This window comes from Hevea brasiliensis, chromosome 13 (genome assembly GCF_030052815.1).
Source record: "Hevea brasiliensis isolate MT/VB/25A 57/8 chromosome 13, ASM3005281v1, whole genome shotgun sequence".
Taxonomy (NCBI): domain Eukaryota; kingdom Viridiplantae; phylum Streptophyta; class Magnoliopsida; order Malpighiales; family Euphorbiaceae; genus Hevea; species Hevea brasiliensis.
Genome location: NC_079505.1, coordinates 84,038,780 through 84,168,361, shown reverse-complemented (window position 1 = coordinate 84,168,361; position 129,582 = coordinate 84,038,780). Strand labels below are relative to the sequence as shown.

The 129,582-nt window shown below is 34.9% G+C and overlaps 16 protein-coding genes, 2 long non-coding RNA genes and 3 pseudogenes across 24 annotated transcripts; 14 read left to right on the top strand and 7 right to left on the bottom strand.

Moving 5' to 3' along the window:
• Positions 1–2,987: 2,987 nt before the first annotated feature.
• On the bottom strand, positions 2,988–3,594 carry LOC110671925 (uncharacterized). The gene is made up of 2 exons (XR_002498178.2): positions 3,459–3,594; positions 2,988–3,381 (listed from the first exon to the last, which is right to left on the bottom strand). It is a non-coding gene; the product is annotated as an uncharacterized LOC110671925 (long non-coding RNA).
• A 5,560-nt stretch (positions 3,595–9,154) lies between these two features.
• On the bottom strand, positions 9,155–11,183 carry LOC110671932 (heavy metal-associated isoprenylated plant protein 7). The gene is made up of 5 exons (XM_058132604.1): positions 10,990–11,183; positions 10,634–10,895; positions 10,339–10,547; positions 10,148–10,235; positions 9,155–9,723 (listed from the first exon to the last, which is right to left on the bottom strand). Exons 1-5 carry the CDS (start codon positions 10,996–10,998, stop codon positions 9,296–9,298), a joined length of 996 nt encoding a protein of 331 aa, XP_057988587.1. The 5' UTR covers positions 10,999–11,183; the 3' UTR covers positions 9,155–9,295.
• Positions 11,184–18,116: 6,933 nt separating this feature from the next.
• On the top strand, positions 18,117–20,967 carry LOC131171959 (uncharacterized). The gene has a single exon (XM_058132603.1). The coding sequence runs from the start codon at positions 18,473–18,475 to the stop codon at positions 19,250–19,252; it is 780 nt and encodes a 259-aa protein (XP_057988586.1). The 5' UTR covers positions 18,117–18,472; the 3' UTR covers positions 19,253–20,967.
• A 1,071-nt stretch (positions 20,968–22,038) lies between these two features.
• On the top strand, positions 22,039–23,056 carry LOC110671897 (probable WRKY transcription factor 75). Of its 2 annotated transcripts, none has more exons than XM_021834518.2 (2): positions 22,039–22,573; positions 22,690–23,056. In XM_021834518.2, the coding sequence occupies exons 1-2, from the start codon at positions 22,332–22,334 to the stop codon at positions 22,883–22,885; spliced, it is 438 nt and encodes a 145-aa protein (XP_021690210.1). In that variant the 5' UTR covers positions 22,039–22,331; the 3' UTR covers positions 22,886–23,056. The 2 variants fall into 2 exon arrangements, with proteins under 2 accessions (XP_021690210.1, XP_021690211.1); XM_021834519.2 differs by having other exon boundaries at positions 22,100–22,560; positions 22,690–22,857.
• A 31-nt stretch (positions 23,057–23,087) lies between these two features.
• LOC110671900 (SUMO-activating enzyme subunit 1B-1) lies at positions 23,088–32,837 on the bottom strand. Of its 3 annotated transcripts, none has more exons than XM_021834523.2 (10): positions 32,560–32,837; positions 32,378–32,429; positions 31,451–31,646; positions 31,155–31,279; positions 30,909–31,025; positions 26,776–26,841; positions 26,255–26,321; positions 25,732–25,835; positions 25,547–25,651; positions 23,088–25,016 (listed from the first exon to the last, which is right to left on the bottom strand). In XM_021834523.2, the coding sequence occupies exons 1-10, from the start codon at positions 32,640–32,642 to the stop codon at positions 24,939–24,941; spliced, it is 993 nt and encodes a 330-aa protein (XP_021690215.1). In that variant the 5' UTR covers positions 32,643–32,837; the 3' UTR covers positions 23,088–24,938. The 3 variants fall into 3 exon arrangements, with proteins under 3 accessions (XP_021690215.1, XP_021690214.1, XP_021690216.1); XM_021834522.2 differs by lacking the exon at positions 23,088–25,016 and adding an exon at positions 25,034–25,457; XM_021834524.2 differs by lacking the exon at positions 23,088–25,016 and adding an exon at positions 25,034–25,457 and having other exon boundaries at positions 31,155–31,234.
• Positions 32,838–34,591: 1,754 nt separating this feature from the next.
• LOC110671899 (F-box/LRR-repeat protein At5g63520) lies at positions 34,592–38,894 on the top strand. 2 transcript variants are annotated; one of them, XM_058132602.1, is made up of 10 exons: positions 34,592–35,327; positions 35,516–35,623; positions 35,757–35,849; positions 35,961–36,116; positions 36,332–36,433; positions 36,538–36,577; positions 36,777–36,926; positions 37,189–37,367; positions 37,983–38,095; positions 38,196–38,894. In XM_058132602.1, exons 1-10 carry the CDS (start codon positions 35,118–35,120, stop codon positions 38,635–38,637), a joined length of 1,593 nt encoding a protein of 530 aa, XP_057988585.1. In that variant the 5' UTR covers positions 34,592–35,117; the 3' UTR covers positions 38,638–38,894. The 2 variants fall into 2 exon arrangements, with proteins under 2 accessions (XP_057988585.1, XP_021690213.2); XM_021834521.2 differs by having other exon boundaries at positions 37,183–37,367.
• Positions 38,895–39,064: 170 nt separating this feature from the next.
• Positions 39,065–44,589, top strand: LOC110671898 (F-box/LRR-repeat protein At5g63520). Its single transcript, XM_021834520.2, has 10 exons — positions 39,065–39,330; positions 39,546–39,656; positions 39,744–39,836; positions 39,932–40,060; positions 40,388–40,489; positions 40,573–40,612; positions 41,319–41,474; positions 42,661–42,842; positions 43,239–43,357; positions 43,745–44,589. The coding sequence occupies exons 1-10, from the start codon at positions 39,118–39,120 to the stop codon at positions 44,196–44,198; spliced, it is 1,599 nt and encodes a 532-aa protein (XP_021690212.2). The 5' UTR covers positions 39,065–39,117; the 3' UTR covers positions 44,199–44,589.
• Positions 44,590–63,190: 18,601 nt separating this feature from the next.
• LOC110671917 (gamma carbonic anhydrase-like 2, mitochondrial) lies at positions 63,191–64,910 on the bottom strand. The gene is made up of 2 exons (XM_021834541.2): positions 64,475–64,910; positions 63,191–63,872 (listed from the first exon to the last, which is right to left on the bottom strand). The coding sequence occupies exons 1-2, from the start codon at positions 64,836–64,838 to the stop codon at positions 63,496–63,498; spliced, it is 741 nt and encodes a 246-aa protein (XP_021690233.2). The 5' UTR covers positions 64,839–64,910; the 3' UTR covers positions 63,191–63,495.
• Positions 64,911–66,645: 1,735 nt separating this feature from the next.
• On the top strand, positions 66,646–72,440 carry LOC110671914 (CBS domain-containing protein CBSCBSPB1). Of its 2 annotated transcripts, XM_021834539.2 has the most exons (15): positions 66,646–66,965; positions 67,077–67,262; positions 68,723–68,891; positions 68,998–69,130; positions 69,203–69,373; positions 69,480–69,558; positions 69,664–69,777; positions 69,905–69,971; positions 70,143–70,248; positions 70,342–70,400; positions 70,773–70,882; positions 70,967–71,100; positions 71,433–71,518; positions 71,613–71,702; positions 71,909–72,440. In XM_021834539.2, the coding sequence occupies exons 2-15, from the start codon at positions 67,126–67,128 to the stop codon at positions 72,086–72,088; spliced, it is 1,635 nt and encodes a 544-aa protein (XP_021690231.2). In that variant the 5' UTR covers positions 66,646–66,965; positions 67,077–67,125; the 3' UTR covers positions 72,089–72,440. The 2 variants fall into 2 exon arrangements, with proteins under 2 accessions (XP_021690231.2, XP_057988583.1); XM_058132600.1 differs by lacking the exons at positions 66,646–66,965; positions 68,723–68,891 and having other exon boundaries at positions 67,133–67,262.
• Positions 72,441–73,789: 1,349 nt separating this feature from the next.
• LOC110671916 (non-specific phospholipase C6) lies at positions 73,790–76,292 on the top strand. Its single transcript, XM_021834540.2, has 3 exons — positions 73,790–75,318; positions 75,463–75,630; positions 75,736–76,292. Exons 1-3 carry the CDS (start codon positions 74,241–74,243, stop codon positions 76,032–76,034), a joined length of 1,545 nt encoding a protein of 514 aa, XP_021690232.2. The 5' UTR covers positions 73,790–74,240; the 3' UTR covers positions 76,035–76,292.
• Positions 76,293–77,884: 1,592 nt separating this feature from the next.
• On the bottom strand, positions 77,885–79,580 carry LOC110671918 (mediator of RNA polymerase II transcription subunit 30). Its single transcript, XM_058132601.1, is given in 5 exon segments — positions 77,885–78,286; positions 78,646–78,747; positions 79,179–79,264; positions 79,267–79,351; positions 79,353–79,580. Coding segments are annotated over 5 exon segments (582 nt in total). The 5' UTR covers positions 79,563–79,580; the 3' UTR covers positions 77,885–78,187.
• Positions 79,581–81,108: 1,528 nt separating this feature from the next.
• LOC110671866 (uncharacterized) lies at positions 81,109–83,286 on the bottom strand (annotated as a pseudogene).
• A 909-nt stretch (positions 83,287–84,195) lies between these two features.
• Positions 84,196–87,732, top strand: LOC131169065 (late embryogenesis abundant protein ECP63-like; annotated as a pseudogene).
• Positions 87,429–90,146, top strand: LOC110671858 (retrovirus-related Pol polyprotein from transposon RE1). Its single transcript, XM_021834473.2, has 2 exons — positions 87,429–87,567; positions 88,017–90,146. The coding sequence occupies exons 1-2, from the start codon at positions 87,553–87,555 to the stop codon at positions 88,941–88,943; spliced, it is 942 nt and encodes a 313-aa protein (XP_021690165.1). The 5' UTR covers positions 87,429–87,552; the 3' UTR covers positions 88,944–90,146.
• On the top strand, positions 90,147–94,873 carry LOC110671867 (uncharacterized; annotated as a pseudogene).
• Positions 94,874–96,156: 1,283 nt separating this feature from the next.
• On the top strand, positions 96,157–101,429 carry LOC110671840 (uncharacterized). Of its 2 annotated transcripts, none has more exons than XM_021834439.2 (2): positions 96,157–96,395; positions 98,578–101,429. In XM_021834439.2, exon 2 carries the CDS (start codon positions 98,718–98,720, stop codon positions 101,043–101,045), a length of 2,328 nt encoding a protein of 775 aa, XP_021690131.2. In that variant the 5' UTR covers positions 96,157–96,395; positions 98,578–98,717; the 3' UTR covers positions 101,046–101,429. The 2 variants fall into 2 exon arrangements, with proteins under 2 accessions (XP_021690131.2, XP_057988582.1); XM_058132599.1 differs by lacking the exon at positions 96,157–96,395 and adding an exon at positions 96,529–98,498.
• A 1,631-nt stretch (positions 101,430–103,060) lies between these two features.
• Positions 103,061–108,705, top strand: LOC110671908 (nuclear transcription factor Y subunit C-1). The gene is made up of 2 exons (XM_021834531.2): positions 103,061–104,048; positions 108,467–108,705. The coding sequence occupies exons 1-2, from the start codon at positions 103,363–103,365 to the stop codon at positions 108,468–108,470; spliced, it is 690 nt and encodes a 229-aa protein (XP_021690223.1). The 5' UTR covers positions 103,061–103,362; the 3' UTR covers positions 108,471–108,705.
• A 3,780-nt stretch (positions 108,706–112,485) lies between these two features.
• Positions 112,486–114,438, top strand: LOC110671933 (protein transport protein Sec61 subunit gamma). The gene is made up of 3 exons (XM_021834560.2): positions 112,486–112,695; positions 112,783–112,898; positions 114,275–114,438. The coding sequence occupies exons 1-2, from the start codon at positions 112,602–112,604 to the stop codon at positions 112,896–112,898; spliced, it is 210 nt and encodes a 69-aa protein (XP_021690252.2). The 5' UTR covers positions 112,486–112,601; the 3' UTR covers positions 114,275–114,438.
• A 3,239-nt stretch (positions 114,439–117,677) lies between these two features.
• LOC110671850 (acetolactate synthase 3, chloroplastic) lies at positions 117,678–119,923 on the top strand. Its single transcript, XM_021834459.2, has one exon. The coding sequence runs from the start codon at positions 117,748–117,750 to the stop codon at positions 119,725–119,727; it is 1,980 nt and encodes a 659-aa protein (XP_021690151.2). The 5' UTR covers positions 117,678–117,747; the 3' UTR covers positions 119,728–119,923.
• Positions 119,924–121,635: 1,712 nt separating this feature from the next.
• On the bottom strand, positions 121,636–123,641 carry LOC110671845 (uncharacterized). Its single transcript, XM_021834446.2, has 3 exons — positions 123,095–123,641; positions 122,921–123,013; positions 121,636–122,818 (listed from the first exon to the last, which is right to left on the bottom strand). Exons 1-3 carry the CDS (start codon positions 123,140–123,142, stop codon positions 121,889–121,891), a joined length of 1,071 nt encoding a protein of 356 aa, XP_021690138.2. The 5' UTR covers positions 123,143–123,641; the 3' UTR covers positions 121,636–121,888.
• On the top strand, positions 122,671–126,253 carry LOC131171958 (uncharacterized). The gene is made up of 2 exons (XR_009142646.1): positions 122,671–122,807; positions 125,238–126,253. It is a non-coding gene; the product is annotated as an uncharacterized LOC131171958 (long non-coding RNA).
• The last annotated feature ends 3,329 nt before the right edge of the window (positions 126,254–129,582 follow it).

Below are 129,582 nucleotides of genomic sequence, written 5' to 3'. Positions count from 1 at the left end.
TCATCTCCATGTTTCAAGTGAAGTGCAAACTAATGATTCCTAGCTTAAATGTAATTAACTCATACTATCTGAGTACAGCACGTGTGATCAAGAACAGAGAAACAAGAAAGCTTTCGAAAATCCGAGAACAATTGTGATACAAGAGTAATAGCATTGCAAATTGTAGGTATAACAACGATGTTGTAAAAATCGATAAGCTGTGAGTACGATAATAAATCGTAAGCTGTAACTTCCGCTTCTTAGGGGATGACAAGTAATTACAATGAGTATATACTATTCAATGCAGCCAAGATGGAGCGATATGGATGCCAATCTGCACCTAAATAATTTCAAATAAATTGGATGGATTTTGGAGGTAATTTTCTAGTACCCAGAAAAATAAATTCATTAGTTCAAAAAAAAATTTACTAAAATTTGGTCATGTTCAACATAAAGTGTGCCAATAAATGTCCTGGAAGATTACAATTTGACTAGCATGGAGTATCGGTGAGAGTGTTGACAATTCAAATCTGCTGGAGTCCTGAACAAACGCATCTGAAGTCAGATTCGATTAATAACTCGTGCAATATACAAGCAGACCTAGAATATACGCACTTGCTAGGAAAGCAAAACGACAAAGCAGAGAGAGTGTGAGCAAGAACAGATCAATGACAATCCAAACTAAACACCAGGGTAATGTCAGTAATTTTAACATGGAATGAACTTGCTCATCTTTCTTGTCCAATTTGTATGTTTCCATCCATTTGTTTTGAGGTACAGGACGAATCCATGGGCTTTGCACATTTTTGCAAGCACGTCAAGTATGATAGTGTGCATGATTATAGGAGTTATTATACTCCTATATATATCAGGGCAAATTACTGTAAACCTGCAATAATTTGCGATGGGCTTCACGTTTAGTGCCGAAATGATCCCAAAAAAAATCTGATGTGAATAAAATTACTTCATTATTTTCTTTTCTCCCAAGTGTACAACAGTTTGGACCTGCAGCCTGCATAAGATATATTCAATATATTTGTGGTAAGCCCTAAGCCTTCTGAGGCCGTATTTGTAGGTTGCAGATTGAATCATATGAAGCCCACAATTTTGCACTGAACCTGTATTGTACTTGATACGTAGGCCATGCTCAACTAATTCCTTCTGACATTGTCCAAAACGGTAAGCTCTTTCGTCTGCTTCCATAGAAAAGAAAAAGGCTCTTACGTTTGACGGACTACAGTGGAATCGCTATATATGTAACTTCACTGATGACTAATTATGTGGAAAATTATTGTGAAATATTTAAAAATTATACTCATTATAAATTTTATTTTTTATTTAAAAAAAAAGACATATATTTAAAGAAAAGATATGCGACTATATGTATATTAAGTGTACTAAATAATCTTCTTTTCCTTTATTATTTTGGTAACTGAGTATAAACCCCACTACTTCAGGTTCAGATTAACGGTAAAAACTGCTTGATCCTGAAAGTCAACAGCAAAAGAAGAAGGAACCTGCCTGGCATTCGCTGTCTTCCAAAAAGTAGGATGTTGTGTGTTCTCATTCCAAATACCTTGATTTCTGCTACCCTCCAGTTAAAATTGGGAGGCTTTTAATTAACCACTAGAATTAATCGTGAAAACAGTCATTATCAACAAGGGATCACTTTTCTATTGTCTGATGATGGTGTGATTGATCTCAATATCCCTTCTCTGGAAAATGGTAGTTGCCATAATATTCTGAAATGACATTCAGGCCGAAATGACTCAGATTTACGTTTCAATTATGATCTTTTACTTGGAAAACAGCCCAACCCAAAGTGGAATTTTACTCTCATAATATGATTACATATTGTCAAATGGATCAATTATTAATTTAGTCCAAAACGATTTCGTATTTAACAAAATCAAATGTTCATATTTACATAATAATTATATCAATCTGATTCATATAATCTTTTAATAAAGATGTTGTTGTGTTATTGTAGTATATAAAATTATTTGATAACCATCCTCCATATGTATATTTGATTAATTTACCTATCCTAATCAGGTGTAAATATTGGTAGAATTTATACTAAAATGGTCCAGAAGAGTAGAATGGGTGCGTAGACAAGACAAACTTAGTCGCTGTCACACTGACCAATTTTCCTTTTCTAGCCCATTAATCTTATATAAATAGCCGTCATGTTACTTTCCACAGCCGTGCCCACCTAACGGAAAACTGCAATTACTATTTTATTGACAAGCGTCACGTGACCACATATATTAAAACTTCCACAAATAAAAGATATAAATAAAAATGCAAGACTCCAACTTCATCGCAAAACAACCACAATCAAATGCAGATATTTTTTTTTTTAGTATTTATTATTATATTATTAGCCATATGGAGCTGTGGACCCAAACTAAACAAAAAGCTACACTACGCTACACAGATCCACCTATATGGTCTATAGATCCCCCATGGGAACCCACACTTACCTATCCCACTCTTCCTTGAGGCCATAAACTTTACGTATTAGTATTGCCATTCCCCTTCCTCGCTCCGAAGCCCTTTCCAGCTTTAATAAAATTACTCCTTTTTTTCTATTCACATAATAAAGAAACTCTCTACCATGCAAAGTACTTTTGAACATTACTGCTTTCATTCATTCCTAAACGCCGCATGAGATTATTTTTGTCATTTCCTATCTAACTAATGACAAACTGAGTAGAATTTAGATAGAAAAAATAAATAGTTAACAGAAAGAAAACTTTGTTGTTATTGTTGTAGGCAGCAGTATTTTGAGCGGGAAGTTAGAATATACTTTTTTTTTTTTCCCTGAAAGCTACAGAATGTACTTCGAGGATTAAAATATGGCATTGAATAATGCATTATATGACAGTGCAAAATGGGAAGTACATAGACAACAGTTTAGGGGAGTTTTATTATTTTAATATTTTTATAATTAAAGTATATTAAATTTAATTTTAAATTTTTTTAATAATTTTTGTCAATAATAATTTTGCTAATAAAATTAGCTAGAAGATTAGCAGCTGATAAACAAGCAACCGAGAAGTACGAAAATAGTAAAAGAACAGGACAGAGAGCCAAGGACCATCACATGGGCTCCATCAAGCCATAAATAAATGCAAAGGACCCATCACGTGGGGTCCTTCTACCAATATCATCATGTTCTGCTACCTCCGTTTTCAGACAATCCACGTCACGAGCCAACTGAGTAGCACGAATATTCAGTCGACGTCACCGGTGAGGTGAACTGCAGGTTTTTTCTGTACGGGAACGGGGTTTCATGCCACGTCAAGCGGCAAAAACCTTTTGGATCAGTTGCGTGATGGTGCTGGATTGGAAGTATAAGAACGAGTTTGACACGGAAGAAGCGTTTGCGGCGTAATTCTGAAAGTAGTATGATGAGGACTCATCAGCAAATTCGTAAAATTGAAGTAAAAGATAAAGAAAGATTGCAGTTGTACCAAAAAGATTATATGCAAAAGCCTGTACTGTGAACCTCTCAAGCTCTTGTCAGCCAAATTTAGTGTAGAATCCCCTCTAGGCTCCATCAACTCGCGTCTGCTCTAACTCTCTTCTCGTTCTCCTTTACCACTGAATAATAATGATGTTTCTTTATATATATATATATATATATATATATATATATATAACCTAAAATATTTTTAATTAATTATTATTAAATTAATAATAATGATTTTATGATTAGAATGTAATTAGGGATTAATAATCTCAAAATTAATGTCACCATGCGCAGCACAACGGATTAAAAAATGGGGAAGATATTTGAAACTACCCAGCGCAAAATGGCAGCTGTAGTTCATAGCATTAATGATATTATAATGTTGGAAGATGGCCTCTCTGTTTCTGGACCACCGTCTGGATTTATTTATTAGAATATAAACAAAATAGTACTACTACTACAATTAAATAAAGAAAGCCTATTAAAAAAATAATAAGTAAATAAGGCAAACAGTGATAGAAGGAAGGGCAAGTATGGGTTGTAGACAAATATCAACGATTGCGAGACTCCTAGTATTATAGAATTACGTGAGCAATAAGAAGTACGATTATTATTATATTAAAGAGCTCCTTAGTCCTCGGTGATCGAGATTGACTAATGGTCCAAACCCGTCAACTGTTTCCTTGTTACTCTTATGTTTCTTTTAGCAATTAATGCAACTGTTTTCATGTAAGAAATTATTGACACTGTGTTTCTTTATTGAGATTTATTGAGAAAATGTTTTTCTATGTAGGAAACTAAAAAAGAATGCTCTCTAAATTCCCCAGAAATTCTCAAGATCGATCCATGAACTTTTAGTCAAGATAGTGAGACTCTCTAGGTTAGAAGGTGTAACGAGATGTGGCTCTTTTGAGAATAAATTTAATTCAAAGTCGCACTCACAATTCCCAGAGAAGAAGATGAGGATCAAGGGAAAGAAAAAGGATAAGGAAAGAAAGATGTGGATGGTAGGACAAAGTTGTAAAGGAGAGGACCGTCTTTCTAAAGAAAAACAAGCACTAGTTTTGTATCCATTGCCAAGAAATTTACAAAAATATGATTTCATCATTGTGAGCAATTGCTATTAGAAAGGGACCATTTCCTTACTTAGATGGAGTGATTAATCCACCACCCTTCCAAATCCAGCTATTAATGTTTTCAATTCAACTACACTTCTCTTAACAACCTCTCCAATTTATTTCCGCTGCTCAATCCATTTCACTTGGCAAAATTTGCACAAGCAAAATTTCTATTGATATTTTATTTTTCTTACATTAGTCGACGTTAAAGATTTAATGGGTGGAAGTCATATTACCAAGGACAATAATTAAATATTTAATGATTAATTAGAAGTCATATTATAAAATCATAAAATTTTAATTAAATGTAATAGGAAAATGTTAGTAAAAAGGTTAGGCATAGGGAACTGCTAAAAAAACAAATTACCCATTCGCTTTACTGGAGCCTGCAGCCTTCAACTTGGCATATATATATACTTTAAATGATTTATTATATAATAATCATGGAAAGGCATATCCAATGCAATATACTGAAGGGTAATGCCTACCTAAGAGGCTAGGACACATTTCCTGAGATGAGACTCAGAATTGTATAAATATGTTTCTCTAGCTTTGGGATGTTTTAACCTCAACAAAAGAAACAAAAACAAGAAATTAATCTGTGGCTGGAATTGGCATGTGATGGCCGAATCTCGGGCAGAAGCAGTCACAATAGCTGGTGAAAAGGGTTTAGTGTTACTGGCCTGCTATATAATGTATATGAAGCCATGATTAAGTTTGTATTAAACATTGTTTGCACAACTCTCGACATGATACTTTCAATATACACTAACAAAAATAGGGCATCGCATGTGCTAATATCCTTGGCAAGCTATTATGTATGGTGGTTAAGAATCTCTCTCTCTACAATCATTCGAGTCCCCATATAAGTGAGCCCACGATCTTGCGCCATAACCCACTAATACTAGCAAATATTGTCAGGATTCAGAAGTTGTTATTCTTCATTGTCATAATACTTCCATTTGTTCTATTCGATCAATCTCTTCCTTCTAAAAAAATCATCATGTCATGAGAAGAAATTACATTTATAAAGTGGGATTCGATCAATTACATTTATAAAGTGGGATTTCTCTAAACCTACCTGAGCTTCATCATTGATTTGCGGGAAAAGGAAAAGAAAAAGACTGAGATTGACCCAAGTTTCCAAAATATTTGCAAACTTCAACTCTATACATATAGTTGGTGGAACATAATTAATTTCCCCATCTCCACTGTTAGCTTCTTTATTAGAAAGACGAAGTAACTCAAATTTAAAGTTGATATTTGAAACATGAATAGAATTTCCATCAGGAAATAGGCATTCATGTGTATTGGGCCATAAAAACACACATACATATTTTCTCTCAACTCAAAAGATTGATGAGTACCACGAGCACCAATTAATCTGTGCACAGGCTTTTTTGAGCATTTCCAGATTTCACACTCATTACCCAATCCGATGTCATTTAATTTTGCGTGCCTTTTCTCAGTTTTCTGCATGGTTACTTCTTACCGAGGAATAACAGAACACAACCATTTGAGTGATACAAGAGGTTCCTATGAGCCCTCTTGGGAAAATGGATTTCTTGTTTCGAGTGATTATTATTGAATTTTCTTTGTGAAATTTTGAGGAAGGTTTGTGGTCTTCTAAAAGTGATGTATCCAAGATCAAGGTGAAAACTATTGCTTGCGGTAAACAATGGTGGCGATTTTACAGAAAAATTATAAGGTTGCCTTGTCGCTCTGCATACCAAATCCGCAGTGCAGGTAGGGATAATTAAGGCTGTTTATGCATATAAATTTTTCAGTAAAATTTTAATTTTATTTTTTATAAAAAAAAAATATGAAAAACTCATTGATCTTTTAATGATAAAAAATAATTTTCTAATTAAAAAAATTGATTAATTAAAAAGTTATTATGCAAAATATATTTAAAAATATATTTTATTTTTAATTTGTTATTCATTTATTTTATTATAATAAAATTTATTTTGAAAATAATTTAAAATAATTGTCCAGTTATTCATTTAAAAATAAAATTGCATGACAGACAGAATTAACCTTTGATTTGGAATACTATCTCTTGCCATTAGATTAAATACTCAATTTAATAATTGTTTACAATATTATTATTTTAATAATTTTATTATAATTTATATAAAAAAAATTATAATGTAAAAACTATCAACTCAGCTTAATTTTAATCAGCTAAAATAATTTTTTTGCAATATAAAATTTTAACGTAACTATTTTTCAATCTAATTCCTACAATTTAAAATTTTAATGCAACTATTTTTCTTATCAAAATTCTTACAATATGTAATTATCTATCTTTTTATATAAATATTTTTTTGTCCAAATGGAGATGAAGGATAATCAGAGATAATTCAAGCCAATGCATTATAATTAAAAAAAAAAAAAAGGCAGAAAATTGGCTCCATCCCATTTTGTCTTTTTTTCCCATCCTGATTCTATCCATATCAATTACGCCATCCACACTGTCAAAAAAAGATGCCACATATCTCAAAAGTAACATCAAAAGTGTCACTAAGGTTGGCAATGGTTTTATCAGTTTTGTTGTGGTGTTTCCAGATGTTGATGATGCGGTGCTAGCGTCGGCCTCCAGAACTGTGGAAGCTAATTGGGAGTGCTTGTTGCCGAGATTTGACCAATGTTTCAAGCTCTTAAACCTTTCCACTAAGGTGGTCCACTTCGTATAATTATGGGAAACAAAAAAACTCCATATATAGGGAGAGATAAATTATTGTGATTTGTTGTTTAACATTTTGAAGTTTATGATTTAAATTTTATAAAAAAAATAATATTGTAAAATTAAATTATTCTAATATAAAATAATATTTTTTTAATATAATAGATTTAATAAATAAATTAAAATTTAACATTTTTAATAAATAATAATTTGTAAAAATAAAAAAAAATTAAATTCATAAATTTCTTTTATTTTTTTAACTGAAAAGTATTTATAATTGTGTCTGACGATATTCGAACTGGAGACCATTCGGTGAAAAATATTTTCATTTTAACAAAGAAACAAAGAAAACAGCTTGAGGCAGGATGGACCGCAGCTGCAGAGGTGGGTATGAACTTTAGGGGGTGTTTGGTTTATCTGTTGGGTGCAGCTGGTAGCTGATAGACACTCAAACAGGTAAATTATGGTGTTTGACAAGTTTAAACAAATAGAGCTGATAGCTGATGGACAACTGATATGATACCCATCAGCTGCAGTTTGTATCAGCTCTATTTTTAAAGTTGTTTCTCATCAGCTGATAACTGATCTGATTTTATTTTTTATTTTGACCATATTATCCTTTTTTATTTAACTTGAAAATTAATATTATTAATATTTTTATTTTTTTATTTGTAATTTTAATATTTTAATTAATATATTTCAACTTTGTTAAAATATTTTTTATTAATAACATAAAATATAAAATATTTATTTATATCCAATAACTTAAAATTAATTATAAATTTTTCCATTAACAATAATAATTATTTTATTATTTTATCTATATTTTTAAAATTATTTAATTATCTTAAAAAATAATTATTTTCTTATTTCAATAATAAAATAAATGATATAATATAAAAGATTAATAATTATATATTTATTTAAATAATATAATATATTAATTTAATAATTATATATTTAATTTAATAATAAAATAAATAATATAATGTAATAAATTTATAATTTTATATTAATTAAAATAATAAAATAAATTATATGATATATATCCTTATTAGTCATTTCACATATTAACAGTAACAGCTAAATATAATTTTACCAAACACTTAATATAAAACAGCTATCATCAGCTATCAGCTATCATTATCAAAGAATTATCACTATGATTATCTTGTATTCAATGATTAATCCAAATGGCGCCTTCATCTGTACGAAAACCCTTCATCTGTACGAAAAGCTCATCGGTTGCTCTTGAAGATTTGATGGTCTTGTTCAGTGATTAGATCGCGGTTGAGGAGGAAGGTGGAGTGAGCGAGTGTGAATTGACGAAACCTGGGTGGAGCTGAGTCTGCTCTAAATGGGTAGGTGGTGATGGTTTGAGCAGATCTTTGGCAGAGAAAGGGCGTAGCTCAATTTGAAAGAGATTTTACAAAGTTTTCAATTCGGGAAAGGTTATTGCTTTTTTTTTTTTTGGCCAATTTTTTAAGTTTTATTCTTTTTTTCAAAAAAAAAAACTTTTCAATTATTAGATTTATTTTTTTATGATGAGCTATATTTTATATATATATATATAAATATATATATATATATATTATTTTATCAATTTTTGTGAAAATAAACAAAACAGATGACTATATCGATACTCTCGATCTCTTTCTTTCCTTCCCACCATTCATGTCCCGCTTTTTGTTCTTGTGAATTTGGTGGACGCAAAGAGCTCAACTGAGCCTAGCAAAGCAATGGGTCCATCTCCCAATCATTTTACCAAATCACTAACACTATATCCATTTTCAACCCATTTGTTTAAACAGTACGAATGAAGACCTAAATAATGTTCTTAATAAATTAAATAATAATACTAGTATAATTATATATTATTAAAGCACAAGGTTTAAAATATTTTTTTATATATTGTTATTTTTATACGACAAGTTGATCGGGAAAAAAAAAATACATCACAAAATTCTACAGTTCATATGATTATCACCCATTTTCCTAAAATCCCATATTGCCCCCGAATCCATAAACTTTTTACATTACAGAACATGCATTGGGGTTCTCGTCGCTGAAGATCTGAGGAGGGTAGGCATACATTTCCATGGCGTACCTTTGTGGGTAATAGTAATATTCATTCTTTTTCAGTTCCACCACTTTGGTCTCTTCTGTGGGTGCCGCCTCTGGTTTGGCCTCGCCTTCACTTTCTTTCTTTTCTTTGTTTTCTTCCTGTTCACCACCCTTATTTTCTTTGTCACCACCACCCCCACTACCTTGTTCGTCTTTTTTCTCTTCTTTGGATTCTTTGCCTTTCTCTTCTTCTGCTTTTTTCTCTGCTTCCTGTTTCACTATAACCGCGTGCTTGCCTGTTCTCTTGTACACGTATTCGACGAGTTTTGGAGGATCAAACACTCCCTTCACTGTTACCTGTGAGCTCTTTAGATCTGGCTCAGCTGATTCCACACCTACAAGAGAAGCATTTCAAGATTCAGATTTTGCTCCATTTAATTCGAGCTTTCCAACAATTATGATGTGGGGCTGGTGGGATTTGATTGAGGTACTGGAAATCCATTGAATTTTTAGATTTCAATCGGAAGAAATAGAATGGAATCTATCGAAATGATTAAATATAATATGGGAAATGATTTTAAGAATTAGAAAGGGACTGAAATCTTTTCTGAGAGATTCAAAAGGTAGCAAAGACAATAACTTACTATTATCTTTAAATTAAAAAAAAAAGGTAAAAAACGTGAATCACCAATCAATCTAACCACAAAAGTTGAAGAGAAATTACATGAACCAAAACTGCAGTAAGGCCACAAAAAAATTTAGGCACTTTACTATAAACTAAATTGAAAAAGAACAAAAAGAAACAGAAAAAGGTCATGCCTTTCATTCTTTGTATCCGTTTCTTGATTTCCATTGCACAGGCTTCACAATGCATGTAAACCTTTAGGACCACTACGATCACCGGCGGCTGCACATTCAAGCAAATGATCTTAACATTTGAATTAGACGCAATATGAATCACCAAAAAAATAAAATGAAAGAAACAAGAAAAGGACTAAAAGAGTAAAAACCTCTTCTTTCTTCTCTTCAGGCTTTGGCTTCTCCTTTTCTTCAGCCGCCTTTTTCTCTTCCTCAGACGGCGGTTTTGGGATCGGAGAGATAAGCTGCACCTGTCTATGGCTCTTCTTCTGAACTCTCTCTAGAACCTTCAATGGATCCGCCTTCTCTCCCTTTACAACCACCTTACTAGTCTTGCAATCAGCGATTACATCTTCAACTCCTGGAAAAAGCCACCAAAGCACCGTCATGAATGAATCAGAGAAGAATAAGGCTATTATAGCAAAAGAGAGAACAAAAAACACTAACCTTCAAAGCCCTTTAGGCATCTGCGGACCTTGCGGGCACAACCCTCGCAATGCATGTAAACCTTTAGGACAATTTCTTGTGGAGGTGGAGGTGATTCCTTTGAAACCTCTGCTTTTTTCTCTTCTTTCTTTTCTTCTGCTGGTGGTTTATCTGCTGGCTTATCTTCTTCTTTCTTTTCAGCCTTGTCTCCTTCTGGTTTCTTTGGTTCCTCTGGCTTTTTCTCCTCCATATCCTTCTCTTCTGCCGCGGGCTTCTTTTCCTCCTACACAAACACGAACCCCAAATCAGAAATCATGAAAAAAGAAACAGGAAAGGATAAAATAAAAGCAAAAAGATTCATTGCAGAGCTTCAAGACCTCCCCCATTTGCCTGGTTTTTGGATTCAAAAGTACTGAGTGAGTGGAGATAAACTCTGAACTCTGAAGCGCTTCCGTCTCTTTCTCTCTCTCACAGTTTTGTGTATGGAGGATTTGGTTACTCTCTCTCTCTCTCTCTCTCTCTCTGTGTCTGCGTCTATAACTTACTTCAGTTTCTATACCTTTTTATGAGCTGAGGACCATCAGATCTAGTAGGCTACTATACCATGATCATGATCATCATCAAAATGAAATTACGGGGGCATTTTGGAAGGGGCACGTGCAGTGTGGGAAGGAGCTGCTTGAGACAAATGGTACCAGGACGTTACATGCTCTTTTGGGCTTTTTTCTTTTGGCCATTTTTTTAAAAAGTAATCTCAAAGAAAATTTGTTTTACATTTTCATAATGGTAATTTACTTTTTCACCGTGGTTCCACCAAACTGTAGTGTTGATCAATGGATAGGATTTCATCATCAGCGTTGTCAACAAGAAGCGACCAACGTTGTTTTGCAAACTAGCAAGTTTCATTCAGAATCTGTAGAATTGGAGGTATCCTATGCATATTAATAAAAATTGCAAAATCTAAATTATTTAATAATTTCTGTATGAGAATTATTTTATTACAGTGACCGAACCAGACATTGGGCGATGGTTGCTTTGTGGGTAGAACTTTATACTGGTGAAGATTAGCACTTGGAAGAGTCTGATTTGGACAAACAGTTGTGGGATGGTAATGAGTTGTACCTTTGACAACAGCTGCTGTCTATAAACATTTCCACCATTGTCTTATGACTGCCAAGTATGGAGCACTGAATATATATTAAATTGGTTAGAGTTGCCCCACATTTGTTTATTTTTTTAGTACCACATTCAATGGGCCATAGTGGTTGTACAAGCATGGTAATTCAATTTGTTTCTCTAAACCAAAATATTTTCAAAACCTGGTGAAATGGTAACCAACAATTTGGAATTAATGCAGAAACGATAGGTCAAGTGGCAGCAATTAACAACTTCAACAAAACTATTTAATACCTCTTTAGTTTGGGGAGTGCTTTTGACCCTATATGTTAATGGGGTGAGCCAAAATCCATTCAGGGATAGTACTGATTGGCACATCCTTTTATTAATTTATTTGAAACTTTATGGTCGTAAAAATGAAATACAGATTAGTCGTAAAACTAGCAGAAAATAAGGCGTCCAGCATCATAATTACCAAACTCCTGTGCATGCAAATTTGATGGTGGTTGGTGCTTGGAGATTCTTTTTGACAACCAAACTCGCATCACACATTCATCTGAGCATCTCAACCTTACACATTGCCTCAACCCTCTCTGATTTCTTGGGCTTCAGACAACCACCAAACCAAAGAGCTTAAATAAAAATTAATACTTTCCTTGACACCAAACACAGGTATTTTTAGAAGCCACCTTCTTTAAAACTATATATGTGGGAGCTATCATAATTTTAATTTTAACTGAAATTTGATTGGAGTTACATATAGGATTTGACACAATAGAATTTTGGGTATCAAATACAAGACAAATTAGGGCATCAAAATTTCAAAGGATGATAAATGATATTTTGACTCCAAAATCATGAAATGAGGATAAATGGGGCATCATGAAGAATTTGGAAGGGACTCTGTTGGATATTATTCATGAGATAAATTTTTTTTGGTGATAAAAGGGAATCAAAAGCTCAAACAAAATATATATGACATGACTGTGATTTGAGATATATAGCTTTTGATATAATGGATCGCTTTTTGGATTACATAATTTATTAAACATTCACATTAGATGAGAATATTTTTTATATAATTCAGAAGCTTTATTAATGGCCCTTTAACTCGATCGTCAGCATTGCAGATATATTTAAGCAACAATATTCATAAGTACCATTATTATTGGGGATAAGATAAGGTTTCTCATCAATATATATTCTCTGTCCTAGTAGAAATTAATTATTGATAATGATCAATTACACACTATTAATTTTTCTTCCAGGTAACTAACTACAAGACACTTTCTCCATCATATTCATACATGGTTGATGCGATTTAAAGTTTAAGCCTTTTCAATAGAAGTTAAGATAACTTTGAATCATGGAAGATTTTTATGCCTCTTCCATTCTTTAATAATCGTCAGAGCTTCACTATTAAAACCAGCTCATGAATCCACAGCATTAATCCTAGAATCAAGTCACTTCTTTTCTTATTTAACAGTAATAATATATATATTTATATTTCTTATATCATCAATAAAAGTGAGAGTAAAAAAAAAGATATTAATCTAGATATGAATTCATACAAGCAGGAAGAATTAAAGAGAAACGAATTTTTTACTCTCTAAAACTATTTGACTTCATATAGGTTAGAGATAATTTTGTCATTTTCCGTCCTCCTACAAACATTAGCATAAGATCAAGCATTATGGCAAATACGTCAAGAACTTCACTGTATATGGAAAAAAGCAAAAATCTCATAGATCTGTTGCATTGATTCCGTGTCAATTTGACCGACGAAAATGATGAACATATACGGAGAGAGGAGTCGTGAAACCCAGAAGATCTCTAAGATACGGAAATTATAGAGGCCAATAAAACAAAAAGACTAACAAAATAACAAGGGTTTTTAGCTACTCGGCACTTCCAGGAGCCGATAAAGAAAACAAAGGAAAGGTTTTCGTCAGCAAGAAAGCAAATCGAAGTTTCTTAAAAATATCAGTTACCCAGGCTAAAATAATTTGAGTCACATTTCTTTAGCAGGGAACCCATGTTAATTAATAGGGTAAAGATAAAAGTAACAAACGGGAAAGGGACAGTTTACGTGGCTTTCTATATCAAAGACAAGAGTTCAATACCTGCAGGAGCTAGGCATATATACCCTTACTGTATATTTGCAGGTGATGTGGTATGCCCATCTAGTGGACAAAAGTTAATTAAGGTAATATAATTTTAATATATGTATAAACACATTCCATGTGGGCACGTAATGTTTAATTAAATTTAAAAGACCACTTGAGCCAACTGTGTCGAATAAGAGCATACAACACTCATTTGATTAAATAGTGCTTTTTTCCAATATGGCAACCTATAATAAGATATGATTTCTGTGTCACAAGTCACCATAATAAGATGATAAAATAAGGAGGCCCTGCATGCCTAGCAATCCACAATATAAAGCAGTACTGAAGACCTTGATCACTAATTATTTTGGTGCACTCACACTCACATGCCATATGGGCCTTTCCTTTTCTTCTTTCAGCTGGATAAAGAAAAACAATAGGAGTATATTTCACGAAAATTTTTGTTTAAATTTAATTTATTATAAATTTAAAATATAAAATATATTAAAATATGATAAATCATAAAAATCTTATCTCTCTCTTCAATTTCTCCGATCTATTTTCTATCTTATAAAATTGATTTCCTTCACTGGTTAACTGTTCAACTTTTCTAAGAGATAGCACATGATGATTGCAGCCTTTGCTCTCAACCACATATGTACTTGAAATTATGTGTTAGTTAATTAATGATAGTGCACATGAATACATATAAATTTGAAAATTGCGATGTACTATGCTTGCATTATTGACTGACATGTACTACAACGCATGCAAAATCAAGATGATATAAAGTGTTATACTGTGAAAAATGTCTTCTTGGAAAAATATTATTAAAAAAATATATGAAATTCATTTGATTATAATCATTCGTTAATTTTATATAATGAAAATCTATATATTCTATTTTAAATTTTCAAATCCAAAATATTTATTATTATTATTATTATTATTATTATTATTATTATTATTATTATTATTATCTAACACTTCGATCATTCTCATTAGAAACCTCATTCAACCTCTCCATGTGAGTTTGCCTAATGCCATGCAACAAGATAATGTACAGAACGTCCCATTTACGAATAATCTGAAGTTTCTGGACCTCTAATTCATTCCCACTCAACTAATTAACCTTCTTAATGGCCGACATGTCATAATCACGCACCATATATATTCAAGAGTTGGTGGCTCATGGTCCACCAAAATCCCACATGTAGCCCAGAAAATTCAAGGGCTTTCGGCAAGTAAGACTAGACTTCACATATTTAAAACACTGTGGATTTGCTGTTACAACAAAAACTCCCAAAATGGGAACCAAATCATCCACCTTTTTCACTGTGCCCCTGTTGCGTTAAATCACCTCAAATAAAATTTTACACGTGGATAGGCAAGAAATGGTGGTCGGCAGCTGATGCACTGCATGCATGTATGCAGACTCTAGGGTTACACTTGCTGTTTCCATTTTCAGCCCACGAGAGATAAATCCAACAACTTTTTAATCATCTTCAAGAACGTGGAAAGAAAGCAGACAATTAATATGAAAAGAGTAAACGTATTCTTCGACATTTTGGGCCTCAAATCTGGGCCTAGAGGCCAGGTGGATGGCCAGAGACCATATATATTGAATAGAAAATTGTTTTAAAGCATGTCGGGGATGGGGTCTCATTGGTCAACGACAATGATTAATTAGGCTTTAGAGTTCTGATTTTAAACAGTTTTCAAACGTCTCGTATTGGTTAGAATAAGGAATTTGTGTCAAGTTTTTTATCTTGTACTAGTTTGTTTTTTCATTTAATAAGTTAAGTCTAATTTTTAATATCGTATTGAAATTTATCTTATTTTAATATTAAATTATTTATAAATATTTATGATTAAATGTAAATAGTACATCACTTTATATTAGTTTAAAATAAAAAATTTATGTTAAATATAATACTTGATAAAATCTCCTCTTTTTAAATTAATTTTGGTGTAAAGTTAAGATCAGTTTATTTTCTTTATATGATATTAGAATTTATCTATTTTAATATTGAGCTATTCACAAATATTTATATTTATAAAATTCACATTTTAGATGTTCATATTTGAACATGTAAAGAGTGTATTATACCATATTGATTTGAGATAAAAATTAATGCTAAGTATAAAACTTGAGCAAATCATTTTTTCTTGTACTAACTTTTAGAATGAAATTATATTTGTTTTATTTTCTCTGTACTCTTTCATATGAAAAATATGAAATTAAATACAAATTTATTTTATAACCAAGTTAACTAATGTTGATCATTGTCTCATAATATATTTAAAGTTTTGGGATAGTTTATCCTAGGGCTGTGTAGCTTTTGGTGAACCAAAAAATTAAACCAAATTGAGCCATTTTGGTTCAATCAATTTGATTTTTTAGTTTTATCGATTCGATTCGGTTTGAAAATCTTAATATGTTTGATTTTCAGTTTGGTTCGATTTTTTATCTGTTAAAACCGATTAAATTGAATAGTAAAATGGCTCAAATAATTTTTCAGCCCAAGATGTATAAGCCTCAAAGCCTAATATGCATAACCCGGCCCAAGATGCATAGCCCAACCTAAAGAATAAAAATTCTAATATTTTTTGTTTAATGCAATGGAACCGAACCAAACCGATATTTTTTTTTATTTAGTTTGGTTCGGTTATCATTCGATGATTGATTCGATTCGGATTAAATTCTTAAGCAATTCAATTTTTTAATTTTTGGTATTCGGTTCGGTTTGAAATCGAACCGACTAAATGCTCTCCCCTAATTTATCCTATTCTTTATTAAGATTTTCATATAAGAATAAAATATAATTAGAATATGCTAATTTAAAATTCAAAATAATTAAGCTCAGTGAGTATTCGAAATTGACTTAATAGTTCGTTATCTTTAAAGAATAAAAAATATCCTTCTGTGACTGTAATATCAGAATTAATAGATTTGGCTCAAAAGTCCAATAAGAGGAATCAACGTTAATGGGTTGGTGTCATGTAATCTAACTAACTTCAGAAACATTGAAAGGGACATTACATTCGAGCGGCTACGTGCCTTTTCTGTGTAATATTATCAATTATCGATGTCTCCTTTCGTTATGTTTCTCATTCATCCACAATCAAATGTACTCCAATGACCCTTAAGCAGCAGAAATCAGCAAAGCAAATGCGCAATTAGAGTGAAGTAAAACTTTTGTTTCGACTCGCAAGCTTATTCAAAAAACATGTGATCCCAATGAAATCAAATGTGATTGTGTCCAGGAAAAGCTTAACATATCATGGTGAGATTATTTGATTGGCCGTCCATGTGATGATGTCTTCTTTTATCCCATTTTGGTCCCACTTAAATAACATTTGTCGCAACCTAGTGGAGCCAACGAGGCAACACCCAATATCAATCAAGAGGCCAAGACCAGTTGAAGGTTTTTATGTTGAGGTCCATAGACACATAATTCACCCTATTCTTCATCAGTCACGCGAGTGTAGCCCATTACAAAAAAGAAGTTAAGATTCGACACTTGCATATGCTTGCATATGAGAATGCTGTGATTAAGTGGTCTCGGACTTTATTATCATATAATTGATTGAAGGTGAAGGGAATATATATATAGTAAAAATTATATAGAGATGAAGGGGTAATGTAATGGGTGGTTAGTCATGCAATTAAATTGTCTCCAACGAGCAAGATTTAGTGATATTGTTTCGAGTTTTCGATGTGAGGCAAATGTAATGGAGCATCCAAGTAAGATGGTGGCCAATCCAAATGACGACGATAAGAAACCAATTGGGCCTAGAAATTGATAGAACTCAAATGTCCAAAGGAAAACATTGGAAGAGATACAGGCTTCAATATGATCGAATCCTTGGCGGAACTTAGGCTCGGCCCAATTTTGTTGGTGCCCTTTGTCTGATGCATATGCTCTGGTAATGGAGCCAATTTTGGAATGCAACGATTGATGTGTGTTTACTTATTTTAGAGAATTAATATATGTTCGATAGTTCCACACAACGTAACAAATTTCATATGTCTAGTGAATTGGCCAAGTTCTATATATAATTGATAATTACCTTTCGTGATTGCGTTTGGTGATTAAATTTCATTGAATTCAATGTATAATGTTAAAATAGATTCATTCACATGCTAAAAGTGGGAGCAACAAGTCTCTGCACATATCTAGTTGGATCATTTTTAAATTTTGGCTGGAATGGAACTCATCTAATTGGTTTCCCATAACCCTACTAGTATTTTGCTGGTTGAAAACTGAGTGAGATCCCATTTTCCGTTAACCCTGCAAGGACAAGAAAACATTGTTCGTTTCTATGAATTTGCGAATCTCACTTTGAAAACTGAAAGATAAAGCAGCACCATGCACGCTCAATACTCCATCGAGATACAGAGAGGCTGGTTAAATAGCCCGTGGCCGTGGTACGACGTACCCTTTAAAGTAGAAGGCTTTTGGGAGTGTTAAACTGCCAAAATCCCTCTCTCGTATCTCCCACTACCCTAAACAATGCAACCCCTTGGTCCCATCGGCCAGTTCTTGGGACTCGAGATGATGGACGAAATACCCCCTTTCTCAATAAAATAACCATCTTTATTATCCAGAAAGACGAAGGAAGAAAGAAAGCGATGAACCACAAAGAGATGAAGTTTAAGAGAAAAGGCAATGTGTACCCTTTCCTCTCTTCACCACCATCCTCATCTTCATATAAAGATCCCGACTCTGTTTTAAAGTTACTCCCAGTGGCCATCTTAGCCCTAGCCTTATCTCTCCCAAACCACGACCGTGAAGTTTTGGCTTACTTGATAGCACGGTCCCTTATCTCCACCACCACCACCCACCCATATTCTTGTTTCAATACTAACCAACATCATTCCAAGAACAATTGCAAAACCACCAACGCCAATGGAAAGAAGAAATGTGTCCAAAAGGTCCCCCTTTTCGAATGTGGGTGTTTCGATTGTTACACCAGTTTTTGGTATAGATGGGACTCTTCTCCAAACAGAGAGCTAATTCACCAAGTTATTGAAGCGTTTGAAGATCATTTGCTCCAAAATGAGTCTCCAAGTAAACACGCTAGACGTAGAAAGAGAGGTAACAAGGCGATTGAGGCCAGTGTTGAATCCGATATTTCTGTCAATAAACCAGAGGCGGAAGCAGAAACATCGGTGGGTGAAGATGAATGTGAGGTGGTGATGATGCCAGAGAACACTGAAGGTGGAGTTGTGAAGGAAAATGGAGTTGTCTGTGGAGAAAAGATGGGAAAGATGACAAGGAATCTGAAAATGGGGATGGTGACAGGACAAGCTTTGGGTGCTAACCACAAGGGTTTGGCCAGGAAGGTTTTACCGGACGTGATGGGTTTATTAAAATCTCGTTTATGGAGTCTTTGGGGTCCGGGCATTTAAGATGGGATTTTCGGTTCTTGCAGTTACCTGCTAAAAAAAAAGGGAAAGAAAAAAAATCGTTTTCTCGGAAAATTACTTATTCTGTAGATGGAGGAAAACTTGTAATACTGGGTTCTGTTTTTGTATGGTTTTTAATGGAATTGAGTTGCTTTGGGTGGTAATATTCTGAGGAGCATAAGTGATAAGGTTCAGATGATGAAAATTGTAACTATTAATCACTTTGCATTATTGCTGTTGACAGTGACTAGCAAAATTAGTATTATTTCTTACTCATTTTATGCAATTTTTGGGCTTTGCTTTCAGTTGGTGTCTTAAACAATCCAGTCTAAATGGAAATTAAATTAAAAATGAGCAACTGGCAGTAAACTAAAAATTAGAGTAGCATCTTACTGTAACGAGAAAATGGTGAAACGATGCAGGTGAAGGGGACCAGAGTCACGGACGACGAAGAAAATTAGGATTTGTCAAAAAGATTTTTCTAACCCGGTGACGTTCGTGAAGCAGAAGCTGATCATGGAATTCAAAAAGAAAATCTCCCTTTAGCAGAAAATGATCATCTTTGATTTTCCTTTGCAGGAAAGAAATTGGATTTTTTGTTGTCGTTTTGGAATTAGCAGTTAGTTTGTGTGTGAGAGCTCACCATCACATGTTTGCTTTGTTAGGGTATTGGTAAATATTATTTGGGTTGGCACTTGGCATTGGCAATTCGCATTGCAGCCATCCCATTCCTACCACCCCCACAGGGTAGGCCAAATCTAATGAAGTCAATTCTCTATGCCTGGGCAAGCACACCCATCTGCTTCTCATTGTTCTGTAATTAGTCACTTATTATTGGCAGTGGGAGAGTAGACATTTTTATTTTCGAAAAGAGAGTGAAGATGAGTGTTTAAAAAAATCAGCAAAACACATTGTTTTGGATAATGTTGAAATCATCTGCAAAGTTTCCTATCACCGCCCATGTAGAAAAGCAGGTTATATGAAGTTTTGACTATTTTTCAAGTACATTATTGGATGCATTATTTGTGGTTGGATCGGAATTAATTTTTCGTGGACATCATATATCATAGTATATGTTTGTTCCTATTGATAAGATCCTGACAAATAAAACATGCTTGATACATTTCCTGCGCTTTTTACAGCCAAATTAGCTTTCTTAGCACCTCCAGGATGCTGATGTAGCCTTTATAATGCTTATTGGAGGTGGATTTCAGATGATCTGTGACCATCTGCGTCCAGGAGTGAAAAAAGGGCTGCCATTCATTTGGCAAGGTAAGGCAAGTAACCCATTTATCAATTTAAAGAAGGAATATAAGGGCACATATTGGCAGGATACATCATCCCGTTCTTCCAGTCTGTTGTGCTCCCAAAAGAAACATAGCACAACTGTGGAGAAATGCTTGCTTTAGCTTTCCAAACTGGTTTAAGGAAAAGCTTGGTCCTAATGATCCTTACTTCCAAAAGCTTGGTGATGGCATGGTTACCCGGGAAGAGCAGCCCAATTCTCCAGCAGTACAACTCAGCCCAATCCCCAATGGCATTAAGAAAGAATGAGGCCCCTGTTTTCTGCTAGTAGACAGCGTATCTTATCTTGAGTTTTTCATTTTTTTTTTCATGCTTAGTTTGATGCTATCAAATCTTTGCTTTTATGGATCTCTTTGAACTATGTATGCTAAACTAAAGACTTCAATTTTATATTTGTAGTTTTATTACTTGAAGTTGTAGCTGTGTGTTTTTGGTCATAGGTCCTTCCCCTCTCCCCTTTTCTCCTTTCTCTTCTTTCCCCTTCAACAACAGTTTTTGATGCATCCATGATAATGGTTCAAAATCAAATAATGATACTAATTCCCAATCTTTTATGATTAAAGAACTTGAATAAGTTAGTGATTTTTTTTAATAAATAATATACTATAATTTTAGATTATATATTTTTACAGGAGAATAATGTCCATTTATGACCCTGCCATTTTCATAGTGACATTTTGAATTTCCAAGAGATGAAAAAGGATCAATGATTGGATATTAAATGAAACAACAGCAACAACAGTACAAAAAATCCCTGGATAAAAACGTTAAATTTGTTTTCCTTGCATTCTAACAGTGGAGGTGGCAACCCAAGCACATATATGTTATCATCACCACAAAATGCAAATTATTCCACTGAAGCGTGCTGCCTAACCTGCCTGCCTGCCTGCTTGATGCCTGGCACCATCAGGGTGAAAGGCCTTTTCTATTTAATACATATTAACCCAATTAAGCAAAATTGTCTACGTTCAACTCACTCAAATTTCAAAATTCTTGCCTAACTAACTATTTCTACTACTGGTGTTCATGTGCAAACGAAAAATAGAGAGGTACTGTTCTAATTCATCTATTATGCTGCACATAAACTTTAAGAAAGTCCTCCACTTTTGCCCTATTGTAAAGCATAGTTAAGCATCATTTATGGTTTCATGAAATTATTCATAGAGATTGTCATTTAGTGTTGGATTCAATTCACACAAGGATTGAAAGTGGCTAATACCCAATTATATTTGGCTGGCTCTTTTGGTTTCCTCTTCAATTATAATCAAGAAAATGAAAAAGAAATGATACAAATTACAATTCACGTGTACAATGCGCATGGCATAGATTATTAACTAATAAATTTTTTTTGGATAATATTAAAAAATTTAAAATGAGAAATGCCAAGGAATATTGAATTTTGTGCTACGAAACAAATATTGATCATGATCAAAATTAATATAAGTATGAAATTTTAGTATATTATTCACCTCTTGATTTAAATGATGTTGCTATATGAGTGGATTGCAGATGATATCGTGCCGTTTACGACTCATCTTCTTTCGCCATACACAGTTTGTGATGCAAATCAGCCTCTCAATGTATCAATTTTTCTCTAGAGTAACTAGCAAGTGAAAATGGACGCCGCCTACTTTTTTCTACAACTTTCTTCTATAATTGCATAAACAAAGCCGCTGCTCCTTCTGTATCTTTTCTTTTCAATTCAAATGGAGAGCTAAGATATTTCTCCCAGCAGGGTCGTCATTTAGAACCATCCACTTGTTCTTCATCATTACAAATGCAAATGGCAAATCCTGGAATCCAATTTGATGAAAGTTGGATTAATTCACCAAAAACTGGAATTCATCAGGGTGGAAGCTCAAGCAGTAAAAGTGGAAAGGTTGATGGGGATAATGAAAATAAGGAGATTACAAGGCATAGATATGCATTTCAGACAAGGAGTCAGATTGACATACTTGATGATGGTTATCGATGGAGGAAATATGGGCAGAAGACAGTTAAGAACAGTAAGTTTCCAAGGTTAGTACTTATAATCTCGTCTGATGTCTCTGATTAATTTCGCTTTGAGAATTAAGATGAAATCTTATATATATCTAAATAATCATGGAATTTGGTTGGTTTATTTGTTTGAACAGAAGTTACTACAAGTGCACCCATAATGGATGCAGTGTGAAGAAGCAAGTCCAACGCAATTCTAAAGATGAAGAGATTGTAGTGACCACTTATGAAGGAATGCATACGCATCCAACTGAGACATGTACTGATAACTTTGAAGAAATAATCCTCAGGCAGATGCAAACTTATAGGCTCCTTTCTAATACTCACGTATGAATTACAACTGGGGAATAAATTAATAATCTTCCACGTACAGTAGGAACATGTATTTTAATTAATTCTCTGTGGCAGGGATGGATGCACTGGGGAGGATCCTGTGCCAAGATTAAATATTCATGTTAGTTTTTCCTGGTTCAGTCTGGATTGAAATTCAGATACTTTTCTTCATGTTGTTCATGATGTATATATGCATATATAATTAATTATAAATGGTGAAGTTAAAAATCTCCAATTAACAAGAACAGAAACTTTCTTACAAAATATTTACAGATCCGTGAATCAACCTCTCCTCAGATAAGAATCACTCTGAACAGACCAAAGAAAGAGAGAGAGAGAGAGAGAGAAAGAGAGAGAGAGAGATCATGTTGGGACTAGAATCACCCCTTTTACTTTCCCATTGCCACTAAGCATCTTCATTGAGATGATACCAATTGCACACAGAATTAGAATTAAAACAATAGCAAGCCAACCCTTGACGACGAGCGTCCACCTAGCTAGTGCCATATCCTGATATCCAACAACACCATTTACACCTTTCTTCTCTTCCTTGTCACTTGCCAGAGCCACCTCGATCCAATCATCACAGATATAAGAAGTTGACGATGAACAAGAACCAGAATGGCAATGAACAGGATACAACTCTTCTTCTTTGCTTTCAACTTTTTCCTTCTCATCATCTGAATCGTAGGAAAACACTGACCTCATCTCATCACTCCCTTGAGCAAAAACATCCCAACCACTGCATATTATCTCCTGTCTCCCTCCAGAACCCACCTCACTTGCACCCTCCGCCACCTGGAAAAGCCGTCTGCCCTTCAACTTGCCACTCACAATGGCTGCCCTTCTCTCTCTCAGTATCTCTTCAACTGCCAAATCATTGTTCCTCAACTTCCATGCTCTGCCACCATCAGAAGGTGACCTCCTGTGTCGAAGAGAAGACATGAGATTTATCGGAGAGTTGTCGAGGAGATGAAGGGCTTTAAGCCTTTAACCATTGAGTCTGTTGACGATCGATACAAGGTTCTCGGTTTTAATTGTTATGGGGTCCCATTGTTGTTGCAAAAGGTTGTACTGCTGGTGTGGTTTTTCTTCTGTATCTTTCCCTTGATTGCTTGATCTTTCCATGGTAGGGTCTCTATCTTTATCGTACTCTATAATGACTTGGGGATTGTGGTGTTTTTGAACCAATAATGAGGTTAGCGGGCGTTGATTTGAACCTGATTCACTGGATTATAACGACATTAGATTATAGCGAGATAATAACTACCCACTTTATAATTTTTGAATTTCTGTTTGGAGCTTCTCAAGCTTAATATAGTTGATACGAATACAACTCGACGATGTCATGGAAGAAAAAATCTGGACTATTACTTCAACAATGGAATCTTGACGACCTTTCTGAGCTGGAGATTTGTGCACTTTCCCTAAACATTGTGTTGGTTACTAGGATTTGCGACCCTTCGCAGGAGACAGGAGGGTTACAATTCTGTTTGGTTCCTATAATCTGATTTCTTTTTCTTTTTCTTTCGTTCTCTAATCTCCACAGTTTGCCTTGCGGCTGTTCCGTATATGATTCCTCCAGCTTCAAGCGCATTCCCTGACCTAAGTAAGCATCTGGTTCATATAATTTCACCTTCATAACAATGTGCATCACAATCTTACTTATTGTTTTTTTTAAATTAACATAAAGCCACTTGTTTCCTCTTTAACAAGGATATAAATTTATCCACATAATTCCACGTGAAGAATAAGTGTGACCCAGGTGCGCTTCCTTTTGTATCAGTTATAATTTACGAGACAAACTGATTGCATATCCCCCACCTCCCATTATCAAAAGAACATTTTTGAACGCGCCCAACAGTCTAGGCCACACCCATGAATCAAGGAAACACCTTAGCCCATTAAAAATATTCAATACCTTGAAATCTACGCTAGAAAGTGTTGTTTTCAGGTTTTATCAGACGTAGTGGCAACAGGGCAGCTCGTGTATCGGCAAACACAGCCTACCATGATGACACTTCTTTCCTGAATCCCTCGAACCAGGATTTCTTTAACTGTACTCTTTTGCCTGGTTGAGGCCTCCAGTGAAATCTATCTTTCCCCAAAACACAATGGCTTCTTGTTCTCGCTGCAGGACAAGCAACGTATCATCAATGGCCACTTATCAGATCTCTTATTAAAGGAATACCACTCACATGCAAGATATGTTGCATCATGGCAATGCAATCATAACTTAGCAGTATGAACATGATTAAGAAAAATAAAAGCTCCAACCATTGAGAGCCACAAGTTAAAAGGTTCATCAGCGACAATCTAATGTCCAAAATCTGCTGAAAAATCTGTCAATGATATTCCTATCATTGGGTCAATATCTCCTAGCATGAAAAATCATCAGATTAAAAATTATCCCATGCATCATCTGTTCCCCACAATCAAATTTACAAACAAATGCACAATTTCATACGTTAGGAGGTGATATATCCTCTATTACGCCTTTCCCGTCCATGGCATCAAAGAAGAAAAAATTCTGGAGAGGATCACCTTTGCCTGATATTGCTTTGATTACCTCCTAAAGGATTTAATGTCAGACATATAAACTTAAGTATTTAATGTTTGAAAGAACATGGATAATTTCAATGAAATCAAAAGAAATGCAACCTGTCCAAGGATTCCTCCAATGATGGCACAAACTGGAGGGAACTCTCTTTTACCCATCACCAATCTTTCCAGGAGGGCATTAGGAATATGAGATTCGTTCATCGACTGAAGGGCATTGAGATTGCGCTAGTATAAGAAGATGCACCAAGAATAACAACTAAAATCACCAATTTCCATGAACGCACCTGTGCCTCACAAAGTTCCTTTTTCAGCTTTAAAACAGCAGGAAGATCCTCCATTGAAATTTCCCCTGGATTTCGTCCCTCAGCCTCTTCAAAGCTTTCTATCACTGCAAAAAGGGAGGATAAAATAGGTAATTCTTCCATGCATAGGCCAAGTTTCAAACCACCACCAGCAAATTTATGAAAAACCCAGTTTCATGGAGATGGAGAAGAAACACTATGCAAAGATATTTTTACTAAGAGAAGGCCAAAACACTATCATTACATACTCCAGAAATCAAAGAAACTGATTTGACGACAATCAGGAATAAACTCAGCCTCATATGCAAAGTATCACTCTGTGCTCCGAAGTACCAAATACAAGTTACACAACCTAGATGAGCAGCTCTGGATGCATTCACCATATCATATCATAATGCTGTGACTTGTCTGAGGTAGCTTGGTTAGCTTCCTCCTTTCTCTTTTCCTTGCTTTTCAGCTTTTCTTTTATTTCCATAGAAAGCAATAACAGAATAAGTAATCGCACCTCTCATGGCAAAATAAAGCTTCGACACCCTCCTGGGGAGTTTCCTCCAAGGTACTGAAATTGATTCCTGCAGGAAGTACACAAGTTGTCAGTAAACTGGGCACCAATTTACATTAATATTATCCATAAAAAATATTCATAACTTTAAAAACAAATGCTATGACCATCTAAACTTGGTATAAACCCTAAAAGCTTGTTACCTCCAAATTTTAAATGCATGCTGCATAAAAAATGATGGTACTGGAGAACAAATCCATTATGCATGTAACATTTGAAATGGTCACAAAATGTAACAATAAATAGAAAAATTATGCAAAATATAGTTTATTTTCATGTTTAGCAATTTGGTTGGTTCTGCCGACGCTGTCATTTTAATAAACATAAAAAACCAACAGTATTAGATTTTTCAACTGGTGTGCATTGAAATTAGACATGCAGCAGGAGATAAGTTCACGCACACATTTAATTAGCACAACTAAACACAAAACTCACTAAAAAAAAACTTCAATATTTGGCACTACCTGAAAACTTGGGTATTGCAATTCACATTCAACGGTGGTGGGTTGATTGTTTTCATCAAGCTTTTTCTGTCAATAATGAGGAATAATATAAAGTTAGTGCCTCTGTAACAACGAATGATATTGAAATTGAAGATGCTTAAAAGCCATTACTTTGCACCAAATATCGGCTGTCACTTTATTAGATAAAGGCCCATAGATGAACTGTGAAGCAGACCAAGACTAAGTCCAAGAACAACATAATAACACATAGAAATAGCAATGCATATATCTGTAAGGTATTGATGGGAACCCATCATTCTCCAGCAATATACTAATTGGTCAGCTTCCCCTCGTCCTCCCCCTAAACCAAATAAGCAATCTACTAATTCCCAAATCTCTGTGATCCCAAATGATTGTAACAAACAACAAGAGGTAGTAGGTCAATTATGTGTCACATCTAAGTCAAATCCTAAATTGGACATTGAGCATACAAAGAAGAAAGAGATGGTAGTCAACATAAGTGGTAAATCGAGAAATCAGTACTCTACCACATACAATAGAAACAATTTGATGACAAGTTACTAAGTTAGTAATCTTTGAATCAACTATCTCGGACCAGACACTCGGTAGCCCAAACAATACAACTCAACTCAACTCAACTAAACCTTTATCCCAAAAATTTGGGGTCGGCTATATGGATTCGCTTTCTCCACTCTAAACGATTTTGGGTTAAATCCTTAGAAATGTGTAATGTTTCTAGGTCATGTTGTACTACTTTACTCCAAGTCAATTTAGGTCTACCACTTTTTTTCTTTCTATCCTCTAACCTAATGTGCTCTACTTGTTTGACTGGAGTCTCCGTATGTCTACGCTTCACATGACCAAACCACCTCAATCTCCCTTCTCTCAACTTATCTTCAATTGGCACCACTCTTACCCTTTCTCTAATACTCTCATTACGGACTTTATTTAGTCTAGTATGGCTACTCATCCACCTTAACATTCTCATCTCTGCAACTTTTATCTTAGACGCATATAACTCTTTCAGTGCCCAACACTCACTACCATATAACATAGCCGGTCGTATAGCTGTATGGTAAAATTTTCCTTTCAACTTATTGGGAATCTTACGATCACATAAAACTCCCGTGGCACGTCTCCACTTCAACCATCCGGCTTTAATCCTATGACTAACATTCTCTTCACATCCCCCATCTACTTGTAGAACTGAGCCTAGATATTTAAAGTGATTACTTTGGAACAGTACCACTCCATTCAAACTAACTCCTTCCTTATCACCAGTTTGGCCTTCACTGAACTTACAATGCATGTATTCTGTCTTCGTTCTACTTAATTTAAAACCCTTTGACTCTAGAATACTTATCCAAAGTTCTAGCTTTCTATTAACTCCTTCTCATATCTCATCTATCAAAACAATATTATCCGCAAACATCATGCACCAAGGAATACTCTCTTGTATATATTTCGTCAATTCATCTAAAACTAATGTAAAAAGGTAAGGACTTATGGCTGATCCTTAATGTAATCCAATTGAGATCGGAAAATCTCTTGTGTCTCCTCCCACTGTACGCACAATAGTAGTTGCTCCTTCATACATATCTTTCAACACTTGTATGTACCTAATAGATACCCTCTTTTGTTCTAACACCTTCCATAAGACATCTCTTGGAACACTATCATAAGCATTCTCCAAATCAATAAAAACCATGTGTAGATCTTTCTTCATATCTCTATATTTCTCCATCAAACTTCTAATGAGAAAGATCGCTTCCATAGTTGAACGACCGGGCATGAAACCAAATTGATTGAGAGAGATAGAAGTATCATGACGTAGTCGATGCTCCACAACTCTCTCCCACAACTTCATAGTATGGCTCATGACCCTATAGTTTGAGCAACTCTGTATGTCTCCCTTATTTTTAAAAATAGGTACTAAAATACTCTAGGTCATGTTGTACTACTCTCCTCCAAGTCAATTTAGATCTACCCCTTTTTTTTCTTTCTATCCTCTAACCTAATGTGCTCTACTTGAGCTTCCGTATGTCTATGCTTCACATGACCAAACCATCTCAATCTCACTTCTCTCAACTTATCTTCAATTGGCACCACTCCTACCTTTTCTCTAATACTCTCATTATGAACTTTATCTAGTCTAGTATGGCCATTCATCCACCTTAATATTCTCATCTCTGCAACTCTTATCTTAGACGCATACGACTCTTTCAGTGCCCAACTCTCACTACCATATAACATAGCCAATCGTATAGCTGTACGGTAAAATTTTCCTTTCAACTTATTGGGAACCTTATGATCACATAAAACTCCCGTGACACGTCTCCACTTCAACCATCCGGCTTTAATCCTATGACTAACATCCTCTTCACATCCCCCATCTACTCGAAGGATTGAGCCTAGATATTTAAAGTGATTACTTTGGGATAGTACCACTCCATTCAAACTAACTTATTCCCTATCACTAGTTTGGCCTTCACTGAACTTACAATGCATGTATTCTATCTTCGTTCTACTTAACTTAAAACCCTTTGACTCTAGAGCACTTCTCCAAAGTTCTAGCTTTCTATTGACTCCTTCTCGTAACTCGTCTATCAGAACAATATCATCCGCAAACATCATGCACCACGGAATACTCTCTTGTATATGTTTCGTCAATTCATCTAAAATTAATGTAAAAAGGTAAGGGCTTATGGCTGATCCTTGGTGTAATCCAATTGAGATTGGAAAATCTCTTGTGTCCCCTCCCACTGTGCACATAATAGTAGTTGCTCCTTCATACATATCTTTCAACACTTGTATGTACCTAATAGATACCCTCTTTTGTTCTAACACCTTTCATAAGACATCTCTTGGAACACTATCATAAGCATTCTCCAAATCAATAAAAACCATGTGTAGATCTTTCTTCACATCTCTATATTTCTCCATCAAGCTTCTAATGAGAAAGATCTCTTCCATATTTGAACGACCGAGCATGAAACCAAATTGATTGAGAGAGATAGAAGTATCATGACGTAGTCGATGCTCTATAACTCTCTTCCACAACTTCATAGTATGGCTCATGACCCTATAGTTTGAGCAACTCTGTATGTCTCCCTTATTTTTAAAAATAGGTACTAAAATACTCTTTCTCCATTCATCAGGCATTTTCTTTGAGTTTAGAATCTTATTAAATAATTTAGTTAACCATGCCACTCCCATATCTCCCAAACACTTCCACACTTTAATTGGTATTTCATCGGGTCCACAGGTTTTACCCACTTTCATTCTCTTAAGTGCTTCCTTTATTTCTAAAGATCTAATCCTTCTAGTATAGTTCACGTTCTTTTCTATTGTTCTATAATCTATATTCACGCTATTACCATTTTGACTATTTTTAAAGAGATCATTAAATAATTTCTCCATCTTCCTTTAATGTCCTCATCTTTCACCAACACTTTTACTTCTTTATCCTTAATGCACCTAATTTGATTGAGATCTTGACATTTCCTTTCTCTCATCCTTGCTAATCTATAAACATCTTTCTCCCATTCTTTAGTTCCAAGTTTCTCATATAACTTTTCAAAGGCCTGTGCTGTTACTTGTCTAATTGTCTTTTTTGCCTATTTCTTTGCTATCTTGTACTATTCATATGTCTCATTATTATCACATTTAGGTAATTTCTTATACCATTCCCTTTTTCTCTTCACTGTCTTTTGTACTTCCTCATTCCACCACCATCTCTCTTTTGAGGGTGGTCCATGTCCTTTAGACTCTCCAAGTACTTTTCTAGCTACTTCTCTAATTTTTTATGCCATCTGTATCCACATATCATTAGCCTCCATATCCAGCTTTCATACTTCAGACTCGAGAAGCTCATTTTTGAACTTCACTTGCTTTACTCCTTTGAACTCCCACCACTTTGTTCGAGCTACACTATTTCTTTTGACCTTACTTGAATTGTTCCTAAACTTGACATCCAAGACCACCAACCGATGTTGACTTGTTAAAGCCTCTCCTGAAATGACCTTGCAATCCTTGCATAGAGCTCTATTGGAAGGTAGCCCAAACAATACAATGCATCAAAATGACCAAGTTGCAAGTGGCAACATCTGAAAATGTAGAGAAAAGATGATCACCTTTGTATATATATACTTCTGCAAATCAACAAAAATCTCACCACAATAATCTCTACAGTCAACTGTATAAAATGCTACACGCTTTGATAACTTGCGACACTTCTCATTGATCAATTTCTGCAGTAAAAGCATAAAAAGCAAGAATATTGGGAAAAAAAAAATGAGCACCGAAAAAATGAAAATGAGTAACAGAGAATCAACAGTATAACTTAGTCATTTGTCAAACAAAAACAGATTGTCTAGTACCTTGGTCATGCGGGTGCAGCAACTGACAATTACAATGTCAAACTTATCAAAGAAGTCTCCACCAAATCTTGACAAATCACCTGTAATTTGGATGCTTATTTTGTTTTCAATTAGCTGCATATATTCTGAATTTAGCAAACAAAGGCGTTTCTTGTAACCATGCCAAAAATTCAAATACATTTAAAAAAAATAATGCTAAGAAAACAATGTTGAGCATTATATTATATATCCAAAAAAAAAAAAAAACAACGATGAGCATTATGTATTTCAAAAGAAAGAGCACAAAAAGTCCAAACCTTTCTCAACAGAAACCCGAACCATTGGGTTGAATTCTTTCAGAGAATTGCAACAAAGCTCAGCAAGTGTTTTCCCAGCATACACATTCTCATTAGGTGGTATCAAAAAGTTTGAAGATAATGCATCTTCAGTCACAGCACGATCATCCACCAGTGTCAAACTACCAACCCCCGCTAATACAATGTTCTTGCAAAACTACCCAAATAAAACCCCTCAAGTTCAAGATGCATATATATCCAAAAAGAAAAGGAAAAAGAAAATAACAATATCTGACATTATAATAAGTTATGAGTAATTTATTAAAAGTCTTCCTGAGGATTAACCTATATGTACTTTTGTTCTTATTGCTTCAAAATTAACAGCGACAAAAGTGTTTTTGTAATATAACACTCTTACGATTGATTGCAACTAATTTTTTTTAATTTTAAGCACTAAGGTAGTAAGGTGTTCTCAGAATATGACTAACTGTTAGCAATTATGATCTGATACCACTTGTTAGCTAAATCAAAATAGATAGATAGATAGATAGATAAATGGAAAGGCGGTATAGAAATTAGATAGATAAGCAAAATCACTGTTCACTTCATTTCTATAACCATTCATTTCATCTTCATAATCTTTTCCATTCCCTTTCCCTACAAAATATAATACTATAGCTTAGGCACATATATATAGCCTATTCTATGAATGCATCTACATCCTTAGTAAATACCTTGCACACCTAGATACATGAGTCATTGTCTAATTACAGTCATTATCCAAACATCTTACTTCATGTACTTATCCTTTCATTTCCACCTTTCGTTTCCCTAGGTACATGAATCTAGCTTATCTAATCTTAATTATTAATCATCTAGAAAAATCTTATATTTCCTAACACTTACATGTCAAATTATATCGGAAATTTTTTGAACTTGAAAACATACCTCGGCAACAGTTCCTTTCATCCCGTAAACTAATATGTGAGATTTGCTCAATCTAAACCATTGAAAACAAACACGAAATTCAATCTAAGTTATCGATAACCAAAAAATAAAAATAAAGCATAAAAAGAGTGCACTGAAATGAGAAATGACGACGAAAATCAAGAAAAAAACACAGAGAATACCTTCGTTGAGCATCAGCACCCCAAACCCTAATTTGGCGATCGTACAATGCAGTCTCCTGCTCGGTTAACTCCTCTCCGTCCATAAGTAACCACAACGTAATCCACCAATTTGACAACAATCTGAATCTAGATTCTCAAGTATTACAAAGAAAACCCTAATTATGATGATCACGAAGTGACGGAGCAGATTCCGAGCTCAGCAGCAGTCTTTCAGAACAGAAGCAACTTTTTTTTTGTCTGATTTCAGAAGCAACTTTTTTTTTGTCTGATTTCAGAAGCAACTTACTTTTGGAGAGGATATGATTCTTATTAATTGTTTAGGGTTGCTTATATTTTAGTTAATTTTACATATATTTTAAAATAAATATTTAATTATTATTAAATTCATTTTTTTTTTGTTTCTTTTGTAAAAATGTGTCCAAAGTCCAGACAGTACCCTGACCCATCATATCCGGGTTTGGGCCGTTATTTTTTTTTTTTCTAATAGATTTGTGATTTTCAAAAATTTTTATGCCTTCGTCAACGATATAAGAAATCCAAAGTATTTACTAGGAGATTTCCTGAAATTGTTTTCTTTATTATTACGGTAGATGATAAGGGTGGATATTATTTAGTTTAAATTAAATAAATTAAATTAAATTATTTTAATTTAATAATTTAATTTTTAAAATAATTTTATTTATTTATATTTTATATTTTAAAATTTTTTATTATTTTAGTTAGATTTAATTTTAAAGAAAAAAATTTAATTGAATCGAATTGAATTTAATTTAATTATTTTATTAATTTTTAAATTAATTTATTTTTATAAAAAAATTATGAATTATATGTAATTTTATATATATATCATTTAATTTCATTGATTAATTGTTATTAGATTCAAATAAAAGTCAAAATCAGATCAATAACTTAAAAATTAAGTATAAATTAAAAAACTCATTAAAATTTAAAATTTAATCTGTTCAATAGAACTAAACTGAAATATAGCAATTCGATTCAGTTTTTCATTCATTTCGATTCGATTCAATATTTAAAATATGATAATTTGATTAATTTAATTTTAATAATTTAGTTTAATTCGATTTGAACTAAATGCTTATCCTGATAGATAAGAGAATTCTGTAAAATTATTGAAAATCACAAATTATGAAAAAAAGTCTTCTCAACAAGTAAAAAAAATTCATTCTGTTCATTTTGCACAGACCCTCTTTCAAAAATCAATTTTTTTTTAATCTTTTTTGCAGGAAATTATTAATTGAAAATTTTTTTTGCGTAGGTATTATCTACATCCTTTTAGACTTTATATAATTAAAAATAATTAACAATAATTAATATTAATTGACTTATTCTCACAAGGTTATTTCTAGAAATAGAGCAAAAATATAAAAATGGTGATATATATATATATATATATTTCAATTGTAAGAATCAATTTGGATTTTTCACAGTTTCAATATTTCTTTTTTGGACAGTTGCTGGATTACTATTAAATTCTCTGTTTAGCTAAAATTAATTATTTAATTTTTATTTAAATATTTATATTTACATATTTTATAAAATTAAACTCTTTAATTCTTTTATTAAATAAAATGTTAATTAATTTACTTTAACTTTGGTTAAGTATTTTTTTTTTTAGAAATCACCTATATCCAAAGTTTACTGACTCAATTAATTCGAATTTGTATCGGATAGGCACACAAACAGAGCAAAATACTTCCTCTCAAGCTTAAAGGTGTTACATAAATATAGTTCGAATTCAAGTCTATTAGTTAAGAGAAGAGAGCGAGTTAAAGATTTAATAAAAATGATAATTAAAATTATAAGATTAAATAATATAAATATTTTAAAAAAATAATTTGATTAATTTTTTATTGTAAAAATTTAAAAAAAATTAAAGGGTTTGATTTCATAAAATATATGACATTTAAATTAAATATAAAAAAATAAAAATTAAGTAGTTAATTTGATAAGCTTGGAATACCTTGTCCAAGAGAAAAATAAATGGCAACATCTGCGTCCAAAGACAAAGATGTAGACGAAAGTAGAATCGAATGCAGCGGCTTCGCAGTAATTCTATGATAAATAAATTACTATTGCAAACCCCAACTCCAGATCTTCCCTTTTCTAGGGGGGGAGCAGAGACGCCAGCCAGGGGGGAAGCATACAATTCAATTTCAACAAAGACGCTCCTTTCCCTCGCAACACACGCTTACAAAATACTAGTAAACAGTGCCTTAAATGTGGATCCTCAACTCCAGATAAAGATTAAACAGTCAGATTTATCAAACTATGAACACCAGTTAGCTGGCATTTAATGCCAAATCATATCAATCTACAGAATCCAAAGCCAGATACTAAGAGAAGAAGAGAATCCAAATCCCCATCAATGCTCTTAATTGCAGCACGATTCTGCAGCGGAAAAACCTTCTTTTTCTATGTCAAAATGCATATTTCTTTCCATGTATAAAAACTCCCACCGCTGCCCCTTTTGTTTTCTTTCCATTCAAAAACTGCTCTGCTCTCTCTCTCTCTCTATCTATTTATACATCACCTAGTAAATGGAGATGAACCCACCAAGGAACAAAATGAAGAGGGCTAGCGGTTTCTCTCTGGTGAGTGAAGATGTTATTGAAAATATACTCTCTAGGCTTCCTGCCTTGTCATTTGCTTCCGCAGCCTGCGTTAGCAAATGCTGGAACAAGGTGTGCGGTCGAATCCTCTCAAGGCCTAAGTTTGCCTCTGCTCTCTCTCTCAACCCTTCCCTCCATGTGAGTTCCCATTCTTAATCTTCTCAAGAGGAAAACTTTAATATGGTTCCAACTGATGTGATGGATTTGAATTTCCAAACATTCTATTTATGTGTATGTTCCATGCTTTAATTGCTGAAAAGATATGGAGTGGCTCACTTTTTATTTATTTGTTTGTTTTTTTTTTATATTTATGTTGTAATTAACAGGATGCTGTGAATGAGGTTTTTGAAAAGGTTCTGTCCGAGCCTATTTCTCCTCACTTTGCAATTGCCTGTATTGGCAAGCAATTCAGCTTGGAAGTGGCTCACCAACTAGTAATCATTCTTCATTAAATTTGATTCATTTCACTAAAATTTTTGTTGTATTTTCTTTTCTGATTTCGCCTATCAGCTATACTTTGCATTTGGTAAACCTGACTACAGTTGCATTTGATAATCTATGATGAAGATAACACAAAAATTGGGCTCAAAAGTGCCAGTAATTACTAATGCAGCCAGTGGAATCATCGGTGCTGATGCTTGTAGCGATGAACTAAAGGAGGTTAGTGTGTGCATCTTTATTATTCTTTTCAGTCAAAGTAAAATCTTGGGAAGAAAAGAAAAAAAAATTGATACATGAGTCCTTATCTTTTCTTGTGAAAATAACGTGCAGATTAGGTGGGAATCAAGTGATGACGATGATGATGATGATCAGGATGATGAGACTGATTCTCAAGGAGACAGTCTACTTGATAAAGGAATCGTTTTGGTTGTTGGATTTGTACCTGGACTCAAAGTTGATGCAATCCCACTGTTGCGACCAAAGACGGTAATTTTCTTCTCGTAAAAAATGGGAAATAATACATACATGATTCATGAATTCTCCATCTGAAGTGATATGATAAAGGATTGTCTAGAGAGTCATGCAAGATCAATGGTCACTTTACATTGTTGTGAAGGCTAATGTGGAGTCATTAAATTGGGGCAAATTTTGATGTATGGCATTGCAATTTCATTACTGACAATATCATTCACTACCATCAGGTACCTCAAATAGCTTTGGTTGACAAATTTTTGATGGATATTAGTAGCTTCACAGCGTCTGTTTCAGATTGCTTATCACCTGCTGGGATCATATTGTTTGGAGTAAGTTGGGGTTCTAATTGTCTCTTTGCAAAGTAGTTCCTTCTACACTTATTTGGATTTTTTGTGGGAGCCATTGCTAACATGTGATATTGCTGGTTATCTAGGATCGAAACATCGATATGAAACCTATCCTTGCAAAAATGGGTAAGTACTATATGATGAGCATTTGTCTTTTTTAATTATTTCTTTTTTGGACAAGATGATTTATTCATCTGTTGCATTTCTTTCTATTAAGGTTCTAATCATCATATATGGTCTCTTCAACTGAATGGCTTTGAGAGTTATTCTTATGAGCTGTGATTTACGTCTTACATATGAAGCTGATAGCTTTTCAACTTTGTAGATTTTGCCATGAATGAGGAAACAGTCATTGTGGGTGATGCAACTGGCTGCTTCTTGTGCAGAAGGGCAGATGATTCTCAAAATGACCATGCAGATACGAACTTAGATGCTGTTGCCCTTGTATTTGCAAGGGACAAAAATAAGTCTGATGGTACCTCATGAGTTTTGTGCATTGATTTTAATAATATGATACAATTAGTCAATCAGTAACTTCGCCTCTCTATACAAAAATGTTGCATTTGAAAATTTAATAATAAAAATCCTGTAGTTGGCATCAAATGTTTGAAGGTTGCAAAATACATTAGAGATATTCTATTTATATACTCCTTTTTCCTTATTTTCCCTTTTCCAATTTTATAGATTTTATATTTTTTAATTTATTTTTATTTTCTGGCTTTTTTTCAAAGGGGCAGGTATAGGAGAAATTCAATTTCATGTCACATTGTCAACTGGCGTAATGCCATTTGGTCCCCAACTCCAGGCAGTTTGTGTTATAGCAAAAGACACTGAGTGTTCATGGCTTACTGCCAGATTGCAAGGACAGTATGAAATTCTTGATGGGGAGGGCCTCTTAGGTGATATTAGTGATCAGGTAAAATGTTTTTGTTATTATTTTTATTTTTTACAAATTGGCAGGTCTCTGCTGCTTCTATTTCTTGACAACTTCTGGTTAGAGCAACTGTGATTGCATAAATGGCCTCAATAATTTATCAAATGGCTATGGCTATTAGGAAATTAATTAGCTCGAGTATCATCATCCTTGAACTTTAGGGTTCTGCATATTTTATTTTGAATCTACTTGCCTTAGATGAAGCTGAAACCCACTTTGCAAGTTGGGGCATTCATGTTGTGGAAAATTTTGATGGATTCAATCATTTGAAACTATGCAATTACGCTAAGCATAATGTTCAATAGACTGATGTTGATTTTCTTGGATTGTTATAATCACAGTCTTAATTTGTGTTTTGCTATAGTTAATTCTTCCTTGATCATATAATTAGCACAATTAACTGTAATATATGTTACTGTTCCTTTGTCTGGTCAGCGGGATAATGTTTGAGACCATTTAGCAGTCTTGTGATCAAGGTGTCTAATAGCTATGCAGTTGTGATTCTTCTGGTTAGAAGTGTGTCTAATAGCTATGATGTTTTTCCAAAGCTCCTTTCCTTGAGTTCCTAAAAAAAAAAAAAAAAAAAAACTGTTGCAGTTCAATGGCGAAGAGTCTCCTGATCTCTACATTGGAGTTGTACAGCAAAGAGAATGCTGTATTGGCACAGAGAGTTCATCAAGGGCATCCTTGGCGTTTTATGAAGTTCTTGGGTAAGGCACATTTTCTAGCCACTTTCAATTTATGTTCTGCACTGTAATTAAGGGGAAAAAAGAATAAGAAATGATCCTGAGTTCTTTTGGTTTATAACAGGGGCGATAAAGAGTTCTTTATCATTAACGGTGTTGGCATCAAACCTGGTGATTCTTTCCTATTCTACCATTCAGACTCTGATACTGCATCATCGTCATGTGGCGACGCCTACAGAAACCTTGCAAATCTGAAGGAAGAATCGAAAAGGAAAAACTGCCTGCGTCCGAGGAATGTTGAAGAGGAAGAGGTTTTTGGAGGTTTAATTTTCTCTTGTGTTCACCGGGGTGAGTCATTCCACCATGATACAGATAGCTTCCCATTCCGCGAAAACTTTCCTGGAGTTCCACTAGCAGGAGTGTTTTGCGGTGGAGAAATTGGACGAGGTTCTTCAAGCTCAATATCTCAAGAAGATGATGAAGAAAACTCTGCTCGTTGCTGCCTGCATTATCATAGCACAGTATACTTGGTTATGTCATATGTTCCAGCAACTTCAGAGCGTTAAATGCATAAAAGGCAAATATATATGCCCCTTATCAATGGATGCATAAAACTTGCCATAGTGTATAGCGTTTTTCTATTGCATATAGTTTAGCTTCGTGTATGTATCAGAGCTCCAACAATGCTTGCTGATGTTGTTTTTGTGTTCTTTGATGTATGAATTATGAAATTGAATTGGGGGGACTTTGCTCCTTCTAAATACTTTTGTTTGACATTGTTGCCAAATTGCAAATTAATAGATTTTCCCGTGATGTTTATGTACCCAGAAATTCATGGCTATCTTTGATACATAACACTAAATCAATGGTTAAATTTGAGATAAAGTGTCATGCCCTTCCCTTAATGAGGCAAACGTCGTTTGGCTGAGAGGTTGACAAAAGGTCAAAACGGCATGCCGTTGAAATAAATTAAAAATGAAGGATTGCGAATTTCTTTTCACATAATAATAATCCACCTGAGCGACGAAGCTTGGCACTGCTCACAAATGGAGGAAGAGACGAAGAAAAAACGTATCGAAGAGGCAAAAACAGGGTTTGGTTTGCTAAGCGAAGATATAGTTGAAAAGATACTGAGAAGATTACCAGCCCCATCGCTGGCATCAGCGGCATGCGTCAGCAAATTATGGTACCAGAATTGCAATCGAATCCTTTCTCGACCAAAGCTCGCCTCTGCTATATCTCTCAACCCTTCCCTTGACGTACGTGTATTTTTGCCCTAGCCAAGCCCTACCCCATGGATTATTTTCATTAAAAAAGTTTAATTCCCTCTCTCTCTCTCTCTGTCTCTCTCTCTGTGACTATGATTGTCTTTAGATGATCTGATTAATGGTTCCCGTTTGATTAGAAATGTTGACATATCCCACTGCATTTCTATGTTTTCAAATGCATCATTTGTATAATTTTTAATCAACAGATTGCTGTTCAAGAGGTTCTTGATAAAGTTCTCTCGGAGCCCATTCGACCACATTTTGCCATTGCAAATGGTTTTGGCAGTACCTTCTGCCTGCAGAAAGCATTTGATTTGGTATGAATAACCATCCCTCAGCTCTCTGCTGTTTTTGGGTTTTTGATTGCCGCCCTCTGATATGGTTTGTTTATCTTTATGCTTCAGTTAGCAGGAAAACTGGGTTCCAGGACTCCTCTTATCGTAACCTGGGCCAATGGAGTCATGGGAAGAGATGCTCTTACCAATGAGTTCAGAGAGGTTTGACTGTATTCTTTCTCCGTGTAAATATGTGTGTCTTGTAGGAAAGTTGATGAAACAGAACACTCATTTTCCCCCAATAACTAAATATGTAGGTCATGGGGGGAGATGATTGTAGTGATTGTGATGACAAGCATATGGATGCCAATTCTGGTATCCTTTTGACTGTGGGCTTTTTACCTGGATTGCAAGTTGAGGCCATCCCTCTGTTAAGACGAACGCAGGTAATGAAACTCTACTATTAGAACTCAATTTTGATCACAACTTCTACTCTTAAAAATCAATTTGATTCTTCAGATACCGGATCTCATTGTGGAAAGTGTATGAGAGATTCTTTATAATATTCTGATATTAAATGCTCCATCGTAAATCGCATAAAATAAGGGAAATGGTTTATCTAGACAAGTGGATGGTGAATAACCATGATGTCTATAAATCTGTGAATATACCCATGCTTAGGTTCCTTATTATTTTAGTAGCTCAAGGAGCCAAGATGCTTGTTATGCGCTCCGGAAAAGCAAACTGATCTCGGCCTTTTTCACTGGCAACAGGCACCTCGAGTATCAATGGCTGATGACCTTGTGGTGGACATTCGGAGCTACACAGTTTTGGCTTCAGGTTGCACATCGCCAGTTGGAATCATAATGTTTGGAGTAAGTGATGTTTTGCCACTTGCTATCACATCATTGTATATCTTTTATTGCAGTCCTTGTTAAAATGTGGGTTATTGCTGCAGGGTGGAGATATTGACCTGAAACCTATCATTGAGAAATTGGGTGAGATTTTCTCATTACAGCTTTCTTCTTTCTCATGTTTGATTTTACTCATAGAAAAAGATATGAATTTAACGTTTTGTCTATGGGGAATGTGGTAAACGAAAGATGTAATTTTTGCATTTGATATCCCATTCCCAAGCAATTAAAGAGATCAACAGTGGTAATGTATGGCTTAGTTGCTTTTAGGATTCATACCCTTTGAAATTCCAAACAACATAAAGTATGTTTTCTTTTTTGTTTTACTTCTACATTTGTTAATTCTTTATTTTATTATTCCCGTATCTGCAAAGGCTGAGGTCTGTTTTATGATATTTATTGGTGAAAGTAGATCCCTTTTGTTTTGTGTTTTATTGTTGACTTTTATGCTGGTGAATATGGGCCTACAACTTGGAATAGCACTTAGAATCAATAGACATTACATTTTCTTGTAGACAGTGTTGCTTTAGATATGGCTTTTTGGTTATGTGAGTGGGCTTGAAGTGAACCTAGCAATGAGATCTGAAGTCTGAAATTATATCTGGATAATTGATAAATTTAGAATTCACTTATTTCTTGGCCTAGATGTTGAAACTTTTGCTAGATTATCGGTATTCTGTAGCTAACTTGTGCATTTGCTTCTAGTTCACGATATCTTGTATATTGCAGATTATGCCATGGAGAAAGCTTTTGTACTTACTTAAAGTTCATAATGTGTTATAAATTGCAGATTATGCCATGTTGAAGGAAACTATTATTGTTGGTGATGAGAAAACTGAATTTTTGTACAGAAGTGGCATGGAATCAAAAAATGTCTGTGAGAGCAAGAAATATTTTTCTGATGCTGTTGCTCTTGTGTTTGCAAGGGATAGAGAAAAAGCTCATGGTAGCTGTTTATTCGTTTATGTGGATGCAATTTCATTCTCCTTTTGAAGCAGGGGTGGAACTACATGGCCCCTCTAAAGTTTGGAAAATTATGTTTAAATAGTTCTTGTTTTTGAAAAACATTATTGGTATGGTGCCTCAAAATTTGGGAACTTTTATCTAACTCCAACTCAATTCAATTCAACTAAGGGTGAGTTTGGTACGGGGTTAATAAGTGTTAATTATTAATCTTGTAATTTTTAATGCTGTTTGGATGTTTTAAAGTAAATAGGTTAATTTTTAACCTCATAAACATTTAACTCTTTTTAGGGGTTAAATGTTAGCCTTGGGATGGGTAGGTTAAATGTTAATCTAACAGAAGTTAAACACACTATTTATATATTTCTTTCGTATTTCTTCTCAATTTATTTTATTTTTTAGTCCCTTCATCTCCAAAAACTCTTCGTCTCCTACAACAATAAGAAGGTACGATTTTTTTTTCTTTTTTACAAAATAAATTATGCTAGTACTATAACCATGGATATATATGACTTTCTTTTTCTTTTTTCTGTGGATGTTATTTATTTATATTGTTAAACTTCCAAAATATGTTTTGTGTTATGCAGCTTTTTGTCAAGTTGTTCAGTGTGTGTGTGTATATATATATAAGTTGGCAAGATAAAGAGAACATAATAATATTATGGTAGATAATAAAAATACAGTTAATAAATTTTTTAAATTAAATTATTTACAAATAAAAAATAATATTACCAAAAATAAAAATAAAAAAATAATTTTGATATTTGTTATTAAAATATAAAAATAAATGTTTATATATTTTCATGTGAGCTCAATTTTTTATCCTTATACTAAATATCATTAATTGTTACACCATTAATTATCTTTTACCCCTTAATAATTACTCTCTTAAATTTTACAAGGTTAACACTTAACCTTCAATTTTTTAACATTGTACCAAACGCACCCGAAGCCTTAATCCCAAATTAATTGAGGTCAGCTTATAGAACCTCAATACTATTTAAAAATAATTTTCATTGCTAATTTTATCTTCAGCCCCTACAATTTTAATGGTCCGGCTCCACCCCTATTTGCAACTGAAACTGATGATGCAACAATTAGCACACTTTTTTTTTTAAGTGTTGTAATTTTTTTTATCGCATACATGTTCTAATTTGCTTAGTGAACAGGAATAGGGGAAATTCAATTCCATGCTGCATTATCAAATGGTGTTTCTGCAATAGGTCCAAGGTATAAAGCAGCTTCTGTTAGAGTGAATCATCGTGATTGTACTACTTGGCTCACTGCCAGACAAGAAGGGCAACATGAGATTCTTGATGGTCAAAGGATTTTAAATGACATTAATGATGAGGTATGCTAGTATTTTGATAACTATGCTTTTGGTTTTCAAAACATATGTCTTGAATCCTGTCAAAGAAAAGCAAAACAGCTGGAATTTTTATAATTTGAATTGCCTTTTCCTTATTGGAAGTGAGCATTTCATAAACACTTGAAGTGGCTCGCACTTAACAAAGATGAAGTCACTGTCCTCATAAATGATTGTGAAACTATAATCTCAATCAATTCTATTTTTTCTCAACTTAATTTTTTAAGCTGCATTTTACTCCAAATTTTCAAGTAGTGTTTTTTCAACAGAATATCCTATTTTCTTTTCGTTGGACATCAAAGATAGCATCATGCCTATTGATTGCCAACCCTTTTACCCTTTTATTGTACTAATATTTCTAAAGCAAAAACCTTTTGGCAGTTGGAAAATCGCAATGGAGGTGCTGATCTATACATTGGGGTTACAAAACTCAGAAAATGCTCTATTGAGAGAGAGAAGCCAAGGTTGATGTCATACTTGGCTTTCCATGGAGTCATGGGGTGAGATATTGAACTTTTCTCTCATCTTTATTGGGGCTAATTTTTCTTCTAAATGTTTGCCATGCACTTGCAATTTGATATTAATCCCAAAGAAATTTGCTGTATCCATTCAATACTCTACTCATCTGTTAAACTATGTACTTCTAGTGCTGTGCATGCAGTAGTAAAACCAAAAATATTAGGATATCATTGTGAAAAACAATTTAGAAATTCATTTGGTACTGTTTAAACTACTCACTGCCAGACCCATTCCACGGATCTTATTTCTAAATTATTCTAAAATCACGTTTTATTGTTATAGATGAGCACAGGAGTTTCTTTTGGTCTTTTTAACTTCTATTCACCCCTGTTTAAGGATAACATTTGGAGGTTTTGCTTTTTCAACAGAGGAGATGAAGAGTACCTTTTTGTTTATGGTGCTGGCATCAGAACTGCAGACTATTTCCAATTTTATCATTCAGATCCAAACACTGCATTAACTTCATGCAGTAATGTTTCTGTGAACCTGAGAAACTTGAAGCTAGATTGGAATTCCAAAAAGGGCCTTCATCCAACAGATGTTGCTAATGAATGTAAGAAGGAATGCATAGGAGGTTTTATTTTTGCGTGTTGTGGACGTGGTGAATCATTTTTTGGGCGGCCCAATGTTGATAGTTCTCCACTATTGGAGAATTTTCCAGGGGTCCCATTGGCAGGAATATTTTGTGGCGGGGAAATAGCCCGTGGCATTTCAATCTTGAATGCGCATGGAGGGCAAGAAGAAAGCACTCCCAGTTGTCTGCGTGTGTTTAGCACAGTATATATGGTGCTGTCATATGCCCCGGCATCTATGGAGCATTAGATCCTGTTCATGATTGTGTCTCAAATGGATGGAAGGAATCAGACTATCAGAGATATGACTCAACTATAAATAGCTGATGATGCTTCTTTTTCTTATCTCCATTTTCTTAAGGTGGTAGTGGGCATGTTTCTGACTGTCTTGCAAGTAAAACCATCCGAAGCCACTCATCAGACAGGGATGCTGGGATGAGCCTTTATGCGATGCAAATCTTTGTCGTCTCACTGTTTTGTTATTATCTTTTCTAGGGTTCTAAGAACTGGGTTGTAGTATGTTTGAGTGTACTGGATGCTTAGTAGATCACTATGCATTTTATCAGGGTCAACATACATAGAATTATGTTGTATGGTTTGATAGAATTGTTGTGAAATAAATGTATTTCGTCTTTCTGAAATATCATGGTTTCCCGAATAAAATATTTCAACCGCGGTTTCACCAACTATGCGACGGCCTAAGGTCCGTTAAAATGGGCACTAGTGCTACCACTTCTCTCATATTTCTTATCATGCAAAAGTTTTCATACAGGTTTTATATTAATTAGAAGTTATTTTGTTAGGTTAAAATTATTGATTTGAAAATAATGAAAAAAAAGGGAAATAATAAACTCATAATTAAATAGAGTGATACATGGTATATGTTAATTCATTTTAATTAATTTAAGATTATGTAAGTGATTAAAATGTTTTATACTTTAAGATGACTAAGTTAATTTAATTATTTATATATTATTTTTTTATTTCATATTTTTTCAATGTGAAATTCTTAACATTCTCTCTCAAGTGCAATCACATAATTGTCACAATTAATTAGTATTTAATTTAATACGGATCCAATTATGCAATCTTATGGATGACTGAAACCTCTCACAACTTAATTCGGACTCTGATACCATATTAAATTCGAAAAAAGTGTCGAATAAATTATATATTTATTCATTTTAATCTGTACTTATATGAATGATTGAATTATTTTACACATCAAAATGACTAGTTAATTTAATGTTATAACTCATCTATCTATATATTGCCTTTTTATTTCCTATTTTTTCAAATGTGAGCAATCAAAATTAATTATCTTCAATTTGAAATATGTAAACATTTAAATGCAATGCATATTTTATAGTATGAATATTAGTTAAAAGTATTTAATTTATTAAAGTAGAGAAAATAAAGAAAAACATATAAAATGGCAAAGTTATAAATATAATTATTTTTTTTTAATGAAATAAGCTACAATGACAAAATTGATCTATATGTCTATTAAATTCATATAATGTTTGCTAAAATACTCAAAAGTTCGATAGCTTTTTCCTTGTTTGCCCATTTGAATAGCTTTGATGTTATAGTGAATATTTACATTATATTATTATTGCAAATCCTATAAAACAAGGAATTTAATAATGAGTGCTTGACGATTTGTATGGGTTGAACTTCTTTAACTTTGAGAAAAGGGTGTGCTCTTTCAAAGAGGAGCAACTTCAATTACTGAAGCAACCTAATGATGCAACCCTTGTCAACCATCTCTATTCAACCATAACACTATATGGATTATTAACTGGGGCAGTGGTGTTGGATTGATGTTTATTCACTCTATTTTTTACAGGGTCTGTAAACAAAATACATCATACTGGAATCTAATGATCGACAAGTTGGCAAACCTTCATGAAAGATCTAAAGAAAATACATCATTCATGAAGAGTTCTAAGGCTGGAAATGCAACCTCGAGGAAGAAAAATATTGAGGTTGGGCGAAATACTAAAGTTAACCTTTATTGTTTCAAAAGCGAATTAATATTTATCCTTAATGCAGCGCTGTGGACGATTAATGAAGGGTTTCTTTTAGCATGGAATTGGAAGAAGCTTATGTTAGTGTGATAATGCCGAAGTGGTTTCTACTCTCCAAGGTTCACAGACGCTTCCATATCGAGTTGTTGGCCTATTATAATGTATGAAGATCAAAGGATTATGTTATCTACAGATTGAGAGGTGGTGTTTAGACATATTTATGGCGAAGCAAACATGAGTGCTGATGGGATTGTGAGTTGGACTTCTTTCCTCTTTGTTGGTACCATATTCTGGCTTCAGTTCAGCAGCCTCCTTCAGAGGTCAATTCGTGACTTCTTCATCATCATAGCAATAAAATTCTTTTTTTTTTTCCTTTTATTTTGTTTAATTTTGTTTTAGAGCGATAGCTCTCTTTTAGCAACCAAAAAATATAAAAATTTGTTATTAATTTAACTTGCAATGTCAATATTACTCTCTTCCACTTGCATATTATATGGTTTCTTTCTCCTCTTCTTCCTTGTCCTCGAGGGTTTCTTCGAAAAGAATTAGTACTGCAATGCAATTTGTCCCTAAGTTTTCAAGATTCACCATTAAATATACAAGAGCTGTTATCAATCTATATGCTGATATCCACACAGGCAGATTAAAAAAAAAAAAAAATTTAAGATTGTAACACCCCTGATTTTTTTATATATTATTATTGGGCTTCGTGTAGGTATCCTCAATTCGCGGAAATTCGACAGTTGTCCGGATCTGTGAATTTACCGGAAAAGTCTCGAATTGGATCGAGATTTTGGCTACCCCACCATTGTCGGGCATCGGCGCGTTCAAGTCGGAATCGGCAAAGGTAAACCCGAACCTTGCTTTTTCGTAATTTTCTAGTGCTTAAATAGGATTAAAAATCCATAAAATATTCGTGGTAGCTTAGAAAATTACGATTCTTTTTGCAATAGCTTAGTAATATTGCTAAGGACCGTGGGGCAGAGTTTTATAATTTTTAGAGCTTATTTGAGCAGTTTTTGCAAAAATGATCAATTATAAGGACTAAATTGAAATTTTACATATTGTGATGAATGATTGATTTGATGGGCCCACGAGGGGCTGTGTGATGTGATTGAGTTGTGGATATATGGATTGTGGATATATAAGTGTGTTTTGAGCCCTTTTGCAGTTTGGGTAGGTCATAGGTATAGGGAAGATTCTGGGATTTTCTACGACTTAGGGCACTTGATCTTTTCTTTGTTTGTATTGAGTCGATTGTATTAAATAATTGTAATATAATTGTCGTGAGCCGACAGCCTTCTTCCTCCTAATTTGTCGTCAAGTTTGTGAGTAGAATATTAATTTTAATTGTAATTTCGATATTATTATATGTTCAAGCATGCCCATGCATCACTTATATGCATATATTTATGTAGTTAAACTCTAGGCACGATTTATGTTGCATTCATAACTGTTGATGTGCCATGGATGTTGTTGTGGTAATTTGGAGTGTGCGTGCGTTGGCGTGCGTGTGATGTGGTGTGGACTATGGATAGGGCGGGGTAGTCACGGCTTGAGTAATTGGGACGATCCTTCGAGGGGTAGTCACGGCTTGAGTAATTGGGACCCTCGATTTGGTTATTAAGTGGAAGTCCGAGCTTGAGTAATTCGGCACGTTGGATTTAAGAGAGTCGTATAGGGATCGCTCCCATATGTTATGATTGATACTACAGGGTGTGTGAGTGCTCCAAATTACCTTTCTGATGCTATGATGTGAATTTATTGCTGATGTTGCACTTCATTCCACAGGTTGCATTAGTTTTAGATAGTTATAGAGATTATGGTTAAAATTGATATTTTACTCTCTGAGTCGAACGCTCACTCCTGTTCAAAAATTTTTACAGGCCGCAGGAGGATATTTTATTCAGGTTAACTCGCTTTATACTTCGCAGTTGTTTATCGATATTTGTGTAATTTTATGTACTCCTAGAATTTCCGCATGTGTTAGCAGTAATTATTTGAATTTGGTCTGTAATATTATTATCATGTTGGACCTGTAAACTTAATATTCTATGTCTGTTTGATGGATTGGATGAGGGAGCTGAGCTCCCATTTATTATTATGTTGATGAGTATGTGGAGGGTGAGCTGAGCTCCCCAATTGACTATATATTGTGTTTACAGGTCGGGTGAGTCGAAAACTCTCCGTTGGTAAGTCCATTTTATGGGGACTCTGTCCGCTTGTTTTCTTGATATTGGGCCCAAATGGGTCTTAGAGTTGGGTTAATGAACAGTTAGGCTTACTACGCCTCGGGGCTTTAAGTCGCCCAGTGTCCTAGTGTCCGGCCCATAGGTTGGGTCGTGACAAATGTGGTATCGAGCTTAGGCTCCATTCATAGGGAAAAATTATCTAAGTGTTGGGAAGAGTCTACTAGGAGTCACATGCGAGTATAGGATTTTGTTTCGTCTTTTCTGTAATTCTTTGTTTCTAGATTCTACGTTATACCTGGAAATATAAGATTACCTCGATTAGTGTCTTGATTTTCGTGGAGTACGAAATGTGAAATAGAGTTAGTAGACATGTGAGGTCTATCATGAGGATACGACTCCAAGAAATGTTATATTTTTGTCAAGATGGGTTTAAATGGTGTGCCCATTTCGTGTAAGGCACGAGTACATAAAAGTGAGTCTTAAAAGTTGCCCTAGATAAGGATGAGGATACCACTCTGGCGGTCATCGGTAGATGACCCAATGTAATAAGTTTGTGATAATAGAAGATTCATGAGAGATAAGAAATTAGGAGACCTAGTCATCAGACGTATCGTAGTAACTATACAATGTTCTCGATGTCCGCTCCGTGATGCAGACATGAGATTATTGTGTAGAGCTGCGTGCATCCGTGGTGCTCCATAATGAGGGTGTTTGAGATGGCTTCGCTTTGGTACGATTATGCCGAGTTCTATATTTGCAGAGGAGTTGGGAACTCTGCTAAGAGTCTAGAGTTAGAATATTGAAAGGTCACGGTTGGGTGATAACTAGAGTCATGACTCGATTACCAAACATGAGCTAGAGTTACATCAAGAGTTGCCATCAGACCAGAGGTTTCGGACTAGTTGCAAAGTAAAGGTGACACTTATAGAGTGAGAATAGTATACCTTGTGTGTATCAGTATGGAATAAAGTACAACTCTACTACCTAGAGAAGGTCGAAACTATGAATTGATGATTTATAGAGCTATGATATGATAAAAGAGTCATTAACTTGACATGGTTCTGGCAAGGTGGGAGATGTAGTACATTTGTTTCTGGAAGTTAGGATATAGTCCTATCTTTTGAATGGATCGAAGGTTATTACCGATAATGATGACTTATGGAATAGTGTCCCGGATGGGTAGAGTGTGGTAGAGAGTAGTTGGCTCGGGTATCCTGGAGAGGATACAAGTTCCATTATAGGAATCATATATAATCAGATCACGATGGATGTAAATCCTTTGAATTGGATGACGGGTTTGGGTGCCCGGAATCTTAAGTTTTGGCTAATTGAATAAATATAGAAAATAATAATAATAATAATGATAATGATAACAACAAATAAATAAAATTAAGAATCGGTTCGAGGTAGTAAGGATATTATGTAAGCTAAAGGATAAGAATAGAGATCATACGATAAAGGTATGATTGTCATTTCCTGAGTTCTTTTGTAACTTCATATTGTTCAAAACAATAGTATAATCTAATTATAATAGTGTTAAGAGTAATAAATTAGCGAAGATAAATCACAGAAGGCCATTGAATAGAGAAAGTGCAGAATGAAAGTTTGGACAATTGATTGCAGATGCAATATAATTTAAATGCCAGTGGAAGTACTAGCTAGAGTGGTCAAATGACCAAATATGAGTAGCACAGACATATGATAACGCGACAGAGACTCTGAAAGATATAGTCAGCAAGTACAGCTGTCATGTTAGGAAGAAGAATGGAACCAGGGATAGAATAGTTAAGTTCTATTTTGGATAAGAAAAAGGAAATAAATGAAAGGACAACCTAAAGGGCGCGTAACAAAAGGAACAAAGTTAAGATATAGGATAGGCTAAGTGTTATTCTTGGCAAGGAGAATGACAAGGATGGAAAACCCAAAATGGGACCACATTAGTGAGAAAAGTGATGGGGGTATGGAATACAATAATAATGAGTAAATGTTAGAAGGTGTGCGATGGTATTGCGGACTACCTAAATAGGTAGAGAAAGAGAAGTTAGTAAGCAGTAAGTTGAATAAAAGCCAGTCTAAGGGATCAAATAGGTATGATGAGAGGAAAAGAATGATAGATAATGACACATAGGTTTTAGGTTAGACTTTTGAGATAGTGAGAAGGTAGTTAGAGGTTCGTTATGAATGTCAGGCAAATATTTTTAGTGTGATCAACAGAATCACTTTGTAGTAAAGCAATAACGACATGACAACAGTAGGGGTAGAACGAGAAGTGACAAGTCTGGGTGGTTATAAATCACTAGAAAGTTCAAGGATCAAACTAATGACCATAGATAAGATTAGAATTAGTGTTGGAAGAATTTATTAGTGAGAGAAATCTTTCAGGAATCAACAAAAGTTAAGAGCACAATATAAACGATGATAGATATGAATCATTGGTCGAGTATAAGTAAAGTTAATAAATTATAAAATATTATGTCAGGAAGGACAATGGTTCGGTAAAGAGTTCATGCAGATGACATCTTATAGGTAGAGCACAATTGTGCTAGGAGATGATGAAATTTGAAGAGAAAGACCAAGAAACATAGGTTAAACATTATTATATGGACAATCGAGCGTAGTTGAGTATAAGAGTATTTTTCTTTCTTTTCAAGTTTAGCTCGTGTTTTTGATTCTAGAGCATTATATAAGGAACAGAGACTGAGTCAAGGAGACCTAGTTAATTGAGAGTTTAGTAGGCACCAATTCATACATAATTTCCTGATATGAGAATGACAGTAAGTGCATACCTAGTATTAAGTATGAAAGGACGAACAGAGTAATGACAGGAGTTAAATTGAGTTAGCTACCAAGGCTTGCGACTGTTTTAAACCATGAGCTAGATGAAGTACAATTTATGGATGAGTTTCAATAGATGAAATTGTTGCTGATGGATAATTTGAGGTTGAAGTTTAGAAAGTTATAGGCAGTATATGTGATTATATTAAGGAGAATGAACACATGAAGTATTTTGTTTAGAATTAAGGCATGACACACATTTCCCACAGCCGTGTTAGTTCAGATGGAACTTATAGTTTCAAAGGCTCCTATCCATCCAGGATGAGCAATTTCCTACTGAGGCTGGTAGAGAATGATAATGTTCTGATAGTTAAGTTGGAAAAAGGGGATACAAAAAGAATTTTCTATGGTTAATTATAAGTGTTACAAAGGGTGAAGAATGTGCCGGTAGGAGTAAATTGTAAGGTTAGAATTCTCGAAGTAATAGAACTAGTAATCAAGATAAGACTAAGAAATAAAATGAAAGTTGAAGTTGATGATGGGATGGACATCCTTGAAGGATAAAGTATAAGAATGAGAGAAAACAAAGGTTCAAGAATAAGTACAGCAGGTTGAAAAGATATCGACAATACTAGAAATAGGAAAAAGGAAGTGGATAAGATCCAAAGGACAGGAAGAGAGCTCGATAGAGTCAGTTATAATGATGAGGATAAGGAGTGTCTAACCACTGCCCCTGTGTTAACACTACCTATGAGCGGTGAAGGATACACCGTGTACTGTGACGCCTTCAGAGTTGGCCTAGGGTGTGTTTTGATGCGGAATGGAAAAGTAGTGGCTTATGCTTCAAGGCAGCTGAAGAGGCATGAGCAGAACTATCCCACCCATGATTTGGAAATAGCGGCTGTAGTCTTTGCACTAAAAATCTGGAGACACTACCTGTATGGTGAAGTGTGCGGGATATACACCGACTATAAGAGTTTGAAGTACATCTTCCAACAGAGGGATTTAAACTTGAGACAGAGGAGATGGATGGAGCTCGAAGACTATGATTGCACCATCCAGTACCACCCTGGGAAGGCCAATGTAGTAGCAGATGCTTTAAGTAGAAAATCTTCTGGCAGTTTGGCGCACATTTCAGCAGAGAAGAGACCGTTGATTCAGGAAGTACATGAGTTGATGGATCAAGGTTTAATCCTAGATCTTTCAGATGAGGAGGTCTTGTTGGCTCATTTTTCAGTGAGGCCAGACTTGCGAGATAGAGTTAGAGTTTCCCAATACAGAGACCAACAATTAATGAAGATCATAGAAAGAGTACAGCAAGGTGAAGGTGCTGAGTTTGGATTTGCCAATGATGGTGCCCTAGTGCAAGGTTCTAGGATATGTGTGCCCAATGTGGACAACCTCAGGAATGAAATCATGCGAGAGGCACACTATACACTGTACAGTGTCCACCCAGGTTCCACCAAAATGTACCATGATGTGAAAGATAGCTACTGGTGGAATGGCATGAAGAGAGACATAGCAGACTTTGTGTCCAAGTGCTTGACTTGTCAGAAGGTGAAGTTTCAACATCAGAGACCGTCAGGGAAGTTGCAAGAGCTCCCTATCCCAGAATGGAAGTGGGAAATGATCACTATGGATTTTGTGACTGGGTTGCCTCGTACCACGCGAGGATATGATTCGATATGGGTAATTGTAGACCGCCTAACCAAATCAGCTCACTTCTTGCCTGTGAAGACTACATATTCTGTGGCACAGTACGCCCGACTCTACATTCAAGAAATAGTCAGATTGCATGGAGTTCCAGCTTCCATAATATGAGGGCTGATTCACTTCGGTTTTGGAGAAAGTTGCAGGAGGCACTTGGCACAGTTGAACTTTAGTACGGCTTTCCACCCTCGCATGCACGGACAATTGAAGGACAATCCAAACACTGGAAGACATGCTTCGCATGAGTGTTTTGGATTTTGGAGGTCAATGGGATGAGCAGCTAGCTTTGGTGGAGTTTGCCTACAACAACAGTTATCACTCCAGTATAGGGATGCCACCCTATGAGGCACTATATGGAAGAAAGTATAGGTCTCCTCTGTGTTGGACGGAAATGGGGAAGCAAAGGTGCATGATGTAGACCTAGTGCAAGACACTTGAGATAGTTCCTTTAATCAGGAACGAGGCGTAAGAGTTATGCACCCAGACGGAGGGATGTGGAGTTTGCAGTGGGCAACTATGTATTCCTGAAGATTTCTCCAATGAAGGGAGTCATGAGATTTGGAAAGAAGGGCAAGTTGGCACCTCGGTATATTGGACCTTTTGAGGTTACTGATAGAGTTGGAGCAGTTGCCTACCGGTTGGAGCTACCACCCAACCTTTCTCACGTTCATCCCGTGTTTCACATCTCCATGCTCAGAAAATACATTCCAGATTCTTCTCATATACTACAGTCGGATGTAATAGAACTAAAGGAGAACTTGACATTTGAGGAGCAACTCAGAGCCATAGTGGACTACCAAGTGAGACAGCTAAGATCAAAACAGATCCCTATGGTTAAGGTTTTGTGGAGGAGCCAGTCAGTGGAAGAGTGCACCTGGGAGTCAGAACGGGACATGCGTAGCAAGTACCCTTATCTGTTCAATGTATAATCGTGTGCTTTATTCTGCCTTGTGTAAAATTCGAGGACGAATTTTCTGTAAGGGGGGAAGAATGTAACACCCCTGATTTTTTTATATATTATTATTGGGCTTCGTGTAGGTATCCTCAATTCGCGGAAATTCGACAGTTGTCCGGATCTGTGAATTTCCGGAAAAGTCTCCGATTTGGACCGAGATTTTGGCTACCCCCCCATTGTCGGGCATCCCGAGCGTTCAAGTCGGAATCGGCAAAGGTAAACCCGAACCTTGCTTTTTCGTAATTTTCTAGTGCTTAAATAGGATTAAAAATCCATAAAATATTCGTGGTAGCTTAGAAAATTACGATTCTTTTTGCAATAGCTTAGTAATATTGCTAAGGAGGGCTGTGGTTAGTTTTATAATTTTTAGAGCTTATTTGAGCAGTTTTTGCAAAAATGATCAATTATAAGGACTAAATTGAAATTTTACATATTGTGATGAATGATTGATTTGATGGGCCCACGAGGGGCTGTGTGATGTGATTGAGTTGTGGATATATGGATTGTGGATATAGAAGTGTGTTTTGAGCCCTTTTGCAGGTTGGGTAGGTCCTAGGTATAGGGAAGATTCTGCCGGATTTTCGGCACGACTTAGGACGTACTTGATCTTTTTCTTTGTTTGTATTGAGTCAGACTGTATTAAATAATTGTAATATAATTGTCAGGTGAGCCGGGACAGCCTTCTTCCTCCGCCCAGCCGTCACAGTAATTTGTCGTCAAGTTTGTGAGTAGAATATTAATTTTAATTGTAATTTCGATATTATTATATGTTCAAGCATGCCCATGCATCACTTATATGCATATATTTATGTAGTTAAACTCTAGGCACGATTTATGTTGCATTCATAACTGTTGATGTGCCATGGATGTTGTTGTGGTAATTTGGAGCAGTGTGCGTGCGTTGGCGTGCGTGTGATGTGGTGTGGACTATGGATAGGACGGGGTAGTCACGGCTTGAGTAATTCGCTGGGACCCGATCCTTCGAGGGGTAGTCACGGCTTGAGTAATTGGGACCTCGATTTGGTTATTAAGTGGAAGTCCGAGCTTGAGTAATTACCGGCACGTTGGATTTAAGAGAGTCAGATAGGGATCACCCCATATGTTATGATTGATACTACAGGTGTGTGAGTGCTCCAAATTACCTTTACGATGCTATGATGTGAATTTATTCTTGATGTTGCACTTCATTCCAGTTGCATTAGTTTTAGATAGTTATAGAGATTATGGTTAAAATTGATATTTTACTCTCGAGTCGAACGCTCACTCCTGTTCAAAAATTTTTACAGCCGCAGGAGGATATTTTATTCAGGTTAACTCGCTTATACTTCGCAGGTTCTTTATCGATATTTGTGTAATTTTATGTACTCCTAGAATATCCGCATGTGTTAGCAGTAATAATTTGAATATGGTCTGTAATATTATTATCATGTTGGACCTGTAAACTTAATATTCTATGTCTGTTTGATGGATTGGATGAGGGAGCTGAGCTCCCATTTATTATTATGTTGATGAGTATGTGGAGGGTGAGCTGAGCTCCCCAATTGACTATATATTGTGTTTACAGGTCGGGTGAGTCGAAAACTCCCCGTTGGTAAGTCCATTTTATGGCCGGACTCTGTCCGTTTGTTTTCTTGATATTGGGCCCAAATGGGTCTTAGAGTTGGGTTAATGAACAGTTAGGCTTACTACGGGCCTCGGGGGCTTTAAGCTGGCCCAGGTCCTAGTGCCGGTCCGGCCCATAGGTTGGGTCGTGACAAAGATCAACTTATAAAAAAAAAAAAGTAAAAATATAATACTTATATTTTACAATTAAAATCGGATAAGAATTTAATATTCTGAAAATTATTAAGAATTACATATATAATTAGGTCAAGGTCACAATAGGTTTTCAAAGAGAGAAAAAGAAAACTTATATATATTTACAAGCCAGGCTTTTCTCTCCCTGTCCTGAAGGAAAAGAAGCAAAAGAAGGTAACGGTGTCACAGAAGAATTTTCAGGCGTACATGAACATACCTGCAAAAAGTTGATGCACTTGCGACTGGGAAAATCTAAAATTCATGCTGCCCAAGAAGTCAGGAACAGTGGTTTTTAACTTCCCTATGACCTCATGCAAATACTCGCATGCATGCACGGGAAATTATTAAATATATTTAAAATATTTTTCATTCACTCGTATAAATATAAAATTTATCTCTTATAATTTAAAAAATAATATATATATTATAAAAATCACTATGATTGGAGTTACAGAAAGGTCCATTTTTATAGTTACTTGTAGATGCTAGCAAAATTCAACAGAGATGGACAAAGCAAAAGATATTCAAGAAATCCCTATAAGAATAACCTAATTTCCCCTTCCCAATCCACTGGAAAAATATGCAAGGACACATTACTATACGAAATTACGCAAATGCATACTATTAGACATAATAGGGGAAAGCCGAACCATGCATTAGAGAACAAATTAACTTACTGTATCTTCAAATTTCCTCCATAGAATTAAAATTCTGCACAATCCTTTTTTTTTTTTTTTAAACAAGCAATAAGCAATTTTATTATTAAAATATCTGGAAAAAACGTAGCATACACTATCTGACTAATACTCGGTCATCAGACTTTTTTAATACACATAACCTAAAATAATTTATGCTAATTGAAAAAACCTGGAAAAATACAATACAAAACAATGAAATAAACAACAAGGCACACAGATCTCACAATCCGCATTCAGCAACGGGTTACAAAACCAGTAAAATGAACAAAACACAAGAAATAGAGGATCCCAAAAATGCACAATCCTGTTGTAAATTAAGAAGTTAATCTGTACTTCTTTCACTAAAAAATCTGCATGAAGACTTCCTTCCCCAAGCAAGTCCAAGGCTGTATATTTACAATCATTCTTTTATTTGAGTTTGTTCTCTGAAAGCTCTGGAATTAATCCAAAAACTGAATTTTAGTAAAAAATTATTAAGAATGAAATCATATACTATCAAGAAACCATTCAACTCAAAAGTCCAAACTCAATTATAAAGTGAGGGACTTTTTTTTTTTTAACAGCAAAAAAGGAAATATATTAAAAGAGAAAGAAATATAGAGGATGTAACACCCCAATGAAAAAGACTACTTCAAAACCCCAACAAGGATGAGGCAACAATAAAAAGAACTTAACAAGGTTCATAGAACCAAAACCATAAACTAGTCACAAAAAATGCAAAACAAAAGAAGTATTCAGAAAAAAGCAATAAAATCATCAGAATGAAGCACTTCTTGCTTAGCCAGATTATCTACAAAAGCATTGGCCTCACAAGGGATGTGTTTAACTAGTAGAGCTGGAAGATGACTCTTACATTCGATGATAGAGTTGACCACTGAAGAGAGCCTCCAAGGAGTAGACTCCAAGTAATGAAACCAAGAAACAGCATTCATTGAATCTGATTCAATGAAGATGGAGCTAATGAAAGAAAAGATCTCCTGCTTACTGACACTAACTTCAAGAGCCTTTGAGATAGCTAAAAGTTCACCTGCATTTGAGTCAATGATACCAATAAAATAAGAAAATAGGCAGATGATATTCCCAAACGAGTCCCTCAATACACCACCAATACCTGACCTCCCTGGTTTTCTGATTAAAGAACCGTCTTGCAGATCAACTTTTAATTGTTGGACAGTGATCAGTTCTGAAGGAGAGAGGTTATGAGATTCTGCTGTAATTTCCCACTGGTCAATAGATTAGCTCAGAGCCTTGATTTTTTCCTCCACATTCCCAAACACATTAACATTCCAAATCTTGAGTCACTGTTTCAGCATTTTCATCTTTAAGGTTAGAGGCGTAGCAGAAACTGAAACCTCATCCTAAAAAGATTTTAGAGTGTCTGCAAAACCTAGGTAACTCCACCATGCATCAGGAAATCGAATTGGTCTTGGGCCCCGGTTAGAGATATCTTAAGAGAAAAGGAAGTGGTTGTCATCTCTCTAGATAAGCCCATGAGAGTGAGATTAGGAAAAATAGTAATCTAATGATGTGAAGACAAGGCTCTGTCAATGCGGCTCATTGAGGACTTATTCCTCCAAGTAAAACGCATGCCACTAAGTGAAATATCAAGAAGAAAAAGGTGATTCACAAAAGACTAAAATTGTCTCATACCCACTAAGGATGATCAGCCACTTTTTTTGTCAGAAACAGGCAAAATTTGATTAAAGTCTGCTTTGAGAAGTATAGGCCCATCAATTAACTCAAGAACATGCGTTAATTCATTCCACAACACGTGCTGATCTTGGTTAGAGCAAGGCCCATAAACAAAAGCAATTGTGGCCTCAAAGTTATCAGAAACAAACGAACCATGCAACAAAATCCACTGATTGAAAGGTTGAGTTCTCTGGACAGAAAAAGCTTCTTTGTTCCATATTACTAGTAGCCCACCTGAGAGTACAACCGCATCTATAACAATCCAATCAAGTGTTCCCATACCCCAAACTCGTCTAACTAGATAAAAAGATATGTCTGAGCATTTTGTCTTAACTAAAAAAACAATATCTATGTTGTGCTTATTGATGAGATTCCTAAGATATCTTTTCTTAGAAGCATTACCCAAACCTCTAGGATTCCACGAGAGTACAGCAAACATGTTGGGACAAGATATCTTGAACCTTAATTCTCTGGAGAAGATGATCTACCTCAACTTAATTAGCAAAGTGTAACAAGAGAGTCTCTTCATCAACATCATAAGACATAACCAAGTTCCTTTCGGCATCCATGGTGGCTTCTGCTTCTACTAGTGGTGATAGGATCAAAGGATTAATTCCCTCTTCTAAAGTTCATTTATAGTGAACCAGTTCGTTGACCCTCTTAATATCATTGTCGGTTGCGCAAAAGAAGGCACCAAAGCAATCAACTTTTGATTTCTTTTTTCTTCCTCGAAAAGCTTTGGGTAAAAGTCATAAAGCTCAACTACTTCTCTGGCTTTTCGTCTCTGTTTTAGAATGCGGTTTACTTTTAGGCATGAAAGTAGCATGTTACTATCAAAACTGAGTTCTTCATTTTGCGCTTCTGAGGTGGGACTCTCATTTGATTCCGAGAGACTTAAGAATAATTTTAAACTTTTAAGAAATATATTTACCAATTGAATCTTGTTGTACCCTATAAATATAAGTTGAGTAGAAATTAAACACAATTTTAACACCTCTCGCACTTGAAAATCTACATGAATCCTATGGTGTAGTGACAGAAAAGCATGATTAATTTTAATCATACGTGAAAATGAGAGGAAAGTAATAACAAAGATGATTATTTAGGTATATATATATATAACTAGTGACTCACGAGTACTGATGTCTTGACAGATGAATAAAGAAAGTAGCTTCAAAAGTAGAATCTTCAATTAATTATCTCCTAAAATCAATATTAAAATAGATCATACTAATCACAAAACGCCACAGGTTCATAAGACAATTGCTAAGAAAGGTGAAAACAAAGGGAAAGGAAAGGAGTATTTCAATATGATTTTATATTTTGCTTGCATTATCAAGGAGATAATAACCTTAATTAAATTGCACTAATTAAGGGACCTGAAAATCTGTAATAAAAACCCGAAAACTTATATATGATTTATGTGAAATAGAGTATAGCCGTGTTGTTTAGTTTGAGTTTGTTTATCTTCTTCCTCCTTAGGTATAAAAAAAAATTATGAAATTTAATATACCAAATATCTGCAAAAATTGCTAAACCCTAAAATTTAATCTATTGTTATAATACGAAAGCTGATTTTTGGGAAAGAATAAAAAAGAATTGATCGATAAAACTCCAATTATAATTACTATACATATGTACAAATTATTAAATAAATAAGAGGGATATTGGCACGGCTCAATCAGATTAAAGGACCCAAACCCTTGGGAGATTTGATTTGATTGAGCCATTCCAACATCCCCTCTTTCTCTATACACTTACCAGTATACATGACAAGATGATTTGCAAAGAATGGAATGGAACCGTATATTCACCACATATCATGTTTATGAAGCTTGGCATGAACATTCAAAATATATGGTGACGGATGAGAATTAGAAGAGAGGAGACAAGGAAATTAAGGAGGATTAATATGCATTAGCAAGCTTGTGTTTTGTGGTAGATTTAATGCAAATAGGTGAGAGGCAGAAGAATCAAGAAAGAGGGAAAATATGACATCAAGAAACCAGAAAATGGTTGAGATGTCAAAATCTTTGCTTCATTTAGAAGAATGGTAATTTATATAAAATTTCCCATTAGGTCTTCCCACAATATGCCTAGTGGTTGATGTCATTGGGACAAGAGAAAGGGTTCCATTTTCTTAAAAATTTCCTAATAATGATAATTTCCAATTGATTAAATAAATAGGGTCGTGATCCATCAAAATCAGTTTTCAAATCCATAGAGTAACAAGTGCAATATCGGTGTCACCTGTCTATTATACATATGCATTGACATCAACACATAATCGAAGCAAATAAAGTCTGGCAGTTGCATGTTATTTTCTTTCAAATTGTAATTATTTGAACATTTATATATATTTAAGGGTAAATTGACTTAAAATCTTAGAAATCAAATAGTTCTTTGGATTTTTTCTCTTTTAATTTTTCTTAATTGTTTTATTGAATTTGGTTTAGATGTGTTTTATCATTAGTTGCTAAACAAAATAGTCAACAATAATACTCAAACTGGTGATCAATTGATAAGCAAAGAATGGCCTGTTTGACCCTAAAATTGAATTATTCCATTGTGTGCGACCCTATACTTTCATTTCACGAGCAGAAAAAGTTTTATAATTCTTATTTAATTTCACTTTATATGGTAAAGTCTTATGCCGATGTGAAGTTAGGTTAGAATCAAACACCAACATATCAAATGCTGCCGATTGCCGAATCTTCAATCTAATATTGCAGTAGTCAAATGCAGCCACCAACTGGTCCATTAATTCCATATATATTTAGAGCTCTAAAGATGCCACTTATTTAATAATAATGATAAAAAGCCATCTTGATGATGATGAGGCAGTGGCATAGTGGAAAAAAAAAAAAAACCAAAAAAACAATAGTCCTATAACAAAAAAAAAAAAAATATATATATATATATATATATAATTTTTTGAGAAATATTTGGTTAAAGTGACCAATTATTGCAAAATGGAAGGTCACCATCTTGTGGGTACCAAGCCAAGGGGGGTAGTTGGAAAGTGTTTAAATTGATAAAAATCCTATCATTATGAATTGTATTTTTTGACAAGAAATGCAATTACTTTTGTAATTGGTTTCGCAATTGGTCATGTAGATTTTTTTTTTTCCTTATCATTTTGGGTGAGGAACCTTCAGCTTAATTATTTGTCTAAATCTCTCCACTAATCAAGACACTAAGAAACCAAAGATTCGGTTTACCTAATTTTTTTGTCCTAATTTCTCCACTATTTAGTGGATAGCATACTATGGTATTTGACGCCAGCATGAGCAGCAGCTTGGCCTCTTGCCCCTTAATTAATCAATATAAATAAGAAGGCAAAATTGTGGAGGCTTCTGTTGGTGGATGAATAAATCTCATTTGATAATGACTCCCTAAACTAGTCCAAGAAGAAGGCTTATCGTGAGGGCCATTGACCCCTCCAAAGAAAGAAACCCCTCCAATGAAAGAAAAGATAAAAGATGGGATGGGGTTGGAGATTAGGAGTCAGATAATCATGGAATACCATTCGTGTAGTGTTAAAGAAATTGCAGAAATAAGTTGTGCATGCCCAGCCCACGTACAGTTACAATACAAAATCCACTTAATTGGCAATTAGCTAAGCTTTGCTTTGGTTGGTCGTCCGGATTCGTGCAAGAAGAAGAAACCAACAAGATGGAGCTAGGGGAATATCATTACTACTTGCCACCAACCCACGGAAACTACAACACAGGTCCAGCCCAGGAATTCCAATAACTGCCCATAGAGGTGGAGTAGACGTAGAAATCTTCTTATTGTCTTTCAGAAAGGCATATTCTTTGGTTAGACTGCCAAATCCATTCCCAATGACAAGTATTCTTTGGTTATAAGAAAAATAAAATCTGATTTATATTTAGTTTTGTGATTGTGATCACTCTCTTTTAAAATAGCATTAAATAATCTCAATTTAACTCAACTAAACTCAACTAAACCTTTATCTCAAAAATTTGAGATCGGCTATATGGATTCGCTTTCTCCACTTTAAACGATTTTGGGTTAAATCTTCAGAAATGTGTAATGCTTCTAGGTCTTGTTGTACTACTCTCCTCCAAGTCAATTTAGGTTTACTCTTTTTTTCCTTTATATCCTCTAACCTAATGTGCTCTACTTGTCTAATTGGGGCCTCTGTATGTCTATGTTTCAAATGACCAAACCACTTCAATCTCTCTTCTCTCAACTTATCTTCAATTGGCACCACTCCTACCTTTTCTCTAATACTCTCATTACGGATTTTATCTAGTCTAGTATGGCCACTCATCCTTCAGTGCCCAACACTCAATACCACATAACATAGCAGATCGTATGGCTGTACAGTAAAATTTTCTTTTCAACTTATTGGGAATCTTACGATCACAAAAAACTTCCGTGGCACGTATTCACTTTAACCATCCAGCTTTAATCCTATGACTAACATACTCCTCACATCTCCCCATCTACTTAAAGGACTGAGCCGAGATATTTAAAATGATTACTACCACTCTAACCAAACTAACTCCTTCCCTATCACCAATTTGGTCTTCACTAAACTTGCAATGTATGTATTCTATCTTCGTTCTATTTAACTTAAAACCCTTTGACTTTAAAATATTTCTCCAAAACTCTAGCTTTCTATTGACTCATTCTCACGTCTTATCTATCAGAACAATATCATCCGTAAACATCATGCACCAAGAAATACTCTCTTGTATATGTTTCGTCAATTCATCTAAGACTAATGTAAAAAGGTAAGGGTTTATGGCTGATCCTTGGTGTAATACAATTGAGATCGGAAAATCTCTTGTATTTCCTCTCACTGTGGGCACAATAATAGTTGCTTCTTCGTATATATCTTTCAACACTTATATGTACCTAATAGATACCCTCTTTTGTTTTAATACGTTCCATAAGACATCTCTTGAAACACTATCACAAGCCTTCTCCAAATAGCATTAAATAATATTTCTTAAAAAAAAACATTAACTAATGTGAGCCAAATTGATTAATGAGTTGAACTAAATGAGGTACGCTTCTACTAAAAATAGCTTTGCTATATATGCATCTCAGCCACTTGTTACATAACCTAGCAACCCCAGTTAGGAGTGATACTGCAACTTCAGCATATCAACTTGCTTGCTTGCCATTACTCAACAGTGAGAATGGTTGAAACTCAATTGCCATTTCCAAAGGAGAGAGATCACTATTGCAGAAATGGTTATAATTCATTATGAACATACAGCAACGAACCCTAAATAGTTTCCATCAAAATAATTCTCATGACAACCGAGACATGATATTAGAACCCCCTATATCGATAAAGCACACTAATTAACTCATATTAGTTTTTTTGATTTGGTGACGTAAACCCAGCGATGCTGTTTCCCTAATGAACTGGAGTATCTTCTTTGATATGAAGGGAAAATGGACAAGTTCTCGACAGCCAACATCAAGAAAGGCTGGACAAAGCCAAGTACAGTAAGCTTTAGTATGCAAACCAAATACAATTGACAAGTGCCTCCAGTGACTACCATTCACCCATTTGGTTGAAATTCACAACCAGCTCTTTCAACAACCAACAAAATCAAATACAAACAAAAGAAACATGAAAGCTTGCTTTATATGTTCTCCAGCTATTTATTTCCTTGCCATTAACCGACACATAAAAACATGACAGTTAAAAGCATCAGATAGAAATGCCTAACTTCTTCTTCAACTTCTCAACCTCTAAATATACTGTAGAGTAAGGAAGAAACTCGGAGAAATGGTTTTTGCTGAGATCGTTAATTGCAACAGCAAGTTTTGGGACTTCTAAAGTCTCTTCATGAGTCAAAGCCCTCACAAACCTTGCTGGATTTCCTGCCCAAAGTTCACCAGTTGGAATTCTCCTTCCTGGGGGAACTACTGACCCTGCTTCAAGTATTGAGTGTGTCTCCACCAAAGAACCTTCCATGAGGATAGAGTGCTGTCCGATAATGCATTCTGGCTCAATTGTGCAGGATCGCAAGAGACTGTATGCACCAATTGTCACAAACCTTTCAATGGATGTCTCTGCCGGCAGCCCTGACACAAGTAGTATAGAAATATAAAATCAGAGGTCCTAAACGGAGTTCATAATAAGGAATCACATTTGCATTTCTTTGGATTTCACATTTACTGTGAAATAATGCAACTATTTTACCCCAGAAAAATCAATAAGCAGGGAGCATATGGGAGGGACGTATGCTAAGGAACCCTTGGTATAGTATCATCACCCATCGGCAATGCATGTTATAATTTTCCTCCATACAGACCCATAGAACATAAAAAGATCACATATGTTTTCCAATCTACATTGATGCTCAGCACCTTAACAAAGGGAAATTCGCATGCAACATCAGAGCGCACAAGAGTATAGAGAAAGAAGGCGAACAATTGCAGCAACAGAAGACCTCCCCAACTTGACAAGTCCTAAGTAAGTTCAAGATCACTTAAATATCCACTAAAAATTCTCCGTTTTAGCACAATAAAACCTAAAAATTACCTAAAACTCTAACAAATCAGAGGCTCAACTTCATTCAAATATCCACTAAAAATTCCCAAATTTAGCACAATAAAACTCAAATGGCCTAAAGCCCCAGGAAATCAAATAAGAAAATGATTAAAAAAAAAAAAAGAACTCGAACCTGTAGGCGAGTTCCAGGCGGCATGCATAACGCACCGCTCTTGAACATTGGAGCAGAAGCCGACTGTGATCTTGTTGAGATCACCCCTGAGGACCGATCCGCTCCAAACTGACGCTCCATCGCAGACCGTAACCTGACCCGCTAGGACGACATTGGGTGCGACATAGGCGTCGACGGCGACCTTGGGAATCCACTGACCCAACGGGATTATCTGCCTTTGACCTCGATAGTCCCACTTGACTCGATCGGGCGACGGCGTTATAGATTTGGTTGATGCCCCAGCATCAGCGGAGAAGGTGCGGCTAAGGTGGGGGTGCGAGGACGCTAGGGCTTTTCTAGAGATGCGGGCTAGGGCAGTGGCCATTCTTTCCTCCGTTACCAAGCTTCAACTCAACGAAGTGGCGTCGAGAAGAAAAGCGAAAACCCAGGAGAGAGGGGGTGACTGCCGGGTAGGCCGGCGGGCAGCGGTGTTGGGCCAGAAGTTTTAGATGAGTTGGGCTCAAATGAAACTCCATCTAAAATTGTATGGGCTTCACATTGAAAGCCATAAAAATCACCCAAGTTTTTCTATAACAGATTTACATATTACCATAATTTAATAAATTTTAAATATTTATTCTAATAAATACAAACTTCTCCTGCATTCAGAAATCACAAGTTGAAATCAGTAGGAATTAATGATGGAGGCCAAACATATGCTAGTCATGTCTTCGCATCAACCAGCATCCTCTTCTGCGCTATATGTGAAGTCCTACCCATCTTCGGTTGCTTCTACGGGGATCTATGATGGACTACAGCATCATCCTCCCAAGGACAAGAACTCTTAACACCAATTCAGGAATTGGTTATAAATCCTACGGCTACGACGAAACCATTGATGAAAAAGCTTCAAATTACATCTCAAGCGTTCGAGAGCGACTTAGGGCACACGATTAAACTACTTATGTCTTCAATTCAAATTAGTCTACTCTCTCTCTCTCTATATATATATATACACACACACTCTGCTGTGTATATATGTATGTTGCTCCTCGTTGTATACGATTGAGCAAAGCATACTAATTTCCAGCTTGTCTATTATAAAAATGTCGATATAGAGTGGCATGATTGAGCGTGATTAGAAAATTTCGTGTTTGGAAACCAGGAAAAAAATTATTAAAAAAATTAATATTTTCTAATTTTTATGGTGAATTTCTAATCTATTATGCTCGGAGGATAAAAATTTCTTAATTGAATAATGTAATCAAATTGGATTTCAATTTAAATTGGAAATAACCAAAATTTAATTTATTAATACTTGATTTCATTATCTCAATTACAATCCAGATAGATGAATTCACCTGAAAATGAGGGACATTTTCCTTTTTTTTTTTTAAGAGGATTTTCAAACTGAATAATATATTAATCCAATTAAAAAAATACAAGGAAAAAAGAAAAAAGAAACTCCATCTGGAGATCAACTTGTTTACTCTTTGCTTTCAATGTTAAAAAAAAAAAAAATAATAGAGGGAGGAAGTAGCTAGGAATGAATATGATGATAAATCGATGATTGATGAGTAGAACGCCAGAAAATTCGATGGTAGCCAGCAAAACAAAGGTAGCCAGCAAAACATATCCTCTCTTCATTTGAATCTCTCCCCTTATTCACTTTTCACGCGCACACAATTTAATTCTACTGAAGCCTGAGGACATGGTAAACATCAGTAATCGAGGAAAAATCACAGCCAAAGTATACGGTGCAGGATTGGGCCTTTCCCTTATAGCATGCTTGGAATGAACTGGGTTTAACGGAAAGTTAAAAGAACAGGTATAAGCATGCAGCATATCATCATACAGACGTTCGATTCTTCTTTAGTTATGAATTTATGATCATTGCCAATCCTTAATTTTTATCTTCCAAACATTCTTTATTATTGTTATTATCGTATAAAATTTAAATACGGAATAAAAATGAAAAATATTAATATATAATATTTTTAATTTCAAGGTCCTTGGCATCTCGATGACTAGATTTAGCGACTGATTACGTATAGGAGGGTTTACTTTAATTAAAAATCGACCGTTTAACGAAAAAAAAAAAAGCCTTTAAAATTCCTGTGAAATTGGAGTAATTTCAGTTAAAATCGTTAGCGTGCGCGAATTTCATTGGGCCCCATTCCATCGCATGGCAAATTTTACGTCCTCTCATTTTTTGTTTTCTAGGTTTCAGTGTCTTGCCACCTCCCTTAAATTCCGTCTCTCATCTTTCTTTCTCTCCGCCTCGGCGGTCGGTGAATATTACGGAAAATCTTTATTTTCCGATAACAATCCCGACCTGCTATTGGTTTCAACTTTTTTTCCCTCGCAAAATTTCCAACTCGTGTTAGCCACCTTTCTTCCCTCCAGAATCTTGATACCAAATTCCTCACCATCCAGTTTTCTGCAAATTAATTTTCTTGATTATTACTGAGGCTGTGTTCATCAAATTTTAGTTTCTTTTTTGACTCAATTCGTGAGTTTTTCTTGTTTGTTGCATATTATAAAAGAATTTTTCATGGGTGAAAAATCAGAATTAGTTCTCCAAATAAGATGCATAATCTGATAAATTGGTGGTTGGTTGCAGGAATTTGGAGTGAAATAGATTGTGAATTGTGTGTGGATTATACGTGAAGATGGCCAGTCAAGGCGGATCTTCCAGGAAAAGTCTGACGTTGTCAAATTCGGCTTCTATGATTGGGAGGAAGAAATCATTTGAGAATGGTGGAGCCCCTGATTCTGCACGAAAATCTTTCATCATTTCTCGGCCCGGGTTCGTTTCTTTGCATTTTCTTTAGTTACTTGAGTAATTACCTTTTTGCTTAATTCTTCATTACCCTTTTTGTGCGCTTCTAAATTTAATGCATTATATGGTGAGGAACTGCTGGATTCTGATTTTAGTGTATTTCTGGGCTGAAGAATTTAACCATTTATCATTTATTATTTATTAAATCACTTGGGCCATTCAAATTTTTGGTGAAGGGAATGAGAATTTGCAACTGTATAGCGATTGTTGCAATTGCAAAGATGTTAGTTGCCAACTGCACTTATTTTTATTGAAAGGAAAGGAGTTGCCATTTTTTTTTCTATGTTTATTTAGTTAATTGAACTGCTAATTAGTTTAAGTGGCGAGGAAAATGTTCTTACTTTGACTGAGAATACGCATATCATTTTATGGTAAACTAGGGCTGAAGGCTAGTTCTCAATGCCGTGCGTGCCAAAGAATCTATTTTTAATTTTTTTTAAGTGATAAAAAAAATTGTAGATTAGTGGAAGTAAATCTATTGATTAAATTGCAGCATTTAGGCTTGGTTTGATTACTGGAATTGAGGGATTGAGGATGAAGTGAAAGCATTGCCATTTATAATTTCTAAAGCATGGCTCCTGTGTAGTAAAGAAAATCAGGGTATGTAATAATTTTCATTTGTGATTCACCTTTCCCATTTTGTTAGTTCGAGTTTACCAAACAGACGGAGAATTGAATGCATGATTCTTTCCAGTTCCTTTTTTGTTCCTGATAACCAAACAAGACCTGAGTGTTTGTCTCATATAACCTTATGTAACCTTTCTCCTATTAGATCTGAAGTGAAGAAGAGAGGAAAACATAAAATAACAAGTGAATTGAAATATATATTCTTATTTGCTCTAGAGGAATAGTTCTGAAATGAAAAAGGTATAATGGAGGTAAACATTTAGGTTTGATTAAAGTAAGGAATCTCTTCCCCACCCCCCCCCCCCCCCCCCCCAAAAAAAAAATAAAAATAAAAATAAAAATAAAAATAAAAAAATAAAAAATAAAAAAGATCCCACTCAATCATTCGGGAAAAATGCACTACCTCTCTCTCAAGCACTATTCAGATGCTTGAGCTAATTAAATCCAAAAATGTATGGCGTTGCCCTCGCTAGATGTTAAATAGTCAAATTCTCAGCTGCTTAATCTTTAGATTCATGTCTTTAAGAGATGTCAAAGTCATTGGTGTCTTATGTAATTGGAAATTCTTTAGCAGTATGTTTTGCTTCTAATATTCTGCAAAAGTTTGTATGGTTTGGCATCCCAATCATTTCTTCTGGTAGGTCAATATCTTGGAATGTAAATGTACTCATCCATGCCTTAAACAAGATTCATGACATTTGTGCACCATAGTTGATGCACTCAGATATGAACTCAGCTACCTTGATACTTCATCCTACACCACTAGAGTAGCCTTCCATTTACACCTGCATTTGGAACAGGGGACTAACTGGTGAGCGTACAGTAAAAAGATTGCGCCTCTCAAAGGCCCTAACAGTACCTGAAACTACTAGTATTTATGATGCTTGCCGTCGTATGGCTGCTCGTAGAGTTGATGCCTTATTGCTAACAGACTCAAATGCATTACTTTGTGGAATCCTTACAGACAAGGTAATCTATGGCCTTTTGCACAGTAGACTGCCAAAAAAAAATTCCGCTTTTTTTTTTTTTTACATTAATGTGTTATATTTCATGTGCCACTCTCTTTTTGTTGTAGGATATAGCAACAAGAGTTATTGCTAGTGAGGTTAATCTTGAGGAAACTCCTGTTTCCAAAGTAATGACCAGGAACCCAGTGTTTGTTCTTTCTGATACTCTTGCAGTGGAAGCTCTACAGAAGATGGTTCAAGGTTGGTAGTGAACTGAGAACCATTATATTGTATTATTTTAATCTTAACCCTTCAAGATATTGTTATATACAGGAAAATTCAGACATTTGCCCGTTGTGGAAAACGGAGAGGTCATTGCTTTACTTGATATAGCAAAGTGTTTATATGATGCTATTGCTCGTATGGAAAGGGCTGCTGAGAAGGGAAAAGCTGTTGCTGCAGCTGTTGAAGGTGTAGAAAAAAACTGGGGGACATCTTTTTCTGGTTGGTGGAAAATGTTCCTGTCCTCTTTAGACCTTCTGTGGTTACCTTCTTACTGAGATTTTAATCAATTAGTTTCCTACATGTTTCTTTATTGGTTGACATGCAGGACCTTATACATACATTGAGACACTTCGAGAGCGGATGTTCAGGCCATCTATATCTACAATAATTCCGGAGAATTCAAAGTAGGTAATAATTTGTTTTATTGATTTTTTTTTTTTGCTGTGTTACATTGTTTATTTGGTTTTATGTGCAAGTTTATTATCTTAATACATTGTTTCATCTTTCAGGGTTGTAACAGTTTCACCAACAGAAACAGTTTTGGCAGTGACAAAGAAGATGCTTGAATTTCAGTCAAGCTCTGCAGTGGTGATTGTTGATCACAAACCTCGGGGAATTTTGACGTGAGTCTTTCCTTTAGTTTCTGATCCAGTGAATAGTTTACATACTCAATGTGTTTTTTCAATGTAAATCTGAAAGCAGGAAATTTTTTGTTTATTTTATGTTACAATCTGTGGATCTTTCTGTCAGCTCTAAGGATATCTTGATGCGGGTAATAGCACAAAATCTCCCTCCAGATTCCGTTGTTGTGGAGAAGGTATTTTTGTCTTTCTGATGACCCTACTTATACAAGTGGTTCTGTCAAATAAAATTTCATATATGTTCTGTATATTACTTGTGACAAGACATAAAAATGTAATATGCATCTCTTATTACTACAAGAAAATGATGTTTATTCAGGTATTTGTTCTTTTGATTTTATCTACAGGTCATGACTCCTAACCCTGAATGTGCAACCATTGATACTCCAATTGTTGATGCTCTGCATACAATGCATGATGGAAAATTTTTGCACCTTCCAGTGGTAAATAGGGGTAATATGTTTTCAAGTATCATCATAAATGAAGAGTAAAATTTTTCATGTTTTGTCGTCTTAGGTTCTGATGAGCCTGAATGTTTGAATACAGATGGGAATATAGTTGCTGTGGTTGATGTGATTCATATTACTCATGCAGCAGTTGCCACAGTAAGTAGAGTCCCTACCTTCCCAAAATATATTGCGCTCTACATTGTCCCTCTGCAAGTTGCATTTATCAGAAATTCAGATAAATTGTTATTTTATAGGATAAAAGGTGTTATATGATATGGCCACAAATCCTAATAACAGTGAGTGCCAGCTTTGTTGGCTGGTATCTCTTGGCTTTCAAATCCACTCATGCCTGAGATGAGGGTTTACCCCTCATTTTGTAACCCAGTCAATGATAGATGACATTTTGCCCTCCACACTGGGGGCAAAATTTACTTGCTTTTCAAGAGAAACACATGTTATGTTATGATTCCTTGATATCTTTATTATGAAGCAGAATGAAAATATTCTTGTCATTCCTTTGATAATCAGGTTGGAAGTACTGCTGGAGTAAATAATGAGGCAGCAAGCACAATGATGCAAAAGTTTTGGGATTCTGCAATGGCTTTAAGTCCCAATGAGGATGATGAGGATACACGGAGGTTATTTGCTTTGGTCTTATTGTTACAGTAGATTCTGGTTTCTTCTATCAATGTTTACTAACACATAATTTGGTGACATTTCAGTGAAGGTTCTTTGAAATTGCCTTCTGAAGGAGGAGAGACAGGAAGATCTCTGCCCTATCCTTCATCAGGAATGCCAAACACGTTTGGTTTCAAAATTCAAGACAAGAAAGGGCGACTGCACAGATTTACTTGTGGTGAGATATATTTATTTATTTATTTATTATTATTATTATTATTTGCTGTTTATGCTAGGGTATTAATGTGTTTTCCACATTGCATATAGAATACATGTAGCTCGTGGATGGCTCTTTTGTTGCCGGTTTATGTTTCTAGTCGACTTGCCTTAAAATGTGGCACTTTACAACATTGTTATGGACTGAAAAATATTTCTTTTTGACTTTCTTAATGTGCCAGACATTTGGTTTAGGAGATTTAAGCGCCAACAAATCATTTGTTCACTTTCTGAGAAATTATTATTTTCATAAAATAGATGATTAACCTGGTTTCTGACTTTCTTTTGTACCAGATGCTCGTAATTTGACAGATCTAATAACTGCAATACTTCAGAGGTTAGGGGATGACATTGACCGAAACAACTTGCCTCAAATTTTGGTATACACTTAGAACTTTGTATTTTATAACTATTACCTTGGATTCTTGATTCCCCTCTCTTAGTTCCTTCTTTATTTGTTGTCACATACTAAAGTATGAAGATGAAGACCGTGACAAAGTTGTTCTGGAGTCAGATAGTGATCTCACAGCAGCCGTTGAGCATGCAAAGTTAGCTGGTTTCAAGGTACGGTTCTGCTTTCAGTTGGTTCTCTAATGCTGTTCTTAAGAGGAGATGTGAGGGAACAATTTTACCTTTCATTTTCTTTGTCAGACTCAAGAGATCCATAAAGCAACTAACTTTTTTGGATAAAAGAAATCCTTGAATAACTCTATAATAATACTATCATTCATTATACAATGAAGTCTTTAAATTTATGATGAATTTTGCAGGGTCTGAGATTGCATTTAGACTATTCTGGAATACGTGGTGGTCGTGGGAGTTCGACTTCAGGAGAGATGTATTATGCTCATGCAGATGCATGGGCTGCTGCATACAGTGCAGTTGCAGCGGGTGCGGCTCTGGTTGCTGGGTTAGGTGTACTAGCGTACTTGAGAAGATCTGGTTACTAATGCCTAAATGAAAGGGGGGAAAAAAGAATTAACAGTTCACACAAATTAATCTCCTGTACTAAATGACCAAGATGGAATTGGCTGGGAGGGCATTTCTTGTGCTTGATGTGTGTTTTTTGTGGAACTACATATGCACAAGAAAAAAGAAAAAAAGAAAGAAGAAAATTTCTTGGTGCTGGCCTGCTGGGTACTCCACGATACTTCACATAATCACATGTATTGATTGCTGATCAGGTACATGTGTATTCTTTCTGGTACAAAAAATCTCCCACTTTCTCAGCCTGTTTTTTTCTAAAGAGAAAAATCAATAGAAAAATGGGTGGGATTCTTTTTAACTATTTATCCTTGGCAACGTTGGTATTTGGAGCCCCCTAGCATTTTCCTTGCCCTGGCCTTGTCGGTGAGATTGTGTGGATTGGCACCTCGCCTCAACAAACCAACAGTTGACTCTTCTCTCTTTGAAAGGTCCATTTTCCCTCTTTGAAATGTAAGGATCAGATAGCTGGGATTGGAAATGACCTTCAATTAATAATCATTAAAATATAATCGATCTTAAAAAGTACCAATGCAATACCATGCATTGTTCACCATACGTTTGTAGATATGCCACAGTCAACAGACAGGCGTAGTATTTGCACAGCGAGCTACGAGTGATGGACCGCGAAAGTCATAACACGAACAATATAAAGGGAGCGGCTAGTGTGTACATTCGTCTTTAAGCTAAAATGCCGCAACTTTCACTGTCGGCGTGTGGGGCCCAACTGATCGTTTGGACCTGTTGTGGTACATTTTTTTTTTTTTTTATATACAACCTAATTCGTTTTTGGACTATTAGAGTTGCGTTCACATTGTCACGTGGGAAGTAGGGCGGTCACAGTTGAGCATGAAATTGAAATTGAATTCACCTAATTGAGCAAAATTTCTTTCCCTTAAACCATTTATTTTCCTTGGGGCCAAACATGTTTTATTCTTTAATAAAGAAGATAATCAAAGCTGAACTGATGAGTGGATTCCCACATATTACGGGATGTAATTAATGAGAATTAAACATGTTAAATTTTTATTTCAATTAAAATTAAACGCGTCAGATTTGGTAGGCCTAAAAATGCATACAAACAAGTAGATTAATTATATAGCTTTCACATGCACCACACTCACCAGCTGACTATAAGCTGTTATCATCAAATTCCCTTTCTTATTTTCCTAGTTTCTCTTTTGACTCTTGTTATCATTATTTACTTCACATCAAACATATACACCAACTGTGCCATTTTGGGTGTATTACAAATCTCCCCATCAAAAGAGATTTACATGGATATAATTTGGAAGCATAATCAATTAAAAAATCTGAGTCATTTTCATGCTATAGATAAACAATTGCCAATTCTGAAAGTTCACACAGAGAAGTGCCTACATGTTGCCAGCACAACACAAACTACGTAACTACCTGTGATTCACTGATTCTGATTTCTGTGTGCTCTCAGAAAAAAATAAAAAAATAAATAAAATCAAGTAAGGTCGACTAAAGATTCATTCTTGATACTAGTTTCAATTTCAAAAAATGGTTTCCTTATCAGAACTGGGTCCAACCATTGTCACTGTTCGATTACTATCTGATTATTCCTCATATTTTCTGATTAAGCTCAATCCATCACTTTGTCATAGTAACTCTAACCCTAAAAACTTGAAAATGATGGGTGAATTAATTCAGAGTAATGTCTGGTAGCATAAAGTCATGTCACAGGGAAAATAAAAACTGAATCTGCGAAAGAAATGGCCATGTTCGATAAAGTTTGCCCTCGATTTTAGTCATTTTCCTGCTTTTACTTTTGAATTTTGATTACTGCTCTTTTAAAAACGCCATGAAAAGCAAAAACTAAACTGCATATGAAAACCAGAAGCTTCTTTATTCTTTTGCTGTGTCTGTACTCTACCAAAACCAACACATGAATCCTCTATCACGGTCAAAAATATCCAAGGAAAGATAGATATATACAGCAGCAACTATATAAGATACCCAGTAAATTTTACTTGACGTGCCAATAGCTCCCTTGTGAGTTCTTGATTCCAATATAAAGTAGAACCCATCATCTTAAAGCTAAAGCTAAAATAAACCCATTTGCCTCAAGGGTTATCCTCTTATCAAACCAGCATGAGAGGATTCAGAACCAGAACGCCTTCATTTTCCTCCATTTTCCTGCTGTTTCTCACTCTATCATGTGTTTCCACTGCACAACAGCAAAATCCCATCAAGACCATTGTGGTTTTGGTGATGGAAAACAGATCTTTCGATCACATGCTTGGGTGGATGAAGAAAACGGTGAATCCGGCAATCAATGGGGTGACAGGAAGAGAATGTAACCCTGTATCGACCCAGAACCCAAAGCAACAGTCTATTTGCTTCACAGATGATGCGGAGTTCGTGGATCCAGATCCTGGCCACTCCTTTGAAGCTGTGGAGCAACAGGTATTTGGCAATGGCCCAATTCCCTCCATGACAGGCTTTGTTGAACAAGCGCTCACGATGTCTCAAAACCTCTCTGAAACTGTCATGAAAGGTTTTAGGTCTGAATCTGTGCCTGTTTATGCCACTCTGGTAAAAGAATTTGCAGTGTTTGATAGGTGGTTCTCTTCAATCCCTGGTCCAACGCAACCCAATAGGCTATTTGTATACTCTGCTACCTCTCACGGCTCAACCAGCCATGTTAAGAAGCAATTGGCTCAAGGGTACCCTCAAAAGACTATATTTGATTCACTTCATGAGAATGGTAAGAACTTTGGGATTTACTTCCAGAACATACCCACAACTCTGTTTTACAGGAATATGAGGAAATTGAAGTATGTGTTTAAGTTTCACCAATACGATTTGAAGTTTAAGAAAGATGCTAGAGATGGAAAGTTACCTAGCTTAACTGTAATTGAACCAAGGTATTTTGATCTTAAGGGATTGCCCGCGAATGATGACCACCCATCTCATGATGTTGCCAATGGCCAAAAGCTTGTCAAGGAGGTTTATGAGGCACTAAGGTCTAGTCCTCAATGGAATGAGACCCTTTTGGTCATTACTTATGATGAGCATGGTGGGTTCTATGATCATGTCAAGACTCCTTATGTCAATGTCCCTAACCCGGATGGGAACACCGGCCCTGCACCTTATTTCTTCAAGTTCGATCGCCTTGGCGTTCGTGTGCCCACAATTATGGTCTCCCCTTGGATCAAGAAAGGCACCGGTAATATTTATTTGGACTTCTGAATCAATATAGATTTGTTCTTTAGTTCATTCTTTCACTTTTCTTTTATATTGCGATAGCATTTATTTGTTTCTTTTTGGGCTGATGTTCTGTTTTTTTTTTCTTTTCCATTTTTTTCCCCAGTGATAAGTGGCCCTTCTCCAAACTCAGAGTTCGAGCACTCATCGATCCCTGCCACCATAAAGAAAATTTTCAACCTCTCCTCCAATTTCTTGACCCACAGGGATGCTTGGGCTGGCACATTTGAAGGAGTTGTTGGGGAGTTAACCTCTCCCAGGACTGACTGCCCAGGTATCAATCCCATTTCTAAAGCTTTTTAGTGAAATAAGTTTTGTGTATTGATGTAATGCTGGATGATATTCATGGGCGTTTCGTCCCTTCAAAAATTGTTTGCAGTGACCTTGCCGAATGTGGCGCCTATGAGAAGCACCGAAGCAAAGGAAGATAGTAGCCTATCTGAATTTCAGAGCGAGATAGTTCAACTAGCGGCGGTTCTTAATGGCGACCACTTCTTGAGCAGCTTCCCTGATGGGATGAGCAAAAAGATGAATGTGCGAGAAGCGCACGAGTACGTGAGGGGTGCTGTTACAAGGTTCATAAGGGCTAGCAAAGAGGCCATTAATTTAGGAGCAGATGAATCTGCAATTGTAGATATGAGGTCATCGCTCACTACCAGATCTTCAGTCCATAATTAGTAGTATATCTTCCGTCTATTTGCGTCCATGTCTCTCTTACAGAATTAGATATATTAAATTTGTCACAGTAGGAAGCAATAAAAACGAGTCAAGTGTTACTCCATTGTTGTTTTGGTTAGTTTTGAGTCTTTACGAGCACTCGAATGCAAATTGTCTAGCCAAGTAAACTTGTCTACAAATGAACATCTTTGATTTAGGTAAAAGATCAGATGCACACTTAATGACATGATGCAGATGGGACCTTATTCTCTTTGGTTACTCATTTGTGCTTTGTACAGTAGGTAAGAAACAAAGACAGCAGAATGATGACCCAAATTTGCTCATAAATGATTTGTGTGCCTCTGATATACTCCCAACCCAAGAGGCGAGAGCTGAAACATGCGGCCTAATGCTGAAACATGTGGCCTAAATTCTTTAATATCACTTGCTTCTGCTAGAATCAAAATGCTTGCTCAAAGGGTCAGGATCCATGATTTTTTCCACCCACAGTGGAAACTGGTTTCCACTTATAAGATGCCAATACAAACACATACAGAAAAATGGTAATTTATCCAGTTTAAATTTCCTAATCTTTCTACTAAGGATGGCCACCTTGACTTGGTTCACCGTTTGGCCTAGAAATCTTTTAAGCACACTGGCTCTGATATATACATAACTACAGGACCCTAGGGAGCAGAGCACGAGTGTAAAAATAACAATTAGTCAAAGGTCTTTATCAACCGAAGTTTTAAAGGTGACACATTTGCATACTCCGTATAATGTCACACTCCAAGGTCCAAGCACATAGAAGTATCCCCCATGACTCATGCACAAATCTACAGCATAAATGGAAACACTGTCATCATAACAGTTTGCCAAAATTTTTAATTGCTAGAATATTTTAATGTCATACACGTGATCCCATGGTCAGCAAATAATTCACAATAGACGCATCTAGAAAGCCAGTTGTCTATTTCCAGTTTTGCCACCATATTCATTACTCATGAGTAGTGATAGGATTATTTCAAGGAAAAACTTACAAAAACATGAAAAGATAAAAGAGCAGAAAAAGTAATAATAAGGATATCATTGAAGCCATCAGCGTCACAGCCAATGGAAACAGTAACACGATACTGTAAGCACAGGCTAGGGTGATGAGAATCAGGTTAATCACCATTCACCACACATAAAAACAACAAAGAGGAGTTCATAGATATGTGGATGAATATAATTAATAGCAGTCTTACATATTCACCTGGGACACCTTGACGATGTATATACTATTTGCTCAGAGGAAAAGTGCTGAATATTTCACATAATTCATTAAATCTCCTCATACTTGACTATATTTCCATATAAATGCGAGCATTTCAGTCAATAAAGACTCTTCCATTGCTACTTATACTTTGGTTAAAACAGCCACTTAAAACATTCCACCATTCAGCTTAATAATTAATGAGGAATTGTTTCTTAATGGTCGAATTCAAGCATTATCAGATTGGAGAAAAAAGGGTTGCGGGAAGACAATGTTTCTTGTACTTGCCAACATAAGGAGATTGAAAGCACCTAAGGTGAGGTTCACAAAATTGGCTAAAAGCAGCAGTATTATTTGCTACCAAAACTGGTGTGTATGAACAGACCTATACAGCAGTAGAGTGGGCTTCTAAAGGTAGCAATTCCAGATCACTTTCTAGTTCAACTAAACATGTTGAGGCTTGTCTTAAACAACTTATTAGGCTACTTGCTGGAGGAACCTATTAATTCTCAAGATGCAGCTTTAAGGGTTCAAACTCTGAAAAACAAGATTCACAAACTGCCCATTAGGACTTGGTCTGATGCCATTTTCATATTATTTTATCAACTGCAAAATGTTAGCACAACTATAATCAAGTTGATTACAGCTAAAATTTATTTCGATGGAAGCTTTATAATGCTGAACATATCGTGATATACAAGATTCCTCACAAGTTCTATCATGAAACCTTTTTAATCAGAATTACTAATTTTCCACCTAAAATCACAATCCTCTTCCTACCACTTGACTCGAAAAATCTCCAGTGAACGGATATAAAAGTTTAGCAAAGAAAGCTATGTCAAGACAAGATCACCTCACGTAGACATCTCAATTCAAGTACCAATTCTTAGGCATCTCTTTTCAAGTCAAGATATGAACTTCAGACAGAGCAAGGACTTTGCCATGTAGATATGTCAGTGATAAGATCTCGTAATTGATCAATGAGAAGCTTGAGATGTGCATTCTTGTTCACAAGTTCCTACATTGAAAAGAACAAATTCAGAGAAAAAAAAAATAAAAAGTTGAGGAAAAGGACAAACAACATCCGTTAATAGACACTATCATATCCAAAAGCCAATATAATAAGAACAGTTAAGCTCTAATGAGATTAACACATTTTTACGTTAGCATGAAATCATTCAAATAAGGATATAAATTGCCACAGATAAGCTCTAAAGAGATTAAAACTTTCTATGTTACTGTTAGCATGGAATTATTCAAATAAGATTATATAAATTGCTCCCTTTTAGTGATCCACTAATGTTCTCCGGGCCATCACTCTACCCGTACTGAAGAATATAACCGATCAAGATGAATTCATGGTTCACCGGAAATTACCTTTCTTAAATTGGAGGCTTGTTTTTCTAATTTCTCAACCTCCGCTTGATCTGCTGGAGCTGATGAACTGTTTGTAGTTGAACCAGTTTCAAATGCTTTTGCCTGTTTGAGGACAAAGAAACCATTGATAATTCTGCAAATAGTGCAACAATATTGCAATTTACTTCACAAATTTGCAAGACAGGGCTAATTACATAGATGAATGGTATAGAAGCATAAGTTGTGCAGCCACATAATAATGAGCGGCTCAAATCGATGATTCTGATCCCTTTTGGTGGATTCATAGGAAGATATTTCGGGGAAAACCATGTTTTGAGGTTGCGAAGTAGTAAAATTGGGAAGGGAGGATGATTCTATGTCCAATCTGAACCTTATAAAAGCTTTGTGAGTAGATTTACAGGAACAAACAAATTTCACATTTTTCTAATGTTTATTATCATACAGTGTTGCCATTACTATCCATGGTTCTGTTTTGGAAAACTAATCCATACATTATTATCATGAAGGGAAAATGAACTAAATTCCAGTTTTACCTTTTGAGAATTCGAAATCCTACGTAGAGCAGCTAAGGAATTGTTATACCAAAACAGAGCCTCATCCAAATACCCATGACCTGTAGTGCACCATCAGCATTTCCACCACCCAAGTGATAGATAGCATCAGATACAGCATGGCCATTGGCTACAACATCGATTTGAGAGAATGAGAATAAGGATATTACTAACCGCAGTAATGGGTGAAGCTGTGGTGGTACTAGTAGTAATAGAAGAAGAGGAGGACCACAAAGCAGGGTTACAGAGATTGTCGTTCATGAAAGAGAGGATCGGTAAGCAGCTTGCTCGGATGGTTTCTTCTAGATGCTTCTGGCTTTCTATTGCAAGATCTTGCGTCGTCTTGGGAAGCATTATGGAACTCATGAGGCTGTCCTCAATTTTTTTTTTTTTTGGGGAAATTTTAATTAATAATTTTATATAAAATATATAATTTTATTAATAATTTATATTTTAAAATTTAATAATTATAGAAAATAGTTAAATTTTACTTTTAAAATATAATATATAAAATTTATAATATTATTATACAAAAATATATACATAATATGTAATTAATTATTTATATAAATTAATATATTTAATATATAAAACCCAATTCAATATGAATATTATTTTTTTAAATTTAAATTCCCACCAAATTCAATTACATATTTCTATAACCTACTCTAAATAACCATTGACTTGTAACTTAAAATGAGAAGAGGTCATAGGCAACTGCGAAAATTTGCATGGGTCTAGATATATCGGCTCAAGCCCAAAGCCATCCATGCAATGCATACTTTAATTTCGACCACCTGTACGAACTCAGTAGGAGCCTCTGAGTGTTTTGGGTTTTTTTAGAAGCACTTTAGAACTCTTATTAGAAGTGTTGTGCACATTAAGTTACCTTAAATCGTCTGAATGCATCAAATAGATAGGGACTCAAGGAACTCATGCTTTGAAAAACTCTGGCATGACTTTTATATCTGAAAATTGATCGTAAAATAACAAGTAACCACCACTGACTCTCTTAGAGGAATAAGCGACAATTCAAAACAGGTACAACAGAATACAAGACTTTTACTCAACAATTTATAAATATATACAACCTATCCACTTGCAGCAACAAGCCAGCTACCAACTCTTTATTGGACAGACAAAGCCATATAACCTTTAGGTGTCATGTATGAATTCAATCTCAGAATCCTTGACTTCATACATTCCCTTCACATTTATTACACACATAAATATCTGCCTTCAAGATTCAGGTCATTTAAGATAACCCAAATGGTGATCATATTAAACTGAATTAGTAACTTGTTAAATCTACAAAATAAAAAACTTGTTAAATCTACAAAATAAAAGCCAGCTTATAGGCGTTTACTAATGTACAAGTAGGAGCATTGCTTGCTGGGTGATTCATTTCATTTTTTAAGAGACATTCTTGAATCCTGATTATTAAAAAAGAAAAGGCCAATGTTTGCAAGCAGAGGTTGAAGGAGGATTTGGGCAGGATGTGTTTGAATTTTTGGTAAAAGGAGATGTGGGTGCTCATGTCTATGGCCACAAAAGTTACCTATGTGTATTCCGTCACTACAGCCTTTGGGGAATCAGAAGGACAGGAAGAAAGAACGAAGAAAATCATTAATCAATTAGTCTGGTATGCTCCAATTTTTATTCTATGGATTAGATTTTATCTTGCATTCCCTTCTCAAAGAGATGGTAGCTTTAAATCCTCTTTCACTTGCACCATATCTCCATCTTTATTCATTTGTTATTGTCAAGTCTGTCTGTGGAAAGCCAATGGCAGCAATCATTGTTTTTGTTTCAGTAAGTGTCTGTGTAAAAGTGAAAGGATGATTCATTGGACTTCCAAGTTCCAAGATTACATCAATGGATCTTGTTTAATGCAATTGAGGATTTAAAAAAGTTCATCTTGAATAGAAATCATTTATTGTTACTTAAACCTCATCTTGTATAGCCATCTGGCTATGAAACTTCACAGAGAGAGTATCACCAACTCAGCCCCAGGAGGTAAACTCATATCCAGTTGCTTAGCACAGGCTCTTGCAGCTATAACACACTCCAGATCAGTTCGTTCTTCTCTCTCTCCCCATGAATATGCACAAGGATCAATCACCAGTTTCTCAAGCGACACAGCCCTTTTAAGTATATTTTTTGCAAGTTCAACATCAATTGCATAGCCAACAAAACCACCCAGTTCAACCACCTTCAGGCAGCGATGAGGCTTTGCTTTCTGCTTCTTCTTCTTGCACTGTAAACTTAAGCACTCTAGCCCTAAAATCTGCCAAAGTGAAATAGATAAACATTTTACTTCCTTTAATGTTAGTGTGGAGCACAAAATAAAAGCATCTATCAGAAAGAATTTAAAGCTACTTGTAATTAATCTTCCAACAGAAAAACTTCACACTCTATACCCCAACATCCATTCTATCATCAAGCATAAAAAATATAACATCATAAATAAAGCAAACAAACTCCATAATGTTTATGATGTTTGATTATTATCAATCATACATGTAGCAAAAACTGACAATGCAAATAATAATCCTATTAAGAAAATCAGGAAGGTGGCAAAGGGGCTCATTAACATACAATGGGATAGCCATCCTAATGGAATGAGAATTGTTCTTTTGGATTTCTATTTACCAAAGCCCTCGGGAGCACTGAATAGAGGGAAGTTGGCATCAAAAATCCCATTTTAACGTAAAAGATTAGGGAGAAGAATGCAGAAACAAAGGATTCCTTATAATAGCTTTTCATTCTAAATAAATACAGGACTACGTTATTCTTTTTGCTATATATGAATTCATTACAATACTTACTAGAAGTTTGCTAATGAGAACGTAGATAAATAATGATCAATCAAATGCATAGACATAGAACACAATATTTAAAATAGTGAAAACCAAGTTATATTTGATATGCAACCCTAACTGCTGCCAGACAAAACAATAAATACTTTCAACAGAATTTAAATAACTCAAAAATTCATTTATACAAGATATTCTCATATTCATGGCAACAAATTAAGCAGAAAAAAGGGTACATATTAGGCTCACATTACCAAGTGTCAAAGGAATTATTAAACTGTACAATAATAAATCCACTACTCTAGAACTACAAGATATGAAATTAGAATATTCACCTTCAATTTTAGCCTTTGCAATAAAGGAGACACCATTAGGAATGAAGTGCAACATATAAGGTTGTAAGCATCATAAGCATATATCGCCAACTCCAAGTGCTTGACATTTGTTAACTTAGGAAATCTGGGGTAACTTCCCAATATCTAGCAATTCAATCCAAATGACACATTAGTAAACACAATTTTAACAATATGTGTTTGATGTGTGTCTGTGTGCATTATAGAAGGAAACAATTGCACATGCTTACCTTGAGTGACATTAAGTCCAGTTCAAATTTCTCTAGTCGAGAAAGATAGCCTGAGAACCGGGACATGTTTTTGAGGAAATAGAAAGCAATCTCACCCCTAATAGATGCCTCGGCAAGATGGGGAACATCATTAACAAATATGCTTGTATTTGGTCCATGGTATTTAAATGACACAATATTTGTTGTAGAGATCTCAATACGTTTCAAGGAGCTGCAGAATAGTATCTCTAAGTTCTTCAGCTTGAGCCAAGGGCCATAAACTTTTAGATGCACAAGAGACTTTGAGCCTGACACTCTTAACACTTCAAGAAATGGGCAATGACATAAATATGTACTCAACAACCTCACTAGAAACTTTTAGGAATTCCAAACGAAGGACTGTTGTTGAATCAAGCCTATGATTATGAAGAAGCTGTATTGAGAGAGTATATCCCCCAATTCTACAATTCAAATGAAGCTTTTGAACTTTATTTTCTAATGCAAAGTTGAGCCAACGATCAATATCACTTTTATAACTTTTGCCATTAGTGAAGCAGACAGTGAATTCATCTATCCTTGTACCTTGATGGGATTCGAAGACATTATTCACCAGATCAATGAACCTAGGACTTGGAACCCACGTAAAAGCACCCCTATGTTTTTCTGACACTAACAATGACACAGAATGGATATAAGAATGTCGTTTGGCAATTTGTTAATAAAATCCTCCTGCAGAAACAAATATGTGCCATTAGACTGCCATTCTGCCAATATGAATCAAAGCATCTCTACAAAATATAGTTTATCTAAGGAAAAAACAATATGGGAACATAAAGAAAATTCTCCAAGAAGAGAAGAAAAGGAACCATATATACCAATCAGCCTCAGCTCAGTCCCACTGAGTCATCTTCAGGCTGTGAGGCATCGATTTCCAGTCTCAATTAAAGCCAATTATTAGAAAAAAAGAATACCATAAATATCGTTTAGTTACTCTTTGTAGTGCACAGTCGGATAAAAGGTGAGCTCCCATCCCTGTTTTATTCAGTAGTAGACTTGTAACGGGAGTTCTGTTGAAATTTAAGCAACCTGCAAAACTTTGTAAATAAATAAATAAATGAATAAACTTCGTAAACTTTGTAAATTAATTAATAAACTAGGTGAAGCAGAGCACCAATTGTTTAAAAAAGGAGCGAGCAAAATTCAGTATGAGATTGTATTCAAGGAAGATAAGCGCACTTGTAATCTTTAACACATTGATATAATCATATACAAAACTTATATAAACCAATTATAATGAGCCTTCAAGGAAAACGATGGAATTTTCAAAGAAAGCAAGAGCAACAAATTACCTCAAAAAATATAAGACGAGAGACTTTGAATTTGACAAGAATATCTAATAGGGAAAGAGAATAATCCAATCCTTAGGCATGCATCGGATTAGAAAGAGAAAGTTTGCAGCTTTTCTTTCTTTAGGAACAAGTAAGCGACGTCCATGAACATGATTTTGCAGTGGATGAGGACATGCTAATACTAATCCCTGGAGTATACCCTTATGCGTCCATGAAAGGGAATTGCACTTTCGTTCATTATATATCCTTATATCTCAACTAATTTGGACTCTATGGGCTACGTTGAGGTCTAAATTTAGCTTATTTTTAATTTTTTTACTTAATTTAATTTAAAGTTTTTAATTTAACTTAATTTAGTTTAAAAATTAAAAAAATAATAATAAATTAAACTTTTTAATTTTTAGGTTAAATTAAAAATTTTGAATTAATTTAAATAAAAAATTAAAAGTAAATTAAATTGAATTTCCTCAATAAATACAGAATTAAATTAAAAATTTTCCCTTTAAAAAACTCCTTGCCCTAATTTATGATTTTTCAAGATCATATAATTTTACATCAATAACGATAAAATAATTATTTTCAAATTATACAATTATAAATTCAAACGTCAATAATAGCTAATTAATTAAAAAAATTACATACTTTTATATTTTTATTTAATATAACAAGTTAATTATAACTAACTTGGCATATAAAAATTAAGTGGGAAAAATTTTAAAAAGTTGCATCTAACATAAGTTTAATATTATATAAGAATCGATATAATAATTTTTAAATTAAATATTTATGTAAGAATTAAATATTTATATAATTTGTATATATAAATAAAATATTAAATATATAAACTTTAATATAATATTTAATTTATTAATAATTATTATTAAAAAAATTAATGATAATTAGAAAAATTAAACTAGTATAATCAACATACATCTTTTTTTTTATCAATATCAAAATACACCTTGAATTTAACTAGCCTACTCAGTTATTTTATTTTATTTTAAAATTTAATATGGTAATAATGAAAGATGTGGACAAAAAGAATTATTTTTCATTTTGCTGTCCATCAATTAGCAACCAAGCGCCGATCCTTTCAATCCGAGCTCTGGCAACCTTGGACTCGTGTTTGGGCTCACAATACAAGACTGGGCTTCACACGCATCACTCATCTTGCGCTTTCGACTTCTCGTTTTCCCGCTGCATAAAAAAAAAGTTATGAAAGGGCAAGCGTTGCCTCAGAAATCGGCACACAATACGTTCTCTAAAACACAAGCAAAAGCACAGCGCTGATTTAGAGAGAATTTAGGGATCCGAAAGGTGCGTCGTAATTCTTTCCTAAAATTACTCTACTTTTTTTCAACATTTCAGATTCCATTTACGATAATCTTGCATTAATTGTTCAAGTAGTTAGTTTTGGGAGACGACGAAGATTCGGCTGCTCAGAAGGCTGAGGAGTATAAGGATAATACTACTGTGAAGGCGAAGGAGACGACGGATGCTGCTGCAAGGAAGATGGAAGAAGAGAAGGAATCCGTGAAAGGGAAGGCGGAGTACATTAAGGAATCGGCAAAGGGAAAGATGGGAGAGTATGCAGATAAGGCGAAAGAGACAAAGGGATTGGCGAAGGAGAAGTTGGGTGAGTACAAGGATTATGCAGCTGAGAAGGCACAAGAGACTAAAGAATCTGCAGAGGGGTAGGCAGGAGAGTATAAGGATTATGCTGCAGAAAGCCAGAGAAACAAAGGACAAGGCTGGGGAATACAAGTACTATGCAGTAGAGAAGGCAAAGGAAACGAGGGATTACACTGCTGAAAAAGATAAGGAGGCTGCAGAGAGGGCAAAGGAAACAAAGGATTATACTGCTAAGAAAGCCGAGGAAGGAAAGGACTCTGCTACTAGTATGCTCAGTGAGCTTCCTGAATCTGCCAAAGGTGCTGGAAGAAATTCTGTGGACCTCTTCTCTAGTAAGAAAGAAGAAGCTAAAGAGAAACAGAAGAGACAAAAGAGGCAACCAAGGAGAAATTGAGCGAAGCCGAGGAGGAAGTGAGGCGGAAGATGGAGGAGTTGAAGGTGGAAGGTAAGGATTACGAAAATGAGGCTGAGAAAAAAGCCCAAGAAGCTAAGGACACTGAAGCTGAAAGGGAAATCACTGCGAGAGACACCATCTTTGGAAACATTGGTCTGGAAAGCATTACGGACTCGATTGAAGGGAAGCTAACACAACCACGGGACGATGCGGATGCGACTCAGAATGAGCATGGAGGCACAGGAAGAAGGGATGCAGATAAGTTGCAGGAGGAGGTGGTGCTTCTTCTTGAAGAGACACCAACAGAAGCTGTGGCGGCCACTCAGATAGCAGTGGATCAGATGACCAGTCAAACTTTCAACGACGTTGGACGCCCAGATGATGAGGGCTATATTCGCTTAAAACGCACCGGCCTTTAAGGCCATAAGTGATGACGTCCACTGAGTGTAAGGCAAACTTCGCATTTGGGCTTTTTTTTTTTTTTTTTTCCTTTGTGTGTTGAATAATTCAGTCCACAAACATAGCTCTTTAGGCTATCTCCTTTTTGGATCGATGTCATGGATCAAATCTATTTGAAATCAATCTTTAAAGGATACTTTGATTAAAAAAAAAAAAAGTTACAGTGCTGGCTGTCTTTCTGGCTTTGTTTCTCTTGTGAATTGGGCTATGTTTTCTGGCATCAACTAAAAAATCACAAACCGTAGATTTGCTTTGCAATAGTCCAAAGCTGATAATTATGGGCAGCTACTTGAAACTACCATATCTGTGCCATCTATAGTGGCAAGCTTCATATTTTAGCCATTTCTAACCTTATTCTATCTTCTAAGATTAGTATTGGGCTTCATTTGTTTCCTGCCATTCCTATCTTTTGCTGCAACTAATATGTCGGTTCCCATTTGCTTACGGTTTTACCACAGGATACAGAGAATGGATAGTGTGTTTTACTGACAGTTATTGTGTAACTTATTTTAGCTTGGTTTGTTACTGTTTGTTAAGTAGCTCAGTTGTAGTTCAATTAGCTTAGTTGAAAAGTTGTTATTTCCTGCTACTCTAGTTGGTTAGCTTATTTCTTATATATAAGATATTGAGATCAGCTCTGTTTATTCAATTGATTCAGTTTCTCTTCCACACAAATCTAATATGGTATCAGAGCTTTCTTTTCCTTAATCTCTTTTCTCAATTTTCTCTACAATTTTTTCCTTTTTGTTCGAAATGACAAACACAACAAATGATTACTTCCAAAATCCATCGAATCCTTTTTACCTTCATCCAAATGAAAATCCAGCTTTAGTTCTAGTTTTCTTCAGTTCTCACAGGAAAGAATTATCATTCTTGGGCTAGGGCAATGAGAATGTCACTGCTTTTGAAGAACAAAATCAAGCTCATTGATGGTACAATGCCTGTTCCTCCTGTTACAGATTTGATGTATCCAGCCTGGGGAAGGTGTAATATGATGGTTATATCTTGCATTACAAGATCATTTTCATCAGCTATTGCACGAAGCATCTTATGGGTCGATAAAACTTCTGATGTTTAGAAAGATCTTAGGGAAAGGTTTTCACTAGGAGATATCTTCCGAATTTCAGACTGCAAGAGGAGATCTATGGATTCAAGCAAGGTGATTTGTCTGTCACTGAATATTTTATAGAACTCAAGATCCTTTGGGAGGAATTGTTGAATTTTTGACCTGTTCCTGTATGTTCATGCCCTAATCCATGTTCTTGTGGTGCAATTGGTATTTTTGAGACTTATAAAAAATTGATTATGTGATTCATTTTCTTAAGGGATTAAATGACGGATTTGCTCATGTAAGATCTCAAATCATGCTTCTAGATTCTTTACCTTCTATCAACAAGGTTTTCTCATTAACTGTTTAACAAGAGAGACAAATGGATCTTGGAGAGAGTCTTAGTTCTAAAGCACTGGTTAATACTAAAGTAATGAGGAATAATTTCACTAATAATGAATTTCAGAAAGGAAGTGGTTATAGCTATGGCGGGGGTCAGAACATTACAAATCAGTATTAGTTTAATAAGAATTTTTTCTGACAATTCTGGTAATGTGAAGGTGTGTACCTATTGTGGAAAACAAAGGCATACAGTAGATACATGCCATAAGAAGCATGGATTTTCTCCTGGATACAAGTTTAAGAATTCTGGCTCTTATGCTAATCAAGCTACTGTTGAAGATCAATCATCTGGAAATACAGATAATGCACCAAGCCAAGTTAATTCACCTAGTATTCAAAGGGTGCCTTTTACTCAAGAGCAGATTCGGCAGTTATTGGTTTTAATCCAACCTTATTTAACAGCTATTCATACCTCTAAACAAGTTACAACTGGTAATACTCTAGCTTCTTCATCTCCAGGTAATTCTCTTGTCCTTAGTTGCATATTCAAGTCCAATCTGTGGATCCTTGACATAGGAGCCACACATCACATATGTTTTTCATTGTCCTCCTTTACTTCATGCAAGAAAATTAACCCAATTTTTGTGAAACTTTCCAATGGAACCGAACTTGTTGCTAATTACTCAGGAACTACACATTTTACCAAAGATTTTCTTCTGCATGATGTTCTCTATATTCCTCAGTTCACTTTCAATTTAATTTGTGTCACAAAACTCGCTTCTTCCCTTGTTTGTTGCTTAATTTTTCAAAATACTCATTACTTTATCCAGGAAATGAATACTTGGAGGATGATTGGTATAGTTGAGGCAAAGGAAGGCTTGTATATCCTACTTAATCCTCACATTACATCTACTTCTTCTACTACAATAACTGTCAATAAACCACACTATCCATTCTCTGACATTCACACCAAACCTTTAGGTGTTGCTCCTTTTCATGCTATCATGCTCAAGTTGGGAGGGGTTGAGTTTACCACAGGATACAGAGAATGGATAGTGTGGTTAATTGACGGTTATTGTGTAACTTATTTCAGCTTCGTTTGTTATTGTTTGTTAAGTAGCTCAGTTTTAGTTCAGTTAGCTTAGTTGAGAAGTTGTTATTTCCCGCTACTCTAGTTGGTTAGCTTAATTTCTTGTATATAAAGCTTTGAGCTCGGCCACACAATTCTAATATACGGCCACTTCATTAATGATTGCTGGAAGCTTAGACAGTTTTGTTGCATGTAAAAAAGCAGATGCCTGTAGATATTCTAACGGATTTTTGTAAACAGAGCTCAAACTATGTAGATAATGAACTTTTTTTTTAGGTTGCATTAGAAAGTAGATAACCAATTATTATCGAAAATATTCTATAAGGTTTACTTTGTTAGGATGGATAATTATTATTGAAAATATTCTATAAGCTTTACTTTGTTAGGATGGATGGATTATCATATTATACTTGCATAACCTTCTATTACTACAATAAATGGAGTTCTCATCATCTATTGCTGATTTGAAATTCCATCAGTTAGATCCTAGCTATATGCTAGTGTAATTTTACTTTTACTTAGAAATATTGATATCCTTCTTGTAACTATATGAGTAATGCATATTTTATTTATTTATATTTATTGTTTATAGTTAGTGTATAGTAATGCATACTATGTAAGGAGAAATACATATTCTTCCAAAGTATGAAATTTATAAGATTGTATATGTGAATTGGCAATATGGTGGAAATTGAGATTGGTTTTGGGTGGAAATTGAGATTGGGTTCTGAAACCATATTGATAAAATGAATTGGGTCCAACTCTTTCTAAGAAAAGATTTACATATTCAAATATATACACTCAACTAATCTACAAATTCTCAACTAATCTACAAATATCACATTATATAAAATTAAGATAACATCTACTTAAAATTATTATTTATTTATTATTACTAGTTAGATAAATATATATCCCGAGGGAACGCGTACAAGAATTTCCTCTCATTTCAAAAGAAATCTTTATAAAATAAGGTTATCCCAGTCATATAAGAAGCACTTTCGTCTAACAATATCCTGTACCTGTTAGAAGATGAAATGAGGCGTTTTGCATGGGTGGGTGAAGTAACAGAGTTGCCAACGGCTCTGATTTGGATTTATAGCAGTTTGCTAGAGTCATTAACTGATCTGTTGGAAATAGTTAGGGGTGTTATTGCAACAAGAACATGTGAGGATGATATGTTGTGAAACGAAAGAATCTTACTTCCCTCTAAATTTCTGTTCTCTCTCTCTCTCTCTCTCTCTCTCTCTCTCCCCCCCCCCCCCCCTATTCTTTCTCTGAAACTATTTCTCCATAACTTTCTATAACTTGATCTGTTGGAAAATCAGTTTGCATCAATTACTCTTCAAGATCCCATCATCTTCACCGTAACCCATAATTCTCTCTCATCCCTCATCGTTTCTAAGAGAGGGGATAATGCAGCTTTTGCACGAGCAATTCAAGGCCTTTGTGACCAGCAGTTGGATGGTTTTTGTGTGTGCAGTCATGTGCAGGGATTGGATACCTATTTGGGCCCTTCTGATGATTGCAGTGTTGCAGAACTTTGTTGGGTATGGATTGGTTTGGCTCTTAGACATAGTCATCAAAAAAATTGCTTTCTTTGCCGCTCTGGGTGGTGAGTTCCATTCATTCGTTCATACCAGTTAACTTGGCACTTCTTTGTTGGTGCATATGTGATGTCTAAATTTCCATGGAAAGCTTGATAATTGGGTTTTGAGAAAAGTTTCATTAGTTGTGGTTAATTTTGATTTTTCTTTATTGATCCTTTTTGGCTTGTGACAAGGTATGTATTTACTTTCGGGATTTTGAAGAATCTTGGTTTTTGTTATGGTGGGCAGTGACAATAATGATCTAGTCCCAGGAATAAGTTGACTCTTTGTGGTTGATACGAAGATGAAGGTGAAGATGGTGGGAGAAATTGTTAGTTGTTACAGAAGTTGTGATTGTTCTGTTAGTTGGTTGGGGAGTTGTTATTTTTTAAGGAGTTTGTTAGGGAAGTCTTCATTAATAGAATGCCACGTCTAATAGTAGTTAGTTGATTTGTATAAGTAGTGAGCTCATAAGCTGGAATTGATGTGCAATCAGTATTGATGTATTCTCTCTTTCTTATGGACTTGTGTATCTCTCTTCTCTCTCAATGAATCTATCTCCTTGTTCTCTTCTCTGCTAAATCTTCTGATCTTCTTCTGTACTTGTATCAGTGGTTTAAAATGATATTGTATCATCTATCTCTGTGAGAATTAGCTGAGAACTTGCAGTAGTAGTGGTAAGATCATGCAAATCCTTGATGAATCTCATGGTTGATCCACTGGTAAATTTGCTTTCTGAGAAATAGCTAGGGAATACGTGAAGTAGCAACCTTCATCAGCTGACACCTAGGGAAAGAGAACCCTCTTCTCAGCTGTTTGTGATTCAAATCCAAAGAGAAATCGTAAGAAAAGTCCTTGGTTTCAGAACATGAATTGAGATCTGTAGTAGCATAATTTTGTTAGATGCATATAAATTCTATATAATTCAAATAAACATGGGCACTTCAATCAATGCAGTTTCATATGCCAAAACCATAATAAGATCCTAAATTTGACAAACTGATCAAACAGTAAACTTTGTTCTTTCACGGCCAATAGTTTTGTAAAGTTTGATAGTCAGACTCATTAGGAAATGCTGTCATGCTGATATCTGCTTGCTCATTTCTTTAAAATTGCAACTACACTGGACATTGCAAATTGGTACATAATGAATCATTTTGTGGTTCTCAATTTCACATTCCAATTTGGCATATCTTATCCAACTTGTTGCCATTTTACCATGATCAAATGTCATGAAAGTAACTATATTCATACTTAGGACCTGGTGATATATGTAATAGGGATCTGACTTTTTCAACACAGTTCTTAACCTTGAAAAAATGAATTTTAGGAGGCAGAGAAAAAAATTCATGTTTGCAGGGGAAAAAGAAATAAAGTTTGAGGGGGTTGATCTTTCTTGTTGCATTCTTATTCTTTAACCTTCTTTGTCCAGGAAAATCACAGTGAAAAAATCAGTGTGGGATGTGTTCAGCAACTACCATCAATTATTCCATTAGGTTGCTATGTTGTTTTATTGCTATGTTATTTTACTTCTAGCTAATGATTCTGGGAGTTTCAAAATGAATTAGTTCAATATTGATAGAGTAAAATCATTCTATTTCTTCCCTGCCAAATTTTGCTTTTGTTTGATAAAAGGGTTGGAATTTTTAAAGCAATGAAACTAGTTTGTTACTTAGCACAAACTAAATAGTAGTCTGTTTCTTAATTGTGTTTCTCCTGATACTAACAAAGGTTCATTGTTTATACACCGAACTTGTGAGTTTGGTTCAAATATATTGCTCTTTGCTGAATAGAAACATTTGATATACTTCTTATCTTATCGTCTCAAGAAAGAAGCTGAAGGTTACACTGTTACACTGGAAGAATGCCTAGTGAAATTATTTTCTGATTCTCTGAAATGTTTTGCTTTCTTTTGTTAAACATACTTAAATTGTTTATCATGTAATGATTAAAAAATCTAGATCTGTGATTTATTTATTGTAATGATTAAAAAATCTAGTTCTGTGATTTATTTAATCTTTTATAGTGCGCATGCTAAAGAATCTGCATTTTGCATTGACAAAGAATGGATGCACTTAATGATCAGGATTATTGGTTTATGCCTATCTGCCTGTCTTCTCAACTTTTGGCATCCCTAGGGGAAAGTTAGATATATGTTAAAGATCAATAATTATGGATTTATGTCCATAATGCTGCCAAGAAGTAATCAGTTTATTGTAAATCACATAATCCTAGGTCCAAAATCCTATCAATTAACTAATCAAGCAATTATCTTCCCATGCCTGATATCAGAAGAGGTTCACAGTTTCCTCAGCTGACATTTTCATTAAATTTTATGAATTTTGGTTGCTGCTCTGTGTTGCTGTATTGTGGGGACGAATGGTGAAACCTACTTCAACACAGCAGCTCTAGTTTCTTGTGTGCAAAACTTCCCCAAAAGCCGGGGTCCTGTTGTTGGGATACTTAAGGGATTTGCTGGGTTGAGTGGTGCAACTTTGACTCAGATTTATAATATGATCTATTTCAGTAATGAAGTATTATTAATTTTCATGGTTGCAGCTGGGGCCATCTATGGTTGTATTGCTCTAATGTTCATTATCACAAACAAGTTAGGCCCTCTGATAACTCAAGCTTCTTATCTATCTACAGCATCTGCCTCATTCTGGCTCCTTATTTACTGGGAGTTTTGATACTTGAGGATTTTGTTTATGTGAACCAATCTTTGGTACAAAGATGAGGTAAATCTGGGTAGGAAGCAGGATGGAAATGAGGTCCCTCTAAGCAAGGTTGAAGATGAGAAGCTTGCAGAAGTGGAGTTCCTTCCAGCATCATAAAGACATAAACGAATAGCTCGTCTGCAAGCTAAACTGTTCCAAGCAGCTGTGGAAGGAGCAGTGAGAGTCAGGCAGAAAAGTTCTATGTAGAGGGGAGGATCTCACTTTGACGCAGGCATTAATTAAGGCAGAATTCCTGCTTATGTTTTTCTCTCTCATACTGGCTTTGGGGTATAGCAGTGCAAACATTTTTGTATCCATGGTCAGCATTTGGAACTTTCTTGGCTGTGTTGGTGGTGGCCACTTCTCTTAAGCTATCATCAGGTGAAACCTACTTTCCCTTGCATTTCCTTGTTCGGAATAACAACCAAGCAAATGTCTTTTAGCATATATGTTCCTAATCATAATTTAAAATTATGTCATTGTTTTTTCTACAGAAAATTTGCCTCCCAAGACCCATGGTCATGGCTGTTGTTTTGGTGATCATCTCTTCTGTTATGCATTGGTGTGGTCAGGGGAATTTAGGTTGTGAGCATTTTTATAGGACTCGGCTATGGTGCTCATTGGGCAATTGTGCCTGCTGTGGTCTTGGAACTATTTGGATTAAAGAGTTCCAAGTACTTGACCCGAGAATGTTCAGGTACGATCCAAGTCAACGGTGTTCCCGATAGGTAATTATCCGATCCGAACATGTATTGAACTTTGGATACTTCAGAAGCGTCTAGAATCTTGGAATCCGTTACATCATTTAACCCAGATCGCGTGAAGCACGCTAGGTGTTAATGATTAAGTGAAATGGCTCCAAAGGAGGTCTATTTAAAGAGCAATTCTATCTTCTTACAGGGTACGCATTCTCTTTCTAAAGACTCTGAAATGCTTGTTTCGTCGCAAACTCGACACTGGCTTGAGTATTGGAGTGGTTGCTTAAAACTAACCGATCTCATTTGGACTCTTTGCAGGTCAATGGTGGCTATTTGGAAACTTGTGGCAGCATCAGGGCCTTGTACAATTTTCTTACACTGTCTAGTATTGCCGGCTCTCAAATGTTCTCCGGTGTTATTGGTAGTGGTATATATGACTACTATGCAGAGAAACAAACTGGCATCCAAAAGTTAAATTCAGAATTTGTGCTTGCAGTGCATCTTCAGGAGGAATCACTTGTGTGGGTTCCATATGTTTTTCGCTCTCTTTTAGGGATAATGTCAGGTGTTTGTGTTATTGCAATGATCTTGAGTTTGATTGTGGTTCATCAGACTAGGGTGTATATGCTCAGCTCTTTGGAAAAACTAATATTTGAGTTGCAAGGAGAAGCAACTATAAATTGCTTTCCATTCACGTATGGCTGAGGATCCTGCTTATCAAAGGACGATTTGGAAGCATTAGATTAAAATAAATACCAAACAAATCAAGTATGCTTTTTTCATTAAATTATTCTCAAAACAAATTGTATTCCTTTCACAATTTGGAAGCATTTGCCTGTGTAGTTGATTCAACATCCACAAAGGTTTTCTCTTGGACTGGCGGGTTTTTTGGTTAGGCCAGGATTGTCCTTCTGTATTTCATTGTGTTACAGTGAATCCATTACATGATTAATAAAAAATGAGTTCATATGTTTCTTATTACTTTTGTTTTATGCGTACTTTCTGGTATTTCTTGCAAAAGGCACACGCATTTGGAACTATACAGGTGATTCTGATGAATGAAACTGATTGTATGATGGTGTAGTTTGCTTAACCATGCTTCAAACAAGTAGCAAAGGAATCTGGTTAAATTCAACAAGTGTTCTATTCATACTACTAATGTTGTACACTTGTACTATATGAACGTGCATTTTGTGACTCAAGCAAACAACAGACGAATTTGTCTGTTTTGACAATTCTTCTGCATGCATACAAGGCAATGCAACTGAATGCTGAAGTGGAAATTCACAATTGAACAGAAGAAAAATTGCAAGGCAGTTTACAGTATGGTAAGTATATCATCTGCTGTGTGAACAATCTTTTTACCTTCGGACTCCCCCACTCCACATTAGTCAAGTTCAGCTAAGAATTGAGTTGGCAATTCTAATTCCATGTTAAGGGTCAGAGTTGTACCTTCCATTTTTGGCAAACAATCGTAAAAGGTCCCTCTTGGGCAAAAACACAAGATTGGATTCTCTTTGTTGAGCAAAATCCTAAGGATGCTGCATAATATGGCAAGCAAATTAATGTATGGATACAAGTTCATTGCCACCGCCATTGAAAAGGCAACCCAAAACGGAAATCTGCCATTAAGACACCTGGAATCCATATGTGCTGAGGCTAATACAAAAGCAATCCTGTAACCTTCCAGTTCAGTCAAAACTGGCTACCATATTTGCATAATTCATTTAATGCATTTCTAACTTCAAAACTTTACCTAAAAGGTCAAGTAAATCCAATTCATGCATGCTACAATCACTTTATTATTGCTTCTAGATAGACACGGTGGTATCAGCCTAATGTAAAGTACTCAAGGTTTTGGATTTGGTTAAACAAATTAGAAGTAAGGTTGATTTTCATATAAAAATTAACCACATTGTTATATTTATTAATGAAAATTTTAGAATTTTCAATAAATATCCTATAAAATTTGCATGTACAAAATTTAAATTTCAATTTGAGATGAAATTTGGAGGAAATTTAAAACCAGGCAAGTAGTAATTAATTAGTTAATCTTTTTAAAATAAATTTAAAATTTTAAGCAAAATAAATTTAAATCAATAAATATTGGTCTTGAAAATACTTTTTTTTTTCCAGCCACCTTAATAAAATTTTCCAATTTTAGGCAAATGGCAAATGTTCCTGTTAACCAGAGTTAAAAACTAACCATGGTTCAGGTTTTAACCATGCATAAAAAGGTTGAGTTCTTGAGCATAAAAAGGCAGCAGAATGCAGAGAAAAACATTTTACTTTTTTAGTTTTTTTAAAGATTAATACTAGTAATGTTTTCTTTGTCAATTCCTGTTAGGCTTTAAAAAAAAAAAGAAAAAAAAATTCAAAAACAAAAAATACTGTTCCAATAAAAAAAATTCCCCCTTTTGATCTGTCTTGTAAAATAGGCAAAATCAAAATTGAAAAGATAATTCGTCAATGGCGTCCCTGTGGATAAACTCTATGCAAATGGGTAATTTTCGTCTCTTTCTATTTGTTACATTTTATGCAAATATCACATTTTTATGCTTATGTCTGCTCTGTTTTGGAGTTTTTTTTTTTTGTCTTTCTTTTTAATTCCTTTGTGCATTATTTCGAGCTTTAATGATAATAGGGTTCTAGTAAAAATTACTGGACTTGGCACTCTGGTCGTGAAAGCCACTACTCTTAGAATTTGATACTGTCATTGTCTATTAATCGTCGGTTTCTTTTGTCAAGGCAAATTCAAGTCAATCTGTGAACTGAGTGTTTGCTTCTTCTTTTTTTTTAATTTAATTTATAAACTTATTGGTTGCTGCTGTTGTTCAATTATGATCAAGGCTTGTTTGCTTTTGCATGCATGATGCTGAGATTATACTGTTAGATGCTGAAGATAAAGAGAATTAGCATTTTCTTAGCAGCTTATGAATCAAGAGAAATGCAAAGGAAATTATTTTTTTTTAGGGGAACCTTGTTATGAGATTGAGATTTTTTTTTCCTTGTCTGGTTCCTCATTGTTTCTTAGTTAACAAAAGGATCACTGATGGGATTTTTATTTTAATACATGACGTAGGTTTTATTGGATGATTCTGTAATTGGATATAAATGAGAAACATGCATGGCATTTTAATCATGTTTTCTTTAATCTGTAATGCACAAAAGTTCGTTATGAAATACTTGGAATTTCATAACTGATTATGTAGTCTGATCGTTAATAGGTCTTTAGATCAACAGGTGTTAAACGACTAGGTAATTAAAGGAAATATAATCATCTTCATAATGTTTTTATGTTTCAATCCGTTATGCTTGTCTTGGAAGTTCGTTACCGATTGTTTGGAATTTTAATTTACCGGTTATTCTGTTTTTTTTTTCGTAGATATTTGCCGTTAATTCTGTTAGATCACTTAATAGGTTTATAGATAGAAATGTGTTAACAAGTAAGTAGTTCATGACATTCTAGGTGTTGGCATTGAGTGTGAATAGCTCAATGGGCCAGCATTTTGCCCAGATCCTTTCAGCCCATGGCGTTTGGGCTTCTACGCCCTAAGGAGTTTGAGTTACACCTCTGCTAACAGCTTAAGCTTTTAGCATGGTGTTAAGCGCTCGATCCTTCAGTAAGCATATTTTTCTCAATTTTGCATTTCCAAATCTGTTATGCTTAACTAGGAAGTTCATTACTGAATATTTGGAATTTCAAAAATATTTTCTGGTTATTTGATTTGATCATTTAATAGCTTTTCAGATAAGGAGGTGTCTAAAACTTTATAATCGATAGATCATTAGAAGCATTCATTAGTATGTTGGTGTTTTCATGTGTTGTCTTTTATAAATCGCATTTTTTGCCGAGAACTTTGGACTTTGTTTACCTTCTTTGTTGAACTTCGTTACTGAACGAAATTTAATGTTTTCTGTTTGATTGCTTACAATGTTTGATCGACACGTGTTGCCAACTATGTAATTCATGACATTGTAATTATGCCTTTCATAATATTTTTGTTTCCAATTATGTTATGCTTGCATGGAAGTTTCGTTACCGAATACCTAGAATCTCATAAATATTTCCTGGTTATTTCATTTGGTCATTTATTAGGTTTTCATATCAACAGGTGTCAAAAACTTTTTAATAACAGGCGTAGAAAAATTTGTAATTGGTGGATCATGATAAGCATTCATCAGTAATTTGGTGTTTTTAAGCGTTATCTTTGATGAATCTTACCCGTCTTTTTGGCAAGAGCTTCAGATTTTATCTGCCTTCTTTGTCGAAGTTCATTGCTGAAACTTTTGAATTTAATCTTTTTTCTGGTTGTTCTGTTTTTACTCTCTTAATTGGTTCTTAGATCGACTGGTTTTAACAACTATGTAATTCATTACAATGTAATAATATTTTTAATTTCCAAATCTTTTATGCTTATCTGGGAAGTTCGTTACTGAATACTCAGAATTTCATAAATTTTTTCAGGTTTTTTCATTTGATCATTTAATAGGTTTTCAGATCAACAGGTATCAAAAACTTTTTAATTGATGAATCTTTAGAAGCATTCATTATTATTTTGTGGTTTTAGGTATCGTCTTTGATGAATCATGCCCGCATTTCTTGGTGAGAACTTCTTAATTTATTTTACCCTTATTTGTAGATTTAGTTTCCTTATTTTGGATTCATTATTTTGGTGCATTAGGGATTGCAAGATCAAAGGCAGATTCATGAAGATGAATGCTGAAGCTTTAGGTTTAAAATTTAGATATTGCTGATTGAGTTCTTGTTGCTGGCCTTGGCTTATACATACAAAGAAGGAGAGCCATTGATGAGACAGTGAAAATGGAGTGCAATAAAGAAGATGCCTTCACAGCTAAGGAGGTGGCAGAGAAGAAGTTCATTGAGAGGGACATTAATGGGGCCAAAAGATTTGCAATGAAGGCTCAAAAATTGTGTCCTGGACTTGATGGTCTTTCTCAATTTCTAGCAACTCTTGATGTGTACATCTCTGCTGAGGGAAGAAAGTATGGGGAAATAGATTGGTATGGAGTTCTTGGTGTAGATCCATTGGCTGACGAGGACACAATCCGGAAACATTATAGGAAACTGGCTCTGACCCTTCATCCTGATAAAAATAAATCAGTTGGTGCTGAAGGTGCTTTTAAGATTGTATCTGAAGCCTGGAGTTTCTTGTCTGATAAAGCCAAGAGAAGTACCTATGACCAGAAGCGGAATTCATGCGATGTGTATGAGAAAGTTCCAAATTTTAAATTCCCAATGCCAGCTGGTCAGAGTGGTTTCCATAATTTCTTCTGCAATAGCAAGTCAAATACAATTCAGAAAAGTGCACCTCCAAAGCCTGCTCCACCTCCTCGTGTTCCCAAGTCTGAGACCTTTTGGACAATCTGCAATTTTTGTAAAGTACAGTACGAGTTCCAAAGATCTTTGGCCCAGCACACTGTTTTTTGCTTCAACTGCAAGCGCTCTTTCCTTGCTATTGAGATCCTACCCCCACCTATGAATGGCAATGGTCCATCTAATACAAGGACTTCTTACATACAAGGACTGAATTCTACTCTGCAAACAAGGACTGATAACTCATATACTTCAGAAAAGAAGCCAGTGTCTACATCAAATTTAGGACCAGTGGCTCAGTCAGGTACATTTGGTAAAGTGGGCAGTTTTGCAGGCATTTCATCAGCAGCTCCACAAAATGCTGCAAGATGGGAGTCCCTTCAAAAGATAACTGGCACTTTCAAGGAAGCAGGTGCCAGTTTAGATGCTGGATTTTCTGATTCTGGTTTTGTTTCTGTATCAAAAGGAGATAGGCTGAAGAAGAGAAGACGCATTGATGAACCTAGGGTGCACCATACGGCCAATCAAATGGCAAACAGAAATGGAGGAGTTGGGAGTCAAAAGGGTAGTTTTGAAAGAGGAAGGAGAAACATTGCCAGAGGCCATAAATTTAATAGGACAAGGGAATTGTCACAGCTAGAACTTCGAAACATGTTGGTGGAGAAGGCTAAGAAGGATATTTGCATGAAGCTAGAAGACTGCAGCATTCCATCTGCTGTATCAAAGACTTCAGAGAAGGAGATGGAGAAGAAAGAGAAAGGAAAGCAGACGGCTTCTCTAAATAGCATGAACACCGAAGGAAACAAATGCCTGGAATTTGTAGATACCAAGACCAGAGCTCACACAGAGTCATCCCTGGCAAACTCTGATGATTATCCCGACACAAAGGGTAGTGGTCCATTGTCAATGACTGTTCCAGATCCAGATTTTCATGATTTTGACAAGGATCGCACAGAAAAATCATTTGGTGATAACCAGGTTTGGGCTGCTTATGACGATGATGATGGGATGCCTCGAAATTATGCTATGATTCACAGTGTGATATCAACAAAACCATTCAGAATGCTGATCAGTTGGCTGAATTCCAAAAGCAATCGTGAATTGGCTCCTTTAAACTGGATTGGTTCTGGTTTCTACAAGACCAGTGGAGTCTTCTGGATTGGCAAGCATGAAGTTAACAGGTCTCTTAATTCTTTTTCACACAAGGTTAAGTGGGCAAAGGGCACAAGAGGGACGATTCAAATATATCCTAGGAAAGGTGATGTCTGGGCTCTTTATATGAATTGGTCTCCTGATTGGAATGAGCTTACCCCAGATGAAGTGATCCATAGATATGACATGGCGGAAGTGCTTGAAGATTACAATGAGGAGAGAGGTGTGATTGTTGCTCCTCTTGTAAAAGTTCCTGGTTTCAAGACAGTGTTTTGCCGGCATTCTGACTCCAGTAAAACCAAGGCAATTCCAAGAGAGGAGCTGTTTCGGCTTTCTCACCAGGTTCCTTCTTACTTGCTAACAGGTCAAGAAGGTCTTAATGCTCCCAGAGGTTGTTTGGAGCTTGATCCTGCATCTATGCCTTTGGAACTACTTAAAGTATTACCAGAAGTTCAGGATGAAGAAATGGAGGAGAATGCTGAAAAGGCTAGGGATCCTTTTGGGGATATGAAAACATCTAAGGAAGAAAAGTTGGTGGAAGATGGTGAAATGAAGGAAAAAGAAGTGACGAAAGATGCAAAAAAAGAAGATGCAGCAGAAGTGGGGAAGGAAACCAAGGTAGAAAAGTTAATGGTGTACAAAAGGAGGCGAGAGAGGAACTAGGTCAATTAACAGTTATAGCCGCAAAGGAAAAGAGCTAGTAAAGTCTATACAGAAACTATTTAGCAGTTGTTCTCTTTCAATACATTGGTGGGTTACATTTTTGTTTTTGTAGTTATGATATGCCCATGAGATTTATCTCAGCTGCATCTGTAGCATGAAGACAGTTTCTGAAAGGTTGAAATTTACATACAGGGTTACCAGCTAGTTAATAGCTTAACAGCCAATAAGCTAATTTGCCGCCCACCGTGCTTTTGTTATGTTTTTTAGTATCCTTTAAATGACTGTTTTCACAGCTGGTCGATTTTGTGCCTGCTGATCTTCTAAATACAGCTTATAAATGCTTTGCAATCTTTAGTTATTGATAGAGGACATTGCGTGCCGAAACTTGTTTCTTCATTCTCCTGTGTTTGTGGTGTCAAGTAGAGTACCTACTCATTTAATTTGTTGCCTCAATCATGCATCTAATTCATACCCACACAAGGAGATAGCCTTTAATCATTTACCTCATATTTCCCACATTGAAATTTTGCATTATTGCATTATTAAGTAGCCTGAAGCTGATTGAAAATTTACATGGACTCATGATTGAGGAATGCTCATTTTTCCCAGTACAATCTCATGTTGGCCATGGAATGGATGCATGGTGTGTTTAAAACCCTTAAAGCACCTTATTTTGAAGCAGAATAAAACATATATTTGCATGGACATGCATCATAATTTGACAAGCCCTTGTCATTTTCACAGGCTTTGTATTTAGATCATACATAGGTCATTGGCAAAGTAGGCTCTGAAGACTACAAGGCTTTTTATGTAAGAATATTGATCCAAAAAAGATTGGTAGTAATGAAAAGGCTTCTTTTGGATTAGAGACATTTTCGGACTTGGAGAGTCCAATTAGTCATAATTCTGGAACTTGCTTCCTGGAAGAGGGACATTAAATGAAAAATGGGTCAGAGACACCGATAGTGAGCCTTCAGAGATGCCTTTTTCATTGGAAGAAGTGCATAAATTTATCGTGATGGCACCATATGCCATCATTGACTAATGACTAAAACGTCTCCAAATTGCAGCCAACCATTTTCAACAAAGAAGCGTATTGATATGGGTTCTTATTACTCATTTATGCTTAAAAAATTTTTATTTAAATTTGATTAATTATAAATTTAAGATGGCTTTGTTAATCATAAATTTAAGATTAGATATATATAATAGAATTTATATTTTTATTTTTATTTCATGATAATTAAGTGTAGGTTAATTTTTTTTATTAACTCCAAATGGATTTAAACATGACTTTTACCACAATAAATAAAAGATGAAAAATTTTATGGTTACCTAAATTGAAATCATTTTCATAATAACTAGTTCACCATTTTAAAGATTTTTAAAATATTATCTAATATAGCTCACTCCAAAATCCAATCAAGGGTAGGTCAGACTCAATAATAATCTGATTAGAATATAATGAATCAAACCCTAACACGATTAATTTTTACTAAAAATAATCAAACTCTATTCACTATAAAATTGTTGTACATGATCATCATTAGCTTAATCAAACTCAAGCTCGACATGATGTGAATTTGAGGACAATTCGATTAAATATGTAAAGTGTGATTTTCAGTATAAATTACTATAAATAATTTACTCAAAATTTTTTATTAAAATTTCAAAATAATATCAATAATTACAACAAAATGCTATAAAAAATATTATTAATAATTTCTTTATTCTATTATTAAAATTATATACTCTATTAATTTTTTAATTTAAGCACTGAAATAATTGTTATTTTAGCATAGCTCACAAATATCTAAAAAAGTGATGGGAAAATTTATGGTAACATTTTTTTTTTTTTTTATGGAAACGGTAACATCTTTATCCTCGACAAACGAATTTCCATTAGAAACGGTAAAAAGAAAAAGAAAAAAAAAAAAAGGTGGTGTTTGGTGAAGGTGTCAAATATTGAAGAAATTGAAATAAATGAATAGAAAAGAGGAATAGAATAGTAGAGGGGTGCACTTGTACTGGATAAGCAAACATGGGGAAAATCTCGCTTCCATAAGGAGGACGGAAACAAAAGTCCTAAATCACCAAATCATACGGAGCCTAACACTACACCCTCTCTACTCCTTCAACCTTATCCCTTCATCTCATCTCCCCAAACCCTTTGAAAACCAAAACCAAATCCAACAGATCACAGCACAAGCCTCTCTCTCACACCTCCAAAACACTAACATTTGTCAACCCAAAAAAAATCGATCTTTAAAAAAAAAAAAAGAAAAGAAAAAAAAAAGGGGAAATCCTAGCCAATCAGATGGACGCCAGCAGCCAGCAAGCCCAATCTGGGTCTTACATGCCACAGGCTCCCACCAGTGGCGCCCCTGCTCCGCCAGCTCCAACCCCTTTCCACCACCTCCTCCAGCAGCAGCAGCAGCAACTCCAAATGTTCTGGTCTTACCAGCGTCAGGAGATCGAGCAGGTAAATGATTTCAAGAACCACCAGCTTCCTCTCGCCCGCATCAAGAAGATCATGAAGGCTGATGAAGATGTTCGCATGATCTCCGCCGAGGCTCCCATTCTGTTTGCTAAGGCGTGTGAGCTCTTCATTTTGGAGCTTACTATACGGTCTTGGCTTCACGCTGAGGAGAACAAGCGCAGGACTCTTCAGAAAAACGACATCGCTGCTGCCATTACCAGGACTGATATTTTTGATTTCTTGGTGGACATTGTGCCCAGAGATGAGATCAAGGATGAGGCTGGGCTGGGAGGGATGGTAGGGGCCACGGCTAGCGGAGTACCTTATTATTATCCGCCGATGGGGCATCCGGCTGGTGCCGGCCCTGGAGGAATGATGATTGGGAGGCCCGCCGTGGATCCTACTGGAGTTTATGTCCAGCCACCTTCACAGGCGTGGCAGTCTGTGTGGCAGACGGCTGCGGCGGAGGATGTTTCGTATGGAAGCGGAGGCAGCAGTGGACAGGGAAACCTCGATGGACAAGGGTGAGCATGCATTTGTTTGGCCATTTCTGTGCTTTTTTTTTTTGGGAATCCTTTCGGATTTAGATTATGGGCTTTGTTGTATTGTTGTGATGATTCTGTGAGGAATGGTTATGGGGTTTTTTTCAATAGAGACTTTGGGCCACAATGCTCTATTGGGTGTAGGGAGAACGATTGGACTGAGTGTTTTAGGCTGTGTGTTTGAAATTTTCTTGTTTAGCTGTTTTGTTTTATGGTTGCTCCTTCAATTTTTCTTTTGGCAGCATACTACCATAGATTATTAGGTGCACTAAGATAAAGGAGAGATTTTATGGGTCTATGATTTTTTTAGGGCTTTTGATAAAGGAGGATTCTTTTAACTTATTGGAGTGGAGTTTGTGTGAGATTTTGTGTGAATAATGTGGGGCATATGTTTATTTCACATGCCCTTGCTTTAAGTGGTCGATACTTTACTTGTGGGTTTTCTTCGTTTATGTTGGTTGCATTACCTGACAATGAACTGTTTTTTGGATTTTTGCCACTGGAAGAGCAAGTTAATCTTTTACACTAAGAAAGGATGCGATAGTTGGTCATAGTTGTGTTGGTACATCTAAATTCCTTCCAGATTGTGGCATATGGATAACTTAAGCAGCCTTTTCATTATCCCTCTAGCGAGCATAGCTAGGCATACATGACTAGTTAAATTTTAAATCTGTCTTTGAATTTGAATTAAGTTAATCAATGAAAATGGTTTCCATTGGGGAATTATTAAAAGGTTAAGAAAAGAGTAAACGAAGAGTGACATAAAAGAGAAGTTTATGTTAGCAAAACCTTGGATTGTTTGATACTGATTATCTGAGTGATATCAGTGTTTTAATTAGAATGGCCACATTAGGGTAAGGATTGAAGAATGAGGGAAAACAAGGGTTCTGTTGCTTATAGAATAGCTTATCAGGGTTTTTAAACCATGAGATAAATTTGTCAGATACATTTATTTTGATGGTATTGCTTAACTAGGCTGTCATTGAGGGAGTTTTCCTGAAAAGAGAGAAAGCACCCAGTCTTTAGATAACATGTTCATAATAGTGCTGCTACATATTTATTCTATTATTAAATAAAAAAAAAAAAAAGAAGAAGTATCTATTCTCTGTTTCTTCTCTGGAATTTGTAGAGTGGGGGGGTGTTAAAAATCCAATGAGGCTTATGTTTGAATCTCGGTTCATTCTGAACCAGTAAAATAAGCATTTTTTCTAGGGTGAAATTTGGAAATGAGACATGGTTGAGTTTCCCCTGTTGAAGCATGGTTTGTCCAGAAATAGATAAGCGTGAGCTCTAGATGAGAACTGAAAAACTTGTGTTAGGTTATCTTGGTGGTGGTCTAATAGGCTCATGAGCTTTCTCTTTCAGGAGACAGCTTTTCCAGACATGTAATGAATTGTAATTGGTCTTTTGCATTTGAAATTCAAAAACGTTATGAAGGAAAAGCTGGTAGGTGAATTCTCAGTCAACGTGATGCGACATCAGCATAGGTGTGATTCTGAAACCATTTACTTTTTAACAAAACTATGGGTGTTTCACCTGAATCACCTCCTCTTCAAATTGCTGTACACGTGTGGGGAAGGTCAATATCTGAGTCAAGGGTCAGTGGTGGACAGGAAAGGATGGCAGCTGGCTTTACAAAATTTTATTTTTATTATGTCTTTAATTCTTCGCTATCGGCCTCATATAGTTTGGCCTTTCCTATCTTCAAGGTACATCTCATGTCTTGTTTTTGAGTCCATACTTGGAACCTGTTGTTACTTGGGAACATGCCCTCTAGCATAAAAGCCTATGTTTTGGCTTGAGTTTCGCTTTATTTACACAAGAACTTTTTCACATATTTGTATCAAGCTAGTTAAAAGTTTAGATCTTGGCCTAGGTGTATTTCTCAAGATAACATATTCTTTTGGTATCAATTTTTCCTATTAAATGGAAGAAGCCATAATGTTGATTCAATTTTTTTTTTTTTTTTAATAATTACTTTGAGTCACCTCTAACAAACCTTGATATCCTTGAAATTTTTTCTTTAAACACAAATCCTGGAAATATCTTAAAAATATCTAGAGCCACAAGCTGCTAATGTCAAAATTCCCACAGAACTGAACCAAGTATTGTGATTAAAAATATAAATGAATCTCAACCACTCGTTAAAAGGAGAATCGATCGTGATTTTAAATAACGTCTGTTATGCAACCTAATGGCTGTTAAACACAAGTTTTTGAGGGGGTGTTACAGTTACCCATGTTAAAGAATGACAAAAGAAAAAAAAGGTATTGGTAATGGCCATTATGTAATGGTAGAGGCCGTTAAATAGTTGGCGATGACCATTACTCACATGGGCACAGAGTCCTTTTTATTTTGGAGCGGAGAGGTAAAGAGCTTATTTTCTTTCTAGTTTCTGCACTTCCACTTCTGTTGCTCTCAAATTTGTCATCTTTTACAAATCTTCATTTTTCGAACCAAGATCATCAATTAGTGAAGGTTCATTTGACGTGAAGGAGAGAAATTAATCTCACTTTTACATTTGTATTTTGTAAAGTGTGAGTTATTTTGTCTTTGTTGTTGGTGTTTTTGCTCAATTTTGAAGAAAATTATGGGTTATGCTAAGATGTTTATGAAATTTATAGTATGAAGCATTAGTTTGCTCGATCTATTGGTTATTGTCCTTTTTTTCTCTAATTTTTAGCTAATGTTTAGAATTATTTTTATTAAAATAGACAAGTAATTGGAAAATAATGTCAAAAAAAGGTTTAGGCTTCATCCATGTTTAATAAGCAAAGCTTTGAACTTTGATCATCAAAGTCAAGATAATCAATAACCTCCTAAACACTCATTTTGGTGGTAATAAGGTTAGTTCTTTACTATCTACTTAGCTATTTTAGTTTTAAATTGATTAATACTTATGATGTCTGAGAATGAGGATTTAATGTCTTAATTTGGGGTATTTATGCTTATTATTTATGAACTATGCAATTTTATCAAAAAAATTTGCGTAGGCTGTGGCCATTATGTTACCGCCCTTACAAGTATGTTTCCATCATTGGTGACTGCAACTGCAATTTGAATTTATGTAATTGACCTTCTTAAAGAGGGCATTTTCTCAGCAAAGTCATTTACTTTTTGATATTTCTCTTTCCTTTGTTTACTCTCTGTAGTTAAACATTAGTCACAGGAACTTTGTGCAAAACAGAGGGGTTGGTTTATGGGTGTATGTAAAAAGCTGACTGGGGCTGGTGGTGGTCTCTATATAAGGTTTCAGATAATTTATGTAGACTGAAGAAGACCTACATTTCGTGTTTATTGTCCAACTACAAGACAGTTCCACATCAGTAAACAAGCCAACAAATTATTGCTGTATAGAATTAGGTCTTATGCCATTTTGTCTGTGCAATTTGACATCTCAGATCTGTTTTTGAGTTGGAAGATGTCTGCATTAGAATTTTTTAATATGAATGCATAGTTGCCATATCAGTTTTAGATTTTTCATATGGTTGCCCACCCAAGTATATATGCCTCTACCAGAATTTTTTTACCACTCTTCCTGCCCCATCACCTATTTATCCTAGGAAGCAAGAATTGTCTCATTTTGGATTAAGGATGGGAAAGGAAAGATCACCTGTTGTTTTTCACGTCTAAGTAACTTTGATACTATTAGTTAACGGGATCTCAAATTTGAAATGAAATCATGAATTTATAACACAACATTGTTTGTTTTCACATTTCAAAGAGTGGATATCAGTAACAGTAATGTACCAGCTTGGCAGCTTTGTTGTCGTGATGAATAGTCTAAATGTTTACCTTAAAGTAGTCTGGTATGTGAAATAATGAAGAGAAATTATATTTTTGTTTATTATTCTATATTTCCATGCACAAGATGTGCTGCGTGGGCAATTCTGGATATTTTTATATATTTATAAAATTATCTGCTCAAGCTGAAATGAACACCAGGCTGTATTATGCTGTTTGGTACAATGAGTGCCATTTTATATTAGGAACTTAGGGAATATAAATTTATCTCATCTGTTAAATTACCTCACTTTTATTTTTCAGTTGTACCTATTACCGAATAGTTTTCATGAATAATTTTCATTAGTCTATTGCTGGCTATTTTCTGTGTCCTCAGAGAAAACAGGTTTTTTTTTTTTTTGTTATTTTTTTATTAAAGACATTTTGACACATTCATCCTTATTATCAGAAAAATTCATATTCTAGGAGTTCTAAAACGCCTGTGTCCAAAGTAACTGCTCCTTCATCACAGGCTATAGTTTGAATCTGCTTATTCATCTTCTTCTTTTTTTCCTTGTCTTTTACCCCTTTGTTCTTCCTAGTAAAACTATTGTGTTATTTTATCATCAGTCTTTTCCACACAATTGACCAACCTTTCTTCCATGTTGTTTCTGCAGTTAAGCAAGTGAGATGGAGTGGTGTTCAGTGGTGCACCCGGAAGGCAATGGGCCTCAGCTAATACATGGATTTTTGCTTGCTTATGATCTTTAACGTACGTGTCTGCTATTATTTATGGAAGCTGTCTTTAATTGTAACGGTATAACTAGATATTTATTAACTTAATTTTTAACCGCCATACAATCTCTGTCATAACATGCCTGATTATAACTAATGTGCAGTTTCCTGATTTGTGATCCTTTTCTTGGTGATTCTGTTTTGTCCCATACTTAATTTGAATGTTGCTTCTGAAAGATCATACTTGAAATCTCTATTTTCATTTCTACTTCGCCTTTTTATGTAAGATTATGAGTTTGAAAAGGACCTGATCTTGTGCCATCCCGTCACATAGAACGCTACTTTATTTCTTTGATATTCTGGTGGCTGTTTTGGGCAATATTTGTTCCTCACATTTTTCATATGATCTCTTTTCCCTGGAGCTCAGCTTAGGGCTGGCCAAGGTCTGAAACCGGGGCCAGGGCGACTAGAATTGGATCGAAGGATCTTTTGATTTTGGTTTTGGTCTGATTTCAATTTTGGTTCTGATTTGGTCTGGCTTTGATCGAGTTGGACAGTCAACATTTTTGTTTAATTTTTTTTTTCTTTGTTAAAGGAAATAATTCAGTTTTAGACCAGTAAACTCTGATCGGATTAAAAAATGGTTTCAGTCAATTTGAAGTTGATCGGTTTCAATTCTAAATTGAACCATTTTAATTTTGAGGTAGAATCGAACCGTGGCTGTGTCTATGGCTCAGCCGCCAAAACTCTTGTTTGTGGAGTAACAAATCTCAGCTTTGAAGTCCTGCATTCATTAATACTGGGGTGAATTTCATCTATGATACATGAATTTTGAGATTGGTAACAGGATGGTATGTAAATTTTAAATTTTAACTTAAAACCTCTTAAATTTTAAGAAAAATAACTTTAAACCTTATGTAATCTACGATCACTGGTTTAACGGTAAAATGATAATATATCACATTCAAATAGGTTTAAAAATTTTCTATTCCCTTTCTTTCTTTTTCACCATATATCACTCTCGCTCTCTCTCATCTCTATTTTATTTCTTTCTTTTGCATTTAAGGCTTTCTCCATCCTTCCAACTATTCATTCTCTCGGCTCTTTCTTCTTCCTCTCTTGCGGCTTTGAAACCCATCCACTCCATCCTTAGTAATTGTATTATAAGGGCATCTAGATCTAAGTTACTTCAGCCTATTCATCCACTTAATTTTTATATCTTCATCAATTTGAGATTTTTATCTATAAAATAGGATAACATGCACCTATCAAAAAAATTAATTTCATAAAAGATACAGTATATAACAAATTTTGGGTAGTGACTTCTTCTTTCTCAAGTTTTACTGGCTTCTGCTAGATAGGTTTCTTCCACAATCAAAACATCCAGCCCATCAGGTTTAACTTAATTTTTTTTTTCATCGATTGTTTTGTGTGTGTGTATGTGTTTATGATTTTAAAATCAATTAACATAAAAATAACTTTAACAAAAAAAACAATAATCTCCTTTCCCCTTGCCTTGATTTAATTCTATATTTTTTGCTAAGTTGAAAACTAGGTTTTTTTTTTCTTAATTTGGGTTTTATTGGAAGGGTTTTTTTTTTCTTTTCTTTTCTTTCCTTGTATGCCTTGTTATTGGGTTCTAATTATTTTTCCTCTTTTTCTCTTTTGTTTTTTCGTTTCGGAAATTTTTGATGGGTAACAGTTTATAGTTTGACGATATTTGCCAAAAGAGGTATGAAGTGAGAGAAAAGAAGTCCATGAGAATGATGTTTTTCTTTTTTTATTTTTCTTTTTTTATGCCATATTTTGGTATTTGATACGAGATTAATAGGATTGAAGGTCATGGGAAGTATGGAAGGTGATTCAAAATGAGAGATTGTCACGTTGAATGAGTAGACTTTTTTTTCTATTTTTTTTAAGAAATTTTTGAAATTTTTTATTTATAGATCTTGAGAGAATTTTTGTTTGCAATTTTTCTGTTCTACTTCTTTTTTTTTTTATTCTCATTTTCATAAATCATGTCTTATTTTATTGTTAATTTTTTTTTTCTCTTTGGGTGAATGGCAAATGCAATAACATGATACTGCTCCTTTATTAAGCCATAATTCCGATATGGTATACTTTGCAGCTTGAAGCATTTCTACACACTAGAGTCTTCACATTCCGAAGAAGTAAAAAGAAATTATTAAATAGATAATGGATGAAGTTCTCTTCAAAGTCATGAGAGATAATGTAGAAGAAGCCGAGAGGGCAAAGAAGATATTAAATGCAAGAGAGAAAAACAAAATAAAGTTGAAAGAGAGTGTGAGGGAATACACAGTAGAAGAGAAAGAAGATATGTATTATGTCACCATTTTACCTTTAAACCGACTATTGCAAGTTACTTGGAGTTTAAAGTTATCTTTATTATAATTTGGAAGGTTTTAAGTAAAAATTTAAACTTTATATATCATGCTGTTACCAATCCTAAAATTTATGTACATAAATGAAATTTACCCATTAATACTGAAATCTAGGAAGCTAACCTTGGAGGGTTCTTGACTCTATCCAATTTTCTTCCCATCAATTGTCCAACCTTTGAGTAAATATTACACACAGTATGACTCAATTTTATGAATATTTTATAAAAATTATTAAAATTTAATTTCTTTCATAAAACTCATAGAATTTTAATCTGATTTTATAAAAGTTATCATTATTGTGAATTAGAGGTTTTCAAGTTAAACTATTTTATAAATAAAATTACTTTATTCTTTTAATTTTTTTAAAATAAAAAAAATATTATGCATAAAACACATCCGGCTATTCTTTTGTTGTCAAGCTTCCTTTTTTTTTTGTTTCTTCTCCACAACTAGGGGCATACACGGGTCATTTTGGACGGGTTCAATATATTTTGTCAAACTAAATCAAAAAAATTAACTTTGATAGTATTCAAACTGAAATCAATAAATTAAATTATAAAATTACATATGTTTAATTTTTATAATAAATAGAGTGGTTTTTACTTATTTTAATGTTTTTTAGTTTTTTATAATTTAATTCTTATTAAACTTTTTTCATAATTGTATCATCATGCATTAATTAAAAAATAAAATATTAATTTAAAATATATTATTCAATAAAAATAAATAAAAATAAAAAAATGAAAAAAAGTTAGTTTCATATTTCTCATATGTATATATACATAGTTTGGATTCGGTTTGAGTTTGATTTTTATCATGTCAACCCGAAATTCAAATAAAAAATTCAATTTATAATTATTTTCAAACTATAATCAATATTTAAATATATAAAATCACTAATTTCAACTTGAATTTATTCAAATTAGTCAGATTGATCAATTTATTAGTTTCTTTGTACACTCCTAGATATAGTAATAGATAATTTTATTTATAAAATAGTTAACAATTTTTAATTTCAATTCAGAATAATTTTTATAAAATTAATAAATTTTATGAAAAATAAATAAATTTTAGTGACTTTTATTATAATACTTAAAAAATTAAGTGATCGCGTGAGATAATTACCTCAACTTTCTGCTTTCTCATCTGTTTTGATTATTTCACAACCCATAATAGGAAAACTAAATTCGCATATAAGACTAAGCAGCATCCGAGATTAATAGCTCCTAATAAGATAACTAAAACATGTACCGGAATTGCTGTCTAGTGAAATTTGGATATCTCCCTCTTGGTTTAGAAGCAAGGCATGATCAAATCCGCCAGATGAAGCAATTGTCTCAAAGAAGCTAAAAAAGCTAAGAAGCTCACGAGCGAGTATTTGATTCAGAGGTTTTGACTTTGGATTAGCTAGTGACAATTAGCGGTTAGCGGCCGGCTAATGAATAAAGAAGATTTTAAATTTTTTATGATTGCACGTTAACAGATTGGGTGTAATTAAAACAATTTAATTTTTTTTTTAAATAATTTTTTTTTCCACGGGGGCACGCCGCACTCGCAATAAACTTGTCCCAGTCGTTATTCCCGTTTTAATAAAATCCTTCCTTTGCCTCTTTCGGGGGAAGCTCAGTTATCTCCCAATTAAACAGATCTAGGGTTTTCGTTGTAGCTGAGCGATATGGATGCCTTGGACTCCGTCTTTGATCCTCTCAGAGATTTCGCTAAGGATAGCGTCCGCCTCGTTAAGAGGTGCCACAAGCCGGACCGCAAGGGTATAGTCGATATTGTCCTTATTTTACTTAGATCTGTACGCACTTGGTTATGAAATTTAGGGATCTAATTTTTGGTTTGTGGTTTAGAATTTACCAAGGTCGCGTTCCGTACTGCAATTGGTTTCGTGGTGATGGGATTCGTCGGATTCTTCGTGAAATTAATCTTCATTCCGATCAACAACATCATTGTCGGTTCTGGTTAGGTAATGACATATATATATATATATATATATATATATATATATATATATATATATATATATATATATATATATAATTGTGATGGTCATTTGCCAAATGGATATTCACTTTCTAAAAATATGTAGTTGAAATTCCGATTAATAACAGTAATACATATTTTTGGGATTTGATTTTAAGATACTGATTTGGCAAATTGACGTGCACATCTTGGATTTGGATCTCTGAACTTTCACGGAATGGATCAACTTTTAAACTGCTTTTTGGATGATTTGATTCGTGGGCTTATAATGTTTGTAGTTTGTGCTATGAGAAACTTACGTGGTAAAAAAAAAAAAATTGCAGCCATTTGGATAGTGTAGAATTATCACCTACAGTTCTGTGTTCATTGGAATCCAATACCTACTTCAACTTGTACACAAAGTTGTAAATTTATTTCTTGTACTGTGGGCTTTTTTAAGAGTTAACATAAGTTTCACAAATGAAATGAAGAATGAAAATGTCATCAAATAGATGAAATTGATATTACGTGGGTGGATCAAGCGAGAGCTGCAACTTTTAGTTAACCCTTTGTGCATTTGAATTTGCTATGATATTTGGATTTTGGACACCATGTTTGAAAAAGGGAAAATTTAGGCTCATAGTAGTGGGATTTGTGTGTATGGTGTAATTATTAAAGGCGCAATGCACCATAGCGTATGCCGTAGTTATTAAGGTGCAAGGCGTACTATGGTGCAAAGGGCACTTGGAGCCTAGGTGCAAGGTGTATGTGAGCACCTGAGTGACATTAGGTGCAAAAGAAAAAAAAATTTAATAAAAGGTTAAATTTAAGATCAAATATTGTAATATGATCAAGATGTTAGCTCTATTGTCCAGTTGACTAAAGTTAACAATCTTCAATGTTTTAATTGGAAGTTAATTAAACACACTATGCTTGAAGAGAACACTTGTTGGAAAATTAAACAAAATCAGATTCTAAGCACCTAGTGACACACAAAATAGATAGTGTTATTGTTGAAAAATTAGCAAGTGTTTTAAACAAATAATGGAAACAGAAAATAGAGGAGTTGAGCAGAAAGGAATATGAGGGAGAATGAAAGAGCTCTAAGAACTAGGTATTAGGGGAATATTTTGTGCCCCTGCTATTTAAGGGGTAATATTACTAAAAGCCCCCTTGAGGTTTGTCAAAATACACAAGTTGGCCTATGCCATTTTAAAACCTAGCTATTTGGTCCCATGATTTAATTTCTTTTAATTAACATTCCTATCCAAAAATCTCTAATTTCAGCTGTTAGTCATACAAGATTTTTTTTTTTCATTATTTTTTCTGTTTTCTGTTGGTGTATTTTAAAATGATTTTATTTTTTATCCGTAACTGCAGGCCTCGTGGATTATTGACAATTCTATGGGATGTAAGCGGTTCAATTGAAAGTTGTTTTTGAAGAGGAATGCTTAGCATTTTGGATTTCTTAGGTAATGTTTTGATATGTACGCGATACTCGAGTTAAACCAGGAAATTATGAATTTAAAGCTTCAGCTCTTTTATCATGGTTTTGATGATTGACATTGTGCTAAATTTGATCGTCTTTTCATCATGGGATTAGTTTTCCTGTATATTACTGATTGGGTCGCATCTTGGGTCTTTAATGGAGTTATCTGATAGAAATATTAATTTCAAAAAAACAAGAAGCTAAGGACTTGCTTCTGGGTTTTATGCATTTGGTATCATGCCGATAATGTTCTGCCCTAACTGGCCGACAGAAAAAGTTGGACAATGCTTTTTTGGTTTACATTTTGAACTCCAGAGCTTGTTCAAGTTGCAACATAGATTATTTATACCTAGAGCAAGAGGTCAGTAACCACCAAAATAGAACCTTGAGTGAGCATGTAGTCCTTGGTCCTTGGTACCTTTTAATCCTACTTTTTATATTCAAGTTGGAATGTTAATTTCTCTAAGCTTTAGAATCTTGGATCTCCTAGGTTTGGCAGTAGCCGTAGGATGAGCCTTGGCAGGAAAATTATATGCGTTTTTTGTACATTTCATTCGCAAGAGGGAAAGGCTCAAGTATGTGCATATGAGTTGTTGGCTTGTGGATGAGGTTGGAGAGATTTGAATTCTAGGCTTATTTTAAAGCTATCTTTGAAATAAATTATTTGTGAAAAAGAATTTAATTAATTTTTATTATTTTGTTATTTTTTTAAATATAATTTTTTAAATTAAAAAGAAATAATTATTTTTCATTTTAAATATGAAAATTAATAAAAAAAATTAATTAAATTTAATTTTTGTAAAATTTTAATTTTGCGAATAAGGGGGAAGTGGTTTATTTTGCCGTTAGTTTTGGCGCCCGTTAACAATTTCCGTTAAACTGAAAATGAAATAATAAGTAAAATACTAAATAGAATCTATTGAATCAAAGCTTTGTACTGAAGCCTTATATTCCAGATAAGATGAAAGGAAAAAGCTAAGAAGCGCAGGGCTGGCTGGGGTATAGGGATTGGTTGGGGTGTGGGGATTGGTTGCAATTTATATTCGTGGATATGCTCAAGGACCAGGGCACGTGAAGAGCACTCTTGAACAATATCTGTCGAAGAGCAACTCCTTATTGTTGACATTCCAAGCGTGTTCGTATCCCAAAATCTCCTCAACCAACGACGAAACCGAAAAATACCAAGGGATAAGCACAGAACTTGTTACTTTTTTAATCAATGCTAACAAGTATTCCATAAGAAATTAAATATTTTTTTACTAAAAATTTTAGAAGGGAAGAACGTAATCTCTATTAGAAGTACATCATTAGTTCTTTTTTACTCAATAAAAATTTAATGAATTTAATAATAATTGATGAGAAATGTGACTGTTATCTTTGCACTTTAAAAAGCAAACTCAAACAGGATTAGTTTAGTTAATAGGGAATAGAGATTTTTTATTAGTGAATATTTTATTTGTTTTAGTGTGATTTAAAAATTTTTTTATTTTGAATAAATAAATATTAAAGAAAACACTTAATTTTATTATATAAAAATTAATTTAAAAATACTTCTTATCATAAATTAAAAAAAAAAAGGTTGAGTAAGAGCAATTATTTTTAATTGAATTCCAATGTTATCTGTTGTTTTTAAGAAATCAATAAACGCTTAAACATAAAACTCTAAAGGAAAAAAAATATATTTTTCTCTTTTTAATATTATTTAAAATATTATTTATTTTTTAAAAAATAATTTATATATGAAAATTTTTTTTAGAAAAATACTTTTAAAAAAATATTATTTTTTATAAAAATATCTTTTATTAATTATAATATTAAATTAATAATATTTTTTTATTTTATATATATATAAATATATTTATATTTTAATAATATTATTAAAGTTTAAAAAAAATATATTTTTTCTATTTAAAAAATAAAAATTATTTTTTAAAAAAATAACTTAATTTTTTTTAGTTAAAAAAATATTTTTTATTAACTAATTTTTTTAAGTGTCTCAAATAAAAAAAAATATAAGAAATATTTTTTAAAAAAATATTTCTTATAAAATAAATAAAGCCTAAATTATTAATATTTTTTTTATTCTAATTTACGATCTTTACTTTTATCCTAGTCGCCAATGGGGACGATTTTTAGATTTATTCGTAATTTGAAATCTTCAAAAAGGACGCAAATGAATATAAAATGCAAGTAACGACAATGTATTGGGCACATGTTTGTCATTGTCTACTGTGTACACAGCGCAAGTAATGCGCGGAATTGTATCTTTGCACTCCAAACTATTAAAATTGATACATGAATTCCTTAATTCTTTTTAAAAATTTATTACATATTTTAATTATTATTTTTTACAATATTTAACTTTAATTTGACCTTGTGAAATTAAATATGTGATCTGTTAAAAAAGGCTGAAAATGATTTTACATATTGTCGATTGTGCTTTAAATTATTTGAGAAGTGATTTTAGAGAGAAAGACATGCTTAAACTTTTCTACTCTAAACTTAATTTATTATAAATTTATCATAAGATATAAAATTTATCATAAGAGATAATTCAGTTTCAGTCTTCCGTTGAAGCATAAAGTTTTAAATTATTAAAAAAATTTATATTAAATAAATTAAAAAAATAATAGCAGAAGATAATTATAATTTAAAATCGTTTAAAGTAAAAAAAAAATAAATTAATATAATTAATATTTATTTTTTAAAATAAAATTTTAATTGAATTGAATAGGCTACAGACGTCGTAGCATGTGAATTGAAAAAGGAAAATTGTCATGCCTTTGACAGGGAATTTCAGAACAAGAGGCATAGCAGCTATCACAATTGCAGTATCGCAGCGAGGTGAGTGGTCCAAATTCACCTTTCATTGTAATTAATGAATTTGAGTCGAGGGAGGGCGAGGGCGAGGGCGAGGGCGGTATAAATCGCATGGTAACGGGCTAAACCGTGGCCTGACTCCTGAGAGAGAGAGAGAGAGAGAACCTGAGAATTTAGGATTTCAAAAATACATAGGAAAGGAGCCCTCTCATGGCTGCTAGTGTTAGGTTTTGATGGAGAACAAGGGAAAAAGAAAAAAAATATGAAACTCTTTATAATTTTAACCAGAGGAGAAATTGAAAATAAAATTAAAAACACAAGAAAAATTCCGAAAAAAAAAATGTTAAATACTCTTTTTCCCACATTACTCAATAATTTACATTCCTAACCCTGGAAAAAGGTACCAAAATAGGAAATAAAGGGATCAAATAAGTAATTTCAGGCTGGTGTTTCAAATTTAAAGAATTCTGGCCACGCGTTTCACTCAGTCTTCTGCCACAACCTGCTAATAGCTCATCCTTTGCTGAGTCTTGCGTCCTTAACGATGGCGGCGGCGGCCACCTCAGCGGCTACCACTATCCCTAAACCCTCTGCTCACCTTTCTTCTTCCTCCAGATCTTCAATCTCCATTTCCAGATTCACCCTCCCATTGTCTCTCAACCCCCAAAAGACCATTCCCCACCGCTCTCTCCACATCTCAAACGCCGTCTCTAAACCTACCACCCCTGCCCCCTCCTCCTCCTCCACCTCCACCACCACTCGTCAAGAGTCTCCTCCAAGATTTTCCCCTGATGAAGCTCGAAAAGGCGCCGACATCCTTGTTGAAGCGCTGGAACGCCAAGGGGTCACAGACGTGTTTGCTTATCCAGGCGGCGCATCCATGGAGATCCACCAAGCCCTAACTCGCTCTCCTATAATTCGTAATGTCCTTCCGCGCCATGAGCAAGGTGGGGTCTTTGCGGCTGAGGGATATGCTCGCGCTTCTGGCAAACCTGGCGTCTGCATCGCAACCTCGGGACCCGGCGCCACAAATCTCGTCAGCGGCTTGGCAGACGCTCTCCTTGACAGCGTCCCCATTGTGGCTATCACTGGCCAAGTCCCTCGCCGCATGATAGGCACCGACGCATTCCAAGAAACTCCCATTGTTGAGGTAAGTCGGTCAATAACCAAGCACAATTACCTGGTCCTTGATGTTGATGATATTCCTAGAATTGTAAGTGAAGCTTTCTTTTTGGCCACCTCGGGACGTCCTGGCCCAGTTCTAATTGATGTACCAAAAGATATACAACAACAATTAGCGGTTCCCAATTGGAATACACCTATTAAATTGCCTGGTTACATGTCGAGGTTGCCTAAAGTGCCCAATGATTCACATTTGGAGCAGATTGTGAGGCTAATTTTTGAGTCAAAGAAACCTGTTTTATACGTGGGAGGTGGGTGTTTAAATTCAAGCGAGGAATTGAGGAAGTTTGTTGAGTTAACTGGGATCCCAGTGGCTAGTACTTTGATGGGGCTTGGAGCATTCCCAGTTGGCCATGAATTATCATTGCAAATGCTTGGAATGCATGGAACTGTTTATGCTAACTATTCAGTGGATAAGAGTGATTTGTTGCTTGCATTTGGGGTAAGGTTTGATGACAGGGTAACAGGCAAGCTTGAGGCTTTTGCAAGCAGAGCTAAGATTGTTCATATTGATATTGACTCCGCTGAGATTGGGAAGAATAAGCAGCCCCATGTGTCTGTTTGTGCAGATGTGAATTTTGCGTTACAAGGTATGAACAAGATTTTGGAGAGCAGAAATGCTAAGAGTAAGCTAGATTTTAGGGCTTGGAGAGAGGAGTTGAATGAGCAAAAGAGTAAATATCCATTGAAATATAAGACATTTGGACATGCAATTCCTCCTCAGTACGCCATACAAGTTCTTGATGAGTTAACAAATGGGAATGCCATTATAAGTACTGGCGTTGGGCAACATCAGATGTGGGCTGCTCAATTTTACAAGTACAAGAGACCACGGCAATGGTTGACATCAGGGGGATTAGGGGCTATGGGTTTTGGATTGCCTGCTGCTGTTGGGGCTGCTGTTGCTAATCCTGGTGCAGTAGTTGTAGATATTGATGGTGATGGAAGTTTTATCATGAATGTCCAGGAGTTGGCAACTATTCGTGTGGAGAATTTGCCCATCAAAATAATGCTTCTGAATAATCAGCATTTAGGAATGGTGATGCAATGGGAGGACCGATTCTACAAGGCTAATAGAGCTCATACTTATTTGGGGGATCCATCAAGAGAATCTGAGATTTTCCCCAATATGTTGAAGTTTGCTGAAGCTTGTGGAATACCTGCTGCGCGTGTGACAAGAAAAGAGGATCTTAGAATGGCGATTCAGAATATGTTGGATACTCCTGGGCCATACTTGTTGGATGTGATTGTACCCCATCAAGAACATGTGCTGCCCATGATCCCAAGTGGGGGGGCTTTTAAAGATGTGATAACTGAGGGTGATGGAAGAACGAAGTATTGATCTTTACCAGCAGCAAATATGTTAAGGATTATGTATGTTATGTGGAATTCCATGCTTAAAACTAAGGAGTGGCAGGTTTTTTTAAGTTTACTAGTTAGTTATTTAATAGTATCGATGGTTGTTGTTTGGATGAAACTTGTGTATCTGCTTTGTTCTTGTCAGTTTTGCTAATTTGAACAAGTAGTTTGTTTTTTAACTTCTACGCCTTTAGAATATTCTAATTGCATTTTTAGGGAATAAAGTATAATCAATGGATGGAACTCTTACTGGTTGTTGATTCCCTAAATCGAGTAATATGCCATTTTTAGATGCATGATGCAATTGGTTTGGACATATTTGAGCTTGCGATTGACATGTTATCAACTTGGGTTGAATCATCTTCCTGTCTTGACTATTGTAGTGGAATTACTAGATAACACGTGTTGAAGATTACAATTTGAAACTTGCTTTCCTCGACACGGTTAATCAAATAGATTGGCGTTGGAATCTGTTCATTTCTAGCTGTTATCTGGTTTTACATCATTTTCTATGGATTTATGGCTTTTCCTTTCATTAGTAGATTTGACACTGTGTATGCCTGCCTTGCTGATTGGATTTTCCAACATTATGTCAACTGCAGGACGAGGTTTAGTGTGTTGAGCCACTGAAGTTTTGTCTTGGTATGAGGTTAGCGGGGTAACAGCCAATAACCATATCATCACTAAATGTATTTCTATATATTATTATTACTAGCTAATTACCACGCTATACTATGTCAACTTAAATAAAATAAAATTAATAGTAAATGGTAGAATTTATGGACAAGTAAAAAAAAAAAATACAGTTTATCACAAACTTTTCAAAAAAAAAAATTGTATTTACACTTAATATATTATAGATTGCATGATGTTTTTTCAGCAAGTAAAAAAAAAAAAACACTGAAATTAAATTTATATTAAAATCTTATATTTTAAAGTCAGGTAAATCACTCATCGCATTGCCTAAAGGAATATTGAGAAATCTTTACATCAATAAATGAACATCATTAATGCTTCAGCCCTGCAAAAAGAAACATAACTTGTGCTTGCTTTACTACCTCTCCATTGTTATAATCAGCTTCTTGTCTCTTTTTAGTTTCTACTCTTTTCTTATTGAGTACTTTCTTTTAAACTCTCCATTTAAACTGAAGTTTTTCACCAAAAAAATGAAAAATTTAAGTGGGGATGGACCAAATTGAAGCAACGGCCCTCGAGATATATCTGAATTTTTCTTTTTTTAATTCATAGGAGCATTGAATACTCAATGACGGCGATCTAATATCTATACTAAAGATCTTGCATTGCTTATCAAGAAAACTATGTGGTTGAATCTCATCGAATCAATCAATATCTACGAAGGATCACAGACAACAATTTCAGAAAGTTATTGCAGCCACCTAGTCAGGGGCACAAAGGGAATCACACTGTGCACAACATGTTACTGTTGATTCCTGTGGAAATTATTGGTAATTATGATCCTATAGTACAGAGCTCAACAAACACGTGTTTTCACCTTATATCTTACGCAACCTGCAAAAGCTGTAGCAATTGATCTAAGCTTTCCACCACAGTTGACCATGTATGCAGTCGTTATTACTGGGTGATCTTTTCTCAGATGAAGTTCAAGTGCCCGAATCAAAGGCCTTCTACGGAGCTGCAACCTGATACTGATTGGCGTATTTGATTTGGACATAGTTGGACATGGTCCCAACTTTTACTGTCAGATGCATCCCTGGATATTAGAATCAAGAATATATCTTTGATAGTTTTCTATGGTTGGATGTACAAACACTGGTGTAGGTCCTTATTATTTTGCTTTGCTTCGTGGGAAAAAGTGTTGTCTGGGCATTAATTATCAATGTTTTTTGACATCTGAGAATGAGTTCCGAACTTGGAAGAAAAATCAGTAGGAAATTCAGTAATCTAATTACAGAAATTACAAGAAGATAGTAATTTGCATCATAATCCCATCCAAATTCACTCCATGAAAAGAAATATTATTCTGTGTGAGGTTATAGTTAACCAATAAATTCAATTACCGGTTTTACAATTCCAACTTCTGAGGTGCAGAGATGTGTAGCTGTTGCTAAACCAATCTACACATTCAATATTCACATACCGATCAACTCTTCTTGCTCGATGCGCTAAGATGAAGCTGTTGAAGTATCAAATGATTTCTTCCTAACAAGAAGGCAAGTGATGTTTGAAGGATTAGCTTGTGCATTGTCAGGACTGCACAGCACAAAATCAGGCCTGTGGAGTGCAAGGTTCATACTATCCTTCCCCATGACCAGCGCAGTTGCATCTAGCAGAACATGCCATGAGTTTCTATGAGCTTCTGACACCCAATGCATTGAGTAACGAGTCCCATTCACATCAGCTGGATAAGAGAATAACCCCTTTGGGCTGTGCTTGCACTTCCTCCTGAAATACTGGCTAAGCTGTGATCCTTTGATCCTCAAATCCAACCAAGTCTCCGGTGCCAATATCACTTTTGATTCCTTGTAAGTGGCAAATTCCCTTATGTAATCCATTTCTTCTGCAATAATGGACATGTAGACATTTCCTCTGAAAAAGGGGTAGCTCTCACCGACTAACATCATTGCATCCTTGTAGTTTGGAGTGAAGAGAACAAGATACTCATCATCAGGTAATCCACAGTGCTTCAAAACTTTGTTTTGAGCTTGGATTTCGGGTATCGAGATGAAGCTTCCTGGAAATGAGGATTTCTTGGTGAGGATATCAAGAAGCCTTGATGGCTCCAGCTGGGTTCTCTCCAAATCTGGGAGATTGCCTCCCAGGGATGGTGAGGAGGCCTCTCTGAAACTATTCCTAGGCGATTTTCTCTTGTCATCAGGTGCAGCCTCTGAAGCCTCTTCATTGATACATAGAGTGGAGAGATCTATCTTTTCTCCAACAACTAGACCAGCATATTGGGGGTACTTTGCCAACACATATTGCTCAACATATTGCATTTCTGTTGGAGTTATGGGACCTGACCATCTAAGGTCAAGACCGCGGATTGTTGATATGGCTTCTGCTACAATATGTGCAGGAATTACGGTATGTGCTCTCTGTTTAGTCCCAAATTTAGTTAAACAATCAAAACTTCAGTTAGATTCCTATATATCAACACCTATAAAACATTGTAGAGAAGGTTTGCAGTGAAATTTTACCTTCACAACCATACTGCTTGGTCTAGCACTATCTGTTGGGGGTTTGGCTATAGATGCAAAAAGGGATTTTTTGTGTTGACCTTCCATCATGGCCTAAATTTTTTTAGCATTTCAATTAGATTCTCTAAATATTATGTAACCAAACAAAATTCAATTTGAGTTAAAATTGCTTACCTTTGATCCTGCATGCGAGGCATTTTCTTTTTTGGTGTTGGTCCCCATGGAATCTATTTTTTACACCAATGTTATGAACGTGTAAAGGATTCGTTAAGGAAAATAAAGACTAAATCTGGTAGAGGAAACTAAAATAGAGGTATGCCTTTACAGAACTCTTGCAGACCTGTCTTGCTGTTCTATATCAAAAAATTTTAGGAAACAAATAAAAAGATAGCAGAGATAATGGAAGGGTGGCCACAAGCCAAGCTTGTGAAAACCTCTGATAATAAATTAAACATGATTCAAGAAACTAAAAGTTGACCTCTAGAAAGATCAAGAAATGGGAAATTTGGAGGAAGAAATGGAGGCAGGTGGGAAGGGGAGACCGGGCCAAACTGAGCAAAACATTTCTTGTTGCAGAGTTGGGTCTGAAAGTGGGTTATTAATTAAAGAAATTAAAAAAGAAGTCACTAGAAAGAAAGGCACGCCGACAATGACAATAGCAATGCCTTAAAACTGGAATCATGAAACAATTTTTTTTTATTTGTTATTCTAACCATGGTTTAGATGATTTTATGCAGGATTGGTAGATGTAATCTGATTATTAGGTGGGTTCAGAATCTGGAATAAACCTTGGTTATACCATGCGTTTGGCTTACGTCCTGGCCTCTATCAATCTGAGTCATGAATCCATGGGGGAAAGGGTTGAATTCTTATATATATATATATATATATATATATATATATATATATATATATATTCAATTGGGATGAAATATCAGCCTATGGATTTTAAAATTTTAAATGAAAGTGACCATTTAAGGACTTGCTTAACAAGGTAGACTTATTTAATTGTGATGTTTTATTTTTATATACTTTGGCGGGAATGCCAAACTTTAACACTGGACTTGGCAAGTTGGCTTGGAGTCAAGCCAGTTGGAATAACCTTTGCTAGACGAAGAAGAGTGGCTTTCTTAGCAATTTCAAGGAAGATGCATTTCTAATGGAGGCTAGCTATATATGGAAATTGAATTTCATAATTCAATATAGTATTGGTTGGTTGCAATAGAATTAAGTACAACCTACAATTTGGAAATATTAGTCCAAGGAAAATTTCAGAGGCAAGATGAAAAACTGTTGCATCATAATGGACTGACATCCAAGTTGCTGCTGTTGCTGTTAGTCTTCAAGGCCATTTAGACTCTACTGGAGAGGAAAAGAAGATAAATTAAGTTATGCCTTTGAAAGATGCCTTGAGCACAAGACCTTACATAGGGACAAATTGACAAGAAAGGAAATTACTATAATGTTCAACTTGACATTAATTTAGTATATGCCTCTCTTCTCATTAAATTATTGAATGAAAATAATGGAAAAAGTTGAGTTTCCAGGCTAGCCAAAACTAGCTGCCGTGTATACTCGGTCATCTTTTTCAGTTAAATCCCAGCGGTATTTTTCTTAACTGTCAACTTTAGCTATCATTGGACAAACTCCATTATTACATTGTCATTTCATTAAATACTGCATTTTAGACCATTCTTTAAAGGTTTCTGCTCCCATTTTTTGGACAACTTAAGGACTACCAAGGTTTAAAAAATCCTTCCTCTCTCTCTCTTCCATTTGCCTTCTTATTTTCATTTTAGTTTTAACATTGAAAAGGAAAATCATTATTATTTTCTTTCTGGACAACGAGATGTGCTAAACTTGATAAATTATCATGACAATGGGCAATGAATATTAATGAGACTTGGATGATATTTTGATGCAGAAGTAAAAAAGAACCACTTATCTGTGTCACCAACTACAACTTTGAACTGTATACAATACCAGATTCCTGGGGTTAGTCCTTCAAAAGGATGCACCCTGCTGTTTAAGAATCCAAAATAGTATCAAGTTCTCCATAGGCAAGCTAATAGTATTTATCTCATCTTCCTTGGGCTGAATAGTGGTAGCTTGGAATTATCAAAGGTTCCTTGATATCTGGGACTTAAAATGAGGTCTCAACTTGTAAGCAAATCAATTGAATCAAGTTAGATAATTCCAGAAATTACAATAGTGAACTGTTTTTTAGCATAATTTCATCTATAATATGTTTCAAAGAAATATTATTTGTTAATAGCTGGTTATTAGTTAACCAAACTCAGATCCTCCTGGTTTGCAGACATGAATATCTGTTGCTGAAGCAATCTAAGCATATTCAAGGGGAGCTGCTGCTACTGCAATATTGAAGGATTTCTTCCTGACGAGAAGGCAAGTGATGTTGGAAGGTTGGCACTGGACGTGTGCATTGTCAAGACTGCACAACACAAAATCAGCCCAAAAATCAGCCCAGAAATACCCAAGATTCAACTGGTCCTTCCCCACCAAAATACCAGTTGCATCTAGCAGAACATGCCATGAGCACTTCCGGGCTTCTAAAATGCAGTGTAACGAGTTTCTTGCACCATTAACCTCAATTGGATAAGAGTACAGCCCCTTTGGACTGCGGTTGCACTTCCTTCTGAGATACCGGCTAAGCTGTGATCCTTTGATCCTCAAATCCAACCAAGTCTCTGGTGCCAAGATCACTTTTGATTCCTTGTGACTCTCCAAATTCCCGTATGTAATCAATTTCTTCTGCAATAATGGTCATGTAGAAGTTTCCTCTGAAGAAGGGATAGCTCTCACCAACTAATATCATTGCAGACTTGTAGTTCTGTGTGAAGATAACAATATACTCTTCATCAGGTAACCCACAGTGCTTCAAAATTTTGTTTTGAGCTTGGATTTCAGGCATTGAGATGAAACTCCCTGGAAATGAGGTTTTCTTGGCAAGGATATCAGGCAACCTTGATGGCTCTAACTGGGTTTTATCCAAATCAGGAATATTGCTTCCAAAGAAGAGTGTAGAGACCTCTCTAGAACCATCCCTAGCCAACTTTGGCATGTCAGCTGATGCATCCCCTGAGCTATTTTCTTGAATACAAAAAGGAGAAATCTATCTTTCCTCCAACTACAGTACTAAGGTATTGAGGGTACATTTTTTAGATATACTGTTCAACTTATTCCATTTCTCTTGGTGTGATCGGACCTGACCATCTGAGGTCAAGAACATGGAGTTTTGATACGACTTCTGCTACAATATGTGCAGAAATTATGGCATGTGCTTTCTGCACAGTCCCAAATTTAGTCAAACAATCAAAACTCTAGTTAGATACCTATCTATTAATACCCTATAAAGCATATCAGACACGGTTTAGCGATAGCAATTTTACCTTAACAACCACCCTTCTTGGTCTGCCATTTTCTGTATGGGGTTCGGCTATAGATGCAGAGAGGAAACTTTCCTGCTGACCTTCCATCATCGCCATTTTTTTTTTAATATTTGAATCAGGATCTCTAAATATGATGCAATCAATCAATCTCTTCTTCATTCCATATTTGTAAACATGGAAAGCATTCATTTTTGCGTCAGTAAGCAAACACTTGAATAAATGAGGAAGATGGAGACAAAATCTGAGTTGAAAATAGAGGCATATCTGTTCAGAACTCTTGCAGAACACCACCAAATCTGTCTTGCTACAAAGCCTGACTCATATCCGTATCAAAAAATTTAACAGACAATAAATGCTTAGCACAGACGATGGAATGTAGACTTCGTCCTTTTGAAAAGTGAAGTAATTAGCATAACAAATACGTAAAAGAGGTATTAAAGAAACTGAAAGTGACCACTAGAAACAGCAAGAAATAGGACATTTGGTGGAAGAATGGAGGCATCTGTGAATGGAAGACCAGTCCAAACTGAGAAAACGTTTCCTGTTGCAGAATTGGATATGAATGCAGGGTTTTAATTAAGGAAGGAAGCAAGCTTACAATGACAACAGCAATGTTCGAGTTTGTTGTTATTCTTCCCGTGCTTTAGATAATATTATGCAAGATAATTAGTTGGGTTGGGGGTGTGGGATAAACCTTGATTATACCATTAATTTGGCTTACATCCCGACCTCTTTCAATCTGACTCGAGGATAGATATGACAGGAGGTCAAATTCTTAAATAAAACTATCAAGTAGCAACAAACTGTGAAAAAAATATATTCAATTGGGATGACACATCAGCCTACCAATAGAGAAAGTTAGGCCATTAAGACTTCCTGCAGAAGAAACTGAGAACAGATTTATTATTATTATTATTATTATTATTATTATTATTTTGGCTTATAGAATATGGAAAGATTATCCCTCTCAAAGACTGACAAAGTTACAAGAAAAAAATTATTATAATAAGCAAGTTGAATGATTAAATGAAACTATTGGAAATGATAGAAAGAACTTGCTGCAGTGAGCCCAGTTGTGACGTCCTTACTTTAGGTAGTTCGTCCGTTCTACTGTTCCAGTGATCAATGGCTGTCTGGATTGTCAGAATATATGAAACTATATTTAAATTAGAGTGAAGAGTTATAAATAACTTAAATAAAGGTAAAAAAAATATAATGAAATATATTAAGGTTAAATGAGCCGGTACTCCGGCAATGGCTGACCTAATGGAAAGTTACTGTGAAGAAAGCCAGTAGCCATAAACCCGAGGAAAATTTTGTAAAATAATTTTTGGAACTCCAGATAAGAGTTATTGAGCTTTAGATGGCATTAGAATGCCAAGAAAATATTTAGAGATTTTTCTAAATCGGTATAGACAATTTTAGTCCATTAAGCAAAACGGAGGGCATTTTGGTCATTTCATGTTCAAGGATGATTTTTTGTCAACTTGTCCTATTAAGTAAGTGAATTATAAGACATAAAATATGAATAAATATTGCTAAAAATTAAATTAAAAATGAGTAGAAAAAGAAAATGAAAGAAAAGCCTAATTATTACATCATACTTAAGTAAGCATGATGCAATTAAATTTCCCCACCAATCAAAAATTGACAAACACTTAAATAAAGAGTAAAAGAGATAAAATTTGACCAAAATTTCAGTTGTCTTCCTCCTTCACCAACCTGGCCAAAGCTCTCTTTTCACCTCTCCGTTGCCATTCTTTCATCACACCTTGCAAACCTTTGATTTTTCACCATAAAATCCATAAATTATTTCATTAAAACTTGATATTCCACCTTGGGGAAGTGTTTGGCAGTTAAGAAAACCAAAGAAAGTGAAGAAAAATTAAAGATTGGGTGAGGGAAAATTCTGCTCACAAGGTTAGTGCACTATTCAAGTATTCTCTCTTCTTTAAGTGTTATAAACATACTAAACTAAGTTGGAATCACATGGAATTGAAGGAAAATGATGAGGAATTGAAAGATTAGAACTTTGGCAGCCATGAGAACATTTGAGAAATTTATGTTTTTTTTTTATGGAATTAAATTGATTAGTAGTGTTATTGATGAGTTTGAATGTGATAGAGATTGGATTGCATGATGTTATGAATGAAGTAGGGATTTGAAGTTAGGGTTTTGTGACTAAATTGGGGGTTTTGTGCTTTGAGGTTTAATTGGAGTTCTAATGGTCAATTAGTGACTATTAGAGGTGAATTGACCATAAATTGGTATGAATTATGGCATTGGAATGTGAATTAGGTGCTGCCCCAAAAGTGCTAGAATTTCTGGACCTAGAGTCTAGTGTGTTTGGGCAGCCCTAACTTGGTTTGTGTAGCCTCAATTGGTACAAAGCCAATTGGAGGTGAAATTAGATACATAATAACACATTTTTTATGAAGAAACCTTGCTCAGAAAATAGACTTAGGATGACCTAAAAATTGGTCAAATCCAGGTAACCAATTCTGGACCTGGTAAAAGTGACCAAATGGCCATAACTCAATGTAGAAATATTCAATTGACCTGAATTTTACATCAATGGAAAGCTTAGATAATTTAGAACAATTTTCATGAAGAACAAAAGCCCAAATTCTGACCATAACCCATCCGAAATGCTAGCCAAAGTCAGGACCCCTAACCTGCCAAAACCAGTTTTGCCTATAATTTCTGGGTAGAGACTAATCCAGCCAGTTATGTTAATTTAGCCATAACTTGAGCTACAAAGCTCCAAATGGAGTGATTCAAAAAGGGAATTAAAGAAGACACATAAAGGAACAACTTTGGTGAAGAAAAGTTTGTCAAATTTTCACTGTAGCTCAGACCAATGGAACAGTAAACATAGGACACAAAAACTGAATTTTTTAAAATACTTCTAGGAGGCTTTGAAGTGCAATTGACAATCAATGCTAACAAATTTAGAACTCAAAATGTGGTATAATTATGTATCTAAAATTTCTATACATATTATGTATGAAAAAGTCAATAAATTGAGTGAATAGTAATGTGTAAATAGTAACCCCAAAAACATAAGGAATAATCAAAGAAATTAAAGAAGCTATTATGAGTACTAATATATATGTGTAATTAGTGAATTAAAAATTCTTGAATTTGAGTGACTCTAGGACATAAGGGAACAACCAATATAAAGGACCTTAGGCAAAAATTATGACTGTAATATGTTCAACCATTTGGACTGTCACACCCTACTCCTCATAA

Coding starts and splice junctions, on each gene's coding strand:
- LOC110671897 (XM_021834518.2), top strand. CDS start 22,332: ATGCAAATGGCAAATCCTGGAATCCAATTTGATGAAAGTTGGATTAAT. Junction 22,574..22,689: donor AAGAACAGTAAGTTTCCAAG/GTTAGTACTTAT, acceptor TTGTTTGAACAG/AAGTTACTACAAGTGCACCC.
- LOC110671914 (XM_021834539.2), top strand. CDS start 67,126: ATGGCCAGTCAAGGCGGATCTTCCAGGAAAAGTCTGACGTTGTCAAAT. Junction 69,559..69,663: donor ATAATTCCGGAGAATTCAAA/GTAGGTAATAAT, acceptor TTCATCTTTCAG/GGTTGTAACAGTTTCACCAA. Junction 69,972..70,142: donor ATTCCGTTGTTGTGGAGAAG/GTATTTTTGTCT, acceptor TTTTATCTACAG/GTCATGACTCCTAACCCTGA.
- LOC110671845 (XM_021834446.2), bottom strand. CDS start 123,142: ATGGGGACCAACACCAAAAAAGAAAATGCCTCGCATGCAGGATCAAAG. Junction 123,014..123,094: donor CCTCGCATGCAGGATCAAAG/GTAAGCAATTTT, acceptor AAAAAAATTTAG/GCCATGATGGAAGGTCAACA. Junction 122,819..122,920: donor CAAGCAGTATGGTTGTGAAG/GTAAAATTTCAC, acceptor GGGACTAAACAG/AGAGCACATACCGTAATTCC.
- LOC110671933 (XM_021834560.2), top strand. CDS start 112,602: ATGGATGCCTTGGACTCCGTCTTTGATCCTCTCAGAGATTTCGCTAAG. Junction 112,696..112,782: donor CCACAAGCCGGACCGCAAGG/GTATAGTCGATA, acceptor TTTGTGGTTTAG/AATTTACCAAGGTCGCGTTC.
- LOC110671840 (XM_021834439.2), top strand. CDS start 98,718: ATGGAGTGCAATAAAGAAGATGCCTTCACAGCTAAGGAGGTGGCAGAG.
- LOC110671850 (XM_021834459.2), top strand. CDS start 117,748: ATGGCGGCGGCGGCCACCTCAGCGGCTACCACTATCCCTAAACCCTCT.
- LOC110671932 (XM_058132604.1), bottom strand. Junction 10,548..10,633: donor ATGCCTAAAGGGCTTTGAAG/GTTAGTGTTTTT, acceptor GGCTTTTTCCAG/GAGTTGAAGATGTAATCGCT. Junction 9,724..10,147: donor ACGGATACAAAGAATGAAAG/GCATGACCTTTT, acceptor CTTCTCTTGTAG/GTGTGGAATCAGCTGAGCCA.
- LOC110671900 (XM_021834522.2), bottom strand. CDS start 32,642: ATGGACGGAGAGGAGTTAACCGAGCAGGAGACTGCATTGTACGATCGC. Junction 32,430..32,559: donor GGTGCTGATGCTCAACGAAG/GTATTCTCTGTG, acceptor TCAATGGTTTAG/ATTGAGCAAATCTCACATAT. Junction 26,842..30,908: donor AGAAGTATATATATACAAAG/GTGATCATCTTT, acceptor CATTATTGACAG/AAAAAGCTTGATGAAAACAA.
- LOC110671916 (XM_021834540.2), top strand. CDS start 74,241: ATGAGAGGATTCAGAACCAGAACGCCTTCATTTTCCTCCATTTTCCTG. Junction 75,319..75,462: donor TTGGATCAAGAAAGGCACCG/GTAATATTTATT, acceptor TTTTTTCCCCAG/TGATAAGTGGCCCTTCTCCA. Junction 75,631..75,735: donor TCCCAGGACTGACTGCCCAG/GTATCAATCCCA, acceptor AATTGTTTGCAG/TGACCTTGCCGAATGTGGCG.
- LOC110671908 (XM_021834531.2), top strand. CDS start 103,363: ATGGACGCCAGCAGCCAGCAAGCCCAATCTGGGTCTTACATGCCACAG.
- LOC131171959 (XM_058132603.1), top strand. CDS start 18,473: ATGAACCACAAAGAGATGAAGTTTAAGAGAAAAGGCAATGTGTACCCT.
- LOC110671899 (XM_021834521.2), top strand. CDS start 35,118: ATGGAGATGAACCCACCAAGGAACAAAATGAAGAGGGCTAGCGGTTTC. Junction 36,434..36,537: donor CTGGGATCATATTGTTTGGA/GTAAGTTGGGGT, acceptor CTGGTTATCTAG/GATCGAAACATCGATATGAA. Junction 36,578..36,776: donor ACCTATCCTTGCAAAAATGG/GTAAGTACTATA, acceptor TCAACTTTGTAG/ATTTTGCCATGAATGAGGAA.
- LOC110671898 (XM_021834520.2), top strand. CDS start 39,118: ATGGAGGAAGAGACGAAGAAAAAACGTATCGAAGAGGCAAAAACAGGG. Junction 40,613..41,318: donor ACCTATCATTGAGAAATTGG/GTGAGATTTTCT, acceptor TATAAATTGCAG/ATTATGCCATGTTGAAGGAA. Junction 43,358..43,744: donor GCTTTCCATGGAGTCATGGG/GTGAGATATTGA, acceptor CTTTTTCAACAG/AGGAGATGAAGAGTACCTTT.
- LOC110671917 (XM_021834541.2), bottom strand. CDS start 64,838: ATGGCCACTGCCCTAGCCCGCATCTCTAGAAAAGCCCTAGCGTCCTCG. Junction 63,873..64,474: donor CGCCTGGAACTCGCCTACAG/GTTCGAGTTCTT, acceptor TACTTGTGTCAG/GGCTGCCGGCAGAGACATCC.